General features: G+C 41.8%; 3 protein-coding genes and 1 long non-coding RNA gene across 5 annotated transcripts in view; 3 read left to right on the plus strand and 1 right to left on the minus strand.

Moving 5' to 3' along the window:
* The window catches only part of LOC135549963 (zinc transporter Slc39a7-like), an 11,490-nt gene extending 30 nt beyond the window's left edge, over positions 1-11,460 (plus strand). The window contains exons 1-8 of the mRNA XM_064980367.1: positions 1-94; positions 705-1,126; positions 1,883-2,051; positions 2,384-2,464; positions 5,085-5,207; positions 7,771-7,884; positions 9,414-9,610; positions 9,856-11,460. The exon at positions 1-94 is cut by the window's left edge and continues 30 nt beyond it. Of these exons, the coding sequence (XP_064836439.1) occupies positions 710-1,126; positions 1,883-2,051; positions 2,384-2,464; positions 5,085-5,207; positions 7,771-7,884; positions 9,414-9,610; positions 9,856-10,110 (1,356 nt within the window). The 5' untranslated portion in view covers positions 1-94; positions 705-709 and the 3' untranslated portion in view covers positions 10,111-11,460. The remainder of the gene's footprint in view (positions 95-704; positions 1,127-1,882; positions 2,052-2,383; positions 2,465-5,084; positions 5,208-7,770; positions 7,885-9,413; positions 9,611-9,855) is intronic.
* A 24,119-nt stretch (positions 11,461-35,579) lies between these two features.
* LOC135549086 (uncharacterized) lies at positions 35,580-39,010 on the minus strand. The gene is made up of 3 exons (XR_010456931.1): positions 38,078-39,010; positions 37,533-37,603; positions 35,580-36,006 (listed from the first exon to the last, which is right to left on the minus strand). It is a non-coding gene; the product is annotated as an uncharacterized LOC135549086 (long non-coding RNA).
* Positions 39,011-60,575: 21,565 nt separating this feature from the next.
* Positions 60,576-71,905, plus strand: LOC135549087 (chitin synthase chs-2-like). The gene is made up of 19 exons (XM_064979147.1): positions 60,576-60,660; positions 60,828-60,963; positions 62,005-62,193; positions 63,539-64,572; positions 64,659-64,754; positions 64,856-65,014; positions 65,746-65,920; positions 66,092-66,193; positions 66,317-66,458; positions 66,890-67,090; positions 67,187-67,471; positions 67,621-67,800; positions 67,979-68,384; positions 68,764-68,801; positions 69,187-69,251; positions 69,437-69,547; positions 70,484-70,698; positions 70,890-70,971; positions 71,128-71,905. Exons 1-19 carry the CDS (start codon positions 60,602-60,604, stop codon positions 71,188-71,190), a joined length of 3,738 nt encoding a protein of 1,245 aa, XP_064835219.1. The 5' UTR covers positions 60,576-60,601; the 3' UTR covers positions 71,191-71,905.
* A 5,970-nt stretch (positions 71,906-77,875) lies between these two features.
* On the plus strand, positions 77,876-111,950 carry LOC135549964 (retinoic acid receptor RXR-beta-A-like). 2 transcript variants are annotated; one of them, XM_064980368.1, is made up of 13 exons: positions 77,876-78,172; positions 78,698-78,843; positions 89,935-90,164; positions 95,238-95,385; positions 96,136-96,315; positions 96,921-96,944; positions 99,535-99,695; positions 99,947-100,076; positions 104,078-104,210; positions 105,947-105,988; positions 106,600-106,691; positions 106,806-106,911; positions 107,010-111,950. In XM_064980368.1, exons 2-13 carry the CDS (start codon positions 78,828-78,830, stop codon positions 107,155-107,157), a joined length of 1,410 nt encoding a protein of 469 aa, XP_064836440.1. In that variant the 5' UTR covers positions 77,876-78,172; positions 78,698-78,827; the 3' UTR covers positions 107,158-111,950. The 2 variants fall into 2 exon arrangements, with proteins under 2 accessions (XP_064836440.1, XP_064836442.1); XM_064980370.1 differs by lacking the exon at positions 105,947-105,988.
* The last annotated feature ends 9,946 nt before the right edge of the window (positions 111,951-121,896 follow it).

Consider the following 121,896-nt stretch of genomic DNA (forward strand, 5'->3'; position numbering starts at 1 on the left):
CGTCTGAGAATGAATAGACACCTTTGAGACCCTTTGCTCTGTTTGGAAGAATTTGTTTGATTTACTATCATCGCTGCATAATTACAGCAGACACGTGAGTGTGTGGCAATTCGCTTATACTGCAACATTGTTGTCATCACCGCAAAAGTTAGCCAACCGTTGTTTGCTATTGTACTTAATTTAGCTAATTATCCCGACAACACGTTGCATGCAAGATAAAATGCGACATCTGCATTCCTTTAATCGCATTCACATCCATCTTTGTCGATGTGGCTAGCTGCTAGCCAGACAGTTAGTGGCTAACGTTAGATAACTTGCTAGGTACCGCAACAATCGCATCTCTTTCAATCCATCACTTTAAGGGCATTTAGCTACGTTAGCTACTCAGCAAGGCTACTTCCCCATTTAGGACCCTTTCCCTCTTCCTGAGTCAGTCTTATACGAGCAGTCAATGGAAAAGTGTAACGTTAGGCCTATTGACTTAGCAGAAGGCCATCATGGGAATGCTGTTAGGTGAAACGTTAGCAGATGGGATGTCAATAGAATGTTTGATAATGTGTTATATGATAACTAGCTAGCGTAACCCATCCACTGTAACTTCCCACAATCATGATGAAATTAAGCTGTTGATATATGAAGCTAGTGTTGCTGTACTAAGGCAGGCAATTGTAACCATAGATGTTGCCTTTGTGTGTCTGTTCTAGGTGAGATGATGGCCCATGGACGTCTGCTAGCGTTAACACTGTTCTCGGGAGCAGTGCTGTTGCTAGCCGCCCAGCTAACTGTTGCTCATAGCCACTCTCATGACCATGGGCATGCACACGACCACCATGGGCATGCACACGACCACCATGGGCATGCACACGACCACCATGGGCATGCACACGACCACCATGGGGGTGGCGGTTCTGATGGTCACTCCCATGGCAGTCAGAAACTGCACCACGGGGCGAGCAAGTGGAGTGCTGAAGCAAACCTGCCCCCAGCTGAGGAGTCTCACCACGGTCACGCACATGACCATGGATATAAGCACGAGGAAAGTGGACACGGGCACACCCACGGAGGAGAGAGGGTGATAAGGGAGGCAGAAGGAGAGAAGAGGGACATAGTGGAGCTCTGGATGCAGGTATTGTCAGTGGAGACCTTGGAGCCATTCATGAAGGGACATGAATGTGTTATTGTGGATATTTGAAACATGATTTTTGTCCAGGTCCCGTGCTACATTTAGATGTCCATTAGTGGTCAAGGCCTACCTTATATCAAATCATATGCAAAATGTCACATCTTTGTCAGTCGGTATCCCTCCTGTTCGTTCAAACAACCTCTTGACTTTCCTACTGAGTCCCAGTGCAAACACAGGCTGCCTATTACTTTTCTGCAAAAACATTTCCCTTTGCCAGTGAATCTGTTGCTAGAGTTCTATTGACTCATTTGGTTTTGACAACTGGACCAGACAACCTCACTGCAGTGTACTGGCAATAACTTTCTGTCGATTTTTCACTGCAGTCGAAATGCGTCTCTGTTATAAAGTTAACATTTTTATTTGCCATGTTCAAAAGGATTTGGTTTGTTAGACACTATTTTGCCATTATTTAAATGTCCTGGTCAGCACGACTCAACAGGTCAACTATTTAGGTACTGTCAATTGAATTGGACCTGAATTGGAATGTTTTTATTTGGCATTCAATTATTGAATGGGTTGGAATGTAAGTACTTTTGTAGACAGGGAATAGCCGATTCCATTGGTTTGATACCCTTGGAACTCGAAACAGCCATCCTTATCAAGTGTGTGATTATTTTACTACCCACAAGCACGCCTGCTCACACACTTTAAAAATGGCCTCTTATGACCTCTGTTTTTCTCTCCTATTCTTACCATTAGGCCATCGGTGCCACTCTGCTGATCAGTGCTGCTCCCTTCTTCATCCTCTTCCTGATCCCAGTCCAGTCCAATACAGACCAGCACAAGAACCTCCTGAAGGTGCTGCTGAGCTTTGCCTCTGGTGGCCTGCTGGGAGATGCCTTCCTACACCTCATCCCTCACGCCCTGGGTTAGTGTCAGTATCACACAACTACTTGAAGTGAAGGGAGGGCATTCTACACCTTTTCCCCTAAACTATTGTTGTTACGGTAGATTTCTTAATTAAGTGAAAACAATTGATTGCCTATCTAGTTTATTGAATATTTTTGGTATTGATGGAATTAATATTTTTAGGTATGATTCTGGGATTTAATCTTTACACAGAATAATCAGTGAAGGAAATGCAACCTTTAAACTGAGCCAAAAAATAAATATTTATTGGTTTGTAGTTAAAAGGATGTTGTCATGCCAGTCTGATATCCATTGTAATTCTTTCTTATTATCTCTCGCTTGTTTACACAGTGCCTCACTCTCACCATGGAGACGAGGGACACGGCCACTCACATGACAGTGAAGAATCACAGGATCATGGCCACTCGCATGGTATATCTACATTTACGAACACCATCATATTATCCAGCTGATCCATTACATTTTTTATTTTATTAAACCTTTTATTTAACCAGGAAAAGCCCATTGAGACCCAGAGTCTCTTTTTCAAGGGAGACCTGGCCAAGAAGGCAGCAACCATCAATACATTACAGAATTAAAAAAATACAACAATATATGATCCAGCCTAAAAAAAGCATTTACACTCCTCCGTAACAGTCTCTCATCAATATTTTCAATTCATTCAGTGGCACTAACATATCTAGATGAAGCATGGATTGTAGACTATTCCATGCGTCTGGTGCACAAGAAGAGAAGGCAGTCTTGCCAAATACTGTGAAATCCTGGGGAATTCTAAGTAGCAACCATCTAGCAGACAGGGTATGGTAACTGCTGGTGGTGAAGGAGAACAGACTACAGCGTTAAAGAGGGAGTTTACCCAAAAGGGTTTTGTAGATGAACACATACAAATGTAGCTTTCTGCGCATATGACGTGTGGTCCAACCTACCATTTGGTACAAGGTGCTATGGTGGGTGAGGGACTTGGCTTTGTAATAAAGCTCAAGGATGCATGATAAATGGAGTCCAGTCTCTGAAAGACAGAGGAGGCTGCATGCATATACATCAAGTCACCATAATAACTTCTTTCTAGGCATAAGTGGGAAGCAAGCCTGATTACGAAAATAAAAACCCATTTTCAATTTAAGCTTCCTCACAAGATTATCCATATGAACTTTAAAGGACAACTTGTCATTTAACCATATACCTAGGTATTTGTAGGATGACACTTTTTCAATGGATAAGCCACCAGATGTGACAATGCTAACCTTCTCTGGCAGAGTTCGAGCTCTGGTAAAGGTCATGAATGTAGTTTTTTTCGTATATTCAAGACCAGTTTGAGACCATAGCGGGAGGCCTGCAGTGACTGAAAAGCAGTCTGGAGCTCTTCAACAGCCTGAACCAGAGGAGCACATGAATATATGACTCTATCATCTGCATATAGATGTAACTGCTGGTTGAAAATGTGAGCCACAGGTTCAGTGATAATACCAGCTTCTATCTTTAAGAGGTAGGGGTCCAGGTTGTCTGGACCTGCAGACTATTTAGTGTCTATTGCCTTTAGTGCTTTATAGACCTCAGCGTGAGAAACAGGCACAAAGTTAAAATGGTTCACATAATGGCTTATATCATAGTTGACTGTAACAGAGCTTACATTAGAGGCCTGGGCCCCACCATTATCAAAAACGGAACCAGCAGATATGAAGTGCTTGTTAAAAACTATATGGGCTTTATCCTTCACTTCATTAGAATCCATCATTAAATGGTCAGGAAGGCCAGCGTATACATTAGAACCAGACACAGATTTGATTAGCTTCCAGAGCTTGGTAGGGTTGTTCAGGTTCTCTGTGACTGCATTTAAATAGTAAACTGATTTGGACTTCCTGATCAATCCTGTGCATTTGTTTCTTAGCGCTCTGAAGGAGTCCCAGTCAAAAGGAGCATGTGCATGCCTGGCTTGAGCCCAAGAGACATCGTTCTACTTAATTCTGCCAATTTATCTGAAAACCAGGGATTGTCCCTTCCAGTGATTCTAATGTCTTCACAGGGGCATGCTTATCACAAATGGACACAAATTTCATGTAAAATTGTCCCAGGCAGTGTCAACATCGGGAATCAGACTTGTCAATCAGACTGTCAATATTATGGTACAGATCATGTAAGAACCCTTGCTCATTATACTGTATGGAAGTATGCCATACTGGAAGTATGCCATCAAGTGTAGGTCAAGTTGTGTTTGAGAGTGGTTGAAATGCAATTGCAGAGAGAGACCAAGTGCCTGGTGGTATTGACATGATGGTCTCGTCGGAGTGTTGGCAAGTTGTAGGGCGTAAGGTGAAGATGATTCACTCACCCATTGATCATTCAGACTATTAAATCCAGGATGGCATTGAGTAAAGAGCAGGCACAGTAACAGATACATAATGCCAGTTTTAAGATGTATTTCAGGATGGGTGTGCAGCGACCAGTAGACGTTGTGTAGAACAACGTAGATTTTTTTTCCCACAGTGCATCAGGTTTTCCAATCCAGTAACCGCTTCTCTGATCCAAGCCCTCAGTGTGTGCCTGCGCTCGTGTAGCAGGCCTTGCGCGCAGACAAGACGCTCCTTACTTGGCGAGCTCCACCTCCAGAAAGGTGTAGGCTACAGTTTACGAGTGGCCCGAGGCAGGGAAAAAAAGGCCTTCTCAATCCGAAATCTTTGTACAAGTACATTTTGTGAAATAGAGACTGAGCTCTTAAAAAATTATTCTAAAAAATAAAAAATGGTTATATACAGTATCCACCTTCACATCAAAAGTGTTTGCTTCTCTAAACAGGTTCAGGCTAATTAAAACATAACTCTTATCTCTGATCTCAAGGGACCACACATACAAACGGACAGACTGACTTGCTACCATCTTGGATTGTGCAGAATGTCAATCACCAGTATTTTCCATGCTTTAAGAAATCTCTTCTACTCTTCATTTATTTTTTGGGCGGGTGGGGGGGAGGGGGGGTCTGCCCCCATTTTGGCAAACAGCATGTCCCTCACGGTGCTCCTTGTCATACCTGTAGGTGCCGCCCATGGTCACATGATGTCAGTAGGGCTGTGGGTCCTCGGAGGAATTGTGGCCTTCCTGGTGGTGGAAAAATTTGTTCGCTTCCTGAAGGAAGGAAATGGACATGGACACTCTCACGGTAGGTAATCCATTTTAATTGGAGTTTGTAGCACAGGGGAAAAACAAAAGGCCAATTTGAATTGATGCATGTGCTCCTGCTATATCAATTCAACAATACCTTCTTTTTTTTTTTACTATAACTCTCATGCCTTGAAATTATCTCTGTGTGTAATGCATTTCTTTCTTCCTGTTGACCACTTAGTGCATTCGGAAGTATTCAGACCCCTTGACTCTTTCCACATTTTGTTACGTTACAGCCTTATTATAAAATGGATTAAATTGTTTTTTACCCCATCAATCTAGACAATACCCCATAATGATAAAAAAAAACAACAACCCGGAAATATCACATTTACATAAATATCCAGACCATTTACTTTGTTGAAGCACCTTTGGAAGCGATTACAGCGTCAAGTCTTTTTGGGTATGACGCTACAAGCTTGGCACACCTGTATTTGGGGAGTTTCTCACATTCTTCTCTGAAGATTATCTCAAGCTCTTGTCAGGTTGGATGGGGAGTGTCGCTGCACAGTTATTTTCATGTCTCGCCAGAGATGTTCGATCGGGTTCAAGTCTGGGCTCTGGCTGTGCCACTCAAGGACATTCAGAGACTTGTCCCTAAGCCACTCCTGCATTGCCTTGGCTGTGTGTTTAGAGTCGTTGTCCTGTTGGAAGGGGAATTTCAGTCTGAGGACCTGAGCGCTCTGGAGCAGGTTTTCATCAAGGAACTTTGCCCCCTTCATTTTTCCCTCGATTCTGACTAGCCACCCAGTCCCTGCCGCTGAAAAACATCCCCACAGCATGATGCTGCCACCCATGCTTCACCGTAGGGATGGTGCCAGGTTTCCTCCAGACATGATGCTTGACATTCAGGGCAAAGAGTTTAATCTGATTTCATCAGACCAGAGAGTCTTATTTCTTATGGTCAGAGTCTTTTAAGTGCCTTTTGGTATACTCCAAGCGGGCTGTCATGTGCCTTTTACTGAGGAGAGGCTTCCGTCTTGCTATTATACAATTAAAGGCCTGATTGGTGGAGTGCTGCAGAGATGGTTGTACTTCTGGAAGGCTCTCCCACCTCCAGAGGAACTCTGGAGCTCTGTCATTGACCATCGGGTTTTTGGTCACCTCCCCTTCTCCCCATATTGCTCAGTTTGGCTGGGCGGCCAGCTCTAGGAAGAGTCTTGGTGGTTCTAGACTTCTTCCAACGATGGAGGCCACAGTGTTCTTGGGGGACCTTCGATGCTGCACATATTTTTTTTGGTACCCTTCCCCAGATCTTTGCCTCGACGCAATCCTGTCTCGGAGCTCTACGGACAATTCCCTTGACCTAATGGCTTGGTTTTTGCTCTGACATGCACTGTCAACTTACATAGACAGGTGTGTGCCTTTCCAAATCATGTCCAATCAATTGAATTTACCACAGATAGACTCCAATCAAGTTCTAGAAACATGTCAAGGATGATCAATGGAAACAGGATGCACCTGAGCTCAATTTAGAGTCTTATAGGAAAGGGTCTGAATACTTATGTAAATAAGGTATTTTTAAAAATGTATAATACATTTGCAAATAATGTCTAGACCTCTATTCACTTTGTCATTATGGTGTATTGTGTGTAGATGAGGACAAAATGTAATCAATTTTAGAATAAGTCTAATGTAACAAAATGTGGGAAAAAGTCGAGGGGTCTGAATACTTTCCGAATGAACTGGATGCATTGCATGTCTATTGTTATGGAATAGGTTAGGTAGTTAAATTAACATTTCAGTCATTTAACATATGCTCTTATCCAGCGTGACTTACAGGACCAATTCGGGTTAAGTGCCTTGCACAAGGGCATGTCGTCAGATTTTTCATCTTGTCTGCTCAAGTATTAGAACCAGCGACCTTTTGGTTACTGACCCAACGCTCTTAGTTTAGTGCTTAGGAGCATAGTTGCACTACACTACACTACCACTTCCCACACTCCATCCCCAGAGGTCAGCAGCTCTGCCGTGAAGCCTTGATAAGCACACTGTTGTGAGCAATTAGGAAGGATCTACAATCAGTGTGAGATGCTATCTTTATTTTTGGTGTAGGCCTTTTTGTACTTTCGTTTTTGTAAATATTTATTTTGTCACCATGAACAAATGATAATCTGCTTGGGCTAGCCGACTCGTGTGTCAGGATTGAGCAGGCGCTGGAACCTGCTAAAGTGGCTGTCTCTTGGGCACATGCGTACCACACGGTCCACATACTCTGTCCCGTCAGATAAACTCACAGGTTAAATCAGGTTACAGACCACTTAGTTAGACCTAGGACCCCTAGACCTAGGACCCCTAGACCTAGCTAATGTAGCCACATCTTTAGGCTAGCAGCTAGTTGGTTTTGTAACATGACCTCTGGGTCCATTTTGAAGTCTGAAAATTGATTAATTGAGATTTCCCTCTTGCCGAGAGCTACTGTATGGTCAGGGGATTAGATGCTGCTCTTCTAAGCCGTCTTGGTAAATAAGCATTTGTTCTTAACTGACTTGCCTGGTTAAATAAAGGGGGATGGTCAGTACACCAGAGTTATGCACATATTTTTTTCCGTCTTTTTTCAGCTGCTCCTAAGGCAAAGGAGAGTGACGGGGAGGAAGAAAATAAGGAGGGTGAGAAAGATGGAAAAGAAAGCAAAGATGAGAAGACTCCAAAAGGAGTGGAGGAGAAAACTACAGGTAAGAAGAGTTGACTAATTGCCACTTAATTTCTTAGTGGGCAGTTTGCCTTTACTGAAATTGCTTCTTTTCTTTTATATCAAAACCAATTTTGCTCAAGAGAATATTCACTTTGACAGCATTTAATTTACCAGCCTCAAATCAATCCTGTTTCTCTGTTATTACGTTTAACTGTTGCGATTATTGTCCATTCTCCCTTCTCAATATTAAGCAGGGAAACCACATTATGGTGATTTCTGGTACATCAAAATAAATCAAACACAGCATGTTTTTGGACTCATTCAGCAGTTTTTACCAGATTAAGTCCAATACCATTTGAAATGAATATAGAAAGTTACATTTATATTCCTAAAACATACGTTTCCGGTGGCAAATGATTTTGAGAAATAGCCCCTTGTCAAAACAGTTTTAATGTGTCCATACAATAACCAATATGTAGAAACAGTTCCTGATGTATTGCAAGCATAAAATGTACTATCTACACACACATGTGCAAGAATATTAATCAGATTACTTGTATTTTTTTATGGGACACCTTATTAACTGCACACACACCAAATTGATAGATCACTCATGATGATGAGGGGGGAAAGCAAGTTATATGTGCTGTTGAAACTACCACAACTCAATAACCACATTGAAACTGGGGGGTATTCCCTAATGCTGGAAGGGGGCCCCGAGTGAAAGTTTGGGAAACCCCTGGGTTAGAGCTACATTTAGAAGTGTTCCATTTTGATTCAAGGCGGTTGCCGACGTGGTAAGTGTAACGCCAGTTTGTTTTGTTAATCACCTCCATCAATATCAAGTTGGAATATATACGTTCTAGGTGTATGTGCTGTTTAAACTAACATGTTTCAAAATCATCTAAATTCTAGAATATCGGCTGGAGATTCCGGGAGGGTGCTGAAACGGGGCAGAAAAAAATCAGTTGCTTTGTTATTTAACTTCAACGAATCGTGACCCCTGGCATAGGATGTCATCACTGACAAGGGTTGGCTGTTGTTTGGGTCTCAAATCAGTGTATTGGTGTGCGGCCATCAACTTTTATACAGAGAGCCACAAAATGTTCTGGGCCATTTGAGCTTTAAAATTAGAAGGCTGTTCTAAGTCCTGCGACTGACAGGCGTGTATCATAAAATCAATGGTGCCAAAACTGTTTAAACAATCCAGTTAATACATTTGTGATGACTGTAAATTTGGATATTAATATCACCAATCTGAAGAAAAAAGGATGTACAAAATCGTGGAATTATATATGTGGTGAAAATGTAAGCTAGTGTAAGGTGGACATGTTTTGTCCACCATAGGGAAATTAGTGTAATATAACATAAATATGTCAAAGTAATTCAATATTTTAATATATGATAGTAAATGTAGTACACTCACATTTTTACAACAATGACATCTATTTATTTGTGCTTTAACCATGGAGGGAGTTAACAACAAATGCTCCTAAGCACAATTTTACCAGGCGCTCTAGATTAGTCCATAGATTCTGTGCTGAACGTTTGACGTCCCTATCAATATAGATATCAAGGTATCGGGCTACCTGAACCTGGCTGCTGACTTCACACACAATTTCACTGACGGGTTGGCCATCGGTGCATCGTTCCTGGTGGGCCCAGCAGTAGGCACAGTCACCACTCTCACCATCCTGCTGCACGAGGTGCCCCACGAGATTGGCGACTTTGCCATCCTGGTCCAGTCTGGCTGCACCAAGAAGAAGGTAATGCACAAGCTTCAACTTTTCATAACAATTGATGTTACATGTACTGATGTCGGACAGGAAACGGAAATGTGCTCGACTATGTACTGAAACATGCTCGGTACCAGTTGTCTGTCATGACTACAACACAAAGCCTATTCACACATGGTGGCAGCCGTAAGACTTGTCTTTTCTGTTTGAACAACCTGCATCAGAAAGTCTCTGTAGGTAGAGATGTCCATTGACAACTTCCTCTTTCCCATCAGGCTATGTGTCTACAGCTCCTGACAGCCTTGGGGGCTCTTGCCGGCACAGCCTGCTCCCTATTGGCTGAGGGGGTGGGTGCGGCCGCCACAGCCTGGATCTTGCCATTCACTGCAGGTGGCTTTGTGTACATCGCCACGGTGACAGTCCTGCCTGAGCTGCTGGTTGGGCGCTCTAGTCTGGGCCAATCGGTGATGGAGATCCTGGCGATGCTGGTTGGAATTTACATGATGGTGCTAATCGCAGAGTACGAGTGAGAGATTGAGTCGTCTATAAGAGAGGGTGGTAGCGCTTAAGGAGATGGAGGTATTTTGAGAGGAGAGGAGGAGAGACTGAACCAGAGAGATGGATTTATATCATTGTTGTGATTGGAAGGAAAGACTGATGAAGTTTAAAGGAGAGCGGGAGAGAGGTGAGAAGAGACCGACAAAGAGCTTTCACAGGACTGGACTATTTGTTCCAAAGAGGACCTGAATAGGGAGTTGCATTTCAACACCAACCAACTGGAGGATTATGACGAACAAGTTCTGAACTGTACAAAGTCCTCATCAGCAGGACTGTCCCCGTGTCGAAGTCCGATAGGTCATCAAACCGAGACTTAGAAAAGCAAGGCAGATGACTCGGAGTTATAGTCCATTATAATTGCACAGTTCATTCCCTTTCTGGTCACAAAATGGCAACCCAAAACAATGTACTTTTAAGTTGCCGTTTAACCATTGAATCTGTCCATTTAGTTAACTAAAATCAAGAATGGCCTCCACACACAAATATTTGTAATGTTTATTTTACCTTTAATTGTACTGGCAGAGATCACAGATTGAACACAATAGAACTAGACAGTTAAGTGGTTAGGGCATTTTCCAAGATTTTTTAGGAGAGTGACAGGATTCGGGGGAAGTAGACACTGTCCTTCAAAACCTAATTTCTTCAACCCTACTTCATTGTAATGTCTTGACCAAGTGATGTTTGCCCTTATTTTGAACAACTGAATGATGAACCCTCTTCCATTTTTGTTTAGTGTTTATAAACCATTGCTGCAGCAAGTTTTGTTGAATTGTAACATTTATTCTTTTTGCGGATTCACACACATTCTCTTGCGTACTGTACTCAAACCTGCACTGAGTGCGTTTGCTCTCCCTCCGCTCTTGACGAATACAGAAGGCCTTGTCTCATTAAGGCAATCAATGCTGTAGCTGTTATGCGTTTAGAAATAACTCCCTCACCCTGGACCATTCTGTGTGTACAAGACTGCATCTCTGGCCTGATTCCATGCCCCTATCCACAGGACCTGGTTGACTTTCTTGTGGGTCTGAAACTGTATTGCCAATATTGTATAGTAAGCTGCTTTACCTTGTTATCTGTGCTACGTATGTTTTCATCGATTGTATACCTTACATCAAAAGTCTTATCGGATGCTTCAGGTAGTCAACATTGGCCTATAGATGGGTGCAATGGCTTGATTTGGAATCACACTATTTAGTCAGAGGGACCAAGTAAAGGACTAATGTTAAAGTGGTGGATGGGATATTTGTTAAGCGTGGGGGTGGAGACTGGTGGAATTTTTGTTACTTTTATCTTGACTTTTCATTAAACAATTTAAGATTCTCTCACAATGTTTCACACAATCTTTACTGGGTACCTGTTTCTCATTATGTAAATGATACAAGAGAATATGAAAAGAACAAGCAATCCAATTCTTGATTAGACAGTAATCCAACTTAGGTCGCTGACGGGTGTATAAAATCGAGCACACTGCCGTGCAATCTCCATAGACAAACATTGGCAGTAGAATGGCCTTACTGAAGAGCTCAGTGACTTTCAACATTGCACCGTCATAGGATGCCAACTTTCCAACAAGTCAGTTCATCAAATTCCTGCCCCGCTAGAGCTTCCCCGGTCAACTGTAAGTGCTGTTATTGTGAAGTAGAAACGTCTAGGAGCAACAACGGGTTCAACCACGAAGTGTTAGGCCACACAAGCTCACAGAACGGAATCCCAGAGTGCTGAAGTGGGTAGCGCGTAAAATCATAGTCTCGGTTGCAACACTCACTACCGAGTTACAAACTGCCTCTGGAAGCAACATCGGCACAATAACGGCTTAGCAGCCGCACACAAGCCTAAGATCACCATGTGCAATGTCAAGCGTTGGCTGGAGTAATGCTCGCCGCCATTGGAATCTGGAGCAGTGAAAACGTGTTCTCTGGAGTGATGAATCACGCTTCACAATCTCGCAGTTCGACGGGTGGTCCTGGAGGTTTTTTCAGGGCCTGAAAATATTTCAAGTCAGGCCGATAACAGGTTACACTGAAGTTTCTAAACAATACCGAAACATCTTTGGTTCAGTGTTACCATCATATTTTCATTGAGGAAGTGTGATCATAATCATTAGGATGTTTTAGCGATTTTGAAAAAACAGACCTGTTTTTGCCTCAGGGTTAGATTTTTAAAATGAAATTAATGTCATTTAAAATTTCCCATCCATTAAGTAGAGACTAAAATAACATACTTTTTTTCAGCTTTCAATGTTTTATTTATTTTATTTTATAAAGCATTTAATGTCAGGATTTCACTGTTTTTCACTGTTTTTGTCCTCACACCCAGACGTTTAACATTTGATGTATTACACTTAGAAAAGTCTTGATAATTAGAAAATATCTAATGTCTAATATGTATATATGTCAAGAATATACATATTAGATGTGCATAAACCATTTGTTACTTTTTTTTTACACAAAATACAGTAACCTCTAAGTATTGTGTCATTACCACCACAAGCAAATTACACAAGGTTTTTTCAAAAGTTTGTACTTTGTAAACATGGATATGAATAGTCACAGTGGAACACATGGATGTCATGGAAGGAGATTCCAATTTTGATGCTGTGAAATGATAGAACAATCTAAGGTAAATATGGCTTGAGAAGATAATATTTTTATTGTACGTCATTACCAAATAGGCTATAATTTCATCAAATGATGTTAGGTTTGTTATTGTTTTAACTATGTGCATTTAGGATACATTGTATGCTAGCTGTTCAACTGGAGTTCGCATGCTAGAATCCCTGCTATTTATGACCAAATACTGTAAAAATGTAATTTCCACCACACGTCATTACTGCCACAGAATGAACTATGATGGTAAGGACAGGGTGTGATGGTAATGACAAAATATATTAGTTTATATATCGTTTTACTTACCTTAATACCCGAAAAGACACAAATTACATGTATGGTCAGGTTGAAATTGAACACTTATTTGTTAAATAAGACCATTACATTTTGTATTATGTTAGGATGATTGAAGGATTTTGATGTCTATTTATGTTACTTACTATGGTTATTACTGACTTTAATTGTATATTTTTCTATTAGATGCCCTCTAAATCAACCAAGGAGAGGTCAAGGACATATATAAACAAGATCCTATAAGATACCAGGGGTATCTTAAGAAACAAAAAGATACCTCAAAACAAAAGTAAGTGGTGAACTGAAACCCATCTCACCACTTTCCCTGTGAGAAAAAAGGAAAATAAATCAAAGAAACAGAAAAGAGTGGTTATGGAGTCACACCTGTCAAGGAACACATCACCACACTCACCTGAAGTCTTCCAGCTACAGAATGATGACCTATTTGTCCCTCAAATGACTCCAAATCTATGTGATTGTTTTGGCCAACAGACCGTGATAATTCAACAAACAGAGGCAGACAAAGCACAACCTTCCACCTGCACAGCACCACAGCAATCTCCTAAAGCACGTATTCCCAAACTGGGGGACGCACTTTTTTTTTCACATTTTCAAACAGTCCATCTATGTTCCAACGGGGCTATACATTTGGGTTAGGTTGTACTATGAGCTGACTGAGTGTAAATACATGGCTCTGAGTGTAAACACCTTTTCACTAGAATCTTTCTTGTGTTAAAATTATCGTCAGTGCGAAATAGCTTGAAAGCTTTTGTAATTCAACTTGGCTGCACCTACGGTTATGAGAACAATAATTCAAGTGCAATACCTGCGTCGACCTGTGACGAGCAGCAAAACACCGGAAAAATTCTAGCCTACCGGAAAGTTACAAGAAGAACGTGGACAGATAACAGGTAGGTCGCCAGTTCGTGGCTTGTTGTCAGAAATACAGCATGCATACACATTTGTTTTGTGTGTTTAAGTGTTTGGTTTAAAAAACGTGTTAAACCAGTAAAGAAGGTTACGTTGCATACACAACATAGAATGTGTGCACACATGTCATAGAACAACTAGAAAAAGAAAGTGACAGACTAATAATGCATTGTTGGTAAATGGTGACAGACTGACTGATCTGTAAGTAATAATACATATGTATTTGTTATGCAAAGGGGTTTGTAGATCAGTCAGTCTGTGTGTGGAGGAGGACGAAGACTAGTTACGTGCAGGACATAGTGAAACACACGATATCATTGACATGCAGCTTTTCTCATAGAGGGAGGTTACTATGTGAAGGAATGTGCTTAGATTGGTAGTTGTCTCTTTATGTTTCTTTTGAGATGGTATGGCCTCCGAGGACACCCAAGACCAACTGGGTGAGGCTATTAAAAAGGCAGACCGGCTTTCTGAGGAGCTCAACCAAGAGAAGGACCCACAAACCCAACTGGATGAGGCCATTAACGAGGCAAAAAGGCTGGCTGAGGAGCTCAACCCAGAACGGGTAATGTAACAAGTCGTATATTACCGGTAATGTAACCCCTACAGCTCCCATACGTGCACAAATATTCCCAACACAACCAAAGCACCACAGCTTTATGATTTATCATTGCTTTTTGTTTGTCAAAGTAGACCCCCACATGGCACAAATGTGAATTTAAACGTAGACTCCGTGATATGAACTGAACACGGGCATCAATGATATTGCCCATTGAGCATGAGGCACAAGGGTGCACTTGTTAGCATCCTTGTGAACTTCTACACATGTTAACTGTGTGAATGAGCCAGAGCTTGGGTCTACTGCAGGTGCCTTTCCTCAGCTGACAAATCACTTCATAAAATTCTTGCTTGTGCTCCATATGTGCACAAGCAAGCCATGCATATTTAATGAAAGGAGAGTCAGAACTCCAGCAAATCTTTTGAATTAAAAACCTTTTGATCACAATTTTTTTCAGCTCCAAGGGCCAGTACATCAAGTGCCAGACTAGTGCAAAAAAATTTGGGTCGGTCACTGAGGAGGAAGAATCAGGTATTGATGAGCGATTTAATATATTCATCTATAAAATTCCTTGATATTCAGTGGTTTGTAATTAATTTATTGTATTTTTATTAAAGCTGTAATTGGTAGTTGAAACAATAACAAAGCACACTCCCCTCCCCTGTTTTGGATGGATGCAATAACTTACCATCAATGTTATTCTTTTTTATAACATTTTAACCATGTTTTAAGGCTGTACAGTGTTTTTTTTAAACATTTACTTTGTCTGCAAACATTGACTAAAACAAGCTTATAGTTTGGGTTCTGATGGGGTACGACTTAAACTCATGAGGCATTAATCCTCTAGAATCAATGGGTACATATCATTAATATAAGTCAAAAAATGGCTTTATCAACTTCTAATCAACTTTAAGTCTAATTTTGTTTTGCATATCTTATTTTAGGGACAAGGACCAGTGGATTGGAATCCACTCCAGTTTTAAACATTGATGAAGAAATAGGTATGTTTAAATTGTTTTATTTTCAAAATTGGGGTCATATTGGTGTTACTGAATTATACTGCACTATATCTTTATTTTGACAGTGATGCAATATTTTTAAATGTGGCTCTAGTCTCCAGAATTTTGAATTTGAGATCAAATGTTTGATATGAGGTTACAGTACAGAATGTCATCTTTTTATTTTATGATTTACCGTTTAGAAATGAAAGCACTTTGTATGTCTAGTGCCTCCCCCTTTGAAGATGTCAAGTATTTGGACACATATCACTTAGTGGTTTACAGTTGTCAAAGTCCTTGCACACAATGATCTATTCTTCCTTACAATAAAAGTGACTACAAAATGACACAAATTATTCACCATTCAGTTTCTATTGGGCACAATATAATCTGAAACACAACCAAAACATGCTGTAAATGTATCCAACAAGTTTGTAGATTCACAAGCTTGATGTAGTCATTGTGTTCTAGGAATATGGGCCCAAATACAAAAATGTTGACAACTTTAATACATACATAAAATGTGGCTAAATACTTATGACACCGTTGTCTTGAAGTTGCCCTCTTTGGTTACAGCAAGCCCCATCCCCCTCTCCCTGTCTCCTACACCCAGGCTGCTGTGGTCAGAGAGAGGTTGTAAATTCCCGGAGGAGATTATCTCCTCATGGCCACAGTATAGAGAAAGAGTAGAGTTTTCATAGAAGAGAACAAAGTAATTTCTTCCACCTCACAGAACTTGAGGTCCGAAAAGCATTTAGGTTCCGGAGAAGGTATAAAAGATCGGTGAAGAATCCAGCTACGAACTGGTCCGTTTGGTATAATTTCGTGAAACTCATGGGAGACAATTTGGCCACATTACCATAACGCTGTTTATATAATAGCCTCAGATATGAGGTTTACATCTAATTGTTGTATATGATGAATGAGTGAGGATGATACTTTTTGTAAAATTGTGGAATGTGATTTTGGACTGTTTTAATGAAGGGAACTCCAATTCCCTAAATAGTTTCACTAAGTCCTTGGCACGCCCCCAGGGGCACATGACCTGGTGTCATGAGAAAGCTTTTTCTGCTCTCCCAAATAAAAACCCCACTTTGAGAATTTCTCAACAGACCATGTTGCTCTCAATTACGAGAGGACAAAGGTTGCAGACCAGCTTACCTCGATAACGAGAGGGCCAAGGTTTGAGACCAGACTGCTGAATCTTTTAACCATCCCACGTGGTTAAACTCTTAGACTATCGATACCGACAGAATAAGAACAAGTCTTTGATATTAATTACTAGTCAGCAGCTAGGAATTCGGTATCATTGAACGCAAAGACAGACAACTGCCGAAACATCTATCCATAACGATATGAATGACGACATAACTGAGGAACTCAATTTAACCTTGCGCAATACCCTAGATGCAGTTGCACCCCTAAAAACTAAAAACATTTCTCATAAGAAACTAGCTCCCTGGTATACAGAAAATACCCGAGCTCTGAAGCAAGCTTCCAGAAAATTGGAACGGAAATGGAGCCACACCAAACTGGAAGGCTTCTGACTAGCTTGGAAAGACAGTACCGTGCAGTATCGGAGAGCCCTTACTGCTGCTCGATCATCCTATTTTTCCAACTTAATTGAGGAAAATAAGAACAATCCGAAATTCCTTTTTGATACTGTCGCAAAGCTAACTAAAAAGCAGCATTCCCCAAGAGAGGATGGCTTTCACTTCAGCAGTAATAAATTCATGAACTTCTTTGAGGAAAAGATCATGATTATTAGAAAGCTAATTATGGACTCCTCTTTAAATCTGCGTATTCCTTCAAAGCTCAGTTGTCCTGAGTCTGCACAACTCTTTTTTATTTTTCACCTTTATTTAACCAGGTAGGCAAGTTGAGAACAAGTTCTCATTTACAATTGCGACCTGGCCAAGATAAAGCAAAGCAGTTCAACACATACAACGACACAGAGTTACACATGGAGTAAAACAAACATACAGTCAATAATACAGTATAAACAAGTCTATATACGATGTGAGCAAATGAGGTGAGATAAGGGAGGTAAAGGCAAAAAAGGCCATAGTGGCAAAGCAAATGCAATATAGCAAGTAAAACACTGGAATGGTAGATTTGCAATGGAAGAATGTGTAAAGTAGAAATAAAAATAATGGGGTGTAAAGGAGCAAAATAAATAAATAAATTAAATACAGTAGGGAAAGAGGTAGTTGTTTGGGCTAAATTATAGGTGGGCTATGTACAGGTGCAGTAATCTGTGAGCTGCTCTGACAGTTGGTGCTTAAAGCTAGTGAGGGAGATAAGTGTTTCCAGTTTCAGAGATTTTTGTAGTTCGTTCCAGTCATTGGCAGCAGAGAACTGGAAGGAGAGGCGGCCAAAGAAAGAATTGGTTTTGGGGGTGACTAGAGAGATATACCTGCTGGAGCGTGTGCTACAGGTGGGAGATGCTATGGTGACCAGCGAGCTGAGATAAGGGGGACTTTACCTAGCAGGGTCTTGTAGATGACATGGAGCCAGTGGGTTTGGCGACGAGTATGAAGCGAGGGCCAGCCAACGAGAGCGTACAGGTCGCAATGGTGGGTAGTATATGGGGCTTTGGTGACAAAACGGATTGCACTGTGATAGACTGCATCCAATTTGTTGAGTAGGGTATTGGAGGCTATTTTGTAAATGACATCGCCAAAGTCGAGGATTGGTAGGATGGTCAGTTTTACAAGGGTATGTTTGGCAGCATGAGTGAAGGATGCTTTGTTGCGAAATAGGAAGCCAATTCTAGATTTAACTTTGGATTGGAGATATTTGACATGGGTCTGGAAGGAGAGTTTACAGTCTAACCAGACACATAAGTATTTGTAGTTGTCCACGTATTCTAAGTCAGAGCCATCCAGAGTAGTGATGTTGGACAGGCGGGCAGGTGCAGGTAGCGATCGGTTGAAGAGCATGCATTTAGTTTTACTTGAATTTAAGAGCAATTGGAGGCCACGGAAGGAGAGTTGTATGGCATTGAAGCTTGCCTGGAGGGTTGTTAACACAGTGTCCAAAGAAGAACTCTGCCAGGACCTAGGATCAAGAGAGACACTCAAGTGTTTTAGTACTATATCTCTTGACACAATGATGAAAATAATCATGGCCTCTAAACCTTCAAGCTGCATACTGGACCCTATTCCAACTAAACTACTGAAAGAGCTGCTTCCCGTGCTTGGTCCTCCTATGTTGAACATAATAAACATCTCTCTATCCACCGGATGTGTATCAAACTCACTAAAAGTGGCAGTAATAAAGCCTCTCTTGAAAAAGCCAAACCTTGATCCAGAATATATTAAAAACTATCGGCCTATATCGAATCTTCCATTCCTCTCAAAAACTTTAGAAAAGGCTGTTGCGCAGCAACTCACTGCCTTCCTGAAGACAATGTATACAAAATGCTTCAGTCTGGTTGTAGCCCCCATCATAGCACTGAGACTGCACTTGTGAAGGTGGTAAATTACCTTTTAATGGCATCAGACCGAGGCTCTGCATCTGTCCTCGTGCTTCTAGACCTTAGTGCTGCTTTTGATACCATCGATCACCACATTCTTTTGGAGAAATTGGAAACCCAAATTGGTCTACACGGACAAGTTCTGGCCTGGTTTAGATCTTATCTGTCGGAAAGATATCAGTGTGTCTCTGTGTATGGTTTGTCCTCTGACAAATCAACTGTAAATTTCGGTGTTCCTCAAGGTTCCATTTTAGGACCACTATTGTTTTCACTATATATTTTACCTCTTGGGGATGTCATTCGAAAACATAATGTTAACTTTCACTGCTATGCGGATGACACACAGCTGTACATTTCAATGAAACATGGTGAAGCCCCAAAATTGCCCTCGCTAGAAGCATGTGTTTCAAACATAAGGAAGTGGATGGCTGCAAACTTTCTACTTTTCAACTCGGACAAAACAGAGATGCTTGTTCTAGGTCCCAAGAAGCAAAGAGATCTTCTGTTGAATTTGACAATCAATCTTAATGGATGTACAGTCGTCTCAAATAAAACTGTGAAGGACCTCTGCGTTACTCTGGACCCTGATCTCTCTTTTGAAGAACATACCAAGACTGTTTCAAGGACAGCTTTTTTCCATCTACGTAACATTGCAAAAATCAGAAACTTTCTGTCCAAAAATGATGCAGAAAAATTAATCCATGGTTTTGTCACTCCTAGGTTACACTACTGTAATGCTCTACTTTCCGGCTACCCGGATAAGGCACTAAATAAACTTCAGTTAGTGCTAAATACGGCTGCTAGAATCCTGACAAAAACCAAAATATTTGATCATATTACTCCAGTGCTAGCCTCCCTACACTGGCTTCCTGTCAAGGCAAGGGCTGATTTCAAGGTTTTACTGCTAACCTATAAAGCATTACATGGGCTTGCTCCTACCTATCTCTCTGATTTGGTCCTGCCGTACATACCTACACGTACGCTACGGTCACAAGACGCAGGCCTCCTAATTGTCCCTAGAATTTCTAAGCAAACAGCTGGAGGCAGGGCTTTCTCCTATAGAGCTCCATTTTTATGGAATGGTCTGCCTACCCATGTTAGAGACACAAACTCGGTCTTAACCTTTAAGTCTTTATTGAAGACTCAGCTCTTCAGTGGATCATATGATTGAGTGTAGTCTGGCCCAGGAGTGTGAAGGTGAACGGAAAGGCTCTGAAGCAACGAACCGCCCCTGCGGTCTCTGCCTGGCCGGTTTCCCTCTTTCCACTGGGATTCTCTGCCTCTAACCATATTACAGGGGCTGAGTCACTGGCTTACTAGGGCTCTTTCATACCGTCCCTAGGAGGGGTGCGTCACTTGAGTGGGTTGAGTCACTGATGTGATCTTCCTGTCTGGGTTGGCGCCCCCCCTTGGGTTGTGCCGTGGCGGAGATCTTTGTGGGCTGTACTCGGCCTTGTCTCAGGATGGTAAGTTGGTGGTTGAAGATATCCCTCTACTGGTGTGGGGGATGTGCTTTGGCAAAGTGGGTGGGGTTATATCCTTCCTGTTTGGCCCTGTCTAGGGGTGTCATCGGATGGGGCCACAGTGTCTCCTGATCTTTCCTCTCTCAGCCTCCAGTATTTATGCTGCAGTAGTTTACGTGTCGGGGGGCTAGGGTCAGTTTGTTATATCTGGAGTACTTCTCCTGTCCTATCCGGTGTCCTGTGTGAATTTAAGTATGCTCTCTCTAATTCTCTCTTTCTCTCTTTCTTTCTGTCTCTCGGAGGACCTGAGCCCTAGGACCATGCCTCAGGACTACCTGACATGATGACTCCTTTCTGTCCCCAGTCCACCTGGCCGTGCTGCTGCTCCAGTTTCAACTGTTCTGCCTGTGATTATTATTATTTGACCATGCTGGTCATTTATGAACATTTGAACATCTTGGCCATGTTCTGTTATAATCTCTTCTGGCACAGCCAGAAGAGGACTGACCACCCCACATAGCCTGGCTTCTCTCTAGGTTTCTTCCTAGGTTTTGGCCTTTCTAGGGAGTTTTTCCTAGCCACCGTGCTTCTACACCTGCATTGCTTGCTGTTTGGGGTTTTAGGCTGGGTTTCTGTACAGCACTTTGAGATATCAGTTGATGTACGAAGGGCTATATAAATAAATGTGATTTGATTTGAATGAATGTCACTCTGAACTATCCATTCTAACCACGACAGAGAGGGCGGACAAACTCTCCAACTTTTCAACAGAGACCCTGACAACACTGAGTGTAAATATATATATATATATTGATTGCATCCAACAAAATGCCTACTTGCAGATTGCTTTTCAACAATGCAATTCAAAATGCTGGAGAGTAGAGACAAATTCAACATTTTAGCATCACTGTCCAAATACTTCTGTAGGGGAGTGAAATAACACAATCCTGGCAGAGCTTTTTCCGGCACAATTCCTTTAATATGAAGCAATCTGCCATTCTACATTATGGAATTAGTCTTAGTTGAATTCATTCAAATCCACTATTGGAATGTTTACACAGTGTCTTTCCTTTTGCAACCACTGTCTGTAATTGTGGAAGCTGGAAGCATTTGCCTTTGAGGAGAGTTTACTCTGTAGTCAAAATACACTGAGTATACAAAATATTCCTAATATTGAGTTGCACTCCGTTTTGCCCTGAGAACAGCCTCAATTCGTCAGGGCATGGACTCTATAAGGTGTCGAAAGCGTTCCATGGGGATGCTGGCCCATTTTGACACATGCTTGCCACAGTTCTGTCAAGTTGGCTGGATGTCCTTTGGGTTGGGGACCATTCATTATATACACAGGAAACTGTTGATCGTGAAAAACCCAGCAGCGTTGCAGTTCTTGACACAAACCGATGGACCTGGCACCTACTACCATACCCCGTTCAAAGGCACTTAAATATTTTGTCTTGCCCAGTCACCCTCTGAGTTGGCACATACACAATCCATGTCTCAATTGACTCAAGGCTTAAACATCCTCCTTTAATCTGTCTCCTCCCCTTCATCTACACTGAAGTGGATTTAACAGGTGACATCAATAAGTGATCATAGATTTTCACCTGGTCAGTTTGTCAGGGCAAGAGAATGTGTTGTACTTAGTGTGTTTTTGCTATTTTAATAAAGAACTTTCAGAATTTCTATTTGACTATGGGATCGAGTTCTATTGTTTGATATTCCAATTTAGACTTTAGTCAATATTTTGGTCTGCCCTGTAATTGAATTTACTGTAGAATCAAAGCTGAGGTTTTTGGCTTGTCACACCATAGATTGTGCAGAGATATATTTGCTGTCACCAACTTACAGCCCTATCTGCATTTTAATAGATTAATTATATAATATTAATTCACTCCTTTTCCCATTTTTGTGTTTTCAAAAAAGCAATAGTTCATCGAGAAATGAACATCCTCCTAGCTGACTTAGTAGACCCTGAGTGTGCAAATCCTGCTGTGCCTGGTGCATCACACAGTTGGAGTGTGAGGAAGGAACTCTCACAGGATAGGTGGAGGGAGTCCAGGCCTGAGATGGTAGATTCTCTGCTGGCTGCAGAACATGCTTCTCAGAAGATCTGTCAGTCATTCAATGTGAAAAGGGCTATTCTGCGATGCTGAGACTGTCTGCTGAAACAGCTTTACTGTGAAGACTGTGATGTCTCTACACATGCAAAGTTGCCCCTGCACAACAGAGAGTCCATGATCGAGGGGTTCTACACTCCCCGTCCTCCAACTACAGACATATCTCTCCACAGTGATGGCAAATATGCACTTCATTAGATTTTTTTTTTGTGGCTGAATGTATTATATCAAAGTTCAAATGTATTCTTGTTTGTTGTTGTATATAAATATTGTCCAGAGATTTGTTTCTTACCATTTTACGTACCAGAGGTGATATGTGGTTGACTGACAAGCACCATCCATGTTGGCTCCGGGAAACATATAATCCTTGTAGGAATAAATGGTATGTGCAATATCTACAAGAACCAAACAGTGATGTAGGAATGCAATGTAAAACAACATTGGTTCAGACCTCATTTTTTCCCTCAAGGTCGCTACGATGTCACAGTGCCTGTGCTGACCTGCACAACCTGTCTTAGCACCTGGACAGCAAATTTGGCAGATCTGAAGAATAATGGGTACTGGCCTGCCACTGTCAACTGTGACACCATATGCCAGGTAGATCTGTTCAGCTCTTTTGAGGAGCTGAAAGTGTCAGCCCCAGGAATGTCCTATCTGGCGTTTATGTGGATTATGGAGCAGTGAACTGATTTCTTTGTCAGGGTAACAACCAATTATACTCAGCTTTACCAATGTATGACTTCAGGTTAACAATATGTTAAAGTTATGTTACACAAAGCGTTGTAACAAAATGTATTTCCTGTACTACAACTAGGTTAAAACTGCAGGTCTCTTGCTACAGTGTGTGTTAGCCTCCTGCACCACTGTCCTACCATGCCCCTTCTCTGTGCCCCTATTGCATCCAATATTTCCTGCTCTTTACAACATAAGTACTCATCCTACTTTGCATTGGCTTTCACCTGCTTTGCTGTCAACACTATACACTGGCCCTGCTTTAACTCAAATCCAGTCAGCCATAGTGAATTATAGTATGTTTTGTTTATAGTATTGTTTTAAGGTATTTAATATATTTTCTATATGTATTTTTCCCTTACCAGAATGGAATGATCTGTGGGGACACTTTTCAAAAAAGCTTCTTTGAGTGGACGTACTGCCGCTCTGAAATTGATCAGGTCTGTGATGTACAGTGCTTTGACTGCCCAGCCTGGTCTGTGATATACAGTACTTTGACTGCCCAGCCTGGTCTGTGATATACAGTGCTTTGACTGCCCAGCCTGGTCTGTGATGTACAGTGCTTTGACTGCCCAGCCTGGTCTGTGATGTACAGTACTTTGACTGCCCAGCCTGGTCTGTGATGTACAGTGCTTTGACTGCCCAGCCTGGTCTGTGATGGTGACTGCCCAGCCTGGTCTGTGATGTACAGTACTTTGACTGCCCAGCCTGGTCTGTGATGTACAGTGCTTTGACTGCCCAGCCTGGTCTGTGATGTACAGTACTTTGACTGCCCAGCCTGGTCTGTGATGTACAGTACTTTGACTGCCCAGCCTGGTCTGTGATGTACAGTGCTTTGACTGCCCAGCCTGGTCTGTGATGTACAGTACTTTGACTGCCCAGCCTGGTCTGTGATGTACAGTGCTTTGACTGCCCAGCCTGGTCTGTGATGTACAGTACTTTGACTGCAGTACTTTGACTGCCCAGCCTGGTCTGTGATGTACAGTACTTTGACTGCCCTGCCTGGTCTGTGATGTACAGTACTTTGACTGCCCAGCCTGGTCTGTGATGTACAGTACTTTGACTGCCCAGCCTGGTCTGTGATGTACAGTACTTTGACTGCCCAGCCTGGTCTGTGATGTACAGTACTTTGACTGCCCAGCCTGGTCTGTGATGTACAGTACTTTGACTGCCCAGCCTGGTCTGTGATGTACAGTACTTTGACTGCCCAGCCTGGTCTGTGATGTACAGTACTTTGACTGCCCAGCCTGGTCTGTGATGTGTACTTTGACTGCCCAGCCTGGTCTGTGACAGTTTGACTGCCCAGCCTGGTCTGTGATGTACAGTACTTTGACTGCCCAGCCTGGTCTGTGATGTACAGTACTTTGACTGCCCAGCCTGGTCTGTGATGTACAGTACTTTGACTGCCCAGCCTGGTCTGTGATGTACAGTACTTTGACTGCCCAGCCTGGTCTGTGATGTACAGTACTTTGACTGCCCAGCCTGTTCCCCCGGCATGCTTGCAGTGTCAGTGGACGGGAACAAGAAGCTGAATCGATTCAAAAAAGGGTATGTAAAACTTGTCATAATTGATCAAGTAACACCATACTCTATATCATTTAAACAATCCAAACAAGGTTTGCCTTTTCTTCGTCCAGTGTGAATGTTTTAAAATGCAGTTGAGTTCATTTTTAGCTTAAATGTTTTGAGTTTGTAATGAAATGAATTATCAACATTGTTAATTAAGTGTCCCACAATCAGCTACTGAGGTTGATTGCTATTTCATATGTCATGTATATAATGTATTTCGTGTATCCTTTCAAGGACTGATGACAAAGGATTCTTTGATGGTGTATTTATCCGCAAGGATGAGGATGTCTGACTTTGAACTATGTCCATACAAAGACTAAACATGTGCGTTTCCTGTGTATCTTCTAAACTGTGAAATAGAACTGGCCTCAAAGGCAGACTCATTATACACTATTCCAATAAAAACACATCATTTTGGAGAGATGGTAATCCTCTCTCCAAGTCCAGGCTCGTTACACCACTCATTCTGTTCAGAAATGCAACACACTTTACAAGTGCTTGTTTTTGACAGTCACCCTCTGTGTTTGCTACAATGGAGATCAGAGATTATCAGCGCCCTCAGCCTGATTTTAAAAACCTAACCACTGTCCCATTAACACCCACCCCCCCAGCCCAAAAAAAATACAAAATAATGTTCAACCTATACTCTTCTACTTCCTTGTCGGGGGTTATGGAAAAGGGGTATGTGGAGCATCCCTGTGGACAGCAGCCAAAGAGTCGTCAAGGAAAACAAACAACAAACTTGATGGAGAGGGACTTGATGTTGCCATCTGCCACCACGGAATACTTCTAAGGAACCTCAACATGATGCGTGGAGAGATCTTTGCGTACCCACTGTTCTTGCCGAAGGAATTGTCTGGCAGCAGGAACATACAATTCATGTGTACGGATGTGATCTGCAAATGTTGGCCATACCTGACCAAAGTTGCCCTTCATTGTCCAGAGCTCGCCACTCTTCTAGAAATGAAGCCACTTCTTTCCGTCATGCATACAAAGGCACATCGTTTGAAATGCGAGGTAAGTTTTTCTTTATTAAACTGTTCAAAGAAAATTTCCAGCTTCAGTCCTTTACAAGGCTTCCCATTTAGATGTTTGCTATTCACATAATTGCAATATTAAGTCAATATCTTTTTTAATGTAAATTAGGATTAAGTGGGGAGGATGGAATCGGGAAGGAGCTGGCACAACTCTGGGGGAGGACGTAGAACAAGGAAAGAGCTTCTTGTCGAGGGCTGCAATCTGTTCCAAAGGATGTAACAATTTAAGGTTGTTCTATTCAGCTATTCAGCTATGTTAGTACTTATCTGGAATAAGGAGTTCTATTTTGATTTTCTAGCAAGAACAGATATGCTAACCATCCAGGCCATGGGGTGGAACAGAAGGAAGAACAACCTGCACAGAGCATTGTCCAGAAGATACTTGGTGTATTGTGTGGATCAATACATTTATTTTAGAATTATTATAGCTATGCATTTAATTTATTTTAAAACAATTAATTATTCTGTTTTGTTTTTGTCATAATTCTCAGACAACAGCAACAATCCAGGAGGAGACCCAGACTCTCAAAGTTTAAGAGTGATTTGGGTGTAGGCGATGAGACTGTACAACTGGACAATGGAAGTTCTTAAGTTATTTGCAATGGGCTAATACAGGTAAATGAATACAATTTTTTTTTAAATCCTAAATGTAACTCTCCTGAACTGTCACCTTGACGTGGTGGTAATCAACTGTCAGGTGCAATCATGCCGGACATGTGGAAGGGTAGGAGGCAGACAAAACATTCCCTGGTTCTCCAGGTTCTGGCTCACTCACCCCCCACATAACAAATCATTTGTTACAGAAACCTTCACAGGCCCTATGTTCCTCCAGGAAGTGAGTGCAACCACTCACCGTTGGAGATGCATTGTTAATTTATACATTCATTGTATTTCAGGGGAAACAAATGAGAACATGGATGGTCCCCGGGTACTACAGAAAACAATTGAAGTCCTGTTTCTTAGCATCAAACAAAGGAAACAGAACCTCTACCGTCAGACAGGTTTGTTACATTTCATGAATATTGGATTGCACACACTTCATTTCTCTTTCATTTCAGAGCCATGCAATTTAACAAAATAATTCAATTCTCCTTTTGTTTCAATGACAGATGGATGCAAGAAAATACACCCTCTGTGCAGAAAGATATTGGAAGAAAAGGCCAAATTGACAGCTGCCATAGCGGAGTACAACGCCCTTGTACCAGATTCAGCAATACCATCTGCAGATGAGATCCTTTCCACAGACCTTCATGTATGGCCTTGGGAGCTGCATGGACAAAGTAAGTAGTATGTTTGTGTGTCACAATAACTATGTTTCTGTTTTGCTATCTGTGTTTGTTCAGTTGCACAAACACAGGCAACACTGCCAAAGTTACAAATCCACATTGCATTCTTATGATTTTACAGCTGACCTACTCACAAAGAAAATAGCAAATTGAATCAGTTGGAACCTGGGAGCAGAGGTCTCTTCTCCATGCTTCAGAGGAGAGTCAGCAGCCTCAGAAGACACCAGAACACTGTCATACTGATATACAGCAAAGCTATGGGCCAAGACACCTCCCTCCTAGAAGATAACTTCATAGATGACCTCCTGGAAGAGGATCTAGATGACATCTATGACAGCATCCAATTTCTTATGTATGTATGAGATGTACAAATGCTTAACTAGTACTGAGTATTTTGACCAGTTACTTCTTTACTCTCAAGTCGTTTTCGAGAGGGCTACTTTACTTGTACTTGAGGAATCTGTCACCGACTGAAGAAGTTTGTTTGGGTGGGTGCAGTTTGCACTGGGTGAAAAGTGATTCTGCCTTCCTAAGGAAGAATAGTTTGAACATTTAATGGAAAATAAACTTTTTTTTTTTCTTGTTGACAATGTGATCATGTGGCGTAGATTTGAGAAGGGCGCTCGTCTGTTACTGCTTTTGCCCGGTTACATGACCAGGCCCGATGCTCCCTTTAAATGGACAATCTGCAGTTGCTACATCTACTTTTGGATTTTTGAAGAATAGTTCAGCTGCAGTACCCCATCAGATCCCAAAATGTATTTTTTTCTACTCCAATGTTTGTAAACAAAGTAGATGTAAACATACACGAGCATGTGTCAAACTCATTCCACGGGTGAGCTGAGTGTCTGCTGGTTTTCGCTCCTCCCATGATTAATGAATTAAGGTCACTAATTACTAAGGAACTCCTCTCACCTGGGTCTTAATTGAAAGGAAAAAACAAAAACCAGATGACACTAGGCTCTCCATGAAATGAGATTGACACCACTGGACAATAGCCTCGAAACATGGTTTAAACTATGGTTCCATTTCTCCAGCCCCACCCCTCTGCTTTTTTTACAGAACCATTGGCAGGGAGAAGGATTTATTGTTTCACCTGGTGATTGCCGATTTAAAAATAGTTCAACTGTAATGTGTGTGCTTATTAGTTTAGTTAATTAAAAAAAACAGAAGGTTATCCTTGACTTCAAGTAATCATTTGCATTATGATGGAGCTACATTAGTACATTGGTCATGGGCTTTTAAGTCAATAATTTCTTATGTATTTATGAGATGTACAAATGCTTAACTAGTACTGAGTATTTTGACCAGTTACTTCTTTACTCTCAAGTCGTTTTAGAGAGGGCTACTTTACTTGTACTTGAGTACAAGCACTGACTCCCATCAGCTACAGATGAATCGGGTTAGTTGCAAAACATTTCCTATAATCTACAGGCACTCTCAATGAGTCATCAAAAGTATGGACACAGAATGATTGTATTTTATTATGCTGGAAGAATAATGCATAGCCCTTGTGTGTTAATTAAGCTGCAAACTTGGAAATGTTCCTATTGAAATGTGGGTTGTCCCATCCTGAACAGGCATACTCTCATATATGACATACTCTTAACGCTACTATCAGCGTATTATTATTATTAAAATTAGATGAAAAAATGGCACTTATGCAGGCAAGTCTGACATAGTGGGAGAATTGTGAACATGCACGTATATATCTGTGTTGTCAGCGTTTGGCTACGTCTTCGGTTTGGTCGATCGGTCAGAGTTTGTTTTGGTTATGTGCGTCGCAATGCCCGTGACGTAATAGACTATGTTTCATAATTTTCTGATTATATTTTTTAACTATTCATAAATTATTGTTCCGCAATGTTTCTTTAATTTGAAACATTGTCGGATTATATTAAATAATTGATGTAACATAAATTCTTATAACTTCAAATGTTACAGAAACCGGAAAAGTTGTGAGCTACAAATGTGATGCCATTTTGTAGTTTTTTTCCCTAACCATAAACGGTTTGTTCTTGATCAATATCTTCGCCGATATCATTCTAATTGATGTGTAGAATTAAATGTACATTCATTGGGACATACATAACGCTGTCCTGCATCAGCAAATGCCAATTCAATGTCTTGAAGTACTGCACTTTTTGAAATGTACTTTTCGTCATAAATAGTTAAGCTTGACAAAATCAAATCAAATCAAATGTATTTTATATAGCCCTTCGTACATCAGCTGATATCTCAAAGTGCTGTACAGAAACCCAGCCTAAAACCCCAAACAGCAAGCAATGCAGGTGTAGAAGCACGGTGGCTAGGAAAAACTCCCTAGAAAGGCCAAAACCTAGGAAGAAACCTAGAGAGGAACCAGGCTATGTGGGGTGGCCAGTCCTCTTCTGGCTGTACCGGGTGGAGATTATATGACCAGCATGGTCGAATAATAATAAGGCAGAACAGTTGAAACTGGAACAGCAGCACGGCCAGGTGGACTGGGGACAGCAAGGAGTCATTATGTCAGGTAGTCCTGGGGCATGGTCCTAAGGCTCAGATCCTCCGAGAGAGAGAAAGAAAGAGAGAAAGAGAGAATTAGAGAAGACACACTTATATTCACACAGGACACCGAATAGGACAGGAGAAGTACTCCAGATATAACAAACTGACCCTAGCCCCCGACACATAAACTACTGCAGCATAAATACTGGAGGCTGAGACAGGAGCGGTCAGGAGACACTGTGGCCCCATCCGAGGACACCCCAGACAGGGCCAAACAGGAAGGATATAACCCCACCCACTTTGCCAAGGCACAGCCCCCACACCACTAGAGGGATATCTTCAACCACCAACCTATCATCCTGAGACAAGGCCGAGTATAGCCCACAAAGATCTCCGCCATGGCACAACCCAAAGGGGGGCGCCAACCCAGACAGGATGACCACATCAGTGAATCAACCCACTCAGGTGACGCACCCCTTCCAGGGACGGCATGAGAGAGCCCCAGTAAGCCAGTGACTCAGCCCCTGTAATAGGGTTAGAGGCAGAGAATCCCAGTGGAAAGAGGGGAACCGGCCAGGCAGAGACAGCAAGTTCCAGAGCCTTTCCGTTCACCTTCCCACTCCTGGGCCAGACTCAACTCAATCATTTGACCGACTGAAGAGATGAGTCTTCAGTAAGGACTTAAAGGTTGAGACCGAGTTTGCGTCTCTGACATGGGTAGGCAGACCGTTCCATAAAAATGGAGCTCTATAGGAGAAAGCCCTGCCTCTAGCTGTTTGCTTAGAAATTCTAGGGACAATTAGGAGGCCTGCGTCTTGTGACCGTAGCGTACGTGTAGGTAGGTACGGCAGGACCAAATCAGAGAGATAGGTAGGAGCAAGCCCATGTAATGCTTTGTAGGTTAGCAGTAAAACCTTGAAATCAGCCCTTGCTTTGACAGGAAGCCAGTGTAGGGAGGCTAGCACTGGAGTAATATGATCAAATTGTTTGGTTCTAGTCAGGATTCTAGCAGCCGTATTTAGCACTAACTGAAGTTTATTTAGTGCTTTATCCGGGTAGCCGGTAAGTAGAGCATTACAGTAGTCTAACCTAGAAGTGACAAAAGCATGGATTAATTTTTGTGCATCAGAAAGTTTCTGACAAAGTTTCTGATTTTTGCAATGTTATGTAGATGGAAAAAGCTGTCCTTGAAATGGTCTTGATATGTTCTTCAAAAGAGAGATCAGGATCCAGAGTAACGCCGAGGTCCTTCACAGTTTTATTTGAGACGACTGTACAACCATTAAGATTGATTGTCAGATTCAACAGAAGATCTCTTTGTTTCTTGGGACCTAGAACAAGCATCTCTGTTTTGTCTGAATTTAAAAGTAGAAAGTTTGCAGCCATCCACTTCCTTATGTCTGAAACACATGCTTCTAGCAAGGGCAATTTTGGGGCTTCACCATGTTTCATTGAAATGTACAGCTGTGTGTCATCCGCATAGCAGTGAAAGTTAACATTATGTTTTCGAATGACACCCCCAAGAGGTAAAATACATAGTGAAAACAATAGTGGTCCTAAAACGGAACCTTGAGGAACACCGAAATTTACAGTTGATTTGTCTTTAGGACAAACCATTCACAGAGACAAACTGATATCTTTCCGACAGATAAGATCTAAACCAGGCCAGAACATGTCCGTGTAGACCAATTTGGGTTTCCAATCTCTCCAAAAGAATGTGGTGATCGATGGTATCAAAAGCAGCACTAAGGTCTAGGAGCACGAGGACAGATGCAGAGCCTCGGTCTGATGCCATTAAAAGGTAATTTACCACCTTCACAAGTGCAGTCTCAGTGCTATGATGGGGTCTATAACCAGACTGAAGCATTTTGTATACATTGTTTGTCTTCAGGAAGGCAGTGAGTTGCTGCGCAACAGCCTTTTCTAAATTTTTTGAGAGGAATGGAAGATTTGATATAGGCCGATAGTTTTTAATATTTTCTGGGTCAAGGTTTGGCTTTTTCAAGAGAGGCTTTATTACTGCCACTTTTAGTGAGTTTGGTACACATCCGGTGGATAGAGAGATGTTTATTATGTTCAACATAGGAGGGCCAAGCACAGGAATCAGCTCTTTCAGTAGTTTAGTTGGAATAGGGTCCAGTATGCAGCTTGAAGGTTTAGAGGCCATGATTATTTTCATCATTGTGTCAAGAGATATAGTACTAAAACACTTGAGCGTCTCTCTTGATCCTAGGTCCTGGCAGAGTTGTGCAGACTCAGGACAACTGAGCTTTGAAGGAATACGCAGATTTAAAGAGGAGTCTGTAATTTGCTTTCTAATAATCATAATCTTTTCCTCAAAGAAGTTCATGAATTTATCACTGCTAAAGTGAAAGCCATCCTCTCTTGGGGAATGCTGCTTTTTAGTTAGCTTTTGCGACCGTATCAAAAAGGAATTTTGGATTGTTCTTATTTTCCTCAATTAAGTTAGAAAAATAGGATGATCGAGCAGCAGTAAGGGCTCTTCGGTACTGCACGGTACTGTCTTTCCAAGCTAGTCGGAAGACTTCCAGTTTGGTGTGGCGCCATTTCCGTTCCATTTTTCTGGAAGCTTGCTCCAGAGCTCTGGTATTTTCTGTGTACCAGGGAGCTAGTTTCTTATGAGAAATGTTTTTCGTTTTTAGGCGTGCAACTGCATCTAGGATATTGCTCAAGGTTTAATTGAGTTCCTCAGTTAGGTGGTTAACTGATTTTTGTCCTCTGGCGTCCTTGGGTAGACAGAGGGAATCTGGAAGGACATCAAGGAATCTTTGTGTTGTCTGTGAATTTATAGCACGACTTTTGATGTTCCTTGGTTGGGGTCTGAGCAGATTATTTGTTGCAAAATAAAATGGTGTTCCGATAGTCCGGGATTATGAGGAAAAACATTAAGATCCACAACATTTATTCCATGGGACAAAACTAGGTCCAGAGTATGACTGTGACAGTGAGTGGGTCCAGAGACATGTTGGACAAAACCCACTGAGTCGATGATGGCTCCGAAAGCCTTTTGGAGTGGGTCTGTGGACTTTTCCATGTGAATATTAAAGTCACCAAAGATTAGAATATTATCTGCTATGACTACAAGGTCCGATAGGAATTCAGGGAACTCAATGAGGAATGCTGTATAATGGCCCAGGAGGCCTGTAAACAGTAGCTATAAAAAGTGATTGAGTAGGCTGCATAGATTTCATGACTAGAAGCTCAAAAGATGAAAACGTCTTTTTTTTGTTGTAAATTGAAATTTGCTATCGTAAATGTTAGCAACACCTTCGCCTTTGCGGGATGCACGGGGGATATGGTCACTAGTGTAGCCAGGAGGGGAGGCCTCATTTAACACAGTAAATTCATCAGGCTTAAGCCATGTTTCAGTCAGGCCAATCACATCAAGATTATGATCAGTGATTAGTTCATTGACTATAATTTCCTTTGAAGTAAGGGATCTAACATTAAGTAGCCCTATTTTGAGATGTGAGGTATCATGATCTCTTTCAATAATGACAGGAATGGAGGTGGTCTTTATCTTAGTGAGATTGCTAAGGCGAACACCGCCATGTTGAGTTTTGCCCAACCTAGATCGAGGCACAGACACGGTCTCAATGGTGATAGCTGAGCTGACTACACTGACTGTGCTAGTGGCAGACTCCATTATTCTGGCAGGCTGGCTAACAGCCTGCTGCCTGGCCTGCACCCTATTTCATTGTGGAGCTAGAGGAGTTAGAGCCCTGTCTATGTTGGTAGATAAGATGAGAGCACCCCTCCAGCTAGGATGGAGTCCGTCACTCCTCAGCAGGTCAGGCTTGGTCCTGTTTGTGGGTGAGTCCAAGAAAGAGGGCCAATTATCTTAAAATTCTATCTTTTGGGAGGGTCAGAAAACAGTTTTCAACCAGCGATTGAGTTGTGAGACTGCTGTAGAGCTCATCACTCCCCCTAACTGGGAGGGTACCAGTGTGATTGACATGTGTGATTATTTTGATTTACTAAGGTCCCCTTACTAAACCTTAAGGTCAAATAACTTTGGATATGTTAATCTATTCTTGAATTTAAAAAATCATAAAAGTTTGGGAATAAGTCAACTGTTGGTGGCGCCACTGAGCCCCCATGGCCACCAGAGGTATGAGATTGCATAATTATGTCTAATTCATGTAAAGGATTATTTGTGCCAAGCCATAAAACCGAACTACAAAAAACAAAAACATATTTTTGGGAATTCTATGACCAGACCTGACCTCTTACAAAAGGTTTCCTAGGGTTGTATAAAGGTTCATGGCATAAAACAAGTGTATGTATAGAAATGCATATAAACGTTGTTACATCGATATTGACGCTTCTAGAAGTTCAAAAATAGACATTCAACAGTCTATATATGTGGCCTTTCAACCCATATACCCATTACCCACATTGCCTTGTAACCGCACCTCTATTGCCATGGTCCTCGGCACATCAAATGATTTAGATGCACTATTGTAAAGTGGCTGTTCCACTGGATGTCAGAAGGTGAATTCACCAATTTGTAAGTCGCTCTGGATAAGAGCGTCTGCTAAATGACTTAAATGTAAATGTAAATGACTTAAATGTAACATCATATTCCTGATAAGCAACAATGATGAAAATTAATTCTCATTGCCTATTCAAAAAAGCAGTTGTGGAATGATTTGGCTTTTTTTCCCGTGGACAACTAGCCTAGAGCCCAAGCAGATAGACGGTCTGTCTCTATGCGCTAAACATGCTGCATGTCAACAAGGCTCAGAGGTAGGTCTATATCCAACAGACAAAATGCAGGTAAAGTAATAGCATTATATATACTAAATATATAATCCATATATATGTAAGCTCTGTTGATATACACGTAGGCCTGTGTATTATAATATATAGCCTAGCTACGTCTGCCTAATGGGCCTATAATAAACTTGGATATGAAGGTAAGTCGGCCAAAATGCAACATTCTCATCACTTTGATGATTATTTTCTCATTACTCATAAGATATTCACTAAGTACTAAAGTTGATCAGCCCAATCCACTGCTCATAACTAATATATCAACATTGTACTATGTGCCTAGGCCTCTGGTCAAAAGTAATGCACTTTCAATAGAATAGGGTGGGATTTGGAAATAAATTATCCATTACCTTTATCCATTGAACTAACATTCTTCCAGTAGAAAGACAGACGGAAACAAGTGACCTTATAGTCTCAGATTTGCATTCATTCGTTCCAAACAGAATGTTGTAGCTTTACTATATAGGAAAAGGCCCAGGTAACATGAAGCACTGTGTATGTTAACCTGTGCTCCTTTTCTAATAGTGCGCCGTCGTTTTATTTCAGGACCACGGACAGCTACTGTTAGCTCGTGCGGGAGAAATGCAAGGCATGCCGTGGCGAGTTCAGGACCACGGCAGTGGAGACTGGAGAGCGTCACTAACAACAAATACGAAGACCAGAAAGAAAAAATAAATAATAATAAAATATATATATATATATATATATTTGCATACTGTAAACATTGTCATTTCAAATCACGATATGAATCTGTGATTTTCAACCATCTGACCTAATACTGTCTGATTCATATAGCCTGATGTTTTATGTTTGTTCTTTATTATATCAACTGATTGCTTCTGTATGTGGTGCTTTGGCTGAAAGACCAACACGTTTGATCTGGAGCCCATAGACTATTAAACTTGCAAATGACCTGTCTCTTTAGTAAATATAATTGTATCTACTCCATGAGATAATCAGCTATGTGCATTGTGTTGTAGAAATAGGCATAGACTAAAGGTAAACAATTAGAGAGTGAAATTAAATGTATATATTTAATAACATTGTAAAATGAATCAATGCAAACATAAAAGACAAAAATACTCAACTTCTGACTACTTTAATAAACATATAAATTAATATCACAATACTTTTGGTCCCCTAAAATGGGGGACCACAAAACGTGCTGTAATTTCTAAACAGTTCACCAGATATGGATCAAAATACCCTCAAATTAAAGCTGATAGACTGCACTAACCTTATAGTCATTGTATATTTTCAAATACAAAGTGTAGCTCACTTTGAATCAACAATATCTAAATGTATATTCTCATGAAACTGATTGAGATCAAATGGTTGGCATTGTGATGCTCCATGAATGTTTCAATGGTAAATCATGGCAAATTTGGCCAACCATTTATGATTAACAGGGATACATGTGAAGGGAGAGTGAGGAATAAATTTGTGCATAAAGTAGGTTAAACTTGAGAAACCCGGTCCTCGGCCTTGATCCAGTCATCGTCCCATTTCTTGCCACTAAGACAAGAAAGAAAACATGAAAAGGAATGTCATGTTTTTAAGCAGAGATAGAAAATAAATCATTCACTATATAATCGTGAGCAAGGGTTGCACCTATTCCTTTAAAAGGGTTTTATGATTTTTGGTTGCACCTAATCTCACATTGGTCAAGCTCCTCCTCCTCTCAAATATATATTTCAACTACATAAAGTACCTTGCAAAAGTATTCATACCCCTTGGATTTCTTCACGTTTTATTGTGTTACAACGTTGGATTGAAATTGATTTCATTTCGATTTTTTTTGTCAACAAGTAACTCAAAATGGTGTACTCTAATGTCAAAGTGGAAGAAAATGTAGATTTTGTATAAAGGCATGCCTAAATTCGTTCACGATTTAAATTTGGCTTAACAAATCACATAATATGTTATATGGACTCAATAGGAGTTTACATTATTTTTGAATAACTCCTCAACTATACCTCTGTACCCCATACATAGAACATCTGTAAGGTCCCTCAGTCAGGTTTTGAATTTCAAGCACAGATTCAACTACAAAGACCAGGGAGCTTTCCGAAAGCCTCATAAAGAAGGGCAGTGATTGATAGATGGATAACAATAACAAATCAGACATTGCATATCTCTTTAAGCATGATCAAGTTAATAATTATGGTGTGGATTATTTATTAAACCACCCAGACACATCAAAGATAGTCATCCTTCTGAACTGAGCTGCAGGACATGAATGCAACTGCTCAGGTGTGTCACCATTTAGTATTTTAAATAAAAGGTTTCATGTACTATAACTTTAGCACACTAAGTGAATTTGTCCAAATACGTATGGCTTCTTCAAATTGGGGGGAGGACTATATACATAAAGTGATTTTATTTCTAAATTGTAAAAAGGTGACCTGTACTATCGTCTCATATGAAACATTTGATCTCAAATCCAAAATGCTGGAGTTTAGAGTCAAATTGTATATTTTAGCTTCACTGTCAAAATACATATGGTGTTGAGTGTACAGCATATCCTCAATACATATGGTGTTGAATGTACAGCATATCCTCAATACATATGGTGTTGAGTGTACAGCATATCCTCAATACATATGGTGTTGAGTGTACAGCATATCCTCAATACATTCTAGGAGATTAGTTGAAGTAAACATACCACCCAGAGCATGACTTCCACCTCACTTTCTACTCCTGCCCCTTTATTACGCAACAAATACAACTGTCTGTTTTATTTTAAAGCTGCACTATGCAGAAATCGCTCTGCAAGGTCATGGAAGCTAATATCAGCTGTTTGAAGCTGTTGTACAAAACCAAAGTAAAAGGCTCAATAACAAAACTTAGGAACGGGAAGCATAGAAATAACGCAAACTGTAGAACAGATCTACAGCTTCTTAGACTTGCTTTCAAGTAGAATGATGATCTGTAACTAACATTTCTATGTGAATTTGGTCTGGAAGTTAACTACAATTGGTGTTGCACTATGATTAGCCTTTAAATACAGTCACAGGAATTTCAATGTTCTGCAGATTTACCTCCTTTGAAGTTCTATTGGCAAGAATCTTGAGAATAGGGAAAATTGCTTGCCCCTGGTGCACTGGACACTCTGAAACAATAAATGTATGTATTTATTTAATCACCACCCACCAGAACATGAATAAAGTCAAGTTAGCAGGACAGTCATTTGAATTATTCAGTTTACATCTATGCCTTGCCTTAGATTACACTCTTATAAATGGTTCTTTGGTTGTCACCACAGGAGAACCCTTTTTGGTTCCGGGTAGAACCCTTTTGGTTCCATGTAGAACCCTTAAGACAAAGGGTTCTACATGGAACCCAATAGAGTTCTACCAGGAACCAAAAAGGGTTCCACCTAGAACCAAAAAGGGTTCTCCTATGGCGACAGCTGAAGAACCCTTTTGGAACCCTTTTTTCTAAGGGTGTACAGTATGCCTGCCTCCTGAAAAGTAGGGGACCATCAATCACTGGAATTGTTTTATTAATTTATGAAAAACATAATTTAAGTTATTGACATCATTAACATTTATGAATAAACAATATAAGTTAGGTACTGATTTACATTTTTGCATTTTAGTCATATTTCCTCTTCCTTGGTCGGGGTTGGATGGGGTTGGCTGTGTCATACTCAGCGAGTTGGAGTTTTTTTTGAGAGTGACAGGGTGACAGGACTTTCTCCCCGTCTTCTTTGGTTTTGGGTGTAGCTGGTGTCCTGGGCGGTGGGGGTTATTGGGGGTTTAACCTGGTTGAGGATAGTGTAGCTGGTCTTCTGGCTGGTGGGGATTATTGGGGGTTCAACTTGGTTGAGGATGGGGGTGTAACTGGAAAGGGTGTGATGTGTGAGTATGTGAGTGAGACAGCAGGTGAGTGTGTGTGCGAGTGTGTGAAACAGAAGAGGTGTGTGTGGGAATGGTGGAGGGGGAGGTAAGGGTAGGCCATGGTGAAGAGGTGGGTTTTTAGGCAGGACTGAAAGATGATGATGGAGCCGGGAGCCATTCTGCATGAAAGGTGGATAGGGGGGCCTCCCGGGTGGCACTGCATCGCTAGCTGTGCCACCAGAGACTCTGGGTTCGAGCTCTGTAGCAGCCGGCCGCGACCGGGAGGTCCACGGGACGACGCACAATTGGCCTAACGTTGTCCGGGTTAGGGAGGGTTTGGCTGGTAGGGATGTCCTTGTCTCATCGCGCACTAGCGACGCCTGTGGTGGGCCGGGCGCAGTGCACACTGACCAGGTCGCTAGGTGTACGGTGTTTCCTCCAGCTTGGTTGGGTTGTGTTTCGGAGGACGCATGGCTCTCGACCTTCGTCTCTCCCAAGCCCGTACGGGAGTTGTAGCAATGAGACAAGTGGGTGGGGTTATATCCTTCCTGTTTGGCCCTGTCCGGGGGTGTCATCGGATGGGGCCACAGTGTCTCCTGACCCCTCCTGTCTCAGCCTCCAGTATTTATGCTGCAGTAGTTTATGTGTCGGGGGGCAAGGGTCAGTTTGTTATATCTGGAGTACTTCTCCTGTCCTATTCGGTGTCCTGTGTGAATTTAAGCGTGCTCTCTCTAATTCTCTCTTTCTTTCTCTCTTTCGGAGGACCTGAGCCCTAGGACCATGCCTCAGGACTACCTGACATGATGACTCCTTGCTGTACCCAGTCCACCTGGCCGTGCTGCTGCTCCAGTTTCAACTGTTCTGCCTTATTATTATTGGACCATGCTGGTCATTTATGAACATCTTGGCCATGTTCTGTTATAATCTCCACCCGGCACAGCCAGAAAAGGACTGGCCACCCCACATAGCCTGGTTCCTCTCTAGGTTTCTTCCTAGGGAGTTTTTCATAGCCACCGTGCTTCTACACCTGCATTGCTTGCTGTTTGGGGTTTTAGGCTGGGTTTCTGTACAGCACTTTGAGATATCAGCTGATGTACGAAGGGCTATATAAATACATTTGATTTGATTTAAGACAGAAACCACTAACAATTGGATACCATGAAATTGGGGATAAAAAATAAATAAAAATACAACAAAAAAACAAAACAAAAGGTGGATACGAAAGTGTCAGAAAGAATAGCCCTATACACATAACATTGACTGATGGAATGCACCAGGGAGGTCCAATCTGGCATGGGGCTTGAATTGACAAGAAGAACTAGAGATTGTGATATAAAAACTATACTAACAATAGCAATTAATAAAGAGAGTTTGGACAACTAAGGAGCTGACGTTGAGTTCACATTAAACATCAAGCCCTGACCCTTCTCAAACCCACTAAAGAAGTGCTGTGTGTGTGTTTGAAGGTGACATGGGTTTCAATGACTCAATCATATGGGTCAGATCTGATAACTGTAATGTAATGTGTCATACTAACTAGTTGTATTCTGCCCTTGTGTTGCGTTCCCATGCAAAACTAGACAGATAGCTAACAACTAAGTCTTCAATAAAACTCCCAAGGCGTGACTTTTCTTGAATGAATATATTGAAAACGTTTATGTTGTGAAACTGCAAAATACAGAAAAGAATATACTTTAGTATTCAATTCACACCGACATACTGTAGCTGTACATTAAACATTTGAAGTTGCATAAATACAAAGCACGCGCTAAGGTACCATGCATCTGGCATGATGCCAAACCACATAGCTAATTGTTAACCATATGGTAATTGGCTCCTTTCATTACTCTAATGTATAACCATCTATGTAGAATAACAAAGCATATTACACTAGAAACAGTAACAAAACTACAGTATTGTATATTTTACAATTCGTTTGCATGACGCATGAGCAAAGTAATACAGCTAACGAGATACATTAAAGGCATTGCAATTTGTGAGTAAATGCAACCAACATTGATATGTAAGCAATTCTATCAATAACAAGATTATCATCATTAGCTAAATGCTTGAATCGAACTTACAAACAAATATTTTTCCAAGGCTGAAGCGTGACAAGAAATAACTACATTGAAAGACCTGCACCGTAGCGTTGTTTGTAGCTGCTTCTATGCGTGCAAAACAAATTCTGTACTTTCTGTTTGCGCCGTCTTTCTAAGTACCAGAAAGCGCCACTAGGGGGCAAATAACACCATTGAACACAATGAAAATCCAATTTAACCATTGTAATAAAATAATCTGTTACCTTCTAACAGGATGGCAGCACAAGTTGACTACTATTGTAACCTAGATGTAGGCTGGTAGAAGAGTGGTAGGTGTAGGTCTGAGTGGTCTGAATAGAAGGGTGGTAGGTGTGAAGGGTCTTTATTTGGAGCTGCAAAGTAAAGAGAATAGAACAAGTTTAGAATTGTATTTCACCGCTGTATATGTAGGATACTTATTTTAATAAAACATTTTAACTGAACATTAAGATGTACTTTATTTGTAAGTGGATTACATCACAAACACTACAGGTGGTGTACAAAAATGTAAAGAATGTGAATGATGGATAATAAGATGACCATTGGATAGATACACATTTACTGTGGATGGGAGCATTGCTGTCTGGTGGTCCCAACTCATCCATTGTTCGGAATTGTTTTTTCCACAAGATCTAAAACAGTCTTTGCAAAGACAAGTTGAACTATCTCTATTAGGCAGGGGTGTCAAACTCATTCCGCAGAGGGCCGAGTGTCTGCAAGTTTTTGTTTTTTCATTTCAATGAACATCTGGACAACCTAACCAGGTGAGGGGAGTTCCTTGAGTCATTTGTGACCTTCATTTATAAATCAAGGGTGGAGAAAAAACCTGCAGACACTCGGACCTCCCATGGTAGGAGTGACACACGTGGATTAAAGTAATTAACCACTCAAACTAGTTTAATCAGGGGTGAAGATGTTTCCCAGAACAAAGCCCTGCGCCCACCATGAAACTCCATAGACTGTAGCCTAGCTCGCTGCTAGCTAGCTAGCTGAAACTGTTGAGTAGGCCGATAGGTAAGATTTTCCTTGAAAACCTTGACAGATTAGTGAAAATGTATAGTGGTTTGACAAATGTCGTAAAAAGATATAAATCAATCTCCATAACATTACATACTAACGATTACAACCACATTGTTTTATTGCATACTTCACATACCGGGAAAGAGAATGATCGCATGGGAGGATTGGGTACGTTCCAAGTTGCCTTCTTTGTTGAAGTCATGATGCGCATTTGTGTTGTAGGTCAACATTCACAGATTCTGCACAAAATACGAATATACATTCAAACTGCATGGAAAAGCGTTTCTTAGATTAATTTAATTTGAAACTCTAATATAAACCGAACAACGCAGAAAGTAACCTCCCCTTCAGCCAATTGTGTTGATGAGCTGGAACGCGCTCCGCATTACATTGTGTTGAAGTTGTCTATCTACAATATTGATCTTGGGTCAGTTTTCCGTTATTTTCTCGTACGACTTGGGGAGAGAAAGCAACATCACCCGCAAGGGTTTTGATCGGCCAACATATGTTTTCTGACTGCAATGAGCGAAACAACACCCACAAATATTAAGTGAAATCAAGCATAGAAAACAGTATTTGCCATTGACACTGTATTTAAATGTTCCCTGGCAAAGAACCCAAAGAGTGCCATTACTTGGAGTAATAAAATGCCTACCTGTTGAATATCCTCTTGCCTGCAGCAAATAAATGTATCGGATGAGTGAAGTGGAAGATTAAATACATTTCTTTCAATGGAAAAATCACTCATAAAATACATCTTAAGACAGATGTAGGCTATGTATGTAGGCTAAACATTGGAACCGCTCCAATATTATTGTGTAGACATACCGACGCTCGTCGGATGTGGCAGGTCTTGCAAACTATTACAGACTACAAAGGGAAGCACAGCCGCGAGCTGCCCAGTGACACGAGCCTACCACACGAGCTAAATCACTTCTATGCTTGCTTCGAGGCAAATAACACTGAGGCATGCATGAGAGCATCAGCTGTTCCGGACAACTGTGTGATCACGCTCTCTGTAGCCGACGTGAGTAAGACCTTTAAACAGGTCAACATACACAAGGTTGCAGGGCCAGATGGATTACCAGGACATGTGCTCCGGGCATGTGCTGACCAACTGGCAGGTGTCTTCACTGACATTTTCAAAATGTCCCTGATTGAGTCTGTAATACCAACATGCTTCAAGCAGACCACCATAGTCCCTGTGCCCAAGAACACAAAGGCAGCCTGCCTAAATGACTACAGACCCTGTAGCACTCACGTCTGTAGCCATGAGGTACTTTGAAAGGCTGGTAATGGCTCACATGAACACCATTATCCCAGAAACCCTAGACCCACTCCAATTTGCATACCGCCCAAACAGATCCACAGATGATGCAATCTCTATTGCACTCCACACTGCCCTTTCCCACTTGGACAAAAGGAACACCTATGTGAGAATGCTATTCATTGACTATAGCTCAGCGTTCAACACCATAGTACCCTCAAAGCTCATCACTAAGCTAAGGAACCTGGGACAAACACCTCCCTCTGCAACTGGATCCTATACTTCCTGATGGGTCGCCCCCAGGTGGTGAGGGTAGGTAGCAACACATCTGCCACATTGATCCTCAACACTGGAGCTCCCCAGGGGTGCGTGCTCAGGCCCCTCCTGTACTCCCTGTTCACCCACGACTGCATGGCCAGGCACGAGTCCAACACCATCATTAAGTTTGCAGACGACACAACAGTGGTAGGCCTGATCACTGACAACGACGAGACAGCCTATAGGGAGGATGTCAGAGACCTGACCGGGTGGTGCCAGAATAACAACCTATCCCTCAATGTAACCAAGACTAAGGAGATGATTGTGGACTACAGGAAAAGGAGCACCGAGCACGTCCCCATTCTCATCGACGGGGCTGTAAGTGGAGCAGGTTGAGAGCTTCAAATTCCTTGGTGTCCACATCAACAACAAACTAGTTCAGTCGTTCTTAAGGCCACTTCTCTCCCTCCACACCGGTCGTATGACTGTAGTATTGATCTCCTTCCGGGAACTACTCCCCCTGTCGGTCGTAAGGCTCTCTGTGGCCGGTACCTCCCTCCCCTCCCGCCCGGAATGGTCCAAACACACCAACACAGTTGTGAAGAGGGCACGACAAAGCTTATTCCCCTTCAGGAAACTAAAACGATTTGGCATGGGTCCTGAGATCCTCAAAAGTTTCTACAGCTGCAACATTGAGAGCATCCTGACCGGTTGCATCACTCCCTGGTAGGGCAATTGCTCCGCTTCTGACCGCAAGGCACTTCAGAGGCTCGTGCGTACGGCCCAATACATCACTGGGGCAAAGCTGCCTGCCATCCAGGACCTCTACACTAGGCGATGTCAGAGGAAGGCCCTAAAAATGGTCAAATACACCAGCCACCCCAGTCATAGACTGTTCTCTCTACTACCGCATGGCAAGCAGCACCAGAGTGCCAAGTTTAGGACAAAAAGGCTTCTCAACAGTTTTTTACCCCCAAGCCATAAGACTCCTGAACAGGTAATCAAATGGTTACCCGGACTATTTGCATTGTGTGCCCCCCAACCCCTATTTGACTCTGCTGCTACTCTCTGTTTATCTTATATGCATAGTCACTTTAACCATACATCCATGTACAAACTACCTCAATTGGGCCGACCAACTAGTGCTCCCGCACATTGGCTAACTGGGCTATCTGCATTGTGTCCCACCTCCCACCAACCCCTCCTTTTACGCTACTGCTACTCTCTGTTCATCATATATGCATAGTCACTTTAACCATACCTACATGTACATACTACCTCAATAAGCCTGACTAACCGGTGTCTGTATATAGCCTTGCTACTCTTAATTTTATTTCTTTACTTACCTACACACACACACACACACACACAACTTTTTTTTCCGCACTATTGGTTAGAGCCTGTAAGTAAGCATTTCACACTAAGGTTGTATTCCACCTGTTGTACTCAGCGCACGTGACAAATAAACTGATTTGAATAGTCTTAAAGCAACCATTTATTTCATTATTACTTTATTTACTTTAGTGTCTTAATTCTATAGTTATATTGTTTGTTGTATAGCCTGTATCTCAGACGACCAGAACCTTAATAACAATCCCCATACTACCCCATAAAATACTGCATTCAAGTGATATTCGGTACTAGGAAACTGACATTTCTGACTTGCTAACTGGTCGAACGCGTTACAGTAGCCTAAGTATATAACATGACTGTAATAATCATAATGGAAAGGCCTTGGAAGTTCCATAAGTGTAAGCCAACATAATTCATTATTTTACATTAACCTGTTTAACATGTAATAAATGCATTGTGAAGAAAATTGTGTAATTTAGGCTACACTAAATATGAAATGGGTTATGAAGAAAATCGTGAACTGTTGCCTACACGACAAAAAGGCCTTTCTGATTACAAGTGCACCAGTATCCAAAGTATTAAGCGAAATCAAGCACAAACAACAGCATTGGTATTAATAAAAACATTTTTTCACACAAATTAAGTCGCACATAAATGTGTCTTTTCTCAAAAGTTCTGATCAGCAAGTCTAAAACAGTACATATAGGCATACAACAACACATTTAAAAAAATGGTAAAACAAGGCATGACCAAATCAGAAAGATAGGTAGGAGCAAGCCCATGTATTGCTTTGTAGTTTAGCAGTAAAACCTTGATACATGTGTGATGTATGATCAATTGTTGTAGCTTGTATTCTTCAAACCGATACGGATTTCGATACAATTTTAAAATCTATTCTACAAGTGACTGTTTGCCAGTTTAGAAAAGGTAATATAGATGTGAGGGAAATTTCTGTTAAACCTTACTGACGCTTGTGTACTAGAAAATGTTTCCTTAAGCCTAGTTTCTTAGGCATTAAGGTTGAGATTGTTAAAGAAACTAGATCATATGAGATGGAATTGTGCGTGCATTAGTATAGGCCTGTTGTAACTGTTTTGTGTGTGTGTAGCATGAGATGTATGTCCCATTATGTTCTTGGGACACAGCCAAGAGCTGACAGGTGAGACCAATGGTTTCCTGTTAGTCTGAAGGGAAATAACTGGTTCTTCTTAATCAGGGTTATCATGTAATCAGGGTCTAAATGTAATCTGTTACAGTTACTAGTTACCTGCCCAAAATTGTAATCAGAAACGTAACTTTTGGATTACCCAAACTGAGTAACGTAATCGGTTTACACTATGTTACTTTTAGATTACTTTCCCCTTAAGAGGCATTAGAAGAAGACAACACGTCACCAATTGAACAACATCTATTGTAGAGTAAATCAATGTTAAAGATTACATAGCTGGCCATATATGGATGTTAAATTTTACTTTATGGGTTGGTTATGTAATCTTCTTCTGACCCATCGCTTTCTACTACATATAATAATAATATTCAATTATATATTTACGTAAAAAACAAAGTCTATCAGAATTCCAGTCATTCCAATAAATGTTATACCCCCTGATCTTCAAGAATAGGACTTTGAAATATGGATGTATAGGTTAGCCAAATTGTTTTACCTGAGCATTACACCAAAACGAAGGACTTATTTGCCAGCCCTATTCTGTTGATTATGATTTTGTTGTCACGGAGGACTGATTGGGCTCATTGATTCGAGTTGAAAAATAAATGCTGAGCTCATGGAATGGCATGCTTTAAGCACTACTGAAAAGTGCTATTTACATGTGAAAAATGAATGCCATATGCTGCATTTTATATAGGCCTATTGTTTACCTTTTAGTTGGTGACACTTTGATATCTTGATCAAATGCAGCTGTTTAAAGGGCAAATCCACAGATGAAACAATAACAAAACGGACTCCCCGCCTCTGTTTTGGTAAAAGGCTGAGGGATGGGCCTGGAGAAATGTAACCACTCTCAGATTAATAGACAGAGCTGTGGATGCAAGGACGGGCCATCCATGATATCACAATCATTGTTTTAACCATGTTATGAAGCTATACAGTGTTAGTTTACAATTACAATGTTTAAGAACATTGGGGGAAACTAGCTTAAATTTTGGGTTCTCATGGAGTCTGACAGTCGAACTAAGCTCAGAAGGCATTTATACGTTGTATTCTTCAAGAATCAATGGCTGTGCGAAGCTGCTGGATATTGGCGGGAACTGGAAGCATTCCAAACATTTTCAATGGGTGACATGTGTGACATAAATGGGTGACATATATATATATATATGATTGTGTAAACCAGGTGTGCATGGAACAAGACAAAACAAATGGAACAATGAACAAATGAGCAGGGATGGCTAGAATGCCGGTGACGTTGACCGCCAAACGCCTCCCGAATAAGGAGAGGAGCCAACTTCGGCGGAAGTCGTGACACATTGTCTCTGCCAGCAATCTAACCCATTTCTCCAAATACTTTTTTTTCTCTACCCGACTGCACCTGTATATCCACAATATTCCTTTTCACAGCTCTTTTTGCTATTATATCTACTATATCATTTCCATAAACACTTGTATGAGCCGGAATCCAACATAACTGAATTTCAATACCATTTCTTTGTAACCCTAACAACAGCATCATTCTTTCTACAAATAAATCATCACGTTCTGACGTTCCAGATCTTAAACTACACTAAACTGATACAGAATCCCATCATATTCATACTCTTCTTGGTTGCACCTCCCCTATCCATTGCAAATCCAACAATTATTGCAACCATTTCTGTTGAATATATAAACAAATGATTTATCTCTTGCATAGATTAACATCAAACTCAGTGTTACGGATACAGGTATCCTGTGTGTGTGTGTGTGTGTGTGTGTGTGTGTGTCCTGTGTTCTTTTCTCTCCTTCTGCCCTCACAGGTGAGAAAATCATCACTCCCCAATCAGTCACCAACAATCATCAATCAGAAGACACACCTCCTCCTGTTTCCTACCCAATCACAGTTCCTTTCCCTTGGTTTAAAAACCCTGTCAGTTGTTTGCTCTGGAGCTCAATCTCGCTGTAAATGCCATATGTCTGTAGAGCGCTCTGTTTCACCCTCTCCTACAATGTCTCTCTATAGCGCTCTTTATGTATTGAGCTCTCTTTTGTTTGAGCACCTCCATATCACTTTGTCCTCACCTGTGAGTATTGTTTTTGGTTATGGTGTTTGTTTGCTGGTGGGAAAAGGGGGAACCAAGACAAGTCGCCCATGGGCATACACTACCCGTAGGTAAACTTTGATAACACTAGTTAGAACTGGGTGGACCACCCACTCTATTTTTGGTTAGTTAGCTGTTGTTGAAATAGGCTAGTCTAGCTTAGGGGTGTTTTTGAATGCTTATTGTTTCTTTCATTGGGTCCAGCTCAGCCCTTTTTCCTGCCCTCCCCTCCCCCCCACACTTTTTCACTATAATTTGCATGAGTTATGTTACGGGTCTCGTTACCATCTCCCCTAGACTGTCGGGCCAAAAGGGATTCGTAACACTCAGGAATAAATACACCTGCTCCTGTCTTCCCATTCATTGTATCCTTTGAACCATCTGTATACGCTGCAAGACAAGAATAAAACTGATGACTAATATATTGATCCACTATTATTCCTACATTCTCTTCACAACAGTTTATTTTCTATCAGGCTAAGATCAACATGTTGTCACGCCCTGACCATAGAGAACCTTTTTATTCTCTATTTTGGTTAGGTTGGGGTGTGACTAGGGTGGGCAATCTAGGATGTTTTTTTCTATGTTGGCCTGGTACGGTTCACAATCAGAGGCAGCTGTTTATCGTTGTGTCTGATTGGGGATCATATTTAAGCAGCCATTTCTCCACTGTTTTGTGGGATCTTGTTTCTGTGTAGTTGCCTGTGAGCACTGCTTGAGTTTCACACCGTTTTTTTTTGTTCGGTTCTCTTATAATAAAAAGATGTTGACCCGATTCCACGCTGCGATTTGTTCTGAGCTTGATTACAACGACGAACGTGACACATGGTCTTATAAAACCACTGTGGCACATTTCCTATTTCCACAGCTGGCCCTTTAACAATCTGAGTCCATATTCATCAACCCTTTTTCCAATCTCTGGGCCAAAACCCCTCTTGATATTGTCCCTATTCCCAGCAGTCTGGATGATCTACCATACTACCCTTCAGTCTTGCCCAGTATGCCAGGGCTAGTGGCATTTCCCCAGCATCTACTTGTAAAACCTCAACCTGTGTTTTTAATGCACCATCGCACATGAGTGCCCTCACTTGCATCCTATCAGGGCGCAACAGTGATGTAAAAGCTGCAGAATCATACAAAGCACCCATAATCTATGGATCACATCAAAGTACAATACATAGTCAGTAAAGGTTACTTATCTGCCTATCCCCAATCATGACCAACTATTGTCATAAGATTAAATGTAAGGAAGTATTCAGTCTCAATACATATGTAAGTCTCCATGTAAGCTTTTCATCAAACCATAGCCCCAAATACTTCAATTATCTTACCCTTTCCAACCTGGGTGCTATTTTAGACAAATAGAAACGTATATATTGAGTTGTGTCACGGGGAGCGGAACAGTTGAACCCAAGAGCAGTCTCAGACGAGGCGACTGGGATGAGGAAACCAAGGTATTTATTGAAACATGGGGGGAAGATTGAGTGCAGGCCAGGGGAAGCTCAAGCGGGTTGCTGGAAACCAGGTGAGGAGGCTGAGGCTGGAGCGAGAGGTGTGGGGACAGGGTAAGCAGGTCTGGAGGGGAATCCAAGGGATCGTAGAGTGGGGAATCCAGGACAGAGTAGCAGGACTGCCGAGAAGTCGGAATGGAGACGGGTCAGAGTGGGCAGAACTGTAGTGGAGAGGAAGACGGGCACAACAGGAACAAACAGCTAGAAACATGGACTGACTGAGCAGAGATTACGATCTGGCAGTGTGGAAGTGGCAGGACTGAGTATTTATAGAGGTCTTGGAACAGGTATAGAGATTATGGAACAGGTTGCAGCTGGTGGGGATGTGCTCTGACTCCAGCACACCTGTCTCCGCCCACACACACACACACACAGAGGGAGAGATCACTGAGGGACTGGCGGCAGGTCAAGGAGAATCCGGATGAGCATTATGAAAGTACTGTATACAGCCTAATATTTCCAAAACCGTAAATCAATCAAATCAATTCACTTTTTGATGGAATAATAAAATAACTTTATTAGATGGAGTGATTTCTGACTGAGATAGGTATAAAAATAGTTCCAGTAATCTCGGCGTGAGGAAATAAAAGCATGTATAAGTTTCTCCAGATCAGTGACTGAGATAGAAGACTTGACTTTAGCTATATTTCTTGGATAATTAAAGCAGGATTGGAAAACCTTTTTTACATGCAGCTTTTGGTCAGGGTCAAAGAAGACAAAACGGTTTCTGCCCATAATCTTTACATTTGTGGAGAAATTACCAAGGTTATCTGCTATCTGAGTGTCAGCAAGGTGGGGGCCAAACGCAACAACACCAGATTTATCATTGAGCTCGAGACAATTGTCAGACATCCAACATCTGATGTCAGAAAAACACTTGTGAAGGGCAGCTACGCCTACTTGGTCACTGGGTCTGATTAGGAAGCAGAGCTGTGTTATCCGCATAGCGGTGAAACTGAAAGTTATGATTGAGGATGAGGTCACCAAGGTGAAGCATATACAGGGAAAAAGTCACATTGCTGCATACTTTAGGGGTGAGCATGCCAGTAATGCATTTGTAATTAGTGAGTGTGTGCTCCTACCTGGAAGACATGTAATGTCCTGCCATGCGAGGGTTTCTAGGGGAAATCCTCACCTCTCTATTCCTTAATATTTATCACTGCCTACCTTTTGAGTTGGGTGGATATAATAATAATAACTTTATTTGTAAAGCGCTTTTCAATACAAGTAACAAAGTGATTCACATCATAAAATAACCTTTTAAAATGTATTTTGTATTTATTTCACCTTTATTTAACCAGATTAGCTAGTTGAGAACAAGTTCTCATTTGCAACTGCGACCTGGCCAAGATAAAACAAAGCAGTGCGACACAAACAACAAAACAGAGTTACACATGGAATAAACAAGCATACATTCAATAACACAATAGAAAAAGAAAGTCTATAAACTGTGTGTGTAAATGGCGTGAAGAAGTATGCAATAAATAGACCATAGTAACGAAGTAATTACAATTTAGCAGATTAACACTGGAGTGATGAGCAGATGATGATGTGCCAGTAGAGAGACTGGTGTGCAAAATAGCAGAAAGTAAATAAAGACAGTATGGGAATGAGGTAGGTAGATTGGATGGGTATTTACTATGTACAGCTGCAGTGATCGGTGAGCTGGTCAGATAGCTGATGTTTAAAGTTAGTGAGGGAAATATAAGTCTCCAGTGATTTTTGGAATTGGCTCCAGTCACTGGCAGCAGAGAACTGTAAGGAAAGGTGGCCAAAGTAGGTGTTGGCTTTGGGGATGACCAGTGAGATATACCTGCTAGAGCGCATGCTGCGGGTTGGTGTTGTTATAGTGACCAGTGAGCTGAGATAAGGCGGAGCTTTACCTAGCATAGACTTATAGATGATCTGGAGCCAGTGGGTCTGGCGGGCGAACATGCAGCGAGGGCCAGCCGACTAGAGCATACAGGTCGCAGTGGTGGGTGGTATAAGGGGCGTTGGTAACAAAACAACATACAAGTACTAACAAAGAAACAAAAACAAGGGGAAAATTAAAAAGACGGCTAATTAAAACCATACATTCAAATCGTACATTAAATGCATCTGTATAAAAGTGTGTATTCAGCATGGATATAAAAAGAGGCTCTGAATCTGCAAGCCTGATCTCCTCTGGCAGACCGTTCCTAAGTCTAGGGGCCCGAATGGCAAATACCCGGTCTCATTTAGTTTTCAACCAAGACTATGGAATGGTCAACAGTGCAGTGCCAAAGGATCTCCGACTGTGTCCTGGCTTTTAAAATATATTCTAAAAGTCCTGGTGTCGAGCTGCAGCCTTTTGAACTAACTTTAGATTATGGAGTGATTTCTGACTGAGATAGGTATGAAAAGACTTACAGTAATCTAGGCGTGAGGAAATAAAAGCATGTATAAGTTTCTCCAGATCAGTGACTGAGATAGAAGACTTGACTTTAGCTATATTTCTTGGATAATTAAAGCAGGATTGGAAAACCTTTTTTACATGCAGCTTTTGGTCAGGGTCAAAGAAGACAAAACGGTTTCTGCCCATAATCTTTACATTTGTGGAGAAATTACCAAGGTTAACTGCTATCTGAGTTTCAGCAAGATGGGGGCCAAACGCAACAACACCAGATTTTTATCATTGAGCTCGAGACAATTGTCAGACATCCAACATCTGATGTCAGAAAAACACTTGTGAAGGGCAGCTACACCTACTTGGTCACTGGGTCTGATTAGGAAGCAGAGCTGTGTTATCCGCATAGCGGTGAAACTGAAAGTTATGATTGAGGATGAGGTCACCAAGGTGAAGCATATACAGGGAAAAAGTCACATTGCTGCATACTTTAGAGGTGAGCATGCCAGTAATGCATTTGTAATTAGTGAGTGTGTGCCCCTACCTGGAAGACATGTAATGTCCTGCCATGCGAGGGTTTCTGGGGGAAATCCTCACCTCTCTATTCCTTAATATTTATCACTGCCTACCTTTTGAGTTGGGTGGATATAATAATAATAACTTTATTTGTAAAGCGCTTTTCAATACAAGTAACAAAGTGATTCACATCATAAAATAACCTTTTAAAATGTATTTTGTATTTATTTCACCTTTATTTAACCAGATTAGCTAGTTGAGAACAAGTTCTCATTTGCAACTGCGACCTGGCCAAGATAAAACAAAGCAGTGCGACACAAACAACAAAACAGAGTTACACATGGAATAAACAAGCATACATTCAATAACACAATAGAAAAAGAAAGTCTATAAACTGTGTGTGTAAATGGCGTGAAGAAGTATGCAATAAATAGACCATAGTAACGAAGTAATTACAATTTAGCAGATTAACACTGGAGTGATGAGCAGATGATGATGTGCCAGTAGAGAGACTGGTGTGCAAAATAGCAGAAAGTAAATAAAGACAGTATGGGAATGAGGTAGGTAGATTGGATGGGTATTTACTATGTACAGCTGCAGTGATCGGTGAGCTGGTCAGATAGCTGATGTTTAAAGTTAGTGAGGGAAATATAAGTCTCCAGTGATTTTTGGAATTGGCTCCAGTCACTGGCAGCAGAGAACTGTAAGGAAAGGTGGCCAAAGTAGGTGTTGGCTTTGGGGATGACCAGTGAGATATACCTGCTAGAGCGCATGCTGCGGGTTGGTGTTGTTATAGTGACCAGTGAGCTGAGATAAGGCGGAGCTTTACCTAGCATAGACTTATAGATGATCTGGAGCCAGTGGGTCTGGCGGGCGAACATGCAGCGAGGGCCAGCCGACTAGAGCATACAGGTCGCAGTGGTGGGTGGTATAAGGGGCGTTGGTAACAAAACAACATACAAGTACTAACAAAGAAACAAAAACAAGGGGAAAATTAAAAAGACGGCTAATTAAAACCATACATTCAAATCGTACATTAAATGCATCTGTAATAAAAGTGTGTATTCAGCATGGATATAAAAAGAGGCTCTGAATCTGCAAGCCTGATCTCCTCTGGCAGACCGTTCCTAAGTCTAGGGGCCCGAATGGCAAATACCCGGTCTCATTTAGTTTTCAACCAAGACTATGGAATGGTCAACAGTGCAGTGCCAAAGGATCTCAGACTGTGTCCTGGCTTTTAAAATATACTCTAAAAGTCCTGGTGTCGAGCTGCAGCATTTTGAACTAACTTTAGATTATGGAGTGATTTCTGACTGAGATAGGTATGAAAAGACTTACAGTAATCTAGGCGTGAGGAAATAAAAGCATGTATAAGTTTCTCCAGATCAGTGACTGAGATAGAAGACTTGACTTTAGCTATATTTCTTGGATAATTAAAGCAGGATTGGAAAACCTTTTTTACATGCAGCTTTTGGTCAGGGTCAAAGAAGACAAAACGGTTTCTGCCCATAGTCTTTACATTTGTGGAGAAATTACCAAGGTTATCTGCTATCTGAGTGTCAGCAAGGTGGGGGCCAAACGCAACAACACCAGATTTTTATCATTGAGCTCGAGACAATTGTCAGACATCCAACATCTGATGTCAGAAAAACACTTGTGAAGAGCAGCTACGCCTACTTGGTCACTGGGTCTGATTAGGAAGCAGAGCTGTGTTATCCGCATAGCGGTGAAACTGAAAGTTATGATTGAGGATGAGGTCACCAAGGTGAAGCATATACAGGGAAAAAGTCACATTGCTGCATACTTTAGGGGTGAGCATGCCAGTAATGCATTTGTAATTAGTGAGTGTGTGCTCCTACCTGGAAGACATGTAATGTCCTGCCATGCGAGGGTTTCTGGGGGAAATCCTCACCTCTCTATTCCTTAATATTTATCACTGCCTACCTTTTGAGTTGGGTGGATATAATAATAATAACTTTATTTGTAAAGCGCTTTTCAATACAAGTAACAAAGTGATTCACATCATAAAATAACCTTTTAAAATGTATTTTGTATTTATTTCACCTTTATTTAACCAGATTAGCTAGTTGAGAACAAGTTCTCATTTGCAACTGCGACCTGGCCAAGATAAAACAAAGCAGTGCGACACAAACAACAAAACAGAGTTACACATGGAATAAACAAGCATACATTCAATAACACAATAGAAAAAGAAAGTCTATAAACTGTGTGTGTAAATGGCGTGAAGAAGTATGCAATAAATAGACCATAGTAACGAAGTAATTACAATTTAGCAGATTAACACTGGAGTGATGAGCAGATGATGATGTGCCAGTAGAGAGACTGGTGTGCAAAATAGCAGAAAGTAAATAAAGACAGTATGGGAATGAGGTAGGTAGATTGGATGGGTATTTACTATGTACAGCTGCAGTGATCGGTGAGCTGGTCAGATAGCTGATGTTTAAAGTTAGTGAGGGAAATATAAGTCTCCAGTGATTTTTGAATTGGCTCCAGTCACTGGCAGCAGAGAACTGTAAGGAAAGGTGGCCAAAGTAGGTGTTGGCTTTGGGGATGACCAGTGAGATATACCTGCTAGAGCGCATGCTGCGGGTTGGTGTTGTTATAGTGACCAGTGAGCTGAGATAAGGCGGAGCTTTACCTAGCATAGACTTATAGATGATCTGGAGCCAGTGGGTCTGGCGGGCGAACATGCAGCGAGGGCCAGCCGACTAGAGCATACAGGTCGCAGTGGTGGGTGGTATAAGGGGCGTTGGTAACAAAACAACATACAAGTACTAACAAAGAAACAAAAACAAGGGGAAAATTAAAAGACGGCTAATTAAAACCATACATTCAAATCGTACATTAAATGCATCTGTAATAAAAGTGTGTATTCAGCATGGATATAAAAAGAGGCTCTGAATCTGCAAGCCTGATCTCCTCTGGCAGACCGTTCCTAAGTCTAGGGGCCCGAATGGCAAATACCCGGTCTCATTTAGTTTTCAACCAAGACTATGGAATGGTCAACAGTGCAGTGCCAAAGGATCTCCGACTGTGTCCTGGCTTTTAAAATATATTCTAAAAGTCCTGGTGTCGAGCTGCAGCCTTTTGAACTAACTTTAGATTATGGAGTGATTTCTGACTGAGATAGGTATGAAAAGACTTACAGTAATCTAGGCGTGAGGAAATAAAAGCATGTATAAGTTTCTCCAGATCAGTGACTGAGATAGAAGACTTGACTTTAGCTATATTTCTTGGATAATTAAAGCAGGACTGGAAAACCTTTTTTACATGCAGCTTTTGGTCAGGGTCAAAGAAGACAAAACGGTTTCTGCCCATAATCTTTACATTTGTGGAGAAATTACCAAGGTTAACTGCTATCTGAGTTTCAGCAAGATGGGGGCCAAACGCAACAACACCAGATTTTTATCATTGAGCTCGAGACAATTGTCAGACATCCAACATCTGATGTCAGAAAAACACTTGTGAAGGACAGCTACGCCTACTTGGTCACTGGGTCTGATTAGGAAGCAGAGCTGTGTTATCCGCATAGCGGTGAAACTGAAAGATATGATTGCAGATGATGTCACCAAGGTGAAGCATATACGGGGAAAAAGTCACATTGCTGCATACTTTAGGGATGAGCATGCCAGTAATGCATTTGTAATTAGTGAGTGTGTGCTCCTACCTGGAAGACATGTAATGTCCTGCCATGCGAGGGTTTCTGGGGAAATCCTCACCTCTCTATTCCTTAATATTTATCACTGCCTACCTTTTGAGTTGGGTGGATATAATAATAATAACTTTATTTGTATAGCGCTTTTCAATACAAGTAACAAAGTGATTCACATCATAAAATAACTTTTTAAAATGTATTTTGTATTTATTTCACCTTTATTTAACCAGATTAACTAGTTGAGAACAAGTTCTCATTTACAACTGTGACCTGGCCAAGATAAAGCAAAGCAGTGCGACACAAACAACAACACAGAGTTACACATGGAATAAACAAGCATACATTCAATAACACAATAGAAAAAAGACAGTCTATAAACTGTGTGTGTAAATGGCGTGAAGAGGTATTCAATAAATAGACCATAGTAGCGAAGTAATTACAATTTAGCAGATTAACACTGGAGTGATAAATGAGCAGATGATGATGTGCCAGTAGAGATACTGGTGTGCAAAATAGCAGAAAGTAAATAAAGACAGTATGGGAATGAGGTAGGTAGATTGGGTGGTTATTTACTATGTACAGCTGCAGCGATCGGTGAGCTGCTCAGATAGCTGATGTTTAAAGTTAGTGAGGGAAATAGAAGTCTCCAGCTTCAGCGATTTTTGGAATTCGCTCCAGTCACTGGCAGCAGAGAACTGGAAGGAAAGGAGTTGTTGGCTTTGGGGATGACCAGTGAGATATACCTGCTAGAGCGCGTGCTGCGGCTTGGTGTTGTTATCATGACCAGTGAGCTGAGATAAGGCGGAGCTTTACCTAGCATAGACTTATAGATGACCTGGAGCCAGTGGGTCTGGCGGGCGAACATGCAGCGAGGGCCAGCCGACTAGAGCATACAGGTCGCAGTGGTGGGTGGTATAAGGGGCGTTGGTAACAAAACAACATACAAGTACTAACCAAGAAACAAAAACAAGGGGAAAATTAAAAAGACGGCTAATTAAAACCATACATTCAAATCGTACATTAAATGCATCTGTATAAAAGGGTGTCTTCAGCATGGATATAAAAAGAGGCTCTGAATCTGCAAGCCTGATCTCCTCTGGCAGACCATTCCAACGTCTAGGGGCCCGAATGGCAAATACCCGGGCTCCTTTCGTTTTCAACCTAGACTATGGAATGGTCAACAGTGCACTGCCAAAGGATCTCAGGCTGTGTCCTGGCTTTTAAAATATATTCTAAAAGTGACTGGTAGCCAGTGTAGAGAAGATAAAATGGGTGTGATGTGGCTCCATTTCCTGGTGCCGAGCTGCAGCATTTTGAACTAACTTTAGACGATGGAGTGATTTCGGACTGAGATAGGTATGAAAAGACTTGAGTGAGTGTGTGCCCCTACCTGGAAGACATGTAATGTCCTGCCATGCGAGGGTTTCTGGGGGAAATTTTCTTAAAACATTTTAAAAAATCCAACCAAAGGTGTGTTGCCATCAAAATGACTTGTTGCGGATGAAAAGCTGGCACGTTATGAGTAGAATGACCACATGTCCCGAATTGTGTGTGTCAGTACCACATTTTGGCCCCTTTGTTCAAACACCACTCATTTAGAAAAAAGGTTAATTCGTCCCATATTTCAGTCAGACATTCCAACCGGACTCCTTAAGTCACATTGAGCTTATGAATATATATATATATATATTCTGTATCATAAGGATGTGGTACTGGTGATGTTAAACTCTTCATTGAGATCTGATATTCTGCGAAGGCGCAAGACAAAATGTACTGTAGGCCAATATCATAGGCCTAACTTCAACAAATCACATTTCTAAAATCCTTTAGGCATACATTCCAGTTAAACTTGGAGAGGACAGTTAGGCCTAACTACATACAAAAAGAGAGTGCTTCTGGTAAAGAGCTACAAAGTAAGTAAATAGCTCTATTAAAAAGTATCCCTTCCTATGTGTTTTACATTCCCTGAGCTTGGTCTGTGTGCGCTGACCATATTACCGTCACACTGGCACTGCAGCAAAATTCTATGTGACCATTGAGTCACGTTAATCCATTTTATGCACTGGATATGTGTTAGTAGTACCCAACTCGCTAATGATAATAAGGGGGACGCTAATAGCCTGGTATTCATGGCTCTATTGTCCCTCTAACCACTCTGACGTCAATGCTGATGCAATCGAAAATCACATCAAAACAGTATGTGCTTTTAAAACTCACCTCACTGTGATTGATCAATTTTGAAACGGTTGAAACTGAGTGGAAAACATAGTAGTTGTGGATGTAGTTTCAAAGCCTAACACAACTAAATGGACATTGCTTTCTAAGGTGATGATTAATTCAAAACACCCATGTGCATAGGCCTATATATGAACCCAAGCCCAAAAAATAAAAGCTGAATTTAAATAATGATTGTGCTTTTATACAATACATAGCCTACCTCATATTACAGATGGCAGAAATACATAAAAAAAATACTGATTTAAGATATCTTTGGTACATAATTGGTCTAGCCCAAATTAAACAAATTCAGTTAGCCTACAACTATAGTGAATTTGTATTGGATTTTTAGCTACAATATATCTCACCACCGTGCATTTCCATATTTTCCCCTCTCTCCTTCATTCCTTTCTTCATCGTGCAGAGAGAGGGGCTGTCAACAGTTTCATGAAATATGTTTAGTAGAGAAAGTTCCCGAACAGTTTTCCCAAATGTAGCACTGGGTAGCTGCAGAAACAGGGTTGAAGAGCCCATGGCATACAGAGTCTTGGTGGAATCAGCTGTCGAGCAGCAAAATAACCGGAGTAACCTACCTGACATGAGTAAAATGAACCGCAGGAAAGTGGACCCCGTTCGCTATTCGAGTGCATAAGGATGACATGTCTTTTTACTCTTGCCCCTGTTCCTGCCCATTTGATAATGGGCCATTCTCAATTTAAACTAATTTGACATATTATATAGTAAAGATAATATTAAATTGAGAATAGTCTAATAGGTGAAAATATGATCACTTGATAAGAGAACAGCTTGTTTAAAATGATCACGTTTACGCTCAACAAAGCCACTTCATATGCCTCCAGAATGGGAAGTATATCCTTTATATTTTATTCAGCAAAGTTAAATTCTATTCTTCTTACTATAAAATTATAGTAAGAATTATATAATATAAAATAATGGTACAGGATTTAAAAGCATATCTTGTCTTAAAAAAAGTACTTTTATTTAACTAGTCAAGTCAGTTAAGAACAAATTCTTATTTAGAATGGTGGCCTACCCTGGATGACCCTGGGCCAATTGTGTGCCGCCATATGGGACTACCAATCACAGATGTTTGTGATTCAGCCTGGAATTGAACCAGGGTCTTTAGTGACGCCTCTAGCACTGAGATGCAGTGCCTTAGACCGCTGCGCCACTCGGGAGACCAAAATATTGTCTTGTTAATTAACAGTGAATTACCGTGAGACCGGCAGTCTTTTGCATGACAATATCCAGGTGGCAACATTTCAGTACTGCCACAGCCATACCTGAGGTCAATCAGAAATGTTGGCCATATATTCCCATATTTTAATTTATACAGCAACAAATGTGGTCTTCAATTTCTGCATCTCCAAATGTTGCACTAGGCTAAAGAAAAGGCTAGGTGCGCTTCAATTATCTCATTTGGTGCTATTCCTACCACAATGGGGAAACCACAATTAAACGTTGTTTCCTGCCACATACAATTCTAGGAATTGTTGATGAGACATTCCAGTCATGCCACTCTTCTGTGTTACGTAGTGGGATACGGACTGGACCGGTCGTTACTCACCCATTAAATGTTCTACTCAGTGGAATGCTTTGGATGTCAAGGAAGATTATGAGCATGCATGATGATGATGATACTGATCAGAGGCTGATTCATCTGTTATCAAGACATACTACTTAGGTTTATTTATCCTAAATCTTCCAATTGAGATGAAAAACTCTATTTATGGGAGACGTGACAAGAGAGCATCAAATCTTTACAATAAACAATGGTGCAAAAACAACTGTGGTGGTGCAATCTAATAGGTAAAAACTGTGAGGCCATGGAGACATGGTAGCTCTTTGAAAAGGGTAGGCTATGACTGTCAGAAAATAGACAAATGTCTACCAAACAAACACCAATGCATTTCGGCTGACTTCATCAGGGGGAAAGGTTTGAATACAACTTTTACGTCCTGATGTAGGCAGATACCAAGCCAAAACATGTCGGTGTTTGTTTTCCATGTTGTTTAGATTTCTACCGAAATGCCAGGACAATAAAGGCTTTTTACATCAACAAGTTTATCCCTCCATTTTCTTCAAGAGTGCATTGATGTGAAAAATAAGCCTCACAATAAATTGTTCTACTTGTTTCAAAGAAAAAGGGTGACCATTATCCCTTTTGTTTTAAATGGTGGCCATTATCCCTTTTGTTTTAAATGGTGGCCATTATCCCTTTTGTTTTAAATGGTGGCCATTATCCCTTTTATTTTAAATGGTGGCCATTATCCCTTTTATTTTAAATGGTGGCCATCATCCCTTTTATTTTAAATGGTGGCCATCATCCCTTTTGTTTTAAATGGTGGCCATCATCCCTTTTGTTTTAAATGGTGGCCATCATCCCTTTTGTTTTAAATGGTGGCCATTATCCCTTTTGTTTTAAATGGTGGCCATTATCCCTTTTATTTTAAATGGTGGCCATCATCCCTTTTGTTTCAAGTGGTGGCCATTATCCCTTTTGTTTTAAATGGTGGCTAACCCTACCACTAAACCCTCCCCACACTATGCTTATTGGCTTAACCCCATGCACCTGACTCATGCCCTAACCTTACCTAACACGCATCCCCTCAATAAGGAAGTTGGAAAAGTTCAGCTGAAACTACCTTCACCCTGATGACATGCACATTTCTACCCACACCCAGACTGCACTATAAATATAAGCCTGGTGGATTCTAATGTATGCATGCATACAAACAGCACAAATATGGACGAGATTAACATGGATGAAGAGCATGTTCTCAGGTAATTCACCATAGTACCAATTGTTTTACTCTGCTAAATTGATGCTCTATCTAAATGTAATTTGTGATTTTAAGAAAGTCAAGTTTGAGTAGGGTTCATTTGGAGTTAAATAATTATTCCATAACCACAGTTCATTTTCAACCTTCACTTTTCTCTCTGCCTTTTAGGAGATCTTGGGATGTGGGAAAAGATGTCCCTGTCATCCAGAATGAACAGACATCCCGAAAACTAGTGACACTTCTGCAATGGCTTTCCTTCTTCATTGTTGCCCTTCTTGTATTTGCTCTTGCCATATTTAGTAAGGTAAGATGTTTTGGTTTATTGGAAGGATATCTGTTTGCAACTACAAAACTATTGGTAAAACTTTACATTTAAGGAGCCGTTAAGAGGATTGCAAAGGATTTAGAAGTAGTTAGAACAGTTCATTATTACATAATATGTAGCTCATAAATCATTGAAAACAGTTACACTGTAACTCATAAACACGTAAATCGATTGATTGATTTTATTTGCCAGTAATAAAAATCCATATACACTCAGAACGTGCATTTTAAAAACATGACAGCGATAGCACAGTGCTTGTTGCAAAATGTATTACATACATACTTTAAGTAGATACATTACATAGATACAGATATGAATATGGTTCTATTGTTCAATCATGGCCAGCTTTTGACATAAAAAAAATGAAGTTATGGTCAGAAAAGCTTTAAGCTGCTGTGGTAGTTTGTGTCACTCAAAAGCCCTGGTATAAAAAAAAAAATGTTTTAATGTTTAGTCAGTCATTATCCAGTCTCTAGCTCTGGTGTTGAATTGTTGGACACCTCTAAAAGTAATTAGATAGGTACCTGGGCGCTGAGTCAGTAATAGTTGGGTACCATACCAAATTGGGATTAATACATCCCTTATCTCTACAGAAAGCTAGCCTAGATGATTAAAACGCTTGGCCTGCTGATGATGGAATTGTCATTTGGGGTGTTTGTCAAGAGTGAGCTTTATGTGCTAAAGCATACCTTTTTATAAATTATTCATAAATGATGTATTAATTAAATAATAACTGGCTATAAACTGGCTTATAAAGCGGTCTCACAGATCTATGTCTACACAACACACGCAATCTATCCACCTTATTTTAATTAACCTTTATTTTCACAGGGAAGTCCCCATTGAGACCATGTCTCTTCAGCATTGGAGCCCTGCTTCACGCAATCTTGTCAGATTACAAAACTGTGTATTTATTATCTTTGTACATGTTTTTTTAACAACTAATTTGAGTCGTAAATATCAAGTCTTGAAGACTTCCCAATACTATCCCAATTTTATATCTCTATTATTTCTTTGCAGGGATCCTTTCTGCTCCTGATAACACTGTCAAGTAATGCCACCGATACAGTCCCAGCTGACCAAAAGCCATGCGTCCTCCTCAGTGTCAGCTGTACAGTGATTGCGCCAAGTGTCTTGCTCCTCGTCAAAAGCGTGTGGAAAATATTCTTCAAAGACTCAGAGAAACCATCAAGGATTACGATTGTGTGGGTAAGCACCAGATGTTCAAAATGTTCATGATTTATTATTGTTCCCCTAGATGACGTATCAGGGACAGATCTGTTAACTTGTTTTGTCTTAGTGAGCAGTGCCAGTAGATTGAGCCAGGTTCACGTCCTTTAGTTTGGGAATGAAGATTAGATGCTGCAGGGGAGCGTAGGAAAATGTTTCCCTTTTAAAGCTAAAGGGATAGTGTGCTGGGTTTTACCGCTATCTTAATCATTTTCTTACCTTGAGAGATGTTTTGTTTGTCCGTGTGCTTTTGTAAAATGGCTTAATGATTACATTTGTATGTTAAAATACTGACAATTTGTGAAAACACTGTCGTAAAGTTTCGGCTTAAAATTACAAATCATTGTATGTTAAAGGGGAAAAGCATTGGAGGGGTAACATCTCCAGCCCTGTCATAAAAAAATTAAGTCTACACTGTTTTAAGATGGTCAAACCATGGATCACATTTAGCTATTTGATTTGGATTTTTAGGACACTTTAGGCATAATTTTTAAATGCATTTATTATATATATATATATATATATATATATATTATTTATTTATTTATATATATATATATTATTTATTTATTTATATATATATATATATATATATATTTATTTATATATATATTTATTTATATATATATATATATATAGCTCTGCCACCTTCCACTGCAGATGTGTAAGAGCAATATCGGTGTCAGGGCTATGGGTACTGGTGAAAAGAGTCAGGCACAGGAGAGCTGAGATGCGTGGACAAGGTGAACATACCGGTACCACTAAACACACGGGCATAATAACACAACCCGGCAAGAAAATAACCAGCCGTCAGTCACAGCCTGAACATATCAATAAACATGCACACAAACATGTGGGAAACAGAGGGCTAAATAATTAACATGTAATTGGGGAATAGAAACCAGGTGTGTAGAAAACAAAGACAAAACAAATGGAAAATGAAATGTGGATCGGCGATGGCTAGAAGAACGATGACGTCGACCGCCGAACGCCGCCCGAACAAGGAGAGGAGCCAACTTCAGTAGAAGTCGTGACAATCGGTGGATGCGGTGGATTGAGATCCAATGCAAAAAAACAGAACTGTATCTCTAGTTTAAACTGACAGATTGTTATGGGAATTGTTTTACTATGCTAATTAGATTCCGCAGGCGTGGACATCGACCTTTGGGGTTAAGCCCAGATCGTTGTATTTCCTTTTTTGTTTTTTAGGAACAGTATGGGTTATATTATGTTAGTTTCCCTCAGAATATTTTTCATCCTTTAGCATTACATTTGCTTGCATTTAATGATAATATTGTAATTCTGATAATGTACAATTTTCCAGGTGCTGGGTGTCGAATTCCTCGTGTCGCTGGGGACAGCGGTTCTCACTATTGTTGCCATGCCATTCTTCGGCATTGTGACCAATGTGTCGATGCTGAACAGCATCAGCATTCTGTCCTCCATCTTCCAGGTGGGCGCTCAGTGCATTGCGAGGGAGAGGAAGCGATTCATAGTGCCCCCACTCATCTCATTAGTCCTCATACTGTCAGGCTACGTGCTCTTCATCCTCAGTTACCAACTGAAAGAAGATAGAGGGATGAACATCTGGATCGGATTGGCAATAATGGGGACCATCTTTGTCTCGCTGAACTGGTGGGAGAACTACAGCACCCTCTTCAAAAGCTCCTTCCTGAACAGTATATCCAAAGATATAGCGAAGTGCAGGAATGTGGTGAACATCCTCTCTAGTCTGGTCCGGATTATGGTCACTGCAGCCGTGGTCGGGGCATACATCCCTCTGTCTGGCAGAGTCTGGTCATCGGTGACATCAGTTCCAGGAGATGTGAGGTTGGTGATCCTGATCTTGGTGGCCGTCCAGATAGTGTCCTCCGCTCTGTGCCATTGGTTCGTGGTGGTGGCTTGCAAAATGCACGCCCTGCGGCGAAGCTTCTTGTTACCCATGTACCTGGCCTCGTTAGGTGTTCTGGCAGCGTTCGTCGCTCCTGTCATTATCTTCTTCCAGAATTCAAGTGACTCCAGAGGTGCTAACTACACCATCACAGAGTACTGCAATGATATCACATATGGCAGGGGCCTAAGCGGCGATGCTTTCTGGTTTGAGAGGCTAGTCAGGGACATCACCCATACCCTCTGTCCCCAGCACATGACCGACCTAACAGAAATGGGCCTCTTGGGAGGCTCTGCACTCTGCTGGTGGTTGGGTTGGATGCTGTGCACAATGCACATCTGGTTCCTCCAGCTTCAGCGCATCGAGAGGACACAGAGTCTGTTTGTGCGGAGGATGTACGAGGGGCCCTTTCTGGAACAGTCCATGCTGCTCAACACGCGTTTTGAGATTCAGAAGAAGAAAACAATGTAAGATTATTGCAAATTCTGTGGAGGGTGGGTAGAGTTTTGTATGCATGTGCACGAGAGAAAGTGTCAAATTACGATTTCTCCAGCCACAGGCAAACTGACCCAGTCACAGTGTACCTGTGTGCAACAATGTGGCATGAGAGCTATGACGAAATGATGAAAATGATCATCTCAATGTTCAGGTACAGTCTGACGTTTTTACATGGTTGAGAACGACACAATTGGCAGAGTTAGCAGCTTTTTAATGCATATGATGTGTTTTTAAAATTTGTTTCTTTACCAGACTGGACAAATACAGGCCAAGGAAAGACACCAACAATGATGTGAGCTTCGAGTCTCACATTTACTTTGATGATGCTTTTAAAGACGTGAAAGGTAGTAAAGGCCGGCATGTGAACGAATACGCAGAGGACCTGGTGGAGGTTATCCGAGAGGTTTACAAGTAAGCAGTGTAACAAATGTTCACAAATGATGATTCAATGCGCACAAAATTAACTGCATATATACTCGATGTAATATTTAATCTGTAAAGAACTGAATACACGATAAGTATGATATCATAATATAGATGTACTAGAAAAAAACAAGACATTTATCAAGAATAAGTTTTTTTTTTAAATTAACCACATATTCCTCTGAAAACCACCAGGGGATGCTCTACCCACATTCTCCACCACTCCAAAACGCCATCAATGTCATTGTTTGTTAAAGTGTGGAGAACCAGGAGAACTGGAATGATGACCAAACTAAAGATTGTAATAAGTCTTACGCAATCAGGAATGTCATTTTTGTCCAAGTAGAAAACAAACACAGCCAGTAGGGAAAAACATGTTTAAAAAAGGGTCAAAAGTTGAGCCTAAAGTAAGCCTAAAAACCTAATGAGACATTCCATGACAATGTCATCAGCGTAAATTGTCACTTCAGGGAACTTACATAGTTGACATCTCCTCTGACAGCAGACAGGTGCTGGATTGAGGCCAAAGCGCATTTGGTGTAGTGAATAATACCTGCATGTGTCAAAGCAGCGAGTTTGGTCCCCACTGCTGGGGTGCTCAGTGTGCTAATGTAACTCAATCCCAGCACTGCTAACCCAGTGTACACTGCAGATTTAACAGTACGGGTGAGAATAATAATGTACATAAACTTTCCCTCATTTCATCCTTTGAACCTCAGTATCTTCAATGAGAAGGATTCATGCATCTTCAAAGAGAGCCCACCCCTTCAATGCCAGAGGATCCTGCACACCCCTTATGGAGGTCGACTGGAGTACACCCTTCCTAATCACAACCTGCTGATGGTGCACTTTAAGGACAAGCTACTGATCCGCCACAAGAAGAGATGGTCTCAGGTGAGACAACGCTGTCAATATACAGTTTACCACGTGTCTGTGATTTCAATTGTGATTGTACAATCACGACGCTACGATTCCATTGAACGTGATATACCTGAATTAAAGTCGGATGATGAAGTTGAATTAGACATGAAACCACAGACTTGATTAGTTCACTCACTGTTACAGATTATGTACTTGTACTACATTCTCGGCTGGCGACTCACCAGGAAGTATTTCGAGAAGTTTGAGCAGGGTGAAGATGAGCAAGTGCTGGGGGAAAAGATGATGGTAAACAGCACAAACAATTATTTATTATAATTCTAGCATCCTGACTTGGATAAATTGTTGTCCTATTATTGTTATACTGTATATTACATAGGAAATGGGACTGATACTCTTGTATTTTGTTAGAAAGAGAAGGACAGTACCTACCTCCTGGCTTTGGATGGGGACACCGACTTCCAGCCCTATGCTGTAATGCTCCTAATAGATCGGCTGAAACTTTATCCACGTGTGGGTGCGGCATGTGGGAGGATTCACCCGACAGGCACAGGTAGGTAAAGCTTTCGTGTGAATCGTAATAGGAATCAAAGGATTGTTCGGGAGATGTCATATCTAATAGACAGCCACAACTGAACAATGTACCCGGATCATCTTTTTGGTTTAATTGTTTATTGGATGTACTCACCAACCAAGACTATTTCAGTTTAAGTTTGAGTGCAATGGTACCTGCTTTTTTCACTATATTTACCCGGGCCTAAATCAATATTGTATGTGAACACTATATGTACAGTTAGGGTATAATATACATCATTTATGGCCTCTATTATACAGATATCTACTCAGGTTCTATGGTCGAATGGAATAAAATGTTTTTAAAGTACATTCATAACACTTTTTACAATATAACACTAGACATAAAAGGCACGAATATACACTATGGTGTGCTATCCCACGTCGGATCATTCTGTTATATTGCCCCAGGTCCTATGGTATGGTATCAGAAGTTTGAGTATGCGGTGGGCCACTGGCTTCAGAAGACTGCAGAGCACGTGTTTGGTAGCGTGCTCTGCAGCCCCGGCTGCTTCAGTCTGTTCAGGGGCACAGCCCTCATGGACGACAACGTCATGAAGAGATACACCACTAAGGCCACGGAGGCTAGCCACTACGTACAGTACGATCAAGGTAAATCTTTATTCCTGGACAACAGTCACTCAAAGAACAGAGCTACTTGTCTGTGTAGTACTCTCGTCTACAGTACCTCCCTCTGCTCTGTTACAGGTGAAGACCGCTGGCTGTGCACTCTCCTGCTGCAGCAGGGCTGGAGGGTGGAGTACAACGCTGCGTCTGACGCCTACACCAACGCCCCCCAGGACTTCAAGGAGTTCTATAACCAGCGTCGGCGCTGGGGGCCCTCCACCATGGCCAACACCATCGATCTGCTGGGCTCAGGGTCTCTGACCTCCCAGAGGAACAGCTCCATCTCCAAACCCTTCATCCTCTACCAGATTCTCAGCATGGCCGCCTCCATCCTAGGCCCGGCCACAATCTGCCTAATGATCTCAGGTATCCACGGCAACCTGCCTGTCAGGGGCCTCATACAGCTCTAGCTTTGGGGTAGTTTGTTGTTGGAATGTAACAGGATACAAACATTTTGTAAACCGAAGGAAGAGGAATATTGTTCATAATAGTTCTGGTCCTTTCTCTTTTTTTAGGAAGCTTGTCGTTCATACTAGACATCGATCCCAACGTTGCTTTGGTCCTTGCAACAGTGCCCCCTGTGGTGTACCTGTTGCTGTGCTTCAAGCTGAAATCGGACACACAGATCGCCATAGCAGCCGTCATGAGTGTCTTGTACGCTTTCCTCATGATAGGAACCGCTTTGTCCATCGTAGGTAAATGATGACACTAGACTAGGACTTCATCTCAATCAACATAAAGTAGAACCTCGAATACAAACCTCAGCGTTACGGACTGACCGTTCAACGTAATGGGCAAGATCAAACTGGGACATTCATTAAATACAAAACGTCAATTCTTTGTCATTATGTTAACTATCTCTGTTCATCTCAGGTGCTATGGTTGAGCAGCAAACCATTTGGACTCCTAGCGGCCTGTTTATCATAGGCCTGGTGCTGATGAACATCATCACAGCAGCGCTCCACCCCAAGGAGTTCCATCTGGTCGTCTACGGCCTCCTGTACTTCATCTCTATCCCCAGTGGCTACCTCCTGCTGACCATCTACTCCATGGTCAACATGAACAATGTGTCCTGGGGCACTCGGGAGACAGGTGTCCAAGTCGCTGCACCACCACCAGCCAAGGCCATCACACAGCGCATCCTACAGGCCAAGTGCTGCAAGTTTCTCTGCTGGGACAGTGGAAAAGTGGCAGACCAGAATGGTCAGTTGCCAGAAACAGTTGTGTTGGGTAATGAGCCAAAGGTGAACCCTAATCTGACCTCTCAGGACAATAACAGGTATTTACATTTTGAGTGTCTGGAGTGTTTACATGATTTCACCACTTCTGTGTAAACCGTAAGCATAGTATTTGGATCTGTATTTGTTTTCGAAGCATAACTCCAATATACTGTACTACGTGCTAAGTAAAATAATTGACAGGTACCAATTCAATGATAAGTCTTATACTCCAAGGCTATATGTGGCATTCCACAAGGCTCCGTTTCGGGAGTGATTCATTATTTGCATACACAATATATTTACACAATATATTTTAATCTAGCGTCTTTAAATCTTTCTCTTAAAGTGTGTATTCTTCATTTTCTCCTATTTTGATGTGTGTATTGAGAAAGCTGTGTGGAATGCACACCAAATAATGTTTGATTTCTTTCAATCTAGGAATGTGGAATTCTGTTCTCATCAGTCTACTGAACAAAGTGAGTATATTTTTTAATAGATCTATTACAATCTTTCCACTGTGTGACTTTAAAGATGAAGACATTATGATATTATCTTACAAACGTGCGAAAGTAACACACACACACTTAGACTTCACCTAGTAACCTTTACTCTGCACACTGTGCCAACTATGTCCCCTCTTCATTGTACTGGTACTGATACTCCCTGTATGTAGCTCAATTGTAGTGTAGTTTATTTTGTTTTTCTTGTGGAAGTTACTATTTTATTTTATATATATTTTTTAACTGCATCGCTGGGAAAGGTTCATAACCAAGCATTTCTCTGTAAAGTTTACACCAGTTGTATTCGGCGCATGCGACTAATAAAATAATTAAGATTTGATGTGATTCTTTGTATCTACAGACTTTGTAACACAACTGCAGAAGAAGTCCTATGACTTCCCTCTAAATGAAGATTTTCTTGTGAAGGTAGATTTCCTATTCTGTTACCAACATAATATTATGAATGACATAAAAGCTACAAGATACATATAAAGTTGTCTAACCGCTTCACGTTGTTGGTATGTCACTATATCCAGAATCACATATGTTTCACTTATACACTGAAGATATCTGACTTGACTATTTAATAAGTGTCTCTTGGTGTGCTTCAGGAAGAGGAGGACTTTTGGAGAGAGCTCCAGAAGCTCTATTTGGAACCTCTGGCTGAGGATAAAGAAAAGCAGAAGAAAATCACAAATGACCTAAAGGAACTGAGAAACAAGGTATGCTGTATGCATAGCTCCTGTTTTGAGTGGGCGGTGCTGGGGGGGGGAATCCCCTTTATGATAAAGCATTGCATGCATCTATAAATCACATTTGAAGATGTAATCCGGAGTCAGATGTTTTATACAACAGCTTTCTGTGTGTTCTCTTTTTTACTCCCTCCGCATATTTGCAATCCAACGCCATAATTTTCTTCGTCTCCTTAGCTATCATACTCTGCTTCCACTGGGAATTCCACTGATCTCAAAACTGAGTCCTCCAGAAAGTGGAAAGCATTAGAGCTAGACATTTGCAGTTCTTCATGTTTTTCAAAAAAGGTGGATTAGAAAGGATTACCTACACATACTGAGCAGCTCATGTTATAGACAGAATCTTGCTACATGGCAGACCAATCCGAACTCATCTCTCGGCATGTCCAGCCCATACATTATCTCAGCCAATCACGGCTAGCGGGAAGGTTCCTGACTTTTTCCTTGGCCAAACCAACTAGGCTCGTAATTGAACAACTTTCTTAGTATTTACAAAATGCATACAAGTTTGTTATAAAGGCACATTAAAGTTCATATTCTGCCACAAAACACATTTTAGTAATGATGCGCAACATGACCTCCTGTGAAGTAATGATTATCAACATACGCCTTGTTTCCTGAAACAAGTTATTTTTTTTATTTTAGCTAAATTATTTCAATTTATCAGTGGGTGCTGCAACTCTTCTACTTCCCTGTGGCTATGGCTATGGCTGTATGCTGTCTTTTCATTTCAATGTACATGATATTAGCATGAAGTAGAAGGTGTAGTACTTTGTCTGTCTCTGGTATTAAAAAGATTGTTTCAATAACACTAAACTATCACTAGTTGGAGAAATCCACTGTCTGTGCATGCTTGCCTGTCTTGTTCATATCCCTTTAATTGAAACTCATCTCCTCTTCATACAGGTGACTTTTACCTTTTTCATCTGCAATGCAATGTGGCTGGTGGCAACGTTCACTCTTCAGGCCATTGGAACCTCAGTCACCATCAAAATCCCAAAATCCAATCTCAATCTGACTCAGACTAGGGAGTATCTATTTATCGATCCAGTAGGACTGATGTTCCTTTTGGGATTTGCATCCTTACTGCTGATCCAGTTCTTTGCCATGTTCTACCACAGGTGATTATTTAAATTAATTATGTATTTATTTTTTTATTTATAGGCAGTATCACCAAATTCTAAACCACATTTTCAAAATACTATTTTCTTAAAGTAATTTAGTTTGCCTTTATATTATGATAAATGAACCCATGAAGTCGTACCCATTTTATAGCTATTGTATGATTATTATTTTATTTTTGTTCCTTTAGAATTTACACTCTGATCCATTTCGTGGCATTTGTGAACACGGAGTCAAAGACTGAGGAAAGACAATCAGACGATGGCATGCAGGTAAATTAACATAATCTTATTGACGATGAAGAGGAAACATCTCGAAGGGCACAAAAGGAACTAACACTTTGTTTTCATTTTATATCATATCAATGGCGTTCCTGTTGGTGGATAACTAAAGATGTGTCTCTGTACCTTCTGACTCCAACTTCACAGAATCCTGTCATGCTGAAGAATCCAGCAGCAATCCAGCAACAAGGCCAAGAAACTCCAGTGTGAGGTCTTACTACTGAGTGTCCCTTAGTGGTAGCAGTTGCAGCTAAAATAGTAATAGGAGTCGGATACTGCAGTTTTGCGTTAGATGTTGCAGTTAGATATAGTAGTATTGAGGGAGAATGTTCCAAATAGTATAGATCATAGAGTATTTTTTGGATTTGATATAGTTAACCTTTGTTTAACCAGAAAAAGACCTGTGATGAACCTCTTTTGCGAGGGCAGTGTGAACATACAATACAAGAGCAAAGACGGGGACAAAACATTAAAAACAATTGCAGCGGTCAACAACATGTATTATAGCATAACGGAGTATAACAATTGAATGTGAGTTAAATCTCAGGGAAATGTGATATAATGTTCTCATATTGTGCTATTTCATGTGCGATCAATTTTTGTAGCGTGTAATCTTTGTGTGCTTTCCCTTTTTTTAATCAAATGCTTTGTTGTGAATCACTTCCTATTAGTATTTTGGTTAGCAGTTATACTTTGCCCTTTTGCGTGAAGCACTTTATCTATATATTGCACTGATATATAGAGATTTTTTTGTGGAGTTATGTTTGCTATGTATTTATTATGTAACTGAATAGAATGTATCATTTTTGTATTTTGTTGTTATTTAAGTAGGCAAGACAGTTAAGAACAAATTCTTATTTACAATTTATAAGCCCTCTCTACCGATAACATTGTGCTGTTTCATTCTGGCATCTGTATTCTAATCCATGCGTAATACAACTATATACATACCGTATTTCTCTCATAGTTTCTGTGTACGTCTGATTCATTTGATCAAAGTTTTGATTGAAGACAGATAACACCCGTGATGAGGGCGAATAGAATCGGATGCATGCTGGGTAGTAAGAGGATCGCTTAAAACCTCTCTGGGATATGTGAGACGGTAGCGTCCCACTTGGCCAAAAGCCAGAGAAAATGCAGAGCGCCAAATTCAAATAAATTCCTATAAAAATCTAACTTTCATGAAATCACACATGTAAGATACCAAATTAAAGCTACACGTGCTGTGAATCCAGCCAACATGTCAGATTTCAAAAAGGCTTTTTGGCGAAAGCAAATGATGCTATTATCTGAGGATAGCACCATAGTAAACAAAAGAGAGAAAACATTTCAACCCTGCAGGCGCAACACAAAACGCAGAAATATAAATCATGCCTTAACTTTGACAAGCTTCTTCTTTTGGCACTCCAATATGTCCCATAAACATCACAAATGGTCCTTTTGTTTCGATTAATTCCGTCCATATTTATCCAAAATGTCCATTTATTTGGCGCGTTTGATCCAGAAAAACACTGGTTCCAACTTGCGCAACGTGACTACAAAATATCTCAAAAGTGACCTGTAAACTTCGCCAAAACATTTCAAACTACTTTTGTAATGCAACTTTAGGTATTTTTTAGAGTAAATAATACATCAAATTGAAGACGGGATGATCTGTGTTCAATACAGGAAGAAAACAAACTGAAGCATGCTTTCTGGTCATGAGCCTCTATCAAACAGTACACATGAAGTGACCCTCGGTCAAGATGGCGGTACTTCTTCATTACACAAAGGAATAACCTCAACCAATTTCTAAAGACTGGTGACATCCAGTGGAAGCGGTAGGAACTCCAAGCAAGTCCCTTAAAAATCTGGATTCCCAATGAAAACTCATTGAAAAGAGGGTGACCTCAAAAAACAAACTCTGAATGGTTTGTCATCGGGGTTTCGCCTGCTACACAAGTTCTGTTAAACCCACAGACATGATTCAAACAGTTTTATAAACTTCAGAGTGTTTTCTATCCAAAACTACTAATAATATGCATATCTTATATTCTGGGGATGAGTAGCAGGCAGTTGAATTTGGGCATGCTTTTCATCCAAAATTCCAAATGCTGCCCACTATCCTAGATATGTTTTTAAAGGGGAATTTCACCTGGTGGGATCTGGGCTTTTTTTTTTTACATCATGTCTGAAGCATTTCTTGAACAGTGAGGGGGTGGGGTCTAAAAATGCATGTAGTCCTGCTTTGTGGCAGTTCGTGAAGGCTCTATGTTATACTGATCGGACTATACATTTTTACGGGTGTAGACATAGTTGTCCTTGTTTGTTCGATAAAGCCATTGTACGTCTTTCAATTATGTTCCTATCACTGGATTCATTGCTAAATATACAAGCAGACACATTTTACCCAGTCTCTGAAACACTACAACTTGGGATGGTCCTTGTTCTTTGTCCCCCAAGGCGGGCTTTTTTGAAAAGGAGGTGGACACTAATAACAATTCTTTGGGCACAACTGAAAGAACTGACCAGATGCAATGGCTTCAAGTGATTCCTCTCATCAACACAACTTAGACGATGGAACGTCTATTAGCTATATGGTGACATCCATGTTTCAACCGGAATATAGCGATGAGGATTTGAAACAAAGAGTTTAGATTTAGCTAACGTTAGTAGCTCAGCTACAGCTGATGCCAGCACCAAGAGGGCAGATGACAAATACGGTGCCTAGCTATTTATTTATAAGTAATTTTTCGTGTAAGCCACCTAGCTAACTTTAGTTTATCTACCGAAACCCATATTGTGCACTGCTGGCTAACATACTACTGTGTTACAGTGGGGGGAAATCAAATAACTTTACTGTTTGCTAATTTAGCTAACTAACCTCAAGGTGTGTGTATTTTGGCCAACTTACCTTCACCCTGTGCATGCTGGTGGAATCAGATTCTGTATCACCTACAACCAGGGCTCTAAAATGTTTATAGTCCATTAAAAACGTTTTAAAAAATATGTCTGGGATGGTTCAAAACAGACTTTGGGACAGTTGCGAGACGATAGGCCAGAAAAGTGGTTCCATACTAAAATGTTTAACAGTGGTTCCATACTAAAATGTTTAACAGTGGTTCCATACTAAAATGTTTAACAGTGGTTCCATACTAAAATGTTTAACAGTGGTTCCATACTAAAATGTTTAACAGTGGTTCCATACTAAAATGTTTAACAGTGGTTCCATACTAAAATGTTTAAACACAAAGATGAGGCTGATAAAACAGATCACAACATTAAGCTTGATAAAATATGAATAATTCCCATTCCAAGCTCAACAATGTGTCCACTTGTCTCAGCCATGTGTGTGAACATTCCAAAATGCTATTATGTGAGAACACCATTCTCAAACGCGCATCTGATGAGAGCGTTTTTTATAATGTGACAGTGATGGATATGTCTATGGTCAGATTTTGGCTGTACACTATTCATTACTTGATATTTGTTTATTGAACCTTTATTTAACTAGGCAAGTCAGTTAAGAACTAATTCTTAGTTCTACCCCGGCCAAACCCTAACCCAGACGATGCTGGGCCAATTGTGCGCTGCCCTATGGGACTCCCAATCACGGTCAGTTGTGATACAGCCTAGAATCGAACCAGGGTCTGTAGTGACGACTCTAGCACTGAGATACAGTGCAATAGAACGCTGAAGCCACTCGGGAGCCCAAGGTAAGATAGGCTATGTAAAATGTCCAGGTTTCAAACAATGATATGCTTGGCTAGGCATCATATATTAATTATTTAGGTTATGGAAATGTATAATATTGAAATATCATTCCAATGTTGGGTAAATAGGCCAATTAGAAGGCACATTTTAATCTCTCCCAGCCTTTCTGCGGGCCCGCCGGCCAGGAGCTGAGGTTTTGTGTGCCGGGAGTTGCTGTGGTATTTACATTGTCTGTAGACTATGGCTACCTACTATTATATTCTAGAGAATATGTATCTCCCTGACCTGAACCAAACTCTCTGTAGGGGGTGCGAAATGGTGGCAGAGAAGTCTGGCGCAGGAGAGCAAAAAATTGATTTACAACGGCGCAGTTTAATAAATAACGCCACTGTAAACAGAACAATAAATGAATGAGTAAACAAAACCCGTTACACACCAGCATTTTTTTTTTTTTTTTAACCTTTATTTTACTAGGCAAGTCAGTTAAGAACAAATTCTTATTTTCAATGACGGCCTAGGAACAGTGGGTTAACTGCCTGTTCAGGGGCAGAACGACAGATTTGTACCTTGTCAGCTCGGGGGTTTGGACTTGCAACCTTTCGGTTACTAGTCCAACGCTCTAACCACTAGGCTACCCTGCCGCCCCAACTTGCATAAGCAATTCCGGACAAGGACATGGGAAGAACAGAGGGTTAAATACACAACATGTAATGATGGAATTGAAACCAGGTGTGGACGAAGGCAAGACAAAACAAATGGAAAATGAGAGGTGGATCGTCGATGGCTAGAAGACCGGTGACGTCGACTGCCGAACGCCGCCCGAACAAGGAGAGGGACCGACTTCGGCAGAAGTCGTGACACGCACACTGTAAACTGTGCAAACTATTTCTGCCTTGCGCTGCAACACTGCCTGGCTGGGGACTGTCCCTTACAAAAATGTACCATGGTACTACTATCGTACTTTCACTTATACCATGGTTTTAGCTTTGAAGTATGATGGTACTGCCATGTGCCTAAATAATGCCATGGTATGGTCTCATTTATAACCTGGTATACATGTGGATCATGGAAATACCATGGTTTTAAACTGCATTATACATTCTACTATGATAACGCATAATTATGATAAATGCAAATGCACAAGGTCAAAACTGACGCTTTAAAGGAGCGGGAGACTAATCCGGATGCTTATAACAAATCCCGCTATGCTCTCAGACGGACCATCAAACATGCAAAGCGTTATTACAGGATTAAGATTGAATCCTACTACACCGGCTCTGGCGCTCGTCGGATGTGGCAGGGCTTGAAAACTATTATGGACTACAAAGGGAAACCCAGATGCGAGCTGCCCAGTGACGCAAGCCTAACAGATGAGCTAAATGCCTTTTATGCTCGCTTTAAGGCAAGCAACACTGAAGCATGCACGAGAGCACCAGCTGTTCTGGATGACTGTGTGATAACACTCTCGGTAGCCGATGTGAACAAAACCTTTAAACAGGTCAACATTCACAAAGCCGCTGGGCCAGACGGATAACCAGGACGTGTACTCAACGCATGTGTGAACTAACTGTCAAGTGTCTTCACTGACATTTTCAACCTCTCCCTGACCGAGTCTGTAATACCTACATGTTTCAAGCAGACCACCATAGTCCTTGTGCCCAAGGAAGCGAAGGTAACCTACCTAAATGATTACCGCCCCGTGGCACTCACGTCAGTAGCCATGAAGTGCTTTGAAAGGCTGGTCATGGCTCACATCAACAGCATCCTCCCGGACACCCTAGACCCACGCCAATTCACAAACCGCCCCAACAGATCCACAGATGACACGATCTGAATCGCACTCCACACCGCCCTATCTCTCCTGGACAAAAGGAACACTTATGTGAGAATGCTGTTCATCGACTACAGCTCAGTGTTCAACACCATTGTGCCCACGAAGCTCATCACTAAGCTAAGGACTCTGGGACTAAACACCTCCCTCTGCAACTGGATCCTGGACTTCCTGACGGGCCGCCCCCAGGTGGTAAGAGTCGGCAACAACATGTCTGCCACGCTGATCCTTAACACTGGGGCCTTTCAGATGTGTGTACTTAGTCCCCTCCTGTATTCCCTGTCACCCACGACTGTGTGGCCAAACACGACTGCAACACCATCATTACGTTTTCTGACGACACAACAGTGGTAAGCCTGATCACAGACAACGATGAGACGGCCTATAGGGAGGAGGTCAGAGAACTGGCAGTGTAGTGCCAGGACAACAACCTCTCCCTCAATGTGAGCAAGACAAAGGAGCTGATTGTGGACTAGAGGAAAAGGTGGTCCGAAAAGGCCCCCATTAACATCGACGGGGCTGTAGTGGAGCGGGTCAAGAGTTAAGTTCCTTGGTTTCCACATCTCCAACAAACTATCATGGTCCAAACATACCAAGACAGTCGTGAAGAGGGCACGACAAAACTGTTTCCCTGTCGGAAGAGAAAAGATTTGGCATGGGTCCCCAGTTCCTCAAAAGGTTCTACAGCTGCATTTTCGAGAGCATCTGGTTGCATCACCGCCTGGTATGGCAACTGCTCGGCATCTGACGATTTTTATGAATTGTTCAGCAGTCGAATGAATTGGGGGTAGAAACGGTTGAGGAACCTTTTGGTCCTAGATTTGGCACTCTGGTACCGATTGCTGTGCGGTAGCAGAGAAAACAGTCTATGACTTGGGTGACTGGAGTCCGGTCAGGATGCTCTCGATGGTGCAGCTGTAGAACCTTTTGAGGAACTGGGGACCCATGACAAATCTTTTCAGTCTCCTGAGGAGGAAAAGGTGTTGTCATGTCCTCTTCACAACTGTCTTGGTATGTTTGGACCATGATAGTTTGTTGGTGATGTGGACACCAAGGAACTTGAAACTCTCGACCCGCTCCACTACAGCCCGTCGATGTTAATGGGGGCCTGATCGGCCCACCTTTTCCCGTAGTCCACGATCACCTCCTTTGTCTTGCTCACATTGAGGGAGAGGTTGTTGTCTTGGCACCGCACTGACAGTTCTCTGACCTCCTTCCTATAGACCGTCTCATCGTTGTCTGTGAACAGGCCTACCACTGTTGTGTCGTCAGCAAACGTAATGATGGTGTTGGAGTCATGTTTGGCCACGCAGTCCTGGGTGATCAGGGAATACAGGAGGGGCCTAAGTACACACCATTGAGAGGCCCCAGTGTTAATATTCCCCATGTAATGTTAATGGGGAACCTGGCTGCATGTTATTAAAGTGTCATGTAAATGCATCATAATGCTCATTACAGACGTTCAGATTTATAGTATTTTTTAAATTACAAAACCTCTTCAGACTGTACTGTCTTTGGTACAGTAGCTACCGTTACTCAGTCAACCACAGGCAGCAGGGCAGGGGAAGAGAGGACTGACCGAGGGAAAGTGGGGAGAGAGGAAGAACTCGTGGCCTGCCTGACCTACTACCATATATTTTCATGCGAAGAAACTGCACGACCAAGAACGTTAGTAGCTGGCTATAATTATTGTTGATGCATAGCATATTTTGTGTTAGCATTAACGCTATATCTTACTGTTGGGGAAATGAATAGCTAATATGAATTGTTTCCAAACTGGCCAACTAACGTTATCACTTGCGAGTTCTCTCTGGTTAGTTGTTGCACTACGCTAGCCAGCTAGCTCGGTTGCTAGCTGTACCAATGATACAAAACGCTCATTCCTTTATGGCTGCACTGTCTACAGGACAATATTTTGTCGACTCGGCGTTTGTAGGAATCTAGTTAGATAGTAATTATAGATAGCTAACTAAGTGGTTTGTTATTAGCTTGTTTTGTTACCCAGTCGGGCTAAGCTAGTTAGCCAGCAAACGATAACGTTATGCTTCTTGGCCAAAATGCACACATACACTAATGAGTATGGGTCCTCGTGGCTCATGTTAGGAAATACTTGGCTGTCAAACGCACGGGTCTGATTACAAATGTAGACATTTGCGGATGTTATTTCATTATTTTGTTTTGGATTTTTTTCAGCTCTGTTTTTGGTCCCCCAAAACGACTCTGGCCCGGGCCTCACTCAGTCCGCGGTCTTGAGTTGGTTAGCAGGGTGATTGAAGCACGTCTATCGGTGTCACAGCGCGTCTTTTCCACCAAGGAGGCAGTCATGGGCGACAGCAGAGGTAAGAAGGCCATCGGTGTTTTCGAATGAAGTTCGCTAGCTGTCAATCCACGTTTACACTTTGTCTTTATGTTCCAGTGGTTAACTATACTAGTTAGCTAGTGCATTAACGATGCTTGCTAACTGTTTGACTTGCCTAGTTAAATAAAACATTGGCTCAAGGCATAACAAGTTACTAAGTTACCTTACTGAATAGCCTAGTTAGCTATAGCTACCAGGATGCTCTCACAAACTACACAAAAAACCCATATCACCCCAATTGTCTGATTTATTTAGCGTCTAATACACAATTATTGGTATATACTGCTTGAAAATAATGACCGCTAAATTGTGTAAATGTTCCTTTCAAGCCAGAATGTTGAATTAAATATATTTGAACTTACCGGTTGTCTGTGGTGTAAATCCTTCAGATGATCGACATTTAATAGGAAAGTATTGTTTACCCAACTGTTTAGAGTGCCGGTACTGAATGAGATTTTTTTTTCCACCTTTATTTAACCAGGTAGGCAAGTAGAGAACAAGTTCTCATTTACAATTGCGACCTGGCCAGGATAAAGCAAAGCAGTTCGACACATACAACGACACAGAGTTACACATGGAGTAAAACAAACATACAGTCAACAATACAGTATAAACAAGTCTATATACGATGTGAGCAAATGAGGTGAGACAAGGGAGGCAAAGGCAAAAAGAAAATTGTCTATCAGCTGACACATGCACAAAACCATGTAAACACCCGCTGACACAAGTATCAAATCTATTTATGTAGCCCCTTACATCAGCTGATATCTCAAAGCGCTGTACAGAAACCCAGCCTAAAACCCCAAACAGCAAGCAATGCAGGTGTAGAAGCATGGTGGTAGGAAAAACTCCCTAGAAAGGCCAAAACCTAGGAAGAAACCTAGAGAAGAACCAGGCTATGAGGGGTGGCCAGTTCTCTTCTGGCTGTGCCGGTGGAGATTATAACAGAACATGGCCAAGATGTTCAAATGTTCATAAATGACCAGCATGGTCAAATAATAATAATCACAGTGGTTGTCGAGGGTGCAACAGGTCAGCACAGATCAGGGTTCCATCGCCGCAGGCAGAACAGTTGAAACTGGAGCAGCAGCACGGCCAGTTAGACCGGGGACAGCAAGGAGTCATCATGCCAGGTGGTCCTGATGCATGGTCCTAGGGCTCAGGTCCCCCGAGAGAGGGAAAGAAAGCAAGAGAGAATTAGAGAGAACACACGTAAATTCACACAGGACACTGGAGAAATACTCCAGATATAACAGACTGACCCTAGCCCCTCGACACAAACTACTGCAGCATAAATACTGGAGGCTGAGACGGGAGGGGTCAGGAGACACACGTACATAATTGGGACAGTGTTCCCACCCATCCAGGACGTCTACTCAAAACGGTGCCTGAGGAACGCCATCAGCATCAAGGACCACAGCCCCGAGCTGTTCACTCCCCTACTGTCGGGCAGACAGTATTGGAGTATGTCTGATATCAACAGGCTCCGAGACAGTTTCTTTCTACAAGCCATGAGACTGCTGAACGTGATGGACCACCTGCACTGACTCTCTGCACACATGCACTCACACACAGATATCCACTCATACATCACAACTGCTGCTACCAGACTCTTATGAGTACTAAATACTGCGCAATTTAAACACTTGCCCCCAATCCTCCCTTCCCCTAAACACGTGGAAATATTGGACTATACATTGTGCCTTCCTGTATTAACTATTCTACTGGGCCTTTGACTTTGTATTCTTTTATTTTATTATTTCTTATTGTTGCATTGTCGAGAAGGAACCTGCAAGTAAGCGTTTTAGTTGGAATGTGTACCCCTTACATAGGACCAATAAAACTTGACTTCAGTAAGTAGGCGGGCTTTGCATGCATGTACTTCCATCTTGTGCACATGCCTTCGGTCATGAGCAAACGTGTACACGCGATGCATGCATATGAACTGAAGTCATCAGGTATTTACATGGTTTTGCACGTGCCAGGTGATAATAGAAACTTCACTACCGGCGCTCTTAACAATAAACAATTACTTTCCTGTTGATATTTTGTGTCGTATTTCGAACATCTGAAGGACAGACAACTGGTAGATTAAGTTCCAATGTCATTTAATTCAACATTCTGGCTTGTAAGGAACATTTACACGATTTTACAGTCATTAGTTTCAGGCTGTATATACCAATTAATTGTTGAAATACTAGATTAATCAAACCACTCTGCTTTATTCAACCTCCATTGGCTTCCCGTTCAATACAGGCCCTCGAGGGTGATGCACCTAAATACAAATGCCAACGTATAGAGAACTATTCTCCTGCACGCTCACTACGATTGTCAGACTCAAACAGGCTGGTCACACAGCTACAAGCCTGTGCATCATGGGTGTCCTACACATGTCAAGGAGGCAGCTTCAACTTCCTTTTTTAAAACACAACTAAAGACCTACCTATTCGAGCTAGCATTTTATGTTTTATGATGGTGTAGGCCGTCATTGTAAATAAGAATTTATTCTTAACTGACTTGCCTAGTTAAATAAAGGATAAATAAATAGATACAAAATGAATTGCTTAATCTCTTGTTTTGTATTAGTAGGCAATGGTTTGATGTATTGTGATTTTTTTCTGTACATTTTACTGTATTGTTGCTGAATTTAGTTTTCTAACAGTGCCTTCAAAAAGTACCCCATCTCCCCTTGACTTTTTCCACATTGTGTTACAGCCTGAATTTAAAATGTATTACATTTAGATTTTGTCACTGATCTACACATAATACCCTATGTCACAGTGGAATTTTGTTTTTCGGAATGTTTACAAATTAATAAAAAATGAAAAGCTGAAATGTCTTGAGTCAAGTATTCAACCCTTTTATTATGGCAAACCTAAATTAGTTCAGGAGTAGAAATGTGCTTAATAAATTGCATAGACTCCATCTGTGTACAATAATAGTGTTTAACCTGAGTTTTCAATGACTGCCCCATTGCTGTACCCCACAAATACAATTATCTGTAAGGTCCCTTAGTCGAGCAGTGAATTTCAAGCACCGATTCAACTACAAAGACGAGGGAAGTTTTCCAATGGTTTCCAATGAAGGGCACCTATTGGTAGGTGGGTAAAAAAATAGAAGCAGACATTGAATATCCCTTCAAGCATTAATTACACTTTGGACAGTGTGTCACTACAAAGACAAAGGCACCCTTCCTAATTCGAGTTACCAAAGAGTGAAAAAACGCTCAGGGATTTCACCATGAGGCCAATGGTGATTTTAAATCGAAGTTTAATGGCTGTGATAGGAGAAAACTGAGGATGGATCAACAACATTGTAGTTATTCCACAATACTAACAGAAATAACAGGGAAAAGGAAGCCTGTACAGAATAAAAATAATCCAAAACATGCATCCTGTTTGCAATAAAGCACTAAAGTAAGACTGCAAAAAAGTTGTATTCAGGACAGAAAGTTATGTACGGGGCAAATCAAACACATCACTGAGTACCACTCGTCATATTTTCAAGCATGGTGGTAGCTGCATCATTTTATAGGTATTCCTGTGACCGGCAAGGACTAGGGAGTTTTTTAGGGTAAAAATAAATGGAATAGAGCTAAGCACAAGCAAAATCCTAGAGGAAAACCTAGTTCAATCTGTATTCCACCAGACACTTGGAGATACCTTAGTCATGGACTGTTCTCTCTGCTACCGCACGGCAAGCGGTACCGGAGCGCCAAGTCTAGGTCCAAAAGGCTTCTTAACATCTTCTACCCCCAAGCCATAAGACTCCTGGACAGCTAATCAAAGGGCTATCCAGACCACTCTTTTACGCTGCTGCTACTCTCTGTTTATTATCTATGCATAGTCACTTTAACTCTACCTACATGTACATATTACCTTGAATAACCGGTGCCCCCCGCACATTGACTCTGTACTGGTACCCCTTGTATATAGCCTCGCTATTGTTATTTTACTGCGGCTGTTTAATTATTTGCTACTTTTATTTGCTATTTAAAAGCATTGTTGGTTAAGTGCTTGTAAGCAAGCATTTCCCTATAAGGTCTAAACCTATTGTATTCAGAGCATGTGACAAATCAAGTTTGAATTGATTTAAACAATGTTATGTTACTTTCAGCAGAACAATTACCTAAAACACAAGGCCTAATATAGACTGGAGTTACTTACCAAGACAATATTGACTGATCTTGAGTGACCTAGATACAGTTTTGAATTAAATCTGCTTGGAAATCTATGGCAAGACTTAAATGGCAGTCTATCAGTGATCAACAACCGACTTGACAGAGCTTGAATATTTTTTTAAAATATTGTACAATCCAGGTGTGCAAAGATCTTCGATTTAGAAAGACTCAGCTGTAAAAGCTGCCAAAGGTTATTCTATCATGTATTGACTCGGGGTTGAATACTTATCTAATCAAGATATATCAAGATATATTTATTTTATTTTCCATTGATAAAAAAAAGTTACATTTTCTTCAGCTTTGACATTACAGAGTATTTTGTGCAGATCGTTGACAAAAAATGACAATTAACTCATTTTTATCCCACTTTGTAACACAACATTGTGGAAAATGTCAAGGGGTCTGTATACTTGTTGATGGCACTGTATGTGCAATGAGCATCGGAAATGCGCTTTACAAAATGTATTATTATTACTAGCTAGGTTTCCATCCAATTTGTGACAGATTTTCATGCAAATATTCTAAAATCTGCATAAAACAATACGTGCATTTTACACGTCAGAGATGTTTCCAATAAACTTAGTTTTTGTGGCCCAAAGCCTGTGCATGATGACGTAGTGCACATGAAAATAACTGCCGTCAAATTCCCATGTACAAGTAAAAAAAAAAAGGCAAGTTAAATTGGTTTCGATCGCATTTTCAACTGATGGTTTTGTCACGTAAACCTATATAGCAAATGTGCCCTCTCTGGTCTTGGTACATACGCTCTAGCCAACAGCTCACAGATACAGTACGGGTAGGCTACCTACATTGAGATTATTATGGATAAGAGCGACATTATTTGTATATATCAAATGGCAGCCAAGCATCGATCATCATGTCATCAGAATAAGACCCTTGATATTTATTCAAAAGGAGCATCAAACTCATCATCACCTTGCACATTCACCACCTTGTGAATGTATTTCATCTAGCCTATTAAACTGCATGCTTTCCCGAGTCGTAGTGGGAAGACCACACAGCATGACTTCGATATGATGGTTATGATATCAATATTTGCACATTATATTTGCACACAAAAAGATCCCACCATGTTAAATGAACAAATTGTCTGTTGGCATTTTAAATTTGTTTCCATTAGCCGGTCATTACTTTTTTCTTGTCAGGTAATTCATCCGCATTAAATGGTTGGATGGAAATGTGGTTGTTGTTATTAATTATTGCTTATACAGAATTATTCCCAGAGATATAGAAGGCCTAGCTTCATTTCAGCTAAACCTAGGGTATGGCAAAGTGACATGGGAGGGGTTGGAGGGGGGTTATTATAAAGTTGAAGCTCATTTATTGTATTTCTACAATGCAAAAAAATCTGATAATAAATTGACTCCAGCCATTATCTCATTGGCTGCTGTAACTTCATTCACCTCAGTTGATAGGGAACTTAACATTCTACAACACGTGTTATATAGCAATTAGCTGCTACGCAGTAGCTCAGCACCGGGTTAAAAAACTCTAGTTTAGTTTCATGTCAAGTCAAACAGCAGTTAACTAGCCATCTACTGCCATCTTCACCTCCGCACTGTTTTGAGAGAAGTTGCACTGTTTAATGCAGAGCTGCATCTATGCGCTGTCCTAAAGCCAGCCAGCAGGGCAAACAGCCTTCCTGCCATGCTCTGAGCCATCCACCAGCCAGCTGGGCAAGCAGACTTCCCATCCCCGCTCTGAGCTGTCTACATGGTCCTGAAGCCAGCCAACCGGTCAGTCAAAAAGCAAGCCGTGGGCCTCCTGGGTGGCGCAGCGGTCTAAGGAACTGCAGTGCTAGAGGCGTCACTACAGATCCGTGTTTGATCCTGGGCTGTGTCGCAGCTGGCCGCGACCGGGAGACCTATGAGGCGGCGCACAATTGGCCCAGCGTCGTCCGGGTTAGGGGAGTGTTTGGCCGGCTGGGATGTCGTTGTCCCATCTCGCTCTAGCAACTCCTTGTGGCGGCCGGGTGCATGCACGCTGATTTCGGTCGCCAGCTGTACGGAGGAGACGCATTGGTGCAGCTTGCTTCTGAGTTAAGCAAGCATGTGCCAAGAAGCAGTGCGGCTTGGCGGGGTCGTGTTTCGGAAGACACATGGCTTTCGACCTTCGCCTCTCAGGAGTTCGTACGGGAGGTGAAGCGATGGGACGAGACTGTATATTGGATATCACGAAACTGGGGAGAAAAAGTGGTAAAAGTACCAAAAAGAAAAAGCCAGCCGAGATCTATCGCTCAGATTTCTTTCTTTAAAAATGTAACATTAACTTGATTTAAAACAGTTCTGTAAGAATGAGGTTTGTGCAGTCTGCCTAATACATTATTACAGCATATTGACTATATGCCTGGCCTAATACATTATCACAGCATATTGACTATATGCCTGGCCTAATACATTATCACAGCATATTGACTATATGCCTGGCCTAATACATTATCACAGCATATTGACTATCTGCCTGGCCTGCCAATATTGTCCTTCTCAGACCATATTATATTTCAAAACTCGAGCTTAGATCAGTTGGTGTAGCACCTGTGAGCCACAGTTGAGCATAAATTGAAATGATTCACAAATAATTAGCTTTTTTATTTTACTGGATTGATGGTACCACTCATCTGATGGTCATGGTGCTTTCAAGACAACTGGGAACTTGACTGAGAACTGGGAGCTTTTTTCCTGAGTTCCCAGTTGTCTTGAATGCACGGAAGTCTGAGATTTCCGAGTTGCCAGTTGTATTGAACATGGCATTAGTCTCTGCAGAGGAAGGGAGAGAGCAGCAGTCCCTCCTTTTTTGCGGGGCTCCTATCACATCTGGCCGTGATTGGGAGTCCCATAGGGCGGCACACAATTGGCACAACGTCGTCCGGGTATGGCCGGGGTAGGCCGTCGTTGTAAATAAGAATTTGTTCTTAGCTGACTTGCCTGGTTAAATAAAGGTGAGACTGACCAGAGAGAGGGGATATCATCTTCCACCTAATGGCTAAACTTGAGTCGCACCTCATCTTCCTTCTGCACAAATTCATGTTGTTCCTATGACCAAAGAAAGTGAAATATTTATTAATATTAAAATAGACGGGAGCCACTAATATTAAATAAAAACGCAGGGTTAGTCCTATACTAAAGGGCTGAAGAGAAAACACAGTGCGGAGTGCCCTTGAATCTGAACTCTCTGAGCTAGAGAAAACCTACCAAAGAGGCCAGACTAAAGATATATATAGGCTTTTGGTAAATAAAAAAATGACATATAATATTCTGAACACATATCAAGCTGAGAGGGCCATCAATAAATCAAAACAGCGTTATTACGAGCTTGGAGAGAAAGCTCACAAAGTATTGGCATGGCAACTGAAAGCAGAGGAAAGTAAGAGGACGATTAATGCTATAGAAACTCTTACTAATGAGATATCTTTCGACCCCACTGAAATTAATAATACTTTAAAAAAATACTATGAAGACCTCTACACTTCCCAATCAAGCAATGATCTATCAGAGATAGACTCATTTTTCTCCCCTCTCAACCTCCAATGCCTGTCAGAGGAAGACAGAGAGCGCCTGAGTGAACACTTCTCAGTTCCTGAATTGTTGGAAGCCATTAAATCCTTACCTTCTAATAAATCTCCTGGTGAGGATGGCTTCCCTCCAGAGTTCTATAACAAATTTAGGGAGCTGTTGGTCATCTATCTTATGGAGGTACTTTAAAAAGCTAGGGAAGACGACCACTTTCCAGTCTTTCTCTCAAGCAGTGATTACTGTAATCCACAAGAAAGGGAAAAACCCGCTAAAGTGCGCCTCCTATAGACCAATCTCTCCTTAACACGGATTGTAAACTGGTCACCAAGATGCTATCTAAGAGAATGGAGTCATGTCTTCCCCTGTTGGTCAACCCAGATCAGACTGGCTTCATAATTTATAGATTGTCCTCCAATAATCTCAGAAGGTTCTTTGATATAATTCACCTTGCTAACAAAAACAAAATACCTAGTGTCGCAGTCTCCCTCGACACTGAAAAGGTCTTTGATAGGGTTGAATGGCCATACTTCTTTCGCGTCTTGGAAGAGTTTGGTTTAGGTACCGTGTTGGTAAATTTGATAAAATCACTCTACAAATCTCCTAAAGCTAGGATTGCTACCAATGGGATTACTTCCTCCTCTTTCCCTCTTTATAGGGGGAACAGACAAGGTTGCCCAACTAGCCCCCACCTCTTTGCCCTCGCCATCGAACCGTTGGCTGAGGCTATTAGAACGTGCCCTGACATACATGGCTTACAGGTGGGCCCCCATACCCATAAATTATCACTCTTTGCGGATGACCTTATCTTATTTCTAACAAACCCAGAACATTCCCTCTCTCACTTGCAGATCCTACTACAGTGTTATAGTTCTTTCTCTGGATATAAGGTTAGTTTTGATAAAAGCGAAATCTTACCGTTGTCTGTCTTTGGCCATCATACCATCAAGCACAAGTTTCCTTTTAGATGGTCGCCTATGGACTTCACATATTTGGACATAATGGTGGATGGTAATCTGAACAACCTCTATAAACTCAATCTGGCCAGTTTATTGCAAAAGGTGGAAGGTGACCTTTGTAAATGGATGGACTTGCCTCTCACTCTACTGGGTAGAATCAATGTAGTTAAAATGAATGTCCTGCCCAGATTTCTATATTTGTTTCATTCTTTCCCTATCCCTGTTCCCACACCATTCTTTTCCTCTCTCGACAAGCTGACCAGACGGTTTATCTGGCACGGCAAAACCCCTAGGGTTGGCCTGGATAAACTGACACTTGAATTACGGTCAAGGAGGCTTAAACCTCCCCAATTTTAGAATGTACTACTGGGCTGCAAAGTCTAGGCTCAGAGGTTTGACAATGGTCCCTCTCCCTCATAGTTGAACATTGAAAAGTTTGAGGTAAATGATGACACTGGGGCAGAATTGTTTTACAAATGGGTCAGAAAATCTGTAAAAATCATCCCAGACAACTATAAATTCTGTCCTGTCATGGTGCAAACTGCATGAGCTGTTCAGATGAGGGGGATTCCTTTCCCCTAAAACCCCTTTATGGAACAATAGATTGATCCCTATATTTTTCCAGAATAGTAACTTTAGACCATGGTCTGATAAGGGGATCACTCTTCTGGAACATTGTTACGAGGAGGGAGTTCTTATGTCTTTTGATCAGCTGAAACAGAAATTCCACTTGCCTAACAGGGACTTCTTTAGCTACCTACAACTACGAAACTTTATTAAGGGGACTCTGAAGGGACAATGGAACCTACCTAAGATGTCACCTATTGAACAACTCTGCCATGCAAGACCATTTCCCGTGTTTACGATGCTCTTATGTCAGGACTAACACTGCCTGGGCTAGATAAACCCAGACTTAGATGGGAAAAAGATCTGGGTATTGATCTTGATGAGGATCTATGGAGTGACCTATGCAGGGATGGTGTTACATCCACATTGAACTCCAGTTACAGACTGATCCAGTTTAATTTCCTCCATCGGCTCTATATCACCCCATCTAGATTGCACAAGTTCAACCCTGATATCTCCTCCCTATGTTTTAGATGTGTCTCAGATGAAGGAACATTCCTCCATTCCACTTGGCAGTGTTCAAAACTACACGGTTTCTGGCAGGGGGTATGCGATACCATATCCTCAATTCACGGGGTTGCATTCCCTTTAGACCCGGAGGTCTGTCTACTGGGTAACTCTACTGACACCAATCTTAGGCAAAGCCATACTATAAAGCTAACAGAAATATTGCTAGCGATTGCCAAGAAATGTATTGTCTTGAAATGTAAATCGGATTCCTCCCTGCCTGTTGCAATGTGGCTATCGGAAGTTAATAGTTGTATCCCACTGGAGAAAATTACTTACTACTTGAGGAATAAGTTAGACATTTTACAGAATTTGGCAACCTTTTATTGACTATATGGAGAATCTCCCCCCCACATCACATTGATTGAATCTCTTTATAATCCTTAAATAATGTTTCACACGTAATGTATAATATGTACCTTACGGCAGGGCAGGTATGATCCAATGTCTCATTCATTTTTATTTTACTCTTTATTATTACTTATTTATTGTATGTTCGTATATATAATTATAATTATTTATTTTTTTTGCTTAATATTTTTTCGGTTTTGTTCTTAATTGGAAAATGCAAAAATAAAATATTTTTTTTTTTTTTTTTAAATGCAGGGTTATCGGATACACTTGGCTACTCATAGTAGGGAGAACCTCGTTGTATGTTTTGGAATAGTGTTGACAGTGCTGAATAACCTTCGACATGAACACGCTCATAGAAACAGATGCTCTTTGCTGTATTCATAGTCTCTCTCTGGTCATGGTTTTAAAGTTATAAAATCTCATGTAGGCTTGTATCAAACTTTGCTTTGGCCAGGGTCGTGGAAGCCTTATGCGGTGTTGTGAGCTATCCGATTGGCCAGCCAAAAGGCACACTCGATTTAGCCACAGATCTGCCGGCTTGGCAGAGTTAGTCTTTTCAGATAAATGAAATGGTTGGAAATGGGAACCTACCCGTTGCGCAGGGCTTTTGACCGCCAACACCGTCACACCGCAACAAATAAAAGGAGTGGACTATTCTACAGAAATGTTTGTTGATCGACTAGGAAGGCATTGAAGATCTACCAGTTGGTGACCACTGCGCTATACTGTATTTGTCTTTTAATCGGGATTGGAAGTATTTTGGTGGCCTATTTTAAATTGTTGGTGTTGAGCTAGGTTATGGCGACTAACTTCATTGTAGCTAGGAAAACTATCAATAATTATATTTTCTTAAACTTGAGTTGTATGTAGGGTATCATCACTCTCTGCCACGTAATCCCTGTCATTTTCACCAGATTCCCGCAGCCCAGACAGCTCCTCTGTGTCCTCCCCTCCCTCGGGCCTGCACTCACCCCCCCTGACCCCCACAGCTGCCGCCATGACGTCTCTGCCGCCCTTCACCTCGGACGTCAACAGCCCCACCAGCAGCATGGGCTCGCCCTTCTCTGTCATCAGCACCTCTTTGGGGTCGCCATGCCTGCCCGGGACACCCTCGGTGGGCTACGGCCCCATTAGCAGCCCCCAGGTGAGCCCTGAGTTCCAGATAGGTAGCTAACACTTCTATTCTACCACTCCTCTGCTTCTGCCTTTATCTTTCATCCATCACCTCTCAGGGCCATTCAGAGATGGGAAGTTAGCATTATGGGTCAATAAATGCTGCTTTACACTAGTGGCCTGTGAGAACCAAGTGTGACTATATAGGCTGCATTCAACATGTGCGTCTCTGCCAGCACTTGCCTCTTTGGTGATTGGTTGAGAAGAATATCACTTGTTGAGAGCACTTTTATGGTAAATAAACCTTGGCTGCTATTTTATGGCCCTCAAACTTTGGGGCGGCAGGGTAGCCTAGTGGTTAGAGCGTTGGACTAGTAACCGGAAGATTGCGAGTTCAAACCCCCGAGCTGACAAGGTACAAATCTGTCGTTCTGCCCCTGAACAGGCAGTTAACCCACTGTTCCCAGGCCGTCATTGAAAATAGGAATTTGTTCTTAACTGACTTGCCTGGTTAAATAAAGGTAAAATTAAAAAATATATATACTGTGATTTATGTTGTAGGGCAATGGTGATGGGGGACACATTGATACAGTTACATATCTGGATATTATTTGTGACGATATAATGTATTGTTTTGGCAATATCGCTATATTATTTGTGCACTAGTTGGCTATACCTGCACCAAAACCCCAGTATTCCATATTTTTGTTTTCAGCACTTTTATTCCCATGATTGATCGTATTATCATGGCTCTGTCTTGTCCCTCTGCAGCAGAAATATGCTGAGCAATATGTTTGGAACATTGAATCGCAATCAAAGTATCTAATTTAAATTCATATTGAATCGTGAGAATCTCAATACATGTCGTATCGACAGCTTAGCGCCGTGATAATATCGTGAGGTCCCTGGCAATTCCCAGCCCTGTAGATCAAGTGAAATTGCAGAGAACTACCAAAGGCTATCGTGAAACAATACATATCTACACTGAGCAAAAATATAAACGCAACATGTAACAATTTCAATCAGTCCTTTGAAATACATTCATTAGGCCCTAATCTATGGATTTCACATGACTGTGAATACAGATATGTGTCTCTTGGTCACAGATACCTTTACAAAAGGTAGGGGCGTATATCAGAAAACCAGTCCGTATCTGACCAGTCAAACACCTCCTTCTGCAACTGGATCCTGGACTTCCTGACGGGCCACCCCACAGGTGGTAAGGGTAGGTAACAATCTAGAAGAAAAAGAAACACACACCTATTTAGGCGAGGTGCTGGCTAGCGGAGTAGAAAACTTGAAAATAAAAGAGAGCCGCACACTCTAGGGGCTCAGATGCAAAAATGTAATTACCAAGGCTTCGACAGCGAAGACTGCTTAGCTGTTGAAACGTTGGTAATACATTTTTTGCATCTGAGCTCCTAAAGGGTATGTAACAACACATCCGCCACACGGATCCTCAACACAGGGGCCCCTCAGTGGTGCGTGCTCAGTCCCCTCCTGTACTCCCTGTTGACTCATATGACTACACGCCCTGGCACGACTCCAACACCATCATTAAATCTGCAGATGACACAACAGTGGTAGGCCTGATCACCGACAACAACGAGACAGCCTATAGGGAGGAGGTCCGAGACCTGGCCGTGTGGTGCCAGGACAACAACCTCTCCCTCAACGCGATCAAGACTAAGGAGATGATTGTGGACTACAGGAAAAGGAGGACCGAGCACGCCCCCATTCTCATCAACGGGGCTGTAGTGGAGCAGGTTGAGAGCTTCAAGTTCCTTGGTGTCCACATCAACAACAAACTAACATGGTCCAAGCACACCAAGACAGTCGTGAAGAGGGCACGACAAAACCTATTCCCCATCAGGAGAGCGAAAAGATTTGGCATGAGTCCTCAGATCCTCAAAAGGTTCTACAGCTGCACCATTGAGAGCATCCTGACTAGTTTCATCAACGCTTGGTATGGCAACTGCTCAGCCTCCGACCGCATGTCGCTACAGAGGGTAGTGCGTAGAGCCCAGTACATCACTGGGGCCAAGCATCCTGCCATCCAGGACCTCTACCAGGTGGTGTCAAAGAAAGGCCCTAAAAATTGTCAGACTCCATCCACCCTAGTCATAGACTGTTTTCTCTGCTACCGCACGGCAAGCGGTACCAGTGCGCCAAGTCTAGTTCCAAGAGGCTTCTAAACAGCTTCTACCCCCAAGCCATAAGACTCCTGAACATCTAATCAAATGGCTACCCAGACTATTTTCAATTGCTCCCCCACCCTCTTTTACGCCGCTGCTAATCTGTTATTATCTATGCACAGGCACTTTAATAACTCTACCTACGTGTACATATTACCTCAATTACCTCGACTAACCAGTGCCCCCTGCACATTGACTGTAACGATAACCCTGTATATAGTCTCGCTATTGTTATTTTATTGCTGGTCTTTAACTACTTATTTTTTATTTCTTATTCTCATTCATATTTCTTAAACTGCATCGTTGGTTAAGGGCTTGTAAGTAAGCATTTCCCTGTAAGGAATACCTGTTGTATTCGGCGGTGACTAATAAGATTTGATTTGAACAATATATCACGCAAAGCAGCCACAACTGTCAGTGAGAGTGTCCACGATTGAGTCTTTGAATGAAGAGATGTAGATAAAAACTGTCCAGTTTGAGTGTTTGTCGCAACTTGTTCCAGTCGCTAGCTGCAGCAAACTGAAAAGAGGAGCGATCCAGGGATGTGTGTGCTTTTGGGACCTTTAACAGAATGTGACTGGCAGAACGGGTTCTGTATGTGGAGGATGAGGGCTGCAGTAGGCATCTCAGATAGGGGGGAGTGAGGCCTAAGAGGGTTTTTACAAATAAGCATCAACCAGTGTGTATTGCAAAGGGTATATGGCGATGACCAGTTTACAGAAGAGTATAGAGTGCAGTGATGTGTCCTATAAGGAGTATTGGTGGCAAATCTGATGGCCGAATGGTAAAGATGATTTAGCCTCTCGAGAGCAGCCTTTCCTGCCTATCTATAAATTACGTCTCCGTAATCTAGCATAGGTATGATGGTCATCTGAATTAGGATTAGTTTGGCAGCTGGGGTAAAAGAGGAACGATTACGATAGAGGAAACCAAGTCTAGATTTAACCTTAGCCTGCAGCTTTGATATGTGCTGAGAGAAGGACAGTGTACCCTCTAGCCATACTCCCAAGTATTTGTATGAGGTGACTACCTCAAGCTCTATACCTTCAGAGGTCACACCTGTGGGGAGAGGGGCATTCTTCTTACCAAACCACATGACCTTTGTTTTGGAGGTGTTCAGAACAAGGTTAAGGGCAGAGAAAGCTTGTTGGACACTAAGAAAGCTTTGTTGTGGAACGTTTAACACAAAATCCAGGGAGGGGCCACCTGAGTATAAGACTGTATCTGCATATAAATGGCTGAGAGAGCTTTATACTGCCAGAGCTATGTTGTTGATGTAAATTGAGAAGAGTGTGGGGCCTAGGATCGAGTCTTGGAGTACACTCTTGGTGACAGGCAGTGGCTGAGACAGCAGATGTTCTGACTTTATACACTGCACTCTTTGAGAGAGGTAGTTTGCAAACCAGGCCAAAGACCCCTCAGAGACACCAATACTCCTTAGCCGGCCCACAGGAATGGAATGCTCAACCGTATCAAAATACTTTGGCAAAGTCAATAAAAATAGCAGCACAACATTGCTTAGAATCAAGGGCAATGGTGACACATCCATAACCTGAGCAGAAACCATATTGCATACCAGAGAGAATACTATAGACATCAAGAAAGACAGTCAGTTGACTATTGACAAGTTTTTCCAACGCTTTTGATAAACAGGGCAAAATAGAAGGTGAGCATTTTATTGTCCCCAGCACAAGGTTCACCTGTGTAATGATCATGCTGTTTATCTTGGCAAATGAGAAACGCTCACTAACTGGTATGTAAACTAATTTATTTCAGCTCATGAAACATGGGACCAACACTTTATATGTTGCATTTGATATTTTTGTTCAGTATAGATATTGTAATTCTTAAAAGTCCAGGTAACAATTCAGTTTTTGTCTGCAAAATCAACCACGAAACAGCATTATCTGGGTCCTTTTTTAACATGTTGCCCTGCTCTTAATTGTATGGTAGAAGTAGGCTATTTGTCTCTCGGTCATACACTTTGAACGTGTTCTGACTTTTAAAACCTCCAAAAATATTAAATGAATTCAGTAATGATTCATTTCTGACATTTTAGATGATGGGTGCCAGAGGATGAATCATTGGTTACCCTCAAAATCACACATCAAAAGGTCATACTCTCCTTGTCCTCCTGTGTATGTCTAGAAAATAGTTCTGCAATATTTCAATGAAAGATATACATAAAAAGCATAAATTCACATGCACAAAGTATAGTTTTTTTAATCTACTTTGAATGTATATGCATCTGTGAACATTGTCATTAAAAAAAAAATAATAATAATACATTTCATTAAAAATTTACAATTATTTGTCCAAGGGGCTCGCAGTGGCAACACTGTAGTGAATATCCAAACACATTTGTTTTATTCTCTCTATCTTCTCTCATGTCAGATGGTCCTTCTCAGTGTTATTTTTCCTCCTTTCCCTCCCTGGCATTTTCGCTTTCATTCTCCTCCCCCCATTTCACTTTTTCCCTCTGATTCTACTCGAATGTCCTCATGATTTAATCAGGCTATGAGGATGCCCTGAGACTTAAGCTGAGACTTAAGCTGGTGTTGGTGGGAAGTGCTCTGTAATCTCTACTGCATTGAGGGAGGCGAGGCCCAGATGCTCCTTTCTCAGCCGATGATGCCTGGGAGTGCGAACAGGAAATTTAATGTTGCTTTAATACTGATCAATCAGCCCACTCAAAGAGAGAACTGACCGTTTGTATGTCATTGTTAAATGCATGAAGGTAAAATTATGTTTTCTTATGACAACTCTGCATCGATGACAAGTAATTGAACTAATGACTGGTGTGCTGCCAGTACGTCACACATAAGTGACTTTTCCTCCCAACCCCCTTCAATTCAGTAGTTCCCCTCTCACTTCTGCCCCTATCCTCCCCCCTTTCTCTCGGCCTCCAGATCAACTCCACAGTGTCCATGTCGGGACTGCACGCAGTCAGCAGCTCGGACGACGTGAAGCCTCCATTCGGGCTGGGGGGCCACAGCCCAGGGGGCCCCATGCTCTCCCAGAAGCGCCTGTGTGCCATCTGCGGCGACCGCTCCTCCGGTGAGTCCCAAATTGGCCCCTAGACCCTATGCACTTGTGGTGGAGATCGGAGAGAAATTGAACGGTGTAAGCAATATGGCAAAAAAATCCCACCCAGCCTGTGAGAAGACAAGTTTAACTATTTACTCTTCGCTCATGAAGGACAGGCTGGAGTGGGATTTTGATTTGGGATTGAGGGTCTGTCGGAGAGAGAAGCACATCTGGTGCGATATGCTTGGTTTATTAAAGGATTGTTCTGCCCGAAATTTGACAGGCGTTGAATGAAATTTAGTTAGGTAGTGTGTGTCGACTTTCTTTTCCCATGAATTTGGGATTGACACCCACAGATTTCTGCTGTGCATAGTGGGATCTACACAACAGATGGCATTGGCTACATGGACTTATACCACTTGAGGTATGGAAACATCAGATAACTCTTGATTTTGGGGTGAACTACTCCTTTCCTCTTCATAGAACATTTTTTAAAAACTGCATAAAATAAAAAACCCAGCAGGGAATTGTTCTTCTTCTCTCCTTTGTCTGTGCGAAGCATTTACTAAAACGGACCGAAACACTTCATGTACTTTCATTGCCATCACACCTGAAGAACTATGTGCTGTAGGCTTTATGCCTGAATTATTGAAAGTGGTTTGTTACTGAAGTTACCTTCCCTCCTTTTTCTATCCTCCTCTTCCCTCTCTTTCTGTCATGTCTTCTTACATTCCTCTTTCTTGTCTTTCTCTTCCTCTTTGTTTCTCTCTCTATATATAGGGAAGCACTACGGAGTGTACAGCTGCGAAGGCTGCAAGGGTTTCTTCAAGCGCACGGTGCGCAAGGACCTGAGCTACACCTGCCGGGACAACAAGGACTGCCTGGTGGACAAGCGCCAGCGCAACCGCTGCCAGTACTGCCGCTACCAGAAGTGCCTGGCCTGTGGCATGAAGAGGGAAGGTAGGGGGGGGGCTGGCAGTCTGCTGTCCTCAACTCGCGTTCAATATATCTTATTAAAAGGGCAACGCTATCACCGGGTAGGGTAAAGGCTTGACATGGAGGGAGAGACTGAGAAGGATGCAATGGGAGATCTAAAGAGCGAGACTGGGCAAGGGAGAGGAGAGGCTGATGGAAGAGGGAGGGAGGGCTAGGATCCTTATTGAAATTGGGTCTGACTTGCTACAGTAAGAAAGTAGAAAGAAGATTGATGGGACACCTTGTGTGTGGTCAGGTGGACCCTAACCGGAAAACCTCCACTCACCAACCGTCCTGCTGTATTAACATTGTACAGGCTACTTGCTATGAAACTATTTCAAATATCTGTTTTAAATCCACTGGAATCATTTATGTATAATAAAGATGTCTAAGAGCTGTTAAGATTTTATTAGAATATTGTAATATACATTTCTGAGGGGGGAGTATTGATTGCACTCAAAGGGGATGGAAAGAGCGAGAAAAGGAGGTGGAGAGAGGGGGATGGAGAGCCTTGTAAACACTAACCCCTGCCCCCCTCTCTCTCCCCTCTTGTTTCCTCTCGTTTTCTCTCCCTCTCCCTTCTTCTGTAGTGGTCCAAGATGAACGACAGAGATGTAAGGAGGAAAGAGGGAGGGAAGGAGTGATGGGGGAGAGTGTGAGAAACAATATTTTATGTTGTTTTGTTGTGATGGCCCATTTCTGTGTGAGGTACGTTGCAGAATGTATTGTTGGTATGAAACGGGTCTGAAACTCAAATTATCAGGCGCAAAGTAAGTCTTATGGCCATGCTACACTATAGCCATCGGTCGTCCAGCATTGCCGTCAGCCGTTGAGGAAATGGTTCCTTTTAAATCAATGAAAGCTGCTTCATCCCCCGTGTTGCACTCATGTTGCATCACATCCAATGTCAGCGTCCAAGCTCAAGAATCGCAGAGGTTCAATACTTGGCGTTCACTCTATCTTGTGATTTGGAGTAATGAGAAATAAAGTTGATTTTGGTTGCATATGGCCTCGACTATACACCACTTGTTATTGTACAAAGATTTATGAAGTCAAGAGGCTAATAAACTCAGCAAAAAAAGAAACTTCCCTTTTGCAGGACCCTGTCTTTCAAAGATAATTCGTAAAAATGCAAATAACTTTACAGCTCTTCATTGTAAAGCGTTTAAACACTTTCCCATGCTTGTTCAATGAACCATAAACCTGTGGAACGGACGTTAAGACACTAACAGTTTACAGACAGTATGCAATTAAGGTCACAGTTATGAAAACTTAGGACACTAAAGAGGTCTTTCTACTGACTCTGAAAAACGTCAAAAGTAAGATGCCCAGGGTCCCTGCTCATCTGTGTGAACGTGCCTTAGGCATGCTGCAAGGAGGCATGAGGACTGCAGATATGACCAGGACAATAAATTGCATTGTCGGTACTGTGAGACGCCTAAGACAGGGAGACAGGACGGACAGCTGATCATCCTGGCAGTGGCAGAGGTACAGGATGGCAACAACAACTGCCCGAGACTGTCCACAATAGGCTGAGAGAGGCAGACTGAGGGCTTGTAGGCCTGTTGTAAGGCAGGTCCTCACCAGACATCACTGGCAACAACATCGCCTATGGGCACAAACCCACCGTTGTTGGACCAGACAGGACTGGCAAAAAGTGCTCTTCACTGACGAGTCGCGTTTTTGTCTCACCGGGGGTGATTGTCGGATTTGTGTTTATCGTTGAAGGAATGAGAGTTACACCGAGGTCTGGAGCAGGGTCGATTTGGAGGTGGAGGATCCGTCATGGTCTGGGGCGGTGTGTCACAGCTTGTTGTCACTGCAGGCAATCTCAACACTGTGCGTTACAGAAAAGACATCCTCCTCCCTCAAGTGGTACCCTTCCTGCAGGCTCATCCTGACATGACCCTCCAGCATGACAATGCCACCAGCCATACTGCTCGTTCTGTGAGTGATTTCCTGCAAGACAGGAATGTCAGTGTTCTGCCATGGCCAGCGAAGAGCCCGGATCTCAATCATATTGAGCACATCTGGGACCTGTTGGATCGGAGGGTGAGGACTAGGACCATTCCCCCCAGAAATGTCCGGGTACTTGCAGGTGCCTTGGTGGAAGAGTGGGGTGACATCTCACAGCAAGAACGGGCAAATCTGGTGTAGTTCATGGGGATGAGATGCACTGCAGTACTTAATACAGCTGGTGGCCACACCAGATACTTTTGATTTTGACCCCCCCTTTGTTCAGGGACAAATTATTCAATTTCTGTTAGTCACATGTCTGTGGAACTTGTTCAGTCTATGTCTCAGTTGTTGAATCTTGTTTTATTCATACAAATATTTACACATGTTAAGTTGGCTGAAAATAAACTCAGTTGACAGTGAGAGGACGTTTCTTTTTTTGCTGAGATTAGCTAGCTAGCTACATTGACCAGCTGGGTTCACAAGTTAAACAAAAGCAACTTAAATAATTTAGTACAACCACTAGCAACAATGTGCTTGTAGCAGGAACAACATTACATTGACACAACGCTAATGGCAAAGCAGTGCAACGCTTCTAGTGGAGCGGAAGTGTTAGTGGTGTCAGTATTACTGACATTGTGGTTTTTATGGTCTGGGGTGACTCCAAAGATATATAACTTGTAATGTGCCATAGGAAGAAACCTTTTTGTGGGTTGATTCTAATTGGAAAATCCTCTTGAGGGCTGATGGAAATCAGATATCAGTTTTGGGGCCATAAGAAAGCAGCTTGCGAGCCTGATGTGGACCCCAAGCCTTGAGTTTGAGACCCCTGGTGTGAAAAGTGAAGAAAGCATTGTTGTTTGAACTGACCGGGAAATGTACATATCTGTGTATCTCGCTCTCTCTTTTTCACTACCTGTCATTCTTTATTCTCTGCTTTACTTACATTCCTCTCTTTCTCTACTTTTTTTCTTGGTCTCTTTATTTTTTCCCTATTTCTCCTCCCTTTTTATTTCCCCTCCCTTATCTCTCAACTTTCTCTTTTTTTCTTCACTTTGCTTCCCATTTGCTCTCTCCCCCTCTCTCCATCACTCTGCCTTTTCCTGCCCTTTCTTCCTCTTTTCACCATCCGTCCTACTCCCTCCCTCTCTTTCCCCTCTCACCCTCCATCCCCTCCTGTGCTTTTCTCCTCCTCGCTCCGCCGACTCTCTTCCTCTCCTTCCCTCGGGCCTTCCTGTGCCCCTGTAGCCGTGCAGGAAGAGCGTCAGAGGAACAAGGAGCGGGAGAGTGAGGCGGAGTCGACCAGCGCCGTCAACGAGGAGATGCCCGTGGAAAAGATCCTGGAGGCCGAGATGGCCGTAGAGCAGAAGACCGAGGTGCATGCCGACGGGACCTCCGAGGGCAGCTCGGTAAATGTTTCTGTGTGTGACCCACCATCTGGCCCTGCGATGCACACATACCAATTTCTCTTACTTCGTTCCTCACACTGTCTATTATTATTTCTAGACATGGGATTGTGCGACTGCACCAACAATTTATTGTGATACAGTAGATTCTGAGACCACAGACCCACTTTAAAAAAAATTGATCCAAAGGCCTGTAGTCTCTATTTTGTACCCTATGTTGAAGCCAGTCTCTCTCCCTCTGTTTCTCTCTCCAGCCCAACGACCCGGTCACCAACATTTGCCAGGCTGCAGACAAGCAGCTGTTTACCCTGGTGGAGTGGGCCAAGAGGGTCCCCCACTTCTCTGAGCTGGCCCTGGACGACCAGGTCATCCTGCTACGCGCCGGTACGTTCAAAAAGCCTTTGCCTTTCATGTTCATTGCCACCAAATAGAAGAAAGCAAACTGAAGCAGGGAGGAATACCTGGACATATCCAATAAAAAGTTTGTTTTCCATTTAAAAAGTTTATTTCCTGCACCCTAATGAGCACGGCCCTGCTCAGCTTTGACCTCATTAAAACACAGCCGTACATGGATAGGCTGACAGTCCACGAGGAGAGAGACAGGGTTATCTTTTATAATACAGTAGCCTCATATTTTGACCAGATACAATGCTATTTTACAGTAAACAAATTGACAACAGACTTTCAGCACACTTATAGGGAAGGACGGCACATGCACGGCACTTACACAAATGACTGGTGATTGGAGAAAAAAAATAATTGTGGAAGCTGTTTTGCTAGACTTCAGTGCAGCTTTTGACATTATTGATCATAGTTTGCTGCTGGATAAACATATGTGTTCTGGCTTTACACCCCCTGCTATATTGTGGATAAAGAGTTACCTGTCTAACAGAACAGAGGGTGCTCTTTAATGGAAGCCTCTCCAACATAATCCAGGCAGAATCAGGAATTCCCCATGGCAGCTGTCTAGGCCCGTTACTGGCCTTGAGTAATGTTAGTGTCTATGTATGTGGATGACTCAACACTATACACGTCAGCTACTACAGTGAGGGAAATTACTGCAACACTTAACAAAACGCTTCAGTCAGTTTCAGAATGGGTGGCAAGAAATAAGTCAGTCCTAAATATTTCAAAAACTAAAAGCGTTGTATTTGAGACAAATCATTCACTAAACCAATCAACTAAATCTTGTAATTAATAATGTCGAAACTGCCTTCTTAACAACGCTATAAACAAGGCATGTCCTCAGAGTTGTGAACTCAGTCACATGACTTGGACTCGAGTCTGATTTGATGACTTGAGACTCAACCTGATAGAAAATAAAATAACTTGAGACTCAATCCTGACTAGTCTCCCAGTCCCTGCTGCTGAAAAACCTCCCCACAGCATGATGCTGCCACCACCATGTTTCCTGATTGCTCAGTTTGGCCGGGCGGCCAGTTCTAGGAAGAGTCTTGGTGGTTCCAAACTTCTTGCATTTAAGAATGATGGAGACCGCTGTGTGTTTGGGGACCTTCAATGCAGTAGACATTTTTTCCCCAGATCTGTGCCTCAACACTATCCTGTCTCGGAGTTCTACGGACAATTCTTTTGACCTTATCTCTTGGTTTTTGCTCTGACATGCACTGTCAACTGTGGGACCTTATATAGACAGGTGTGTGCCTTTCCAAATCATGTCCAATCAATTGAATTTAACACAGGTGGACTCCAATCAAGTTGTAGAAACATCTCATGGATGATCAATGGAAACAGGATGCACCTGAGCTCAATTTCGAATCTCATAGCAAAGGGTCTGAATACTTATGTAAAATAAGGCATTTCTTTATTTAAAAAAAAAAAAAACAGTTTTCACTTTGTCATTATGGGGTATTGTGTGTAGATTGCTGAGTTTTTATTTTGTATTTAATCAATTTTAGAATAAGGCTGTAACGTTTCAAAATGTGGAAATATACAGTGCCTACTTTTCGAAGGCGCTGTATATTCCATTTAATAGTAAAGTCATTAATAGCGTTTCATCATTCCGTCCCATTTCTTGCAACACGTTGACATTTCTGTTTCATGTTTGATTGGCCTACAACACATTTTCATTTAGCCAACCATTTCTTACCCTGCTCTGAGCAGGCAGTGCACTTTATAGTGCGCATGAACGTTCGCAAGACTCATGAGGTAGATGTTCTGTTTACTTAATTAAATATATGGTTTCCTTTGTTCATATTTTCCTGGTCATGTCAGAGTTCGGTGTGTCTGTGTCCTATATTTCTGTCATTTCTGTTGTGAGTAATTGGAGCGCACGCGCCTCGGAGCGCTTGGAACGCTTTGGAGTTGAATAAGAGAAAATGATTGTTCCATGTATGCGTGGGTTTGAAATATTATTAAATCTGATTAAGACGATTGTAACAATTGATGTGGAAATGGCCTTTTACATTGTAGAATCAGTTGATTGGTTGTAATTGCCAGTTGGGTAATTGTATGGTCCTGGGAGCCAAGTTTTTATCATAGGTACACTTCAACTGTGAAAGACGGAATCTAAAACAAAAATCCATAAAATCACATTGTATGATTTTTAAGTAATTCATTTGCATTTTATTGCATGACATAAGTATTTGATATATCAGAAAAGCAGAACTTATATGCGGTACAGAAACCTTTGTTTGCAATTACAGATATCATACGTTTCCTTTAATTCTTGACCAGGTTTGCACACACTGCAGCAAGGATTTTGGCCCACTCCTCCATACAGACCTTCTCCAGATCCTTCAGGTTTTGGGGCTGCCGCTGGGCAATATGGACTTTCAGCTACCTCCAAAGATTTTCTATTGGGTTCAGGTCTGGGGACTGGCTAGGCCACTCCAGGACCTTGAGATGCTTCTTACGGAGCCACTCCTTAATTGCCCTGGCTGTGTGTTTCGGGTCGTTGTCATGCTGGAAGACCCAGCCATGACCCATCTTCAATGCTCTTACTGAGGGAAGGGGTTGTTGGCCAAGATCTTGCGATACATGGCCCCATCCATCCTCCCCTCAATACGGTGCAGTTGTCCTGCCCCCTTTGCAGAAAAGCATCCCCAAAGAATGATGTTTCCACCTCCATGCTTCACAGTTGGGATGGTGTTCTTGGGTTGTACCCATCCTTCTTTGTCCAAACATGGCGAGTGGAGTTTAGACCAAAAAGCTCTATTTTTGTCTCATCAGACCACATGACCTTTTCCCATTCCTCCTCTGGATCATCCAGATGGTCATTGGCAAACTTCAGACGGGCCTGGACATGCGCTGGCTTGAGCAGGGGGATCTTGCGTGCGCTGCAGGATTTTAATCTATGACGGCGTAGTGTGTTACTAATGGTTTTCTTTGAGACTGTGGTCCCAGCTCTCTTCAGGTCATTGACCAGGTCCTGCCGTGTAGTTCTGGGCTGATCCCTCACCTAACTCATGACCATTGATGCCCCACGAGGTGAGATCTTGCATGGAGCCCCAGACCGAGGGTGATTGACCGTCATCTTGAACTTTTTCCATTTTCTAATAATTGCGCCAACAGTTGTTGCCTTCTCACCAAGCTGCTTGCCTCTTGTCCTGTAGCCCATCCCAGCCTTGTGCAGGTCTACAATTTAACCCTGATGTCCTTACACAGCTCTCTGGTCTTGGCCATTGTGGAGAGGTTGGAGTCTGTTTGATTGAGTGTGTGGACAGGTGCCTTTTATACAGGTAACGAGTTCAAACGAGTGCAGTTAATACAGGTAATGAGTGGAGAACAGGAGGGCTTCTTAAAGAAAAACTAACAGGTCTGTGAGAGCCGGAATTCTTACTGGTTGGTAGGTGATCAAATACTTATGTCATGCAATAAAATGCAAATTAATTACTTAAAAATCATACAATGTGATTTTCTGGATTTTTGTTTTAGATTCCGTCTCTCACAGTTGAAGTGTACCTATGATCGAATATTACAGACCGCTACATGCAATGTAAGTAGGAAAACCTGCAAAATCGGCAGTGTATCAAATACTTGTTCTCCCCACTGTATTTTTTTTTTAACTTGACTTAAAAAACATGACTCAACTTGATTTGCTCTTAGAATGCATGACTTGGACTTGACTCAAGTCTTGACTTGAGACTCTGACCTTGTGACTTGAGACTTGCTCGGGACTCGAATAATAGTGACTTGGTCCCAACTCTGCAGGTCCTACGGGCCCTGGTTTTGTCGCACCTGGACTTACTGTCCAGTCGTGTGGTCAGGTGCCACTTGTTATGAAATGCAAAGTCATGTAATATTTTTAATTGTATATAACTGCCTTGATGTTGCTGGACCCCAGGAAGCGTAGCTGCTACCTTGGCAGCAGCTTATGGGGATCCTTAACAAATACATGGATGACCCGGTCTCTCTCTCTTCTCCAGGTTGGAACGAGCTGCTGATTGCCTCCTTCTCTCACCGCTCCATCAGCGTGAAAGATGGCATCCTACTGGCCACCGGCCTGCATGTGCACAGGAACAGCGCCCACAGCGCTGGCGTTGGAGCCATCTTCGACAGGTAACAGGCACACACACACGTGCGATGGACCTCAGTGAAGGACATAGAAGCAACCTTTTGCATGTTCATTTTCAAAGAGAAGGTCATAAACTTCAGGGAGAAAGATTGAAAAAAAAGTGCCTCTGAATGATTAAAGTATTCTTCATTGGTTTAAACAATAAATGTCTAGTGTTTTTGTAATGGCCGTTTTGTTTTATTTGATCATACACGCCGTCATATATTCACTTTACCATACATGTGTTTGTAAAACATAACTTCCAGTCATAGGAATCCATTGAAGCATTGAAATGGTGTCCAATTATGCCTGTTGCAGTTTACTGTTCATTAAATGTCCGTTTCTCTTTGGAGTCCAGATGCTTTGTTGAAATGAGCTGAATTATTTTCCTGACTGAAGGGAGAATGGAGAACGTTGCACTTTTTTCCCAGGGTTCTGCTGGCTGCGTGTCTGGCTCTGACTAGCTGAGCCTTTACTGCTTAGTCTGCCTCTAGAATGACACAGCGTGCCAGGACGTTAGCGACTAATGCTTCATGTAGATGTCGCCCTTGATTTCACTAGGATAACCACGCCCCCCCTCCCTACCCCAATCACAGTCACACATTCATCTATTCTGTTTTACATTGGCAGATGTCAGTATTTTATTCAGTAGCATGGCACCTGTCTTGAGTAAAATCCTGCGCTCATCGCAGCTCTCAAGGAACCCGTCGTGCCCTCCCCAAGTCAGTAGAGTAGCCACATCACATGGTGTGAATTCATTGTTTATTACACAGTAACCTACATTTTTATGAATAGTTCATAAGCTGCAAGACTCCCAATTCCCGCAGGAATTTAAGCATATCTTGGATTAACCGGTTGCAGGCTTTTGTTTCAGATTCATCGCAATCTAGACCTCCTTGTGGTCCAGTGAATGTTATTTTATTTTTGTTGACATTTCTCAATTCTCATGTTTTTATCCTCACTTCTCTTTTTTTGTTTGATTCATTACAATATTATTTTCTTTGCATTCTTTTATGATTTATGCAAAATCGATTATTAACATGATTAAACTGCCCTGATCATATTACTGCATTGTTCCTTTGATGCCTATTTATTACGCTCCTCTATTTTCCTATTCTTCTGCTCTACTGTCATTGGCTCATGCTAATACACATAACCCTTTTTGTGCTGATTTGGATAAACCAGTTGCATTTAGAATTTTTTAAATGATGCGTACTTACCTAGGAAGTTGTATATGACAATTATCGAGGGTACAGGGAAGTATGCCTTAAACGCTACAGTAGTTCAGTTAAGCAGAGGTCTTGGGTAATACTGCATAGAACTATTTATCTTGTTTCAATCTGACCCAATAGGAACGTTTTCTCCTCGAGATCTTGTCTCTGCTCAAACGTCTCAGATCTATTTGTTGCTGTGTTACATTGTCATATCTTTGTATTTTTGTCATTCCTCAAGCTTTACTTCCTGTAGTTTTGGTGCTTTACTTCCTGTAGTTTTAGTGCTTTACTTCCTGTAGTTTTAGTGCTATCTTAAACCTTTTCATCAGGTCAAGTCTCCATCAACAAGAGCCTGTAGCCTGTTACTCCTAGAAGTGGAACCGGGCACCGGTTCACCGGGCACCAAAATGCACTGCAGAGTCTAACTTACCTGTTCCTCTGGGCCCAAACCAACGCAGGGGGGACAATGTAATAACAATATAACTGTGTAATAACATTGTAATAACACATTGTAATTGCATACACAGGGAGAGTGCGCACAATGCAGAGGTTGGGGCCATATTTGACAGGTAATGACATCACTACACACCCACCTTCCCCTATCAACAACAAACAAAACAAATAACCCCCCCCCAAAACAAATATATCTTGGCCCAGTTGTTGAGAATGAGCGAATCTGGCAAAGAAAGTGCTGTAATATGCCCAGGTCAAAGAGCGGGTTGTGTGTATCTTGTCCGCATGTGTTTCCAGTGAGTGTTGTGTTCTGTTTCTCCTCTTTTCTGTCGGACCTTAGGCTCGACTGGTCGCTGGCGCAGCGTCGACAAAACGCAGGCTGCTTTACTTTCCTCCCTTTGTGTTCTTTCTCTCCTTATTGAACTATTACACTACCCAACATTATTGCGATGTGCCGTAGTCTATAAATACGTGGTGGTTTGCGCTATTGCTTTGTTGCAATTTCTATCATTCACAAGGTTATGTGTGGATTGTGTGTAAAGTGTAAATACAACGTGTAAAGAGGATGTTAGACTTGTATCCCAGCCCCCCTGCCCTGGTTAGTTTCTCAATTGGACTGCTGCATCGTTGAGTGGAACTGTGGTGAACCCTAGAGAAGATGCTAACCCATCTCCTCCCGCTCTCTCGTCCCTCTTCCACACCACCTTCTCCTCGACCCCGGTTGTAGAGTTCTCACTGAGCTAGTCAGTAAGATGAGAGACATGCAGATGGACAAGACCGAGCTCGGGTGCCTCCGAGCCATCATCCTCTTCAACCCGGGTAATGATTTGAGACAAGATAAGCCATTTCATCCCAGATATAGCATGATGTCAGGAAGAATCACATGTTAATTCATCTCAGTGCTATAATGCCTGTGTTTGTTCCTGCGTTCAGATGCCAAGGGCCTGTCCAGCTCCAGTGAAGTGGAGTTGCTGAGGGAGAAGGTGTACGCATCGCTGGAGTCCTATTGTAAACAGAGATACCCCGACCAGCAGGGAAGGTACAAGAGAAACACAGACATACTATAGCACTTATCCACACAATACTCCCACATCACCGTCATGATTGACCTCACTCGTTCTCCCCTATCGCCCCCAGGTTCGCTAAGCTCCTCCTCCGGCTGCCAGCGCTACGCTCCATTGGCCTGAAGTGCCTGGAGCACCTGTTCTTCTTCAAGCTGATTGGTGACACCCCTATCGACACATTCCTCATGGAGATGCTGGAGGCGCCCCACCAGCTGACCTAGGAACCAGGTTCTGCTCTGGTCCATCAGGGATTCTAGTTCTGGCACCCTGGTTCTCGGACTTCACCATGTCTGCTGGTTTTGACATCCCACTCACACAAACCCCACAACCCCTTCTTCACTCATTAAATCCTGCCCCCAAGCTGATACAGCTCTCCAAAAGATCATATGCTGTCAAAAACAAACACTTTTTCCAACACGCACACAGAAACACATACTTTTTTCACAGTAGGGGTTAAGACACATGGAAATATCTATTTTTTAACCACAAGTTTTATCATGAGTTAGCGTTCAGTTTGTAGCCTTCAGCTTTGTGTGTAAACGCTTCTGCGATATCCGGTAGACCTCTTAGCTTCTTGTGGGGTTCGTAGGTTATTCAGATACATTGCTGTACGCAAAGATATGACGAGTGGCTTACTCCGCCTTTGGTTTTACTCTTGGGTTTGCACCAAACCCATCGTAATCAGGTGTGTAATATTTCAATCAAGTCTCCCAACTTTTCCAGCTTCTATTGGTCGGGACACAACCAACGGAGGCAGACGCGCCCCTCTCAGTTCACCAATCCGGATGTGATTTGAATACTATCCTTTATTCACGCTGAAATGCGCTGAATTTGTTTTGAAGTACTGTACTCATAAAATGAGACCTTTTTAAGGCATTGAAATCCAAGGAGGGGGCACTTTGATTGGCCCTTCTTAAAGCTCACACCAGGCTTTCAAAGATATAAAGTGACTTATAGGATGTTTTCTTTTGTTTCTTTGTGGTGTTTGGTCTTCAAGTCCAAACAAGGGCCATTGGGCACAGAAAGTGCAACCTTGTTCAAGAGCACTGCGTTCATTGGTGCTGTTGTAGATCTTTCTTTTTGTTTCATGCCCTATCCTTGCTAATGGTCATTTTTTGCACTCTGAAACGTTACTGTGTAAGTAAACATTTAGCAGAAATCCTTCTGCCCATCTTTAAGAAACTGGGGGTGATCACAACACACACGTCATCGAACAAACCGCTCCCCATCTTTCATCATAAACCGCTCCCCATCTTTTATCATATGTCTTCTTAAGAACCAATATGTTAATGAGGGTGCTTCATTTTGTGAAATGGCCGTCCGTTCTAAGAAAGCCAGGATATCATTGGATATCTTGTTCTATTGGCCTACAATACCCCTACAAACCCCCCTTCTGAATCCTCCGCTTGTTTCATTCAGTGCTTGCAGCCTCTTTCCGTTAGCTTTTTACAATTTGTAAATAAGATGACACATCTACTCCTTCACTAGAGTACGATTGGGCGATCCCAGTCGATGTATACAGTAGGGAAGACACAGGCGTTAGCGAGCATATTAATACCCACACACAACAAAAAGTATGCACCGATAGCACGAGCTATAGTATGAACAGCTATTGTACACATTCAACATGTACTGTAAAAAATGTTTTTAAGGGTTTTACCAATAGACTGGATTTTAAGCTTGAAAAACCCACCTAATTGTCACTGACTAGAAGGTTGCTAGTAGTTGTACTAGTAGTTGTGATGGTATTATTTCGGGCAACTGTCGGCAGTGTCACGGGCAGGGCGATAGACCCCGCCCCCTTAGGCTGACCAGCCTCAGACGATACTTCCTGTTTAGCGTGGAGCTGATTGGCAGGCTTCAGCGGATGTAATGTGTGGTCTGCTTACGCAAAGCTATGCACCAGGGGCTGATTCAGCTCCCCATAACAGAAATGGATGTCAACACATTAGATACAAACAAAGCATCATTACATTTTTCCTATTTTGTTGCCTTACAATCTGGAATTAAAATAGATTTTTTTTGGGGGGGGGGGGGGGTTGTATCATTTGATTTACTTACACAACATGCCTACCACTTTGAAGATGCAAAATATTTTGTCTTGTGAAACAAACAAGAAATAAGACCAAAAAAACAGAAAGCTTGAGCGTGCATAACTATCCACCCCCCAAAGTCAATACTTTGTAAAGCCACCTTTAAGTCTCTTGGGGTATGTATCTATAAGCTTGGCACATCTAGCCCCTGGGATTTTTGCCCATTCTTCAAAGCAAAACTGCTCCAGCTCCTTCAAGTTGGATGGGTTCCACTGGTGTACAGCAATATTTAAGTCATACCACAGATTCTCAATTGGACTGAGGTCTGAGCTTTGACTAGGCCATTCCAAGACATTTAAATGTTTCCCCTTAAACCACTCAAGTGTTGCTTTAGCAGTATGCTTAGGGTCATTGCCCTGCTGGAAGGTGAACCTCTATCCCAGTCTCAAATCTCTGAAAGACTGAAACAGGTTTCCCTCGAGAATTTCCCTTTAATTAGCACCATCCATCATTCCTTAACTTCTGACCAGTTTCCCAGTCCCTGCCAATGAAAAACATCCCCACAGCATGATGCTGCCACCATGATGCTGCCACCAGAGTTTTCCTTGATGGCCAAAAAGCTACATTTTAGTTTCATCTGACCAGAGTACCCTCTTCCATATGTTTGGGGGGTTTCCCACCTGCCTTTTGGCGAACACCAAACGTGTTTTCTTATTTTTTTCTTTAAGCAATGGCTTTTTTATGGTCACTCCAAAAAGCCCAGCTCTGTTGAGTGTACGGCTTAAAGTGGTCTCTTTGTTTTTGGTCTCTTTGTTTCCTCTCTGGTTAATGCCCTCCTTGCCTGGTCCATTATTTTTGGTGGGCGGCCCTCTCTTGGCAGGTTTGTTGTGGTGCCATATTCTTTCCATTTTTTAATAATGGATTTAATGGTGCTCAGTGGAATGTTCAACGTTTCAGATATTTTTTAAAACCCCAACCTTGATCTGTACTTCTCTACAACTTTGTCCCTGACCTGTTTGGAGAGCTCCTTGGGCTTCATGGTACCGCTTGCTTGGTGGTGCCCCTTGCTTAGTGGTGTTGCAGACTCTGGGGCCTTTCAGAACAGGTGTATATATATTGAGATCTTGTGACAGATCATGTGACACTTAGATTGCACACAGATGGACTTTATTTAACTAATTTTTTATATCGAAATAAAAACATCTTACCTGCATGTGACTCTGTAGGATTTGAAAAAGTCACTTTTTGGCACTCTGAAAAAGACATGTCCTCTTAACTGCTTATAACACTTATTCTGTTTGTGATATCGAAATGATAAAATAAGTGTGTTCAACAGACTTATTTAGGAAAAGTCAAGGACAGACTTTACAACTGGCAGATATTTCAATTTAAAATTCATATTAAGTCAAAATGGATCACATGCCTCTTCTAGTGCTAAAACAGTGCATTTAAGGTGAATCCCTTGCTGTGCTGTGTCTTGTCCTATAAAATGCCATTTTGCTATGAGCAGATATGTATTTAGTACAGTACAGTATACGTATAACAGCTCTATTCAAATTCTACAGGTTTTATAAGCTAAGCATGTTCAAGTTGTTCAGGCATACAGTTTATCAGAAGATGGTCCCAAGTAATTATTATTTAATTTTTTTTTACAAAAAAATGTATTTTGATATGTCGCGGTGTTGACTGCGTACAATGAAGCCTTGTTCTGGTTATACCAGCATGCTCGGGTCTGCTGCAGCATGGAGAGATTTTCAACAAAACAACGAGATGCACAGAATAGCAAGGCGCAAGCGAAGGGGTGAAAATTGGCAAACACGTTTCCTGGCCCCTTCCTCTTCCCTTGCCAACGGAGTGCAATGGTCATTTGGTATTACTTGATGGCAGTGCGGCGGTGGTCGTCGCCCTTGGAGACAGACCGCCGGCGTGCGGCCCAAAGATGCGTGTCCTTTGTGACCGCGTGCACTCAAGGCAGACGCCTGGACCTTTGATTACGTTCAGTATCTCCAACTTACTTTTGAAATCACTTGCTTTAAATCAAATTAAAACGCTTCTTTATTAAAACTGAGGCTGTGAAGCTGTCATGTATTGGTATGTAGCGGGGCGCAATACTTGTTTTACATAGGCACCCTGGAGCAAAGGCCCTCTGCGATAATCTAAACACCCCATGCGGTTGGCTGGTCTGCGCCACCCATGTGGCCCCTATGGTGCTAATGCTGTACATCGGTGCTTTTTATTTTTAAGGGTCGACCTTACTTTGATTGCCAAGAGGGCAGAGTTACAAGCTAGGAACGTGCACAGATCATTCGGCTATTTGGATAACGGTTCTATCTTCCGTGTCCAGCGCAAACAGGAGTGTTTACGTTGAAAAATATGCGTTGGGACACTGCAGCAAACCTTGGCTTTGGCGAAGAAAAAAAGTGGAGCCAATGCATGGACTCCAAAGGTGTGCGCTGAAATCACGCCTCTGGATAGTGTCCCAATACATTGAATGAACTTGAGTGGAGGGCCAACTCGACATGGTAGACGCCACTCTTTATAGGAGGGAGGTCGTGCTCTCCAGTTGAAAGAATGCTTTCAGAGTTGAAGTGCTTAGGGTGGGGCATAGGGTGGGACACTTTGACTTGATCAGATGATGGTTTGTTGATCAAGAAAATCTGTTTTCTTTTTAATTAGATCTAGAGATGTCCTGTCATTGACTCACACCACAATATACTGCTTCATTGTCTGTGTTTGACTCTTTCCCATGACCACGCTGTTCATCTTTCAGGTGTATTAAACACATGCAAAAACTTATTCACGTGGGTTTCCTTTTTCTCATGTTAATTCTTTGTCCAGTTTTTATCTTTGACTCCAGCATACATGTGCAAATTATATACTCTTTTGTGTGTTTTGGGGAAGGAAAGCAACAACAAGAAATTGTCATTCGGAATCTGCTTCTGTTTGTTGTATCATTTCCAAGTAAAGGTTTTAATACTGTACCGTTCCTGTCTTGGTGGATTTATTCTTTCTCCATGGTTTTCAGTGCATGTTTCAAAAGAAGCATTCAAAGAACAATGTGAAACATTTGACTTGTTGGAAACTTGACAACTATTTACTATTGGACAAAAAATGTTTTGTAGTTAGATAAATTATACATTCTGATCTTCTGAGTTGATGTAAATCAGTGTAAGCATTTTCCCCAACCGTCATACATAAAACAACTTGTTGTCCAATAAATGTAATGTCCCGATTGGCCTTTGTAGTCCCCCATCCCAATAAATTGGATGGTATGGTCCTCAGTCCAGCAGGACCCCCGGGCCTCGAGTGACCAGTGGCGCTGTAGTTTAGTGATGAACCCAGCAGAGGGAGCGCCGACCTATGTCCGCCCATTCAGTCAACTATATGGTGTCCTTTCTACCCCGGCCTGTAACCAACTGCCCAGCCGCGGAGTGTCTGTCAGTCGCTCGTCGCTGTTTGGCTATGACCGCTTCTCTGTACAGGTTTATTTTTTGTTCTCTCCCCCCGCCCCTTGTCTCCTCCCTCAATTTTGACTCATTGGTTTAAATTTCTTCTCGGTCAACAATTGTTTGCCTTTCCCCTCAAAATTACAAAATAGTTCTAGAACGATATGCACAATTAACCCGAGGATTTGGGCCCATTGACAGAACATTTCGACGCGGTAAAATGCCGAACATAAATCACAGGCCACGTCAATAGCCTAAATAGCAGACTATACAATATAATTGAAAACAAGTCCTCGGACTATACAACTTTCTATAAAACATTTTGGTTCCCATTTATTGAGGCCCTCAGATGTATCTACCGTGTTACAATTGAATTCCCCATTACTTTGAAATAGTTTCAAAATGTCTTGTTCAAAGTCACGTTTTGCAGGTTTGGTCAGCGTTAAAGTAGCCTAATGGCAAATGGCGGTATGCTAGTCTAAACGTCTTAGGTCAATAACTGTCACGCAGCAGCTTTGACTGAAATTGAAAAGGCGTTTTGCTATGTACTCGCGTTATTTCGGCACCATACCGAGTAAAACGTTACGTTACACACGCAATACAAATTTCCAACTTTATTGTGATTCGGTGGAATTTGACTGAAGAGGATGGAGCCTGTCCTCATTTGGTAGTAGGTCTACTCGGGAAGCTGCGTCTGTTGTTTCAATTGTGTCCGGCAGAGGGAGCACGTACAATAAATGACCTCTGACACAGAGACATGATGAGCTTGATGTCAAGCAGCGGTTCAATTGTATTCTAGGCTTATGTGTGGACCCCCAAGTACAGTTGAAGTCGGAAGTTTACATACACTTAGGTTGGAGTCATTAAAACGTTTTTCAGACACTCCACAAATTTCTTGTTAACAAACTATAGTTTTGGCAAGTGGGTTAGGACATCTACTTTGTGCATGACAAGTAATTTTTCCAACAATTGTTTACAGACAGATTATTTTACTTATAATTCACTGTATCACAATTCCAGTGGGTCAGAAGTTTACATACACTAAGTTGACTGTGCCTTTTGACAGCTCGGAGAATTCCATAAAATTATGTCATGGCTTTAGAAGCTTCTGCTGGGCTAATTGACATAATTTAAGTCAATATGAGGTGTACCTGTGGATGTATTTCAAGGCCTATGTTCAAACTCAGTGCCTCTTTGGGAAATCTAAAGAAATCAGCCAAGACCAAAGAAAAACATTGTAGAACTCCACAAGTCTGGTTCATCCTTGGGAGCAATTTCCAAATGGCTGAAGGTACCACGTTCATCTGTACAAACAATAGTACGCAAGCATAAACATCATGGGACCACGCAGCCGTCATACCGCTCAGGAAGGAGACGCGTTCTGTCTCCTAGAAATGAGCGTACTTTGGTGCGAAAGGTGCAAATCAATCCCAGAACAACAGCAAAGGACCTTGAGAATATGCTGGAGGAAACAGGTACAAAATTATCTATATCCACAGTAAAATGAGTCGTATATCGACATAACCTGAAAGGCCGCTCAGCAAGGAGGGAGCCACCGCTCCAAAACCGCCATTAAAAAATCCCGACTACGGTTTGTAACTGCACATGGGGACAAAGATCACACTTTATAGAGAAATGTCCTCTGGTCTGATGAAACAAAAATAGAACTGTTTGGCCATAATGACCATCATTATGTTTGGAGGAAAAGTGAAGGCTTGCAAGTCGAAGAACACCATCCCACCCGTGAAGCACGGGGATGGCGACATCATGTTGTGGGGGTGCTTTGCTGCAGGAGGGACTGGTGCACTTCACAAAATAGATGGCATCATGAGGTAGGAAAATTATGTGGATATATTGAAGCAACATCTCAAGACATCAGTCAGGAAGTTAAAGATTGGTCGCAAATGGGTCTTCCAAATGGACAATGACCCCAAGCATACTTCCAAAGTTGTGGCAAAATGGCTAATTGACAACAAAGTCAAGGTATTGGAGTGGCCATCACAAAGCCCTGACTTCAATCCTATAGAAAAGTTGTGGCCAGAACTGAAAAAATGTGTGTGAACAAGGAGGCCTACAAACCGGACTCAGTTACACCAGCTCTGTTAGGAGGAATGGGCCAAAATTCACCCAACTTATTGTGGGAAGCTTGTGGAAGGCTACCTGAAACATTTGACCCAAGTTAAACAATTTGAAGGAAATGCTACCAAATACTAATTGAGTGTATGTAAACCCACTGGGAATGTGATGAAAGAAATAAAAGCTGAAATAAATCATTCTCTCTCTCTCTGACATTTCACTTTCTTAAAATAAAGTGGTGATCCTAACTGACCAAAAACAGGGAATTTTTACTAGGATTAAATGTCAGGAATTGTGAAAAACTGAGTTTAAATGTATTTGGCTAAGGTGTATGTAAACTTCCAACTTCAACTGTATCTTTGAGCCATATTTAGTAACGTTTTGAATGCATCGGCTGAAATTCTTGAATTAAGGGAATATATACAACGCTGTTAAGGCCAGTGAATCATTATTCAGAATCTGCAGTGGCTGGTTTTTCACACTACCTTGCTCTCAGCTGCACACACTGTGGAGGCCTCTCTTACAAATGGCTTCTTCCCCTCTCTCAGGTTATTTTTAACACTTTGCCTTTCCATTTCCCAGTCCCTCCCCAATCTTGTTCCTCTCCTCCCACCCCTGTCCCTCGTCTCCTCCTTGTCCATTTCCCTATGTGTTAAGGGTGGCATAATGGGGCCTTCATGGAGGGACGGAATTCCTCATTCTTTTTAAACTCTCATGCCTCAAATGTATGATTACTCTAAATTCATATTATTGCTGAGTTTTGAGAACTAAGCAATTTGTTTGAAGTCATATGCCAGCATTTTTGGTGGGCAATGATGGTTAAGGAACTCCCATACCTAGCTGCATGCAGTCATAACTTTATTGAACCTGTGCACTGATCACTTAATCCCGGCAAATATTCACATATGGAAAGGCTTGAGGTTTCTGTACTGTTTGAATGCTTTAATCACAGTTCAATTTAAGAAACACTATACTCACATTTGAGATATTGAAGCATGTTTTTGCATGTTACACACACTATCACTGAAGAACTTGGTTCGAAGGTCATGCTCTAATATCTATTTTAATCAGCGTGGCTGTGTCTCTTAAATCTCATTTCTTTCTGTTATTCCCCCCCGTGTTGCTTTCTGTCTAAATAATCTGATTTAGGACACTGGCTTCGTTCCTCTCTCAGTATTGACCCTGCCTTCATTCTAACCCATTATCGCTCACAAAGCCTACATGTTTTTTCTTCTTTCGGTCCCATCCTGTTTCTTTCTATGACTATAAGGTCAAAAGTGAAAGATGCAGGTAGACTTGAGGAAGGTACGGTGCCTTCCCGAAAGTATTCATACCCCTTGACCTATTCCACATTTTGTTGTTACAGCCTGAAAATGGAAATTAAAACAAAAAATGTCACCCATCAACACACAATACCGCATACTGACAAAGTAAAACCAGGTTTTTAGACATTTTCGCAAAATGTATTTCAAATGAAATACAGAAATATCTAATTTACATAAGTATACACACCCCTGAGTCAATACATAGAATTACCTTTGGGAGCATTTGACAGCTTTGAGTCTTTCTGGGTAAGTCTGTAAGAGCTTTGCACACCTGGATTGTAGAAGCTCTGTCAAATTGGTTGTTGATCATTGCTAGACAGCCATTTTCAAGTCTCCCTATAGATTTTCAAGTCGATTTAAGTCAAAACTGTAACTAGCCACTCAGCGACATTCAATGTTGTCTTGGTAAGAAACTACGCTGCAGATTTGCCCTTGTTTTAAGTTATTGTCCTGTTGAAAAGTGAAATAGTTTCCCAGTGTCTGTTAGAAAGCAGACAACCAGATTTTGCTATAGGATTTTGCCTGTGCTTATAGCTAGCTGTATTCCGTTCTTTTTATCCCAAAACATTCCCTAGTCCTTGGCAATGCCAAGCATACCCATAACATGATGCAGCCACCATCATGCTTTAAAATATGAAGAGTGGTACTCAGTGATGTGTTGTTGGACTTGCCCCAAACATAATGCTTTGTATTCAGGACAAAAAGTGAATTTCTTTGGCACATTTTCTGTGCCTTGTTGAAACAGGATGCATGTTTTGGAATATTTTTATTCTGTACAGGCTTCCTTCATTTCATGCTGTGTCATGTATGCTCCCTGGCCGGCCTCTAGGTCACCAGGCTGCTGATTATCCCGCACACCTGTCACCATCGTCTTGCGCACCGGTGCCTCATGACACTCACCTGGACTCCTTCACCTCCTTGATTATCTTCTCTATATCTGTCACTCCCCTTGGTTCTTTCCTCAGGTGTTATTGACTCTGTTTTCATGTCGGTGCGTTGTTTGTGGCTCGTATTCATTGTTTCTTTTACTTATTAAAACACTCACTCCCTGAACTTGCTTCCCGACTCTCAGGGCACTCGTTACATGCTGTCATTTAGGTTTGTATTGTGGAGTAACTACAATGTTGTTGATCAATCCTCAGTTCTATAATATTACGACAATTAAACTCAGTAACTGTTTTAAAATCACTATTGGCCTTATGGTGAAATCCGTGAGCAGTTTCCTTCCTCTTCGGCAACTGAGTTAGAAAGGACGCATGTATCTTTGTAGTGACTGGGTGTATTGATAAGCCATCCAAAGCGTAATTAATAACTTCACCATGCTCAAAGGGATATCCAGTGTCTGCTTTTGTTAATTTTTACACATCTACCAGTTGGTGCCCTTCTTTGCTAGGCACTGAAAAACCTCCCTGGTCTTTGTGGTGGAATATGTGCTTGAAATTCAGATAATTGTTTGTGTGGGGTACAAAGATGGGGTTGTTTTTCTAATCACGTCAACCACTATTATTGAACATGGAATGAGTCCATGCAACTTATTATAATTTTTGTTAAACATATTTTTTACTGCTAAACTTATTTAGGCTTGCTATGACAAAGGGGTTGCATACTAATTGACTCAAGACATTTCAGCGTTGGATTTAAAAAAAATAATAATAATAAATCTACCAACTATATTCCACTTTGACATTATTGAGTATTGTCTGTAGATCAGTGGCACAAAATCTTAATTTAATCAATGAATAAATGAATTCAGGCTCTAACACAACAAAATGTTAAAAAAGTAAAGGCATGTGAAGGCACTGTGGGCCAAATGTACTCAGATGTACATTTACTGGACATCGAGGGCCTCTAAGAATAGCTTAAAGAGGGCAATAATGAGAATGGAACACAGCCCATAGGGTATATTTCTAGATCTGAGAGAATTCCGTTCTGCTCCAAAAAGAAAAGTACACACATCACAAAGCCAGCAGTATTTAGAGGCCCAATGTGATGAAGTTGCATAAATGAGCAGAATGTAAATGTGAAACCAGAAAACAACAGAGACCCACATATATTTTGTCCCATTATGCAAAATAGCAATGAGATTCTAGTGTAGACTAAAATGTGGATAAAATATTTACGGGGGAAAAAACATTGTTTTGGCATCTATGCCAATCATTCACTGCAATGAAAACGAGAGTATTAGTAGTGGGGTCCTTGCCAGGAGTGAACGTGAGAAGGGGGAAATGGGTAAAGGAAGGGAAGAGTACAGACAGGAAGGAAGAAAGGGAGGGATTATTATTCTGTATCATCATAGTTATTTCTTCTTCTAACTGGCTCTCTGTGTGTTAGCATAGGCCGGATGTGACCAATCAAAAGTCAGAGATCAAGCAAGGAACCGCTTTGATGACTTTCCAAAGGCAGACATTTCTGACCTCAAACATTCCTTTCATTTTGGGATTGTTTGTATTGTGCTCTCTGCCATGATTAACATTTTTTATTTATTTAACTAGGCAAGTCAGTTAGGAACAAATTCTTGTTTACAATGATGGCCTACTGGGGAATAGTGGGTTAACTGCCTTGTTTGGGCAGAAAAACAGATTATTTACCTTGTCAGCTCGGGGTTTTGATCCAGCGACCTTTCGGTTACTGGCACAATGCTCTAACCACTAGGCTACCTGCCACCCCAACTATACCCAGTCTCTATTTCTTGTTATTATAGATTTCACCACTGTGGATCACTGAGGAAATATTTTATAGGCCAATCATTTGCATGCTATTTGGTAACTTTAATGAATAAGCGCTCATAAAATACATATAGTGTACATACTATTAGTAAATGAGTGATTATGAATGTCTATATTTTTCTATACTCTTTCTAGGTTGTAAGATTGGATCACTGTCATGGCCATCTTCCTGGAAGGAGTAAGTGGACCAAAGCGCAGTGTGGTGAGTGTACATTTTCCTTTTATTATAGTAAATGTCGCCAACAAAACAAGAAAACAAAGAAACGACCGTGAAGCTTAACAGGGCATTAGTGCCACTAACAAAGATAACTTCCCACAAACACAACAGGGAAAAAGGCTGCCTAAGTATGATTCCCAATCAGAGACAATGATAGACAGCTGTCCCTGATTGAGAACCATACCCGGCCAAAACATAGAAATAACAAAACATAGAAAACAGAACATAGAATGCCCACCCAAATCACACCCTGAACAAACCAAAATATAGACATAAAAAGGCTCTCTCAGGTCAGGGTGTGACAATCACTGTGCACAGGACTGCGGTTAGCTTTACTTTGATGCAAACTGCAAACGGGAGTCAGAACTTGTCAGAACCAGACGGTCAGCAGCTGGATTAGCTCCAAAGGTAAGATGGGTTTTGTTAGTTATCCAATCATAAGGAGATGATGTTCGCGCCCTGGTTGGGTCAGGGATGTGACCTAATCTGTTACTGTGGTGCCATGACTAAATTCTGGCTGGTTGCTGAGGTTGAACATGTGCTTATCATTGGTGATTCTTTTGTTCGATACATTGATGAGGTTATCGTAGGAATCCAAACAAAGAACAGCAAGGAACCAAGCACTGAGCCCCGGAGGACTCCAATCTTCAAAATGCATTGATTGTGAGGAAAAATTCCTGCCCTTGGCCACCTATTAGGAGGTAGATAAGACCCGGTCCAAAAACAACCCATACAGGCGTCCTTTCTAACTCAGTTGCCGAAGAGGAAGGAAACTGCTCACGGATTTCACCATGAGGCCAATAGTGATTTATGCCTCTATGCACTTCATGTAGATAGAAATAATTGTATAGGTAAGCTATGAGAAATATGGTAGGTGCTCCACCTTGACCTCTCAATATTGCCTACACCTAACCAATTCTAACCAAGGTGTCACGATGGTCATTTTGAGGAGACCAAGGCGCAGCGTGATTCTTCTTTTATTAAAACGAAGAACACTTAAACAAACTAACAAAACAAACATGACGCTATAAACAACAAGTGCTGACATTCAATTACACATAGACAATAACCCACAAAACCAAAAGGGAAAATGGCAACCTAAATAGGATCCCCAATCAGAGACAACGATAAACAGCTGCCTCTGATTGGGAACCATTTCAGGCCGCCATAGACCTACATTTACCTAGACATACCAAAACCCCATAGATATACAAAAACCCTAGACAGCGAAAAACACCTATACAATACAAAAACTAAACCAACCACCCTTGTCATACCCTGACCTAACCAAAATAATAAAGATAACTAAGATAACTAAGGTCAGGGCAGGGTAGCCTAGTGGTTAGAGTGTTGGACTAGTAACCGGAAGGTTGCAAGTTCAAACCCCCGAGCTGACAAGGTACAAATCTGTCGTTCTGCCTCTGAACAGGCAGTTAACCTACTGTTCCTAGGCCGTCATTGAAAATAAAAATTTGTTCTTAACTGACTTGCCTGGTTAAATAAAGGTAAAATAAAAAGGGCGTGACACAAGATCTGGGAGTTGTTTCTAGAGCATGATCACTGGGCCCGTCTCTGCTGCTTCTTATTATAACTAATTAATGAATTATATCATCAGATGAGGTTTTAATTTGTCCAATTCTGCCAACGGGCCTTGCAGGATCAAAACTGAAAGGGGAGGTGGAATCTTATGTAGACTGGAATGGAGTGTTGATACCAATGGACTTTGGCTGCTTGTGGTGCTGAGTACATTTGCTTTCTTCTGTGGGAATTGCACCCGGTCTCCTCATGGAAACGTGTTTATTTTGTCTGGGTTTTATTTACTATCTCAGCCGTTGCTCACAGTGGCTTATTTGTCATTGTTTTGCCAATGTTTAGAATCCTGGTTTGCCTGTATAGCCTCAAATCTTGTGTGAAGGGGGAATTATAGACTTTCTAACATTTGTGCCACTTTTTCCCAAACCCCCTCCGGCAGCCTGGGAAACTATGAAGTGGGAGACTTTTGGTACAATGGCCCTTAAAGTTCATTGACCAGCCTGTTTAATATGTGGCATATATTGTGCCGACAGAATATGTTGTTTGCCTGAATAATCATGATTAACACTTCCACTGTACAGCTGGTCTTGGATACGGCTGTGTGGGATGAAGCCTCCACAGTTCTCGTCTCTCTCCTCCTTCTCCTCCACGCTCACCCTCCTCCCAAGCTCTGCTGTACCTCTGGCCCTGTCTATGCTGCGTCCTGTCTCACAAAAGGCCCTTCTGTTTCCCCTGCCACCCCACCCCCTCCCTCAACACCCCAGTGGTACATTCCCTCTCCTTCCCCTATTGCATTCCATATTGACCAGTCCCGTTGGGAAGTACCTCATTCACCTCAGTGAGAACAGAACCATAGAGGTCCACTGTTGAGCATAGTGGACATTTTAGAGTGCCTCAGGTAGACTGAACACAGGCCTAGTACCTTTCCTGTAAACTGTGGCCCTCGGTTGTTTCCTTGATTATTGTCCCGACATACTCGCATCAAATCAAAATGTATTCGTCAAGTGCTTCGTAAACAACAGGTGTGGACTAACAGTGAAATGCTTACTCATGGGTCCTTCCCAACAATGCAGAGGGAGAGAAAATAGAGAAATAATAGAAAAGTAAAACACGTAATGAAAGTAATAATAGATACACAATGAGTAATGATAACTTGCCTACAGACAAGGTGTACCAGTACCGAGTCGATATGCAGGGGTACAAGGGAATTGAGGTAAATATGTACTAGGCAATGGATAGATAAAACAGTAACAGCAGCGTATGTGATGAGTCAAAAAACGTTAGTGCAAAAAGGGTAAATGCAGATAGTCCGGGTAGCTGTTTGGTTACTGGAGTTAGGGCCTAATTCTGAGTCATTTATGTTCATGCCTGGGTGTAGCCTTTCATAGCTGTTGTTACGTTGCTTTTGTCATTTGTGTTATCATTGGGGTAGACTTGCATTTTGTTTACGACTTTAATTGAGCATTTTAGAATGAAATGATGCCGTACTGAAAAACAATCCTGTCGTGGGGGTTTCCATTGTGAAGGTGGACAGATGACATGCAGCGAGTATGTAAGGTATGGAAGCTATGCCATTTGTTGCTGGTTGTGAGGGTATGAAACAG

The sequence above is a fragment of the Oncorhynchus masou genome, chromosome 12 (genome assembly GCF_036934945.1).
Source record: "Oncorhynchus masou masou isolate Uvic2021 chromosome 12, UVic_Omas_1.1, whole genome shotgun sequence".
NCBI classification, from domain to species: Eukaryota; Metazoa; Chordata; class Actinopteri; order Salmoniformes; family Salmonidae; genus Oncorhynchus; species Oncorhynchus masou.

Excerpts from the sequence above, each read along its gene's own strand:
- LOC135549087 (XM_064979147.1), top strand. The coding sequence starts at position 60,602 with ATGCATACAAACAGCACAAATATGGACGAGATTAACATGGATGAAGAG. Across the intron at positions 67,472-67,620 it reads AATCTGCCTAATGATCTCAG|GAAGCTTGTCGTTCATACTA; the intron begins GTATCCACGGCA and ends CTCTTTTTTTAG. Across the intron at positions 70,972-71,127 it reads AATCAGACGATGGCATGCAG|AATCCTGTCATGCTGAAGAA; the intron begins GTAAATTAACAT and ends CCAACTTCACAG.
- LOC135549964 (XM_064980368.1), top strand. Across the intron at positions 104,211-105,946 it reads GTTGGAGCCATCTTCGACAG|GGAGAGTGCGCACAATGCAG; the intron begins GTAACAGGCACA and ends TTGCATACACAG. Across the intron at positions 105,989-106,599 it reads GTTGGGGCCATATTTGACAG|AGTTCTCACTGAGCTAGTCA; the intron begins GTAATGACATCA and ends CCCCGGTTGTAG.